At 44.7% G+C, this 136,104-nt stretch overlaps 2 protein-coding genes across 5 annotated transcripts in view; one reads left to right on the forward strand and one right to left on the reverse strand.

Annotated features, from left to right (window-relative positions):
- CCNL1 (cyclin L1) overlaps positions 1-13,272 on the forward strand; it is a 14,273-nt gene extending 1,001 nt beyond the window's left edge. Inside the window, exons 1-11 of one of the 3 annotated variants that reach the window (XM_049801800.1) lie at positions 1-47; positions 284-358; positions 603-712; positions 6,848-6,968; positions 7,379-7,443; positions 8,780-8,879; positions 9,027-9,131; positions 9,401-9,542; positions 11,107-11,218; positions 11,366-11,464; positions 12,481-13,272. The exon at positions 1-47 is cut by the window's left edge and continues 971 nt beyond it. In XM_049801800.1, the coding sequence (XP_049657757.1) occupies positions 1-47; positions 284-358; positions 603-712; positions 6,848-6,968; positions 7,379-7,443; positions 8,780-8,879; positions 9,027-9,131; positions 9,401-9,542; positions 11,107-11,218; positions 11,366-11,464; positions 12,481-12,829 (1,325 nt within the window). In that variant the 3' untranslated portion in view covers positions 12,830-13,272. The other 2 variants (XR_007506219.1, XM_049801801.1) reach the window with 2 other exon arrangements.
- A 23,572-nt stretch (positions 13,273-36,844) lies between these two features.
- On the reverse strand, positions 36,845-101,582 carry LEKR1 (leucine, glutamate and lysine rich 1). 2 transcript variants are annotated; one of them, XM_049801755.1, is made up of 13 exons: positions 101,533-101,582; positions 101,043-101,124; positions 90,525-90,739; positions 77,800-77,919; positions 76,991-77,166; positions 73,443-73,628; positions 53,111-53,192; positions 51,197-51,274; positions 50,735-50,938; positions 48,818-48,911; positions 42,679-42,831; positions 41,448-41,747; positions 36,846-38,733 (listed from the first exon to the last, which is right to left on the reverse strand). In XM_049801755.1, the coding sequence occupies exons 2-13, from the start codon at positions 101,088-101,090 to the stop codon at positions 38,320-38,322; spliced, it is 2,070 nt and encodes a 689-aa protein (XP_049657712.1). In that variant the 5' UTR covers positions 101,091-101,124; positions 101,533-101,582; the 3' UTR covers positions 36,846-38,319. The 2 variants fall into 2 exon arrangements, with proteins under 2 accessions (XP_049657713.1, XP_049657712.1); XM_049801756.1 differs by lacking the exons at positions 42,679-42,831; positions 101,533-101,582 and having other exon boundaries at positions 36,845-38,733; positions 101,043-101,499.
- Positions 101,583-136,104: the final 34,522 nt, after the last annotated feature.

The raw sequence follows: 136,104 nt of genomic DNA on the forward strand, positions 1-136,104 counted from the left end.
GCTGCGAGCTCATCCAGGCGGCCGGCATCCTCCTCCGACTGCCGCAGGTGGGTGCGGGCCCCGGCGCCTTCCCGGGGCGGAGGGGAGAAAGGAGGGAGGGAGGGAGGAAGGGAGGGCGGCCGCCGCCATTGTGGTGCGGCGGGAAGGGCGTGTGAGGCGGCCGCGCGGGGGGGGCGGGCGGCGGCGGCGCCAGCTGGTGCCTGACACAAAATGGCGGCGGCGGCTGGGCCCGGTGACTGACTCCCGCTCCTTCTTCCTCCTCCTCCTCCCTTTGCGTTCATAGGTGGCGATGGCGACGGGGCAGGTGCTGTTTCATCGGTTCTTCTATTCGAAGTCGTTCGTCAAGCACAGCTTCGAGGTGAGCGCGGCACGGCCTGGCGGGGATGTGGCGGGGGGGGGGGGGGGGGGGAGAGAGGGAGGAGAGCGTTAGGCGCTGTTCTGGGCGCCCGGTGAATTTGGCCAGACACAAGCCAAACGGGCTGCTCTCTTCTAGCCTTTAGGCCGTGGTGGTTGGTTTTTGTTTTGTTTTGTTTTTACTTATGTAATTGTAGTCTTGGTGGGATTGAAAGCCATTTTCTAATGGAAACGGGGCTTCCTTTCAGATTGTTGCTATGGCCTGCATCAATCTCGCTTCCAAAATCGAAGAGGCACCTCGTCGTATAAGGGACGTGATCAACGTGTTTCATCATTTGCGTCAGTTAAGAGCAAAAAGGTAAGATAAGCTTCGTTATGAACATAAGCACATGTTGTCTCTAATGTACAGTGCAGTTTTCAATTCACAGTACTTTTCCAGGCTAAGTTCAACGACCTAAAATTGAGAAGGGAGTGCTCTTTGGCTGCTGTGTAGGCAGTACAGTTCAATGCTAACTTCTACTGTTACTTCTGTTTGCTTGGTAGACCCGTTTTCATTACTTACATAGCTACAAGTCATGAGCATTGGTTCTAGTTGTAAGTCCATGGTTGTAGTTTTAGGACTATTGTTAATTGATTTTTGATGTCTTGTAGTTCTTGAAAGGTAGTCTTAGGTATGAGTAGCCAATTAGCATGTTGCTGTATATTTTCCAGACTTTTAACCACATTCAATAGTTTTAATGCTTTTCTCTTGTTAGTATGTAGCCATCCAGATGTGGTTATGGTGCTAATAAAGTATCAGTTAACAAAAGATGAAAGCTGAACTTTTCCCAGTGATGACAGTATTACCTTTTAGAAAAAGCAATTTTAGAAAGTATCTGAAAAAAGTATGGTTTGGCCTACAGTGTTTGCAGCTTTAATGACACCGCTTCAACAAGGAATGTGTAATTGAGTCTTGGAAGCTGAAGGCATCTTTAATTGCAAAAAGTGAGACTTGTGTTTTTTCATGGTACCGTGTGCTTGTGTCAATGAAGTTGGAGTGTAAGCTTACCTGATCTGTGTGCAGATCCGGATAACTGTCTGCTGAGTTGTAGAGCTGTTCTCAGTTGCGAGTGCCTAATGCTGCTTTTTTTGTGTGTAAAGTGATGTATGTTTTCATGTGTAAAGCAAATTAACTTGACGTATTGGAAGGAACAAGGAATGGTTGAAGGGAAGGAGTTTTCTAAGTTGCTATTAAATGCAAAATTTCTTTAAATCTGTCATGCAGCAGTATTATAGTCTGTGAGATTGGAGATGCCAGCTGTGATGAAGTAGCTTTACCTTTAGTGGCCAATTGCTTAAAGTGTAAGGTAGTCCATAGTTAGAAAGGGATTTTGCCTTCAGCGAGATTCTTAAATTCCCATATTCATTTCTCTGCTCTGTATCACCGGGTTACAGCAGGAATTTAAACTTTAGTGTTGTGTAACCTTTTCTGAGAAGTAGAGTAGAAATCTCTTAGGGAAACCAGCTGTTTTCTTGGTGTCTTTATCCTGGTTATGCTTCTGTTGAATCTAAAACTTTGGTTTTTCCTGCCCGGTGCTCATGTTGTGGTAGTTAGTTTTAGATAAGAATGGTTCGGTGTTACACATCGGAACTTAGCTTTGTTTTGTTTTGTTTTTAAGTTGTATCCCTGATGGCCTTCAGAGTTTTATGAAGTTGTGCCGAATGTGAATTCGGTGGTATTGTTTCTTACCACAGTTATGAGAAGGGAGTCTGGTTATTGGAATTATTGAAGCCGGTTCAGTGATTTGTAATGTTTTGGCCTTGATCCAGGCAGTGAAGGTTAATTAATCATATGCAATGCTTTTCTTTGCAATGAGAATACGAATTAGTTGTTTCTTTGTGCTGTGCGAAGGATCAGAGAAACTGAACTTAACCTGTGAACTTAAATCTTTCCAGCTAGCCTGTTCCAAATCAGAATGTCACTTGTGCATGTTACATGGTGTCTAAAATGCATCATGTCGAGAGAAATCGTGCACTTCTACCCATTATTTTCTGGAGAAATGGGTATTGTTGCTCTGAGATTCTGAGTGAATCTGCATGAAATTAATCTTAAAAATGCTGAAGTCTGACATTCAGACTTGCCTCTTTTTTTTTAACAAGCAGGATATAAACGTTTTTCTGTACTTTTTACAAGATTACAATTACATAATCTGTACACGTTATTAACTTCAACTCTTTTTTCCCTTGCAACCGACTATACAGCGACCAGCTACATTTACCAAAGCCTGGGTGATGTGGAGTGGTACATAAAGATGAAGCTGTCGTCATGGCAACAGTGAGTGAAGTATCGAAAATCCCCAAGGAGAAGCCAGTGCTCTGAGAATAGGTCACTGGAATCGGGGGACTAACAGGTTGGCCGCTGGTGAACCATTTGGAAGAACTCCTGTATCTTGTTATAAGCTTTTTTCTTTGCTGTCCAGGTTTTTAGAATACTAGCTTAATCTTTTTTTATCTGAAGCTAACACTTAGGCTGTAGTTAGTTTCTCACACACAACCCAGAACTGAAAGTCAGTTAGGCTGCTGTACTTTCTTTTCGTCTCTAGCCTAGTACTTCTGTTAACTGAAGCTCTTAACCTACACGTGAAGGTTGAGTAGTTTGAGTAGGCTTGCTTTCTTTCTTAAACAGTTTTGGGTTCTCGGTTCCACTTTCTGGTTCTGTATAATTGCAGTTTGAATTCATAGTAAAACATGCCTTCACAAGGATATGGAAGTCTTGAATTTGTAACACTATTTATATAAATTACTATGTAAGCAGTCCCTTATATGTACGTGTTTGCAGAACTGGGAATTGCATTGGAATTGTCTTTTTGTAAGACCTGAGTTACTGCTAGGTGGTATTTCTAATACTGAGAAGTAAGAAAAAGCTAAAAAGTGTTTTGGACAAGCATATTTTCTTTTGGATCTTTCACGAGCATATGTCATGTAGTACTGCATGTAAAAATGTTTGTGTGCATGGAGAAAAGCTCGTATTATGAAAATACTGCTTTTTTTAAAAATTGTGTGCTGAAACATCTGTGTTCTGAGAGAAGTGCAACTACTGTTTAACATGTAGAATGTAGTTTGAAGTTGATTTTATTTCTCTTAAATGTGCCTGAAAGCTGCAGAAAGTCCTTATGAGACTGGAACCAAATGTGACTTGTGTAATCTCACAAATGTTGGTTTGAGATGCTCAGTCAGCTGTTCTTTACTTATGTTGCAGCAAACAGGTTCACGCAGTCATGTTGGAAGTGGCCTGTATTAATAATGCACACTACTTAGTGTTCTTCAAACTGTTCCATAAATCTACGGTGCTTGTATTTACAATGTTGGAGACAAATATAGAACTCAGTTTCTTTTCTCTTACTGACTGGCATGAGAGAGATCTGGTCTTTGAAATGAGATGCTGATGTTATGCTGTACTTGTCAGAAGTACTTTTTGCATTATGAACAAAACTACATGGCAGGGCACTCTTCCTCCAAAGTATTAGACGCTCCAAAGATGGCAAATTTTAGTATTACATCAAATGAAGCCGTAGCTGTGTTGAGAACTTAGGTTTCATTTGTCACAGGGATTTAAAAAAAGGAATTTGAAATTTATTTATTGTTACAAACACGTTACAGTGTGCGTTAATCTTTCGGGTTGTTACACAATGACTAAATCCTGATGAAGTTTTGCAACTAAATGTTGAGTTGACTTACCAGAATGGGCACTGTGTGCTCCCTGTTCTTGAGTCTGAAGTCTTGCATGGAGCTCTAGTGCTGATCTGTAAGAACAGATTCAAAATAAGAAGTTGTAATGCTACTTGGCTATATAGGGCTTGAAGCTTATATTTTATATGTAAGCTTATAAATTATTTTTCTCTGGTTTGTTACTTGGACCTAAAATGGTTGCTGCTTGGACTGAGAACTAAGTGCAGCAAATGCAGTAGCAAAGTTCCTCTTTTTTTCTTTTCTCAGTAGGAGAACTAAGAAGTTTTGCAAAGGGAAATCTCTGAAGTTTCCAACTTCTAAGTAATTATGCATACCAGCACTTGGGAGCTTATGGCAAACTAAATTGGTAAATCTTAATAGACTGGGGAACCTGACTTTTGCCAGTAATAAGGTGCAGTAAAGTCTTCTGCAGATTTTTTCTTTGCATAAGTAGGTAAAAGCCTGCATTTGTCTTTCTATTTCTGGAAGTACTGTCTGGATAAACTGATGTTTTTCATGGCTTTTAGATCTCTAGAACTTGGGTGTCGTAAGTGACCAGAGTAACAGGGGATGACAGTAAAGCACACACTTTCAAGTGTCTTAATTTTGAGTTTCCTATCACTTTGCTGTTGAACATGTACAACCAAAGTATGAACTGTTGTGCTCGTCCCGTGGCCCTGCAGTAAGGCCCACAGTCTTTACTGTTGCACTTCGAGCTACCTTGTTGTGTTTTCATAATACTGACTTTCTTACATAGCTTTCAGAGAATGCAGAGACATGTGGAAGATAGTAATCCTCCAGCAGGTTGTTGGATGATTCCATGCAGTCATGTTGTCCCGTTGCTGATTATTTTTTTTTTAGACTGGAAGTCATAGCTGCCCTGTTTCATCCAAGATTTGTCACCTCTGATGAAGTGTTCTGCTAACAAGATAAGCTGAGCCTGGACACCTAAACTTGCTCTGAATGATGCCTTGCAGATCCTGTTAATGCCAGTGATCTCTAGATAAAATTAAGTAAAGCAATATTGGAGGAAATGTTGTTATAAACCCCAGTATAGTTAGTTGAAATCAATTGGAAGTGAATCGGTTTCACTGATTTGAAGAACTTCAGCTTGGTTCTTCCAGTCTCCTACTCCAGAGCATTGTGTTCAGATAGCCTTTGTACTTCTGGAGCGTTCAGATAAAATCATAGCCTCTTTACTGAAGTAGTTACCTTAAAGGAGCTTTAAAAGTTTTTCTTTTCCATTTAATTTACGGGAAGAAAAAAAAAAAAAAAAAAAAAAAAAAAAACAACCAAAAAACCAACCAAACAAAAACCTCAATATTTGACTAGGTTATATTTAAAATCACAGTCTTTGTAGTCTTTGCCCTGATGAGTGAGAGTAACACTTGACTAGTGAAGTTACTCTTACGTAACATGGAAAACACTGCATATTTTTTTTTTAGGAGACAGAAGTAGTCAGGCGTAAATTGTAGGTCCTGCCTGGCACCAAGAAGCTGCAATAGTTCATTTCAGACCTCCTGGGAGCTGCTTCTCAGCCCCTTGGGGAGACCAGGGAGAGCTTACGCTTCAAGTGCCTGGTGATACATGATGCTTTTATTAGTGAAGTGGATGGCTTGTTGTATCCTTTGACTAATGGTAATAAGCATCCTTCCAGGTGATTGCAGAAGTCGTAGCATAAATTCTGGAATATTGAAGTTGGGAAGCCCTTCAGCTAGCCTTGTAATTAAATTGACCCTTTCTTCCTGGGGTGGGAACCTAGGTTTTTGGAGTGTTTTTCTACTGTGAGCTATTGGGGAAGAGAAGTGTGATCCACTTGTGGAACTTGCATGGAACCAAAAAAAGACAAGTTAGTAGTGAAATATTTTGTCTGATAAAACAGAACCTGTATTTTGAATCCACTGCAAACAGGGAAAAAGCTGGTCTGTCTTGAGGAGGAAGTGGATTAAAAAACACCATGTGGAATGTTGAAAGGTCAAGTCTAAGCATGGACAAAGAAAAGAATACGAAATGGAGTATGACATTTGTGCATGAAGCATACAGCAAGTTACTTTAAAGCTTAAAAAAATGCTTTGGAGAGTTCAGGTGTTGGATTTGGAAGGAATTAGAACTCGATAGTGGTAGATTTAGGATTCTTTCTTTGTGAAATGAGCTCTTGTTTTGCAAATGCGAACAGCAGAAGTGACGTGATACCCACTGATTAGTGGGTGCAGTGTTCAGAATTGCAGGCAGATCTGTCACCATTTCAAAGGTTAAATTCTTTGCTTTACTAGGCTTTTTGTATATCAGAGTAGCAGGGCTGTCTTGTTCTCTGAAGATCTGAATCATCTTGTCTTAGAGTGCATAGGAAACTGAAATTTGTAGAGCACAAGCTTGCTACTTTAATATCAGTAAAAAGAAACTGTTCTAGCTTACTTCTGCTTTGAAGTCCTACCTAGCAAAGGTAGTTGTATCACACTCCTCCCCCACCTCTGTCATGAAGTATAAAGGTTCTTTGAGGTCTTCACTGTAAAGTGGACTTCTGTTCCAGCAGCTGGACCAGCATAGTTTGCATACACAGTAGCAAAAGACTTTTTTTTTTCTTAGTCATCTAATCTGTAGCTAGTCAAAAGCAGAAACTAAACTAGTTTATCTAAACTTGGACAGCACAAGATTAATGCTTAAACTTGCTTGCAGGAGTTGAAAACCGGTTTCTGTTGCCATTAGTTGGTTGGAAGGGAAAACAGAGATGCTGCTATTTTTGGATATGCAAAACAGTTTTGATTTTATTTCTTGCAAACTATAGGACTCCAAGCCCCCTGATACTTGATCAGAACTACATAAACACCAAAAATCAAGTAATCAAAGCAGAAAGGAGGGTACTGAAGGAGTTGGGATTTTGTGTTCATGTCAAGCATCCACATAAGGTGAGTTGTCAAAGATAATATTATTGTAAATATTATTCCACCTTGATGGCATCATTGTGAACTGTGGGACAAGAAACACGGGTGTAAAATGACTGATTTCGTCTCTTTATTTCTTATTAGTTATGAATGCTTTTGCCAGAGTGCTTGGGCAAATAGTCATACTGAGTTTGGTAGAAGTTGCTTCCTTGGGAAATGTTAAAGGTGACTGTTTTTGAAAATCATACAAAAGTAGTAAAAGAACTGTCTCAACATGATTGGATGATGTGAGCTTACAGTGTATGCTTAAAAAAAGAGGAGACACAATTGTTCTAGAATGCTGTTTGATTATACGTAGTTATTTCCTTACTGTTGCTTTATATGTTAAAACTGAGTCTGGTTTTGTTTTTTTTTTTTCCCCCCTTATTCCTCAGATCATTGTTATGTATTTACAAGTCTTAGAATGTGAACGTAATCAAACCCTGGTACAGACAGCCTGGTAAGTTGTTATTTTCCATTCTTTTCCTAGCCAGGAAAATAGTAGCAGAAATAACAAGCCTGATGATCCATATGCAAAGCAATGAGATGTAAGTTACTACACAAATATATACTTCCAAAATATTTTAGTGCTTGTTTCTGCTTACTATTTTCATGGCTTGATTCCAATATAGTAATGGAGAACTCAATTTAACTTTGTTCTTTTTTCTACTCTTTAATTAAAGGGTAGTCCATGATGGTAAGTCATAGAGCTCTGCCCTCTGCACCTCAGCCCATGACCTGGGGATGGCCTGTTTGGCTGCCCTTCTCTCCAGCCAACCCAGTGCAAGCTCTCATCCGAGATTCACTGAAGTGGTCCATATCCATCGGGCAGCATCTTCTAGTTCTGTCTGGGTGTCGAAAGGATTTGTATATTTGCTTTTAGAAGTAACTGTTAAAAATGTTTCTAAATGTATTTGTTGCCTAACTACTGTATACTGTAGTGTATTTAAAGGACACGTGGGGTCGACGTTCTGCCAACATTTATTTAGTTGACTTAGCATTTGGCTAAACTTGAGTTTAAAAACAAAAAGACAATTACAGTGCATGCAGCATGTTCACTTAGAAGCCATATTGGGCATGGTTTTCTGTAGAGTCAATACTTACTGACTGCTGTTCGTTTCTTTCCTGTAGCTCAGTAACTTAGAAATCGATGGAGGTCTCTGCTGTTTAAATGTATCTCTTGGCACGTATTGCTTGGCAGTGCCACTGTGATGGAAGAACAGTAGCTTAGTGAAGTGGGAGACCCATTACTAACTTGCAGGTCTTTTTCCAACACTCAGTGAGCAAATTGGACGCTTCTCTTTCTGGATGAAGTTAATGTGACTCGAGGCACACGTAGGATTTAAATGCAATGTTTTATGAACTTTAGAGGTTGCATCTAGCCTCTGGAAAATGGTAGGTTACAACTATACCATGCTTTCCTGCTTGCATTTGAGTTTTAAGCATACTGATATTTAAATACAAGAACACTGGTGTTTAAAGCAAACAGCTGCACAGATGAAAAGTACTTGTTAGATTGTTAACTCAATGGACACTTCATGGTATAACTTAACGTACCTACCTAGGAAGTAGCCATTACATACTATTACTTGCATTGGGGTTTCAAAACAATGGCAATGGTGCAAACTTTGTTACAGAAGTAACAGATGTAAACATCAAATGCAATAATTTGAAAGAAACCAAGTGTTTAATATAACAGAAAAAATAATAAAGTCAATTGAGTCTCCAGTATTGTTATCCTCTAAATAAAGTGATGTAAACCTGAGATCCAACCTTTCCTAAATTTTTTTTTTTAGGAATTACATGAATGACAGCCTTCGAACAAATGTGTTTGTTCGCTTTCAGCCAGAGACTATAGCATGTGCTTGCATTTATCTTGCTGCTAGAGCTCTGCAGGTGAGTATTCATCTGTCTTTAGTTAGCATTGCCTTTTATTGCTACTAATTTGGTTTCAAGAAAATTAATGGAAATATTTAAAACAAAAGCCTGGTTTGTAATCTCTGTTACTAAGCTCTCAGTGTTTTGTTCTGTTTTTCTTCGCAGATTCCACTACCTACCCGCCCTCACTGGTTCTTGCTCTTTGGCACCACAGAAGAGGAGATTCAGGAGATATGCTTAACAACTCTTAAGCTCTATACCAGGAAGAAGGTAACTTTGAGATGTTTGTTCTTCCCTTTCAGTGCAGCTTGAGCTGCCTTATGGTTGTCTAAGTGTGTTTGGGAACGTCTGCATATAAATCTACTAATTGGAAAGGCTCTGCTGTATGGCTTCTCCTCTGAGGGGCATGTGAGAACAAATGATGGAAGTTAGTTACGTTACTGGACAGATGATTAAAAGATAATTAAGTATTTTTCAAAAATGAGATGAAAATACGGATTGCAGTAGTTCAGCTTCTTACCACATTGTTACTTTAACAGCCCAATTATGAATTCCTGGATAAAGAAGTAGAAAAGAGGAAAATGGCACTACAGGAAGCTAAACTGAAGGCAAAAGGTTTAAATCCGGATGGAACTCCAGCACTCTCAACGCTGGGTGGTTTTTCTCCTGCATCCAAACCATGTAAGTTGGTTTTCTGAACAGAGACTTGCATAATGCTATTTAATAAGTCTTAAATCTGTGTCCCAAGGTGTTTAAAAAAAAAAAAAAGTAGGTTCGCTTCTTAAGCTGTTAGACAATTTAGGCTTTCTTACAGAATTAAGAAGCAAGACAAATCTTTTTTTTTTTTTTTCAAAACACAAATTTTACAAACAGTTTCAATACCTTGAAATAGCAGGTTAGAGGGAAACAGGGTGCTTTACTCCATACTTCCACAGACGGGAGAGTGATATATTAGTAATATGCACTCTTAAGATAATTATGTTACGAAAAATGTCTAGACCCAGGAGTTTGCTGTATCTTACTGTGTTGTGAAGAGAGACTCGGGATTTAATCTGTTGGGGAGGGTGCAGCAATAGCCTTCATGGTTCCTTTTGCAGTGGGTATCTCTGGAAATTGCTTTGTCTGCTTTCTTTTTTTTAATGTACTTGTCAACTGTTAAGTATCTTGAATCAGCCAGTAAATCTGTCTGAACTCTAATGATACAAAGACAAGACAGTTTTGTCTTGGTGCTTTTACCTCTTAATGCTGCTATTGATCTGTAACCTACCAACGAAATTTAAAGGCTACTATGAGCGTTGGTCTGGTGGTGGTGGGTAAGGCACAGGCCCTTGTTTGTTACATGGCCACTTCAGGAACTGAAGAACATATTCCGAGAAAGCAATATTTGTAGCAGTTATTCCTCCTTAAGAACAATTCATCTGAGTTTCCACCGGTCTTTGAGCTGGCAAGTGTGAATTTCTCACTAAACAATGAAAGCTTTTTCTTATTTCTGTGAAGTGGGAGCCTAGGTGAGAAGAGTTTGAGTGAAAGCAGGACCTCTGGTGGGGTTTTGGAAGACTTCTTACTAGCTGACAAACTGAGGGAAAGCTTCTGACAGAATTCTGCCTTTCTGTATTTTCACATTAAACCTCTGAACCATATTGAGTGAGGAAGGTGTGGTCATAATGCAGCACCTCTGCCTTACTGTCAGCAGGCCAGATAAAAATGCGTCGTTCTTGCATAGTAGCCCTCCTGTGAAAAGGTGAGTCCATCTCTGGGCTATATCAGCTGACTGTAGAGACAGGTTGATTATAAACTAAGTTTTTTGTTATGTATTGTATTTGTACCACTAATATAAAAATGAAATCTGTAATTTTGCTGTTGAGTCTTAATTCTTTCTATTAACTGTCAAGGTAACAATTTAAGTTATGGATTTGCGGACCTTAAGGGCGGCAGCTTTTGTTTTGTACCACTTGGGCTCGGGTGGACAAAAGCTCAACTGAGCCTGCCTACTTGGCTTGAAGGTCACAGTATTCTCCCCCCTGCCGGCAGTTGGCTTTAAACTATGCGTCTCCCCATGAGTATCTCACTGCAGTGTTCTCTTCTAGGAGTGTACTATAAAAGGAAAGTTGGAATGAAATAGTGGCTATTGAGTTTGTATTTACATTTTGTGCAAATACTGGTAAAGATGTATAAAGGATACAGTATGTTTATTACAAAGTCTATGAATAAAATACCTAATTTTGAATTTAAATCTAATTCTCAGCTTCCCCAAGAGAAGTAAAAACTGAAGAGAAGACACCAGTATCTCTGAATACCAAAACCATTAAAAAAGAGCCAGAAGAGAGGCAGCAAGCTTCAAAGAGCCCTTATAATGGGTAGGTGAAAATCTCTTCCTGATGAAGAGAAGACTTCGGTAAAAACTGTTTCTTCAACTGAAGTACAGTGAACTACCTTTTGAGCTACTTCATGGACGTAACGAGTACCTCAGAAGTGTAACTTTTTTTTTTCCCCTCCCTCCCAAGCATGAGAAAAGAAAGCAAGAGAAGTAGAAGCAGCAGAAGTGCTAGTCGATCTAGGTCAAGAACAAAGTCAAGGTCTCGATCTCACACTCCTAGGCGGCAGTAAGTAGTGGATTTTTGTTTGGTTGGTGGGCGGTTGCAAGGAGGGGGGCAGGGTTTTTTGCAGGGGTTGTTTTTTTTTTTTTGTCATATTTAGTTCTCTGGGATATTTCAGCAGGGCATTTCACTTCTAAGAAGTAGGGCCACTCTAAGTAGCTTGTAGATGCTTAACGCAAGCTTCTAATTGCTGGCCGGCAAAAGTGAGAGACTTGGGTCTGGCTTTAGGCTCTTGGTTCTTGGTGTGAAGCAGTTCTGTTGGTAACTGTGCCATTAATAGTTCAAGTTCTAAAAGCTTTGCCATAAAATGGAAGCTTAAAAGTATCCTAACTGTAGATGTACATGATGAGTCTATGATGGAGTGAGCGTAGTCTTACCCTGTTTGATGATCTTCACAAGGTGTCCGTTATAAATGAGAGCAGTCTCTCAGAACTCACTCCACTTAGAAGGAGTGAGAAATGTCATAGGAGCCAGTTTCATGTTTTGCAGCTTTCTTACAAATGCATGGGAGAATGTATCTTCTGTCAGTGCTGCACGATGCACTGTCTGGCTCTTCAGTGCTCTGCCTCTCTTTTGTGACTGGGGAAAAGGGGGAACTGTGCAGGGGGTGATGCAGTGATACCTGCTGACTTTTTTTTAAAGAATCTTCAGGCTGACATCTAAGTTGGAAGCTGACAACTTGGATCTCAGTGAAGTGTTGCCCTGAGTATTGCTGACTGTCAAATCGTTGAAGGGAAAAAGGCAATAACCAATTTGCAATGCGGCATTGAGGGGAAGATTTCTGACAAGGTGGAACAGTTACGAAAGGCACTGCATTCTGGGTTTGGTTTGGGCTTTTTGTTTTCAAAGCAAACTCCACTCAAAGGCATGTTCTGGGACAGTCGTTATCATTCATCAGTTACCTCTGTGGGAGAAGCAGTCTTGTTTCTTCCAGTAACTTGGAAGTTCCTAAGCATTGATTTATTTTTTTAATTCTCTTCTTTGTTGAAGACATGTTTTAATTTTAAACACTTTTCTATAAGCTACAATAATAGGCGGAGCCTGTCTGGGACGTACAGCTCGAGATCGAGAAGCAGGTCCCGCAGCCACAGTGGCAGCCCTCGCCGACACCATAACCACGGCTCGCCACACCTGAAGACCAAGCATAGTAGGGAAGAGCTGAAGAGTGCAAATAGGCACGGTCATAAAAGGAAAAAGTCTCGTTCACGTTCACAGAGCAAATCCAGGGATCACTCTGATGCTGCCAAGAAGCACAGGCACGAGCGGGGACACCACAGAGACAGGCGCGAGAGATCCCGCTCCTTCGAGAGGTCTCACAAGGGCAAACACCACGGTAGCGGCCGGTCAGGACACAGCAGGCACAGACGCTGAGGTTTGCACCTGCACCAGATTCTAGTTAAGCCTGTATATAATACAGTAAATGGGACTCTTTGAGAACAAAGGAACCGATTAGGATTTGATTAATTTAAACCCAGTATCTAATTTTCTAAAACACATAGAAGACTTTTCTTTTGGGAAAGAAACTGTTACCAACTTTTGCACATAATACCTTAGCAGTATCAAATTGGTGGAAAACAACGATCAGGTTAAATTGTATGTATTAGAGTTGTGTATTGTTTATTGATATGAGAACTGGAGAATGGATTTCTGTAAAAAAGCAAAATGTACCTTATTTTTATACAAGTCAATTGCAGACACTTATATTTAAGTATAGTTATTTGTTTAAACGATGGTGGATACTTTCTTACACTGGTTTTAGTCTGCATGTGTTAAAAGATTTTTACAAGAAATAAAATATAAAGCTTTTTTTTTTACTGCCTGTTGGATGTCAAATATATGGAAACTAAACTTAATTTTCTTAATTGTGTCACTTTGACCATTGCATATGCATGGGACATCTGGGATATCAATGTGCTTCTATTGCAGATGAAGACTCTGAAAGCTTTAGAAGTTGGTGTCCTTCCTAGGGGAGGCAGCTGGGAAGCCAGGTCCGCTGCTGACATGCGTGCAACAGTTGGATAAATGAGCAGGGACTTCTCTGAAGTGGAGTGGGACGGGCAGCTGGTGGGGGAAGCTGTGGAAGAGCTGTGCTTTGCAAGCCAGGGCTGGGCTACTGGTGTCCCAGCTTCCCTGTCAGCTGCCCCTGGGCAGGTGGAGACTTCTTCCCTGCCCATCTGTTGCAGGTGGCAGTGAGTTGCTGTCATCTGCTGTCCTCCTTTAGCCTGGTTGTGCCAGAAGTACAAAGCAGGACAGATAAGGACGTGCCTAGAGGGATGAAGTTTCAGGATTTCTATTTCTCTTTCATTACTGGTGGCAGGATGATGGCAACAGAAGGAAGGATCCTATGGCAAGTCATGATTACACAGCTGAGCTCCCTGGGGCAAAGCTGCCTGCTGTGCTGCTGCACTTGGTTGAAGGGTCACACTGACTGAGCTTGGGGAAACTGGCTTTAAAGAGGCCAGGTGTGCTGCAGCACGAAATGCAGAGCGGTTTGCTGCTGGCAGCTCACCCCTGTGCTGGGGTGATTTCTTGGCGTCCAGCTGCTGGAATCGTACCCAGTGCCACTGTACAACCCAAAGCTGTAACCTGGCTTGGGGGAGTTGTGGGTAAAGGAGAGATGAAATGGGTGAGGAGGAACTGGGTTTGATTCTCTCATGCTGCTCAGGTAGTAGCAAAATCTGAAGCCTGAAGGAGGTTGCTGTCCTTGGCAAGCTTTAGCTGCTAAGCTGGAGTCCCTAGCAGTCCCTTTGGGTATGAAGACTGCTAATGCAGTATAAAAAGACCTTTGCTCTCTCAAAATGCAGCTCACAATTTAACTGCTCTGGCTGAGGGTGACCTGTCTGGGTATGTTCACCTGCAGCATGGCAGAGGGCAAAGCCTGGGGCCAAACGAGACTGATATGGGTCTGGTATCCTGTGCTGCTGTAGGAGCAAGTGCCAGTTTGTTTGGACACACATTCTGCAGACCTCAAAGGGAAATAAACCTGTGGTTGAGCAAAAGCTTCACTGGAACTGGTATGTTCTCGTAAGCAGGTACCCAGCATCCTGCCAGGCCTGATTTGCATCTGTTCTCTAGAAATACAAAAAAAGGAATGTATTTTTTTGAAAAGTGGGAGAAGATAAATGTCTTCCTCTGTTTCTTGGTTACCTCTGTAGGGTTTTTTTTTAATCTGCAGTAATTACTGCAGTAACTGTATTTCATGTGTGTGTTGCTTTCAAGAAGAATTATCTGTTGCTATGGAAATTAAGGTAGCTTGTTTCCCTAGATAGAAGTATTTAGATAGTCTAGGGCAGTGATATAAACCCAATTTTGAAGTAGCACAATTGGCTCAAGCTCTGTTGAATGTCAGAGTTTGTGTATCGGAGTGAAACACGAAGAGGGCTCAGCCCTTATATTTGTGTTTATGTGTAAGCACTAATTACAGTTCTGTGCTTCCAGTGCCCCTTGCTCCAGAGCCGAAGAGCAGAAGTTAACTTCCATGTAAAGCTGGAACATCTGGTGATGCTGAACGTCTAGACACCATCTGCTGCAGATTGCTTATGCAGCGAGCTTGCAGTCAGCTAGCAAGAAGTTCAGCATTTGTTCTTCCATGGGAAAAAAAGATGTCTTCAGCCAGGTTTATGGATGGTGGCCTTAACCATGCAAGGTCTTTGCCAAAGACAGGCCATAAAATTAATGGTTTGGGTTACTGAAACAAAAGCAGCAGTTCCTTCTTGAAGCCCAAGGATGTCAGGTCAGCGCTGGAAAGCAGAGAAGATGTGCTGGGGCTCTGAGCAGCAAGAAGCACGCAGCGGGGAGCGAGTTGTTTGTTTCACTGGCTGGGTCCCCTCAGGCGGTGCTGCATGTTCACGGAGAGCAGGTGGAGCAGCCTGAAAGCAGCATAAGGGTCCCGAATGGCTGTAATCCTGTCAATGTCCCTTGACTTGTCAGAAAGAAAGCTTCTGGGTAAGTAACAGTTTAATACTTAAATACATGAGTGTGGTTACAGCTGCTGACCCAGCTGCGCACGCAGCTGGGGCTGCTGAGCTGCCCTGACTGCAGGGCACAGCTGGGAGCCCCCCGGGTCTGGCTGTCCTGCCTCTGGCTGGGCCACACCTGAGCAAGAGCTCTGCCTCCTTTGCCGTATCCCATGGGCATGCCGTGAGCTCCTTGCTCTCTTTGGCTTGATTAGACAGGAGGGAAGCTGCTCCCCCAAACTTAGGGTTGCAGGGGGGGACAAAAGCAGTGACAGAGTGAAAATGCCAGCTTGCTCGCAGCAGTCACGCATATGTGACGGAGGTTGCGCTGGGAGGTGATGTGACCGGCTGAGGAACAGGGCAATGTGCCGGGAGCGGGTTGGCATCGGGGCCTCGCTCTGCTGTGTCGCGTGCCAGCGCTAGGTCCAGCGCAATAACCATCAACAATGCCGTGAAGCATCAGCTAAAGCTTATTTTAAGGGAGCTGCTGCATTGTTTTTACAACTAGATCTCATATGTCTCTCCCAAGTCTTTGAAGTGTACTTACATGTTCATTAAACTCTAAATCACAAAATTTAATAGTTTAGAGTGCTGTTTGACCTTTAAGCATCCATATCGACCTTCAGGAGTCACTTGAGGCTACGCTGACAAATCTCAGTGGTTGAGAGGTATTTAACACTTGTTATTTTTGAATTCTGTGTCTTCCGTGTGCTTGAGTCACTATTGGGAACCCTTCATAAGCTGAAACCTATTTCTGAAGGATGTGGTGGCTTTGGTGACCCACCACTGACATCAGAATGTAGAAGTGCCCAAGGGAGCAGTGCCTCGCTGCAGCTCCTGCCCAGAGCCCACAGCTCTGCCTTCGGTACAGACCCAGGCAGCCACGCCGGGCAGTGGAAGGTAACAGACAGACTTATTTGAGAAGCGAGGTGGAGTTTTGAGCACCCTCCACAGACCTTTTGTTTCTGACTGAGCTTGTTGTCATCTGTATGGGCTTTCTTCTGCGCAGCAGTATGGGACACCGTGTTTAAACGTTTACCCTTCAGAATGGAAAGTTTTTATGGTAAAAACAGACTCTGTAATGCCCCACTGCAATGCTATTTCTAACTGAAACCCCATGTGCTGGTGGGACGGCAATGGCTTTCCAGGCTTGGGCTGTACTGCAGTACAGCACCCGTTTCCCTCTGCCCCATTCCTTTATGCTTGATTTATTGTGCTTGTTCTCTCACCAGTACTGATGGAAGTACCAGGAAGCCAAAGAAACCAGTGATGGAGCATGCAGATGAAGCACAACAAGAGATATTTTGGTCCTTCCTCTCTATCTTTCCAGTATTTTCAGCAATGGCTGTCTCCGGGCACAGTTTCTGCTGCTGCTGCTGCCATAACAGCAGGCAGGAAGGTTGCTCGGGCTGCACCATCGAACCCAGATGGCCACAGGCAAATGTTTGCTTAACACCGACAGAGCGGATGCCATCCTGGCGAAGTGGCAGATGGCAGACGGTGCGAAGCAGGAACAGGAGCTACGCGTCACCTTGAGCCACAGCCCAGTGGCTTGGACGCCTCTGAAAAAAAATGGCTCTGACAGGAAGTGGCTGTGAAAGCCTCGAGCTGCCCAGTCTCATCTGCAACCCCAAGTGAAAGGAGACCATGGGAGGTCTGTTAGTAAATAAATGGGGGTGTTAAGAGGACCTTGGCAGGTAGGAGCTCAGGGATGGTGGTGACACCCGCCAGTGTCTGGGACCAAGCGTGGCACCCACAGCGCCTGCCCCACCGCACTGTACTGCAATGGGGACTGTTTCCTGGGAAATACGGAGTATTCCTGCATCGCCTGCTGGTGAGGCTGCTGTTAGAAATACTGTGATGGAAATAAGGTGCTGCCGCTGAACTCAAGACCTAAGACCCCCAGACTGACCCACAGGAACTGGTGGGAAATGTTTCACCTGACCAGTTCTTCTAGGGCATGGGTGTTTGGCTGGGTTGATCTCACCCTCAGAATTGCTTTTTCTCAGAAAAAGTATTTTGTTAAAATGTTTTGACGAGTTTTTCAGCAAAATGATGCAAATATTTCAAGTGAGTAAATGCGAACTGTTGTGACTGTCCTTCCCTTTCAGCTTTGTTACAGATGTTGGAAGGATGTACGTGGACCAAAAGCTCTGGATGGTTTGGGAAGAAAAATAATAGTGAACAATCTAAGACTATTCTCAATGGAAACTGGCCCAACAAGTAAGTACTCATCAGGGCTTTAGCCGCCCCCAAAAACCACAGGTTAGTGGCAGCGGGTGCAGCAGAGCGTGCCATGTGCATGGCTGTTAATGACAGCGATAAGGGTCCCTTTTCCGGGAAATCTCTCCCCGGTCACTGCTCCTGCCAGGAAATGTTCGTGAAATCCATCATTTGACATCAGCCCCATCCACGAGCTGCCAAGTCTGTGGCTCTCCCGTCTGTGCTCCTTGTTGCTCTGCCCTCTCCAAAGCACAAGCTTTTTGTTGCTTGCAAGCTCTTTGGGGCAGGAAACAAACCTGCTACGGCCGCCCCGTGCCCTGCGCTCCCCTCTCTGTTGCGGGGCTGATGTGCACCCCCACAGCACTCGGGTGTTGTCGCAGCGGAGCACTGGCAATTACACCTCAGTTAGGAAAAAACACTTCTGTAAAGGAAACAGCTTTCCAGTCCCATCTCCTGCCTGGCCACAGCCCAGCGGGGCATTTTGGAAAAAAAAAAAAAGTAGTTAAAATTAGTAAAGCTGGCCTGAAAAAAAAAAAAGTCTTTATATTCTAGTGGAAGGAAAAAAAAATTGCAAAATTTACCATTTTTGTCGGAGGAAAAGAGAATCTATCTTCACAGGTTTTCTGGAGAGGACACGGGGCTCTCTCACACACACACAGAGCTTGCCCCAGTTCCCAAAAGCAGCCCCCCCACCCAGCTGGGCCCCCAGGGATGCTGTGCACCCATCGGCTCCCAGGGCCGCTGCTGGCTGCTCCCGCTGCCGTTCTGGATTTTATTCTGTAGGTGGAAGTATTGCAAAGCGGACGTGAGTATCCCCCTGCGTGCACACCCTCACGCATGCATGGATGCGTGCACGCACACACTTGCACACACGCACGCACAAAGCTTTGCTGGAGCTGGGCTGGTGCTGCCAAAGGGACCAGAAGAAGAGGAGGGGACGGGTGCTCTGCCCCAGGGGGATGGGGTGGCTGAGCCCTGTGGGCGATTTGGGCAGAGCAGCCCCATCGGTTGGGGTCAAAGGCTCAGACGGGCGCCCAAGTTCAAGCTGCTGGGAGCAGCTGATGGGTGGGCGGTCTTGAGGGAGGGCATCAACCACCAGATGTGTGGGAGAGAGCCCTCTATCAACCAGGTTAAAACCAGTATAAAAGCATGCGCCCGCAGCTGTGCAACAGCTTGGTTGGACCAGCTGGAATTACCCCTAAAAGGCCAATTGCAACCGCAGCCTTGGAGAGACAGTAAGTTAAAGTGGGGTTTATGCACCGCAGCCCAAGCTCGTTCCAGCTGCTGTGCATGAGAAAACCTCCATATGAAGCTAATGAATGTCGACTTAATTGCACTGGTGGGCATCTCTCAGATAAATATATATTTAAGTGGTTTGAAGCAGGGGGTGGTGGGTTTATGTTGCTTTAAGCCATGCTGGTTTAAAAGCTGTTCCAGGTTTGTAGGAGACGAGAGACAGAAAAGCCCTCTAAGGCGTCCCCGTATCTCATGGTCCTGCTCAGCTGCCGTTCCCAGCGTCGTTTGCCTGAGCATTAAAAGGTTTGTTATCTCCACAGGGGCGGTACACATATCTTGCTGCCTCGCAAGTCCCCTTAATGACTGCTCTGTTCAGCTAATTGAAAACCCAGATCCCATGGTACCTAGTGCTTCCCTGTGCCTGGCACTTGCACCCTGTTCCCCAGAGCCGTGCGGGTACATGTGTGTTACTGAGTACAGAAGGAGACTTTCAGAAACACAGATAACTAATCTGTTTCCCAAATAAAATAAATATTCACTCCCAAATGGTGTCTCAAAGCAGCCGGTCACAGCAGGGCCACAGGCTTCCCGAGGGGACCAGAGGAGCTTCGCTGGTCATGTCATGGCATTGGGATGCTAATACCGTCCGATAAACCCCCAACAGGACTGTGCCGTCCCCAGGATTTAATGGAAGAATTTCATCTGATGATGAAAATGAGAGTTTACCCCAAGCCAAATCATTTCCTCGCATGCAGAGCAAGCAGCTTGGGAAGAGGGGTACGGAGGGACAGGGGTGTTTTGAAAGCTGCTTTCCCAGGGATGCACAGGGACCTTGGCAGGGTAACAAGAGATTTAGGGCTGGGAGGACGAGCCCGCTGCCTGCACTCTGCCCTGCTCACCGCTGCCCAGAGAAAGCAGGGATTTCTCAGGAACGCTTTTAATTGCCTCCAGCGCTTCACTTAACAAACCACGTAGCGAAAAGCGCAGCCGGGTGCATGCTGCTCCCCACGGCCATCCCCGCCGTGCTGCCCGGGAGGCTCAGCAGAGACCCCCGCAAACCCGAGCTCCAACCTTGCGCTGCTCGGAGGGTGGGAACTCGATGAAATTTTGCACTGGAAACGGTGACAGCCTCAGCCAGCGGGTAAAGGGGAAGTGAGGGGCGGGCGATGCGTGCTCCCCCTCCCCGAATGCCGATAGCCAGCCGGCGCGATGCGACCTTCCTCCCGGCGAGCACGGCTCACGGTGGAGCAGGCTGGATGCTAGACGAGCACCCTCCGAGTGTTAGATGAGACCAGACTCTAATATGTGTTTGCTGTTACGCGATGGCAACCTGTATGTATTCAGAAAGTATCTGGATTTCATTTGCTGCACATCGCGGAGCCCGGTTCACCTTGGATGTGACAGGTGAAGTCTGATGGGAATTACAGGCATGTGGTGATTGGAGCAGGCACCCCCCCATGGGAAGGGATTTCAGATTAGCTTTACCAAATTGCATCTTTAGTTTTTCTGCTTCTGGCGAGAAAAGGACCAAGGCTAAGCGCCTGGCTCCTACTGCTCCAGCCACCGCACGGCCGCTCAGAGCCCCTCACCCGTGGATGGGGTTGCACAAGGGGGGGGGCCGTGTGTGGCTGTGCTCGCCACGCTCCTTCTGTTCCACAATAATCAATTTGTCATCAAGTTTCAATTTGAAATCACACAGCAAACGTCGCTGCTTCATTCAGGCATCCTCCAAAATCACATCGCAAGCGCAGGCACATACGCAGCGATCCCTGAGGCTGATGGAGTCGCTGCAGTCAGAATTAATTACTGTACAAACAGAGAGAGCGATACAATGAGAGGCTGTGTGTAAGATCTGATTAACGTATTAGTACCAAATATCCGAGGAAAACATTGACTGTTTAAGCCAAGACACGTCCCATCGCTCCACTCAGCTCACCCGTGCTGTGGGGTGGCTGCCCACGCCAGTGCCCGTGGGACAGCCGGGAGCTCCAGCCTCCCCGCAGCTCAAGGGTTTGTGCACACAAGTCCTGCTCACCCCAGCCAAAAATTTTGCCCGCCGGGAACCCGGGTGAGACCGAGGGTCTGGGGCGGGGGGGGAAGACAAAGACGTGAGTGGTGGTAATGGAGCATGGAGAGTGATGGTAGAGCACAAGGAACGAGTCCCTTCACCTTGGTGTTAAAAAAAAAATCATACGTGTGCTCTTTGCTGAGTACTTGTGAAAGCAAAACACATCTGCAAGAGCGTGGATAATTGGTGAGCAAGGCATATGGTCTGAACTTGTCAGCTAGTTGGAAGGCAAAATTCATACCCATTTTAACTGTGTGCAGCCTGTCAGGGCTCTGCCAGCTCTGTAGACCGTGCCACTTCAGCTACGCCTGGCTTTAAGGCTCCCTTTTTTTTAAATTTGGTAGAGAAAAACTCTATACAACTGCAATTTGAGCCTTTTTCCCCCGATGTCAAAATCGTTCACTTAGCCGGCTAAGTGCTCTGCCTTGGAGGGAGCCAAATAACCCAAGTGCGCTTGCACAGAGGGAGGCGAGGGTACGGGGACGGCGGCGTGGCGGGCATGCCGACCCGCGCATCCTTCCTCAAACGCAGCATGAACCGGCTCCAAAGTGCCGCAAGCGAGCATCGATCAAAGAAATTATATTTACCCACCAACTATAGCACAGCCGCTGTGTAAATATCATAAGGGATTGACCAAGGCAGAATTATTAGACTGACACCGCTGTTCCCTTCTGAGAGCAGTGATATCCAAGGGAAAAACAATCCTGTAAAGAATAATTAAGTTCTCCTGTCTCCTGTGCATTTTTGTGGTCTTACAAATCCCATCATTAAAGGGTTTCTCTGCTGCAGCAGAAGTCCACGTGAGCGGAGCCGAGGCTGCTCCCGTTTGCCAAACCAGCGAGCTGCTCCAGCTGAGGTAGTGCAGGTCCTGGGCAGCCGAGGGGCACGTGCCCTGTGCTGATAAGGGATCAAGAGAAGAAATCAACAGCAAAATGATCTTAAACCGGGTAAATCAACTTAGGGGCTTGCACGGATTCAAATACATCCATTCAGTGAAGCGGCGCGGCTTTTTAAAATACCTATGATGTGACTTAGGATCCTCAGGTTTGTACTGATTGAAGCAGGAGTGAGGTACCCAAATGCACTTTGCAGCCAGTTTTAAGTAAGTCCTACTTTAAAGTGGTATAGAGGCTGAGGAGCTGAAGTTTTGTTCAAAGCCTGTAGGCTTTTCTATGCCACAATACCTCTAAAAAAAAAACCCCAACCCCGTAAGCATCTTACACCAGTTGGCGATGTTTCAAAATTTAACCCTCCATGCTGAGAAGACACCTGGCCTGACAACACACATAAGGCTGATTGATAGAGAACTAAAGGAGAACAAACTGGAGGGGAGAGGACTAGAGCTATCACAGGTGTCCCTTTCAAGAGAATAAAATAGATGTTCTCCGGGCAAAGAGCATCCTTCTGCCTCCCTCTGCTTCCCCGCGGGTGCCTCGCCGGGAGCTCTGAGCCCTGGGCAAGCCCAGCCCCAAGCGAACACTCCCAGTATTTTGTATTTTCATCCACAATGACTTTATAAACGAGTCGGACACTAAAGGATTATAGCACAGTAGTTTGCCATCAAGGAAACCGCAAGCAACAAACAAAGATGTTATCTCTAACATATGGTTCTTATTTGAGGAAATATGTCTGGTTACATTAATTGACACAGTATGGCTCAGGGCTGTTTTTTGTTTTATAACTACTCGCGGGTTCCCTTAGCAACAGCAAAGCCAACGACACGGATACCAGAGCCGAAAACACAAAGGCAGGACCCAACACCCTTCTCCTCCGCCCCGTACCCATCCTCGACGGCCAAGTACCAGTGCTGGCCGCAGATGCCGGCAGGCATTGACCTCGCAACTGCATTTTGTGGCACCCCTTAGGCCGGCGAGCCCTGTCGGGAAATGCCATCCCTGTCCACCCTTTTCAAACGCTTTTTGGGATCTGGGCTGAAAGCGACGCATTCCTTTGCATTTAAGTCCTGTTGGCTGGTAAGGGTGGGAGTTCAGGTCCTACATGGATGTCCTCCTCCCCGGGTGACTCTACAAGCATCACGAGTACCTTTCAGCTGGGCAACGTTCCCCAACATCCCACCTTCCCGGGGACACACGCCCGCAGACCGTGGCGGAGATGCCCAGCACTGTGCAGGTGGGATTACTCACGGGATGTGTCTTGAGATCAGCTGTAGCCTTAAAAATGAGAACAATTATCTCCCAAAGCAGGGGCTGGAGAACTAACTACAGTTAGTCATATTTGGAGACGTGCCTGCAGCACTTTGAAGAGAAGGAGCTGCGACAACCTGGGCAGACCTTTGGGCTCGGCTGGCTGCAGTCAGGGCTTCCTAATCCACATTGAGATACCAAAATAAAGCGGCCTGATTTTCAGAAAAAACGAGCAGCTGTAGCATATATTTCTGAAAGCCGGTTACAGGTATCTAAACAAGAATCTGGGACCCCGGCTTTGGGAGCAAGACCCAAACAGTTTTGGTTCATGTGTTGCAAACAAAGGGAGGGTTACTCATAACTACGCTGATGTTAAGGGAATAATTTCTCACCTGAACCCCCCACCCTGGCTCTGCTGCAAGCAGAGATGGGCAGAAGGGGTTGGGATGCCCTTCTTGGTGAGGGAGCTACTTGAAAAAAATCCACTGTTTTCCTCAGATCAAATGCTTTCAGGTTACTTCTTGCCTCATCCTCACCTACATTTCTGGGGAAGTAATGTGGCCTTCCAGCCTTTATATTGAATGCTTTCATCTTGTAAGGCTAAAACCAAGTTGCAGACTCTGAGCACCTCCTGAGCTCAAAGGTGTGTGAGTTCACCAGGATAATGCAGCGGGACGGAAAAGCACCCGCACTATGCCAGCCAGCAATCCATGTGATCCACGTGACTGCAAGGGCTACCACAACAGCTTCGTGGCATCTTCTCCAGCTTCATCCCATTTTTCCCATACGTTCCTCACCACATTGCACCGGGAAGCTGGTAAATAATGCCGAGATATTCGATTGCTCTTTAGGCTCGCCTTCCACGTGTAGAGATTTATTAGACACAGAGATAAAGTCAGGAGGAAAGAGGAGAACAAACCCCCGCATTTTAACTGGGGGATGCTGTTTTCCTAGCCCTGACTCATCTTTTTAAACTCACAGTCATCCAGCCCTGGGACTGAAAACCTCATGGACAACTGATGAAAATTACAGCAAATGAGCTCCCTTTGCATGATGTCCTGGAGGCTGCCTAGCCGAAGCGATGGCAGATGAATAAATAGAAGGATGTCCTTTCAACAGCAGAGCTCCTCAGCTGGGAAACCCTCTGTCATTCCCGGGCTGAGCCCCTGGGAGTGACCGGAGATAAACGGCACAAGAGCACACGCAGAGGGACTCCGAGCGGGTGAGTCAGCCTCAGTTTTACCAGGAAAATAAAAAAAATATGTGGCATAAAAGAGTATTCGGGCCACTGAACAAGGACATGTGTGTACTCCTGAGGGCATGCTTGAACATACTTTCTGCTGCAGGAGAATTCGGGGAAAATGAGAATTAGTTAATGCCATGCCAAATCCTAGGGAGCCCGAATTGCAAAGCGACTTGCTGTCAGACTCCTTTTTTTTTGTGGGTTAGTAGGTGATCCGCATCCTACTACTTGTGACGCAAACTGGCCTAAGGTGGAGTTTGGAAGGTTTAAGGTACAACGAGGAAGGTATGACGCTGGTGTTAGCGATGTGACTGAAGTCTTCTGTATGTCCGAGCTGTCTACAGGGAGGGAGGGAGAGGGTGTGGAAAAGGAGATGGGATCACTCACTGCTAACCAGATAGGTTTACACCCTGCTTAATTATGCTTTTGCTGATTACCACAAGGCCAGAAATGAGTTTTCACCCCTGGATGCGTTCCTTCAAACGGAGTCCCCAAACCAGACACCGAGGCTGTGCACAGCTACGGACAGGGCTTTGGGTGAGCAGTGCCAGCCCACGGTCAGTGCGTCCTGCTCACGCTCCCAGGGTTACGGTCATCATCAGGTTTAAGGTCCAGGGATCATTTTCCCTGGGTAAGGCTAAGGGGGACCTCTGGAAACTTCTGCCTTTTGGGATCTGTGCTGTAGTCTGGTTTCTCCTGGGCATCTCCTTAATGCAACCTCTTCTGTTTCAGGAGCCTGCCAAGGCTTTTGCTCTCCCCCGTTATTTACAGCGCTGGCTTTTCAGTCGTTTCTGTAGATTTAATGCTTATTAGGTAAAACGTGAATTGTGCTGTGAGGATGTTCTGCAGACCTTCTGCATGACCTTACCCATCCGTGGATTCCCACGTCTCCGTTACTGCAGCTAACGCACAGCCGGGCGCCCTGGGAGTCAGGCAATATACGTACGGCTCATCCCCTTACACGAAATCCTTCGGGCAAAGGGAGTGTTTCCTTGTAAGATGGATGCACAGCGGGTTTGTAACACCCTTGCCCAAAGATAGCCAGAGGAAAGTATTTCTATGAATTGCTATGACTCCTAATTTGTAGAAAACCTTGGTCTTCAGAAGCAACTTTTTATCCTTTTGTTTTATAGCACAGGAACTGAAAATCAAAATGCTCCCTGTGTAGATGAATTACTGCCTCATTCTAGCTCCAGTAACTGCTTCCATTACCCTCAAAGGAGATGCTGTTGTTATTTTTAGAAGGAATCTACAAAAACAAAAACGAAAAAGACATTGGCAAATACAATGAAGTTGGCAACTGCTGATCTATGAAAGCACTGAGGCAGTATTGCTACTTGGTTACACGCACAGCACCCATAAATCATTCTCCACATCTGACCTCTTTCTGGACACTTTTCAGCTGTTGCTGATGATCCTTTTTTGGGTACTTTTCCCAAAACGCCCATGTGGTTCTTTGTTCGGAACTTTACGATGATTAAAATGACCACTCAGTCCTGGTAACTTAAAACAAATATTGCAGCTAGCACAATGCTTCCCATACACAGGAAACAGCTGGATAAATGGATGCTGGAATGGATTTCCATGAAAGCCATTGATTCATGAAAACTGGTGTTCAGCAAGCGGGGTCAGGTTCGGGTCCTGAGGAGCTTCCTCTGCCGGAGACGGACTCCACCGAACGCCCACCCTCAGCATCACGTGCGATTTTAGCAGAATAGCAGGAATTTACAAAATACAGCACTAGGGTATGTTTCATCTACATTTTCTGCTGCCGATTAAGTGCTTCTCAGGTGACCTGGGCATGGAAAAAAAGTGATCTCAGAAGTCAAGAGAGGGCAACCCAGGTGTTATCAATGCTTTCGGTTGTTTGATTTCTCAGGGGCCTGTACATTGACAAGGACTTTGGGGCAGGACAGAGAGCATGGCCATCCGCATCAGCAAAGGAAAACCTGCTGCAGTGGATCTCAAGGCTCCTCTCTTTGTGCCTCTGTGACCACCACATTTCTTCAAGGACTCTTTAGCCAGAGTTCAAAGCGGGTACTTGCGAGCTGGGCATTATTCATTGTAGTAAAGCGGTGGTAGGCCAGAATAAATCACTTTCCATGTCACATAAATTGGGAGACGGAAAATACCATTTAGGTCATACGGTTCATCAGCTCCTGCCAGTGCAGGGCTCCTGACAGTACATTTTCCATAGCTTTTTTCCTGTCCACTTTGAATGACTCAAGCACAGGGGCTCTGCCGCTCCCCCCAGAGATCTTCCATGGCTAACACAACTCCACGTGAGGACATTTTCCTCTGTTTTGCACTGAAACTTTCCTTTGCTAAATGTCATCCCATTACTCCCATCGTGGACCCCCCCGAATTATTCCACCCTTTCGCCGATGTTTACCACCCCCAGTTTTTATTCTGTGCCTGTCACCATAGCGTCTGAGTTCTTCTGATCTGCAGATACATCCCACCGTCGACAAAAGAAGGCACTGGGGTGCCTGGTGCTTGGAGAGGTGACCACAAAGACCTCTTGGGCAAACTATCTTCAGCCTGTGCCTCACGCAGACAAACCCAGACACCCTCTAAATTAACGAACTAAAGCGACCAGCGTTGTATGGCTGTTGTAGAAGAGTTCAAACGCTTGGTAGCCACCTAAATTTAGCAGAAAGAAAATCAGTAGCCTGAACTGCTGTAAATGATGAGGAAACCAAGGGAGTGCTCTTCATCACACTTAGAAGTCTGGTGGCACTCGTGGGACATGTTTTCTGGGTGTAGGTAAATTAAGTGAAGATGTCACCACCCATAACCTACTTCCAGCTACCCAACCTAATTAAACTGCACCCACCTGGGCTTCATTTGAAAATCTTATCTTTGTAAAACAAAGGTGTGGGTCAGGAGGCTGTGAAAAACAGTGGCCACTCACGTAGCAGCTGGATGTGTAGCCCTGAATGAACAATAGTTTCATATGAAAACCACCAGAAACTTGGCTTCAAATTATTTCTTCTGGCATGACATCGTGCTCTTTTCTGCGTTACAGAAACGGAGTACTCACTCACAAATGTGCCCACCGGCAGCCTGATCCAAAGCGCACTGCAGTTACAGGGTTGAGCGGGGTCCGAGTGAGTCTGAAAAAGTGCCGAGAGCAGAAATGATAGTCTGTGCCTTGGAGAAACGATCAGCATTTGTTCATTAGCCTCGGCACGATGGGATAAGAGACGTTACAGCTCTCTGCTACACTCACCCGTAGCACAGGGAGGCGAGAAGCCACGGCTACAAAAGCCCCATCACACCGTCCTGCCACCTCCTAAGAATTAATGGGAATAATTCTTCTGCAGCCTGCTTTAAAAATAAGTTATCAGTTATCTGTGATCTTTTGGCAAGAAACGCCACCGGTATTTTTCTGCAAAGCTGCAACTTCTTGGCCACAGTCAGGGAAAAGCTGCGGGGCTGCGTCGTGGCAGGCGGTGCAGGGCTGAGCGAGGACTGCAGAGCCTGAAGAAGCCAGAAATACCCACCGGCCTCACGTACCTTATAAATTCAATTATTTCCCATTATCCCTCGCCAAACAACCCCACGGAACGGAGTGACTCTGGCATTACAAACCCACCCTGGAGTCGGCGGCAGATGGATGCCAGCCCCAGCAGTGTGTGTGAAAAAGGGGGAAAAAAAGGCAACGCCAGCAAAAGACACAAGCTTCCCAGTTTCACTACTCAGCCACAGATAACCTGGAGTCCTTCACCTCGCAGATCCTCTTATCTTACTCTGGGTACATGAGATTTTTTTCATTACTCAGCCACATTTTTTTCTATAAAGGACTTTATTATTTCCTAGATCAACCATGAAAAAAAATGCCAGGACTTCTAAAAGTGGGAGAAGGGGCCAACATAGTTCCATGGCTCTATTTGCTCTTGTCCCCCCCCGAGAGACTCAGAGAGCAGGTGGCCTGGGTCAGCTTATGAAGAAGGACAAATTTAGCCATTTCTGTGTGCAAAAATGCAGAACCGAGACTCTGCAGTTTCAGTGCATGTTGCATGATTGTACAGGCAACAAATGTGGCAGGTAGAGGACAGACACCCAGTTTTTAAAAATCCGGCTCCAAGAAACACTATTTTGCACATGAAATCCACTGCTAAAGGTAATAATTAGATAATAATTAACTAATGCCAATTGCATCGACTTTGGAAATGACTGCTAACCCAGCAGCCTGAACTCACCAAACTGCCAGCGACAAGGTCAAACACTGCAGTGACCCACCGAAGTAAACTGAAGAACACAGGTATCTCCAGATTACTCTTCTGCTCTATTATAGCAAAAAGCACTTCTCCAGATCCTTGCACTTACACAGAGGCAGCGAAGGGCCTGGTAAGTGATGAGTTCTCCCCCCCTGCCCCCGAGACGCGCAGAGGATTAATTTCACTAGCACTCTGCTTACGACTACTCAGGGATGCTTGGCCGAAGTGAGCAGGGATGAAGCCCTGAGAGAAATGCCTTCAAGGTACCGACTGCTGACCTGGTGGAGCGTGACATAAATCCCGTATGGTTTGATTCTGACGCAGCTTCCCACCCGCGCAGGGACGAGCGCGTCCCGTCAGCCCAACACAGGGTCCCCCCCCCCCACGGCTCGAGAAAGAAACCTGGAATAAAGCAGCTTCCACAGGCATTCCTGCCGAGGAAGGTCGCCCCGAGCCCTTGGCTGGGTCTCCTCTTCAGACTCTTAAAATCGTTGGGCTGTGTTGGCAAAATACCGTCCCGTTATAAAGGAGGCATCATTTCTCGTCAGACCCCCTCGCCCCCTGCAGATGTGGCCTCGTGAGCAGTAACGCTGCAAAGCAGAGCTTCGTGCCGAGGTCTCGCTCGAGGAGACCTACCCGTGGCTGCGTCAGGACGTCGGGTTTCACCTTAAATGACAATTAAGACCAGCCCTCTCCAAGCCGGTCACTAACCTCAAAGTTCCCTTTGAAAGCCACGACTCCTCGGAGCGCACCTCACGTCACCAGGGCTTTTCACCACGTCTACGTTCAAAGTCGCCAGGGATGTTAGCGTGGCACCCTGGCTAAATTCCAGCCTAAGCAAGAAGAATTACAAAGCGCAGCACTAATACCCCATTTACTCCCATTTTTGGTTTGGTTTTGTTTTTAGAATGGGTATGAAGAAGCGCTGGACCTCACGGTGGCGGCATGTTTGTGCCTGTGCCTAGAGCAAGCTCCTTCCACCCCAGACCTGAAGGGACCTCTTACACACCTACGTACGCCCGCCGTGCCTTCTGGCCCAGCCGCTCAATTATCTTCTTTTGTACTTTGTCCAAAAGTTGTTTGCATCATTAAAGACCTTTTGCACACTGCTGACTGCAGCTGGCTTGCTTCGTGTGCACAGCAATCAGCTTCTTATTTATACCGAACTGTTCTTTAACTCTTACATCAATGAATTCAGAAGCTTTGAAGCATTTCCAGCGGTAGCCGGCGTACGCCGGAGCATCGGCGTGAAGGGCACGAGCCTGGGCTTTTAGCACCGAGTCGCACGAGGTATCGTGTTCCTGCCCTGGGAGGGTTTAAGATTTCCACGGATAAGAAAACGAAAAGTTAAACTTTCCAGGTTTGCTGAAGTGAAATCCTGTATGGTTTGTCTTTCGGTTTGAACTCCAGCTTCTTTCGTTTTTTACCATAATTCAGTCAGTCACTAATTGAATTCTGTATTATTTTCTAAACGGAATAAAACATAAATTGAAAATAAAAATTTAACATTCAGTAGTGTCAAAGCAGGATATTCTATCAACTTGAAAAACTTTAAATGTCTTTTTGGAAATAGGAGGCTCCCCAAACCAAACCATTCCCTGTAAATTTGTGGGTTTGAGGAACCGGCAAAAACAGGTTTTATAGGCTAAAACAGCTCTGCGTCACCACTTGTGTGTTCCTGACATTTAGAAACCAATTGATTTTTAGAAGATATAAAAATCTACACAGCTTTCAGAGCAGCCAGCATCACTCCACACCCTATTAAATGAACAAGCGCAGGTAACAGGAGAGTACGGGTGCACGCTGGCACCCGCAGCGTGATTCGGGACTGCTCTTTTATTCTCTGGTACATTAGGTGATGACTCACACAAAAAGATAATAGTTCAGTCTGATTTTTGAAGAGGCTCAGACCGGAGACAGTGACATTTTTCTGGTGCAATTAGACAGGCTTCATGACTGAGACGGCTTCTGCATTAGCACATCCATTTTGTTCCTAATTTTGTTTAGTGTGTGACAGCAAATAGGGAATAAATAAAAAAAAAAAATCCCTAAGTAGACTATCTGTTTATTCATGACCTGTGGCAATGGGGATGTGCTGACATTTCACAAGCAGACACACCGTCGCGTAGGGATGACAACAAACCGCTTTCGTTTCTCCCCACGTGCCGCATTTCAGAGCTGCCCTGCACGCAGCTCAGCGCCGCATTTCAAAACGCCCCTTGCCGTGGCCTGCAGTACGACGAGCAAGGCGAACACGCAGCGGTTCCGTCGTGTGACGGGCCAACAGTGCAAAAAACTACAATTTATGGACCACGCGGAGGGCGGTCACGTACAAACCCACAGGGAAAAGGCAGAGAACGGAGGCAACGTGCCCAGTGCGCTCAATCCACACCCTCGTAACACGCGAGACTGATATATGGACATAATTTTGCTATCCTGCCGGTCCTTTCTGCCCCACTTCGAGTTCTCGTCTGTTTGCGTGGAGCGACGTCCCCACAGCCGCAGGCACAGCCCCGCACGTGGCCGGGGGGGGGGTGTGGGGGGGGGGGGGGGAGGTGTTTTGGGGCTCGTCCCACCGCAGCACGATGCTCCCTCCGAGCTCTTCTCCAGCTCAGCCCTGCCTCCCTGCCTTAGCTCCCACCTGCCCCAAATTCTGCTTCAATTCTTCAAAACCCTTGCTGTGCCAAGCCCCGAGAAGTTTGTTGCTCCGGAGCAAACCCTCCCTGCCACGGAGCCCAGCAGCCGCGAGGCACTTTTTGGACACGGCAACTTAACATCGAGAAGCTCTTTGAAGCGTTCCTCGGCGAGATGTGAAACTGCCTTTGTATCAAAGGAATCGCCGAAGCCTACTTCAGGGGAGAACAAGAGCCGTGGAGCACACGAAAAGGGCTTTCCGTCTCACAAAAGGTATGGGAATAAGGTATAATACGCATTGCAGACGATTTTTATCTTAATACTTTTTAAAAACAGATTTTTTGTTAAAGTTCTAAATGTTCTCTTGTGGACATTTCCGTGGGAAGCACGCTGTGACGGACTGTCCATTTAAACTGGTGTAAAGCAAATCGTAACAGGCTGGCGTGATTGACGTTACCCAGTTAACCTCAAGGTAACACGGACTTGCTTTTGCCGGTGAAGCGCTGATGGAATTGGGCTTGGTTTTGCCGCACGGTTATAACGCGATGGGATCCACTTGGGTAGAACAGACGGCGATACTCGGGTAGGCTGCTCGGAGATGGGCCTTTGGCTTACTGGGAAGAAATATAGTCACATCCTGGCACTGACCTGAATTCACCACTCATTCAAGGCTCCAGATGGAAAACTGCAAGGAGGGAACGTTTGTTGCGCGGTTGTTTCAGAAGACAGAGGGTATCTCTGGAGAGACAAGCAAAAATAATCTGCGGGAACTGGCCACGCTTGCTTGGAAGAATTTTTTTCATTATCTGGGAACAGTTCACAGTGCAATGCCAGATGCTCATATTTTCCATCACACAAATTATATTTCCGGTGTTAAAATCGCCTCGACATTAATCTTTTGCAGTACCCTTTTTATTATCCTATCAAAATTAATTTTGTACTATGCTTTGAGGATGAAAAAAAAACCCCACATAAGTGCTAAGCATGTCTGGTTACATTGTTTCACACCATCACAGTTGTATATAGAGTTTACTCTTTCTTCAGTAGACTACACTTAATCCCCTATAACAATTAAAGACAAAATCGTTTTTCATTATGTAAATAAGTCCCTGTTTTAGATAACTGAAAATAAAGACAGGTGGGTTTTGTCTTAGAAAGGAAATTTCCCTAGTTTCATTCTTCTGCTCTTTCTTTCGTATTAAAAATGTACAGTGCTTCTGCAGCATACTGCAGGCTTTAAAGGAAACTAGTTATAAACCAGCAGGAGCCAAATCAAGAATTTAAAGCAAAGAATATCTCACAGCACAACTGTTTCTTTAAATGAAGAGAGAGAGGTTTTTGGTTTGGGTTTTTTTTTTTCTTTTTGTGATTAATACATTTTAATGATATATGGCATTGGGTCTGGCTCCAGTTTCTATTTTCATACACTTTTAATGCTGCTAAGATACTACGATGCTTTTTTCTGAAGTCTAATTTCTTCCTTCGTGGAAAAACTCCATATGCAAGCCACAGGCTGGGATCCCAGATCATACACACCAACTCAGTTAAAGATCTATTTATCATTTTTAATACATGAGGCACATCACTGCTTTATTTTGTAATATCCTATTAGGAATAAAAGTTTGATACATATGGCAAGCACTTATGGCTATGATACATATGGCAAGCAAGAATTTACTCTCCTGTCTAAAGAGCGGCAAGGAGCTCCATGTCACCAGACCCGGATTTGATTCTTTCAGTACTATTATCTGCGGCGAAGGCAGAAATTTTCGGCAACTTCCAGTGGAAAAGCAATGACCCATAATAAGGCATAGAGCGACCGCTGTAAATTTGATTGCCGCTCCAGCGAGTGAACTGGGAGAGGGAGCGTGTCTGGGGAAAGCCCAGGCTCTCCTGCCCGAGCTTCCCGCGGGCTGGATCCGAGCCATTTCTTGTCCAACAGCCATCGATTCGCATTCGTGACGTGCTTGAAATGACATGCCTGGCTCTTGCTGTACCCACCGCGGGCTCTGACGCTCATCAGCACTGGAGTTTTAGTTAGGTTTGGCTTTCCCGAGGCAGCCCATGGAGTCTACGTGCTGGGTCCTTCCAGTGCTGCCCAACATCTCCCCGAGCTGCCGCGGGTCCCAAGCTCCTGAGAGTCCAGGCTACGTGTGGGTACTTTTTGAGTCTTTCCTGCCAGTTTCTGCTCCTCTTTCAGAGCGAACCAGCAAGTTCCTTCTGAGATGCAGCCAAGGCACGGCTCTGGGCACAGCTCGCGCCGAGGACGGTCCCCAGCAGCGCTCCTGTCCTGCGGGATGTTCCCTGATCAAACTTTCCCCTTCTGGACTGCATTGGCCGTGTCCATTGGGTTTTATCTCCTGGGATGCAAGCCTTTCGCAGCAAACCCGTACTGCGGTTCTCTAAAAATTGCTCGCTCCTGCTATGGCAGCCAAAGCATCACTGCAGATGCACGCTGCTTGGGTAAGGCCCGTGAGAAGCAGCTCCAGCTTCTGCTTCTCTCGTTTCCATCCATCTTCTTCATTTGCACCTTCTGCAGGGACATGGGCAGAGCAAAGGCCTGGCCTGAGGCTGGGAAGCTCTCCCTGGTGAACACAGGCTGGCTATCTGGGACAGCAGCCTCGAAGGAGCGTCCAGAAAGCACATCCAGGAGTTTGAGGCATCCCAGAAGGACTCTGCTGCTGCTTTGTGTGCCAGAAACGCTGCCACGGCTCCGTTTGCCCTGTCCCACCTTGGCTTTGGATAGAGCCCTGCACCTCCCCTTCCATCACACACGGATATACACACTTTCCCCATCAACAACGATGGGTTTGCACTCAAAAAGAGCTGGCCAAAACACAAACGACGTTTGATGCTCACACGAAGCCCTCTCTAAAGCACCAGACCCATGTTACTGACTCTTATTTTCACGCCCAGAGGAATCGGGCTTGGTAGGCTGGAGGGGGCAAGCACCGGCAGCGCCCGCAACATCCAGCTCAGCATCGCCAGGACCTGGCAGGGGACTTTTCCTGCCCTTTTCCCATCCACAACCCCACGAGCGTGACGGCATTTCCCTCGCAGCTCGAAGCCAGGCACTTCTGCCTCCTCCCAATAACGCCGCGCTCAACCGTTGCACGTAGACTCTCTCCAACTAATAGTGAGACACTAAGTATGAGAAGCTTCTCTGGAAGTGAAGGCTACTGGATAAAAATACGTGGACAAATTTGGTAGTAACACAGCAAGTTGGTGCATCGGATATCCCGGTTTGCAAACTGGCAGCGGGGTTAATACTCTACGGAAAGATTTAGGACTGTACTGGCTACTATTCTTGACCAGGCAACAATATCAGCTCTGTCGCGGAAGAAACAGAAGGCTTTGCATTAGGACAGAACAAGACAACCCGTTGCCACGGGATGTTTTCTTGTAACCTTGAGGAGTGAAAGGATGGCTTACTGCCTACAGCCAGCGGGTCAGGATCCCACAGAGGCAGATTTGTTTCAAGCTTGGAGATTTTTTTTAGTATTCCCTTGTGCCATGAGTCCTAGAGTGCAAGGTCCAGCACACGAAAAACCCATTTGTAAATGACACTGCTTCTACAAGACGTATTGCCTCCAGGAAGTTTTATTTCCTGAAAATGTGGTGATATAATTAGGTGTCTACATTCTCCACGGTACTTTCTGCTGGTGCGTTTCATCCCATTACGAGAAATACTCTGTAAACTTTCCTTGACTATGTAAAATTACTTTTAATTGTTTTTAAAAGCTGGTAAAAAAGGTTTCCTGACATTTATATATTTTGCTTATTGCTTAGCAGCAGGAGTTCTGGGTTTCTGTGAGGGAGGGGAAATAAGGGAAATATTTGTTCTTGACCTGGTTTGGATCCATGATTTATACACTCCCTCATGCTAGAAATGTTATTTCTATGACTGCTCTCGTTATTTTACGTGTTATTCCTCTCTTTACGATTTATGAACACGCAGTCACTCTTTACTACTGCTGCTGCTACAGGACAAAAACACCAAAGCAGCAGACAAGAGCCCAGATTTTAAATCTGACCTGTTTGCACGGCCCCAGCAGCACAAGGGGAGGAATGGCTGCTACAACACGGAATTAGGGATACTCTCTTACCGAAGGCAAGAATTAGAGGGGGACAGGCTGCTTTCGGCATCCGTGCTCCGGCTTTGCTTTGTGCACAGAGCCCTCACTGCGCAGTGGTGATCTCCAGCCAGCAGAACGGTCCACAGGTAAACGTCCCACCTTTGCTTCGATATAAACATTCCAATATTAAAATTCCAGATTACAACGCCACCTACCACAGGGTTCACCGTGACGCCTGTTCCATAGCTATACAAGGGCGTAAAATTATGTAATAGCATTTACTGCATTTACATTATTTAAAAATTCTTGTAAGACTGTAAAATACAACTGAAGTTCATCTAAAAATTGTATGAAAAATCTACGTAACAGCTCTGGAGCTCACCATTTTAAGAACTGCCTCAATGAAAATCTATTACTTCAGCACAGGAAGACTGTGGGCGGACAGTGGAATAACAATTTTCAAGCTTGAAGTCGTCAGGACTTTTCCTAAACAACAACAAAAAATAATTTAAAAATATCAGCATCACCACTGACTAGAGAAGGGGACCATCCGGCCATACTCCAAATTACCTTTTGGAAGTGCTCCCCATCCCTTCTTTCTGCACATGCAGAATTGTTGGAAGAACAAATTTCCTGAGGCTTGCATTTCAGTAGAATTGCTTTTCCAATTTTCGACATCTTTAAGGAAAATACGAGTAACTGAACAAAGTCAGCACATCCCAGAGACGGTTCCCACTTTCCCAGGTATCTTGGTTGGGCTTAAGACTCACTGCTGCCACTGGCCAATTAATTAGTCAATCGGTATTGAGCATAATCCCATTTTAGTAAACTGGGCGAGCCTCCACTGAGCACAGGGAGGATAGAGCCTATCGGGACACGCTTGGGTTGGGAGCTACAGCCGGCCTCATTCCCAGCAGGCAGCGAGCCTCCTCTTGAGCCAAAGCTGAGGAAAGCCGAAAGGTGAATTTTCGGGCTCAGACCTCCACCAAGCTGAGTCCACACCCTCCTGGGGACATTATTTGTCTGCGGTTCTAACGCACCCCAACCAGCTGATTTTTTTAACAGTTTCTCTGAGGTCAGTGCATAGAGGACCGTCAAGTTCAGGTCCGTGCAATCTGCCAGCTGACTGCAGAGTGCGTACGCTATCGCTATACAGCAGCAGCTACCAGAGTAATTGCTGTAATTCTGGTTTCTTGTTGCTTTTGGAATTTGCGAATAGAGGATTTTTGAGCTTTTGCATAAACTCTGCTACCACTGAAGTCAGGTAAGGCTTACCGCTGGTTTCAGTGGGAACAGAAGCTGATTAAGACAAAGTGAGTTTTCAAATCTAGCTAAATCTACAATGGTCATTTCTTCCACTGATGTTCTTGAATAAAATGCATTCCCTGCCATGTCATCGGCCTCAGCAAAGCTTTTCTAATTTTCTCCAGCATTGAAGACATTGCTCTCATTTTGTCACATACAGGACTACCTCATCACTCAGAAATAATGAGAAGGTCGAGGTTCATGGTGTGATTATAAATGTATTTGGGTTTACAAGTCAAGTGGCCTGTGAAGAAGCAACTCCACGACTCTGAGTGAAGAGCAAGCCCAGTCCCAAAACTGAAACAGGAGCAAGCAATTTCAGTCGTCCAGTTCTTCATATGCACACTCCAAGTCTGCAAAATGCTCCCCTCCAACTTACCTCCCATGAAGTTTCCGTCCAAGGCAGAGCTGACGGTCTCAGAAGATGCATGGTGGTCTTCCAAGCGAGTGACTCCTGGGGCACTGGTGTGGTGCTGGTGCGCAGGTCTGACCCCCACCCCGTGCCGGGGGCTCCCATGGGGCCAGGAGCTCAGCTTCAAGCTCCTGCCCTGGCCCCAGCCCTCGCCCGAGCTGGGTCTACGTGGTAGATCTACCTTCTGCATGGTGTGGTAGGTCTCCCTTCTACGTGGTATGGTAGGTCTACCTCTGCCCAAGGGACTCGCCAGGCTGACCTGGGCCTGCTTCATCGCCCCTCCTGGTCTGATGACCACCAGGCTGTCGCCAGAACCAGTGACTATCACCAGACTGGCCCTGTTTGGGCTTATCTGACCAAAACACTCGAGTACCTGGTGATGCAGTATCTGATAAAATCTCAGACTGCGTCTGCGTTGCCCATCGCTGTTTCACTTAGCCCAGCCAGTGCTCTGCGCTGACAAACTGCCCCAAGAGCAGAGCTGCCTTGTTCGAAGAGCAGCTGCTTCTGCAGCGTCTGCACGCTAACAACGACAACCGAGACTCGTCTGGGCTTTTCATGCCCCAAAACAAACCACAGCTCCATGCATCAAGCAGCAAATAAAAATATTGATCCTCCTCTGTAACAATTTTACAGAGAACACCAGCCTGTCTACTTTGAAGCTAAAAACTACGCTTGACAAAAAGACACTTTTCCGATGAAATTCAAGAGGCAACCATCTTTTGGACAAAATATATTAAGTCTTCAACTCCTTGTTAATTAGCACAGCTTGAAGACTTGCACACAGAGGAAGCTATGTCCCTGCCAATGGCTAGTCTACTGAGCGCACAGATTTGCCACATTTTCACGCTGAGTGATATATACTCCCCAACTAGCGAGTCTCACTGACCTAAGCATAAATATTTGCAAATATAACACTACTCAATTAAATCATCGCAAAAATCTGATTCTAACCGAACAAATCACTTTTTTACACCAGAAACAAGCAATTAAGTTACACGGGAGAACACACAAAATAGGTAAATTCCAATAAAGTGGTTAGGGAAAACAGTATTTGGAACTAGCAGCTATTTTAATTACAGATATTGAACATGTGCTCCTCTTGGAGAGACAATATTTTTTCTTTTTTACTCTTCTAATGTTGATAGCATTTAATTACATTGATATGCAATGGTCAAAGAAATACTAATGCATCAAAAATATATAAAACTTAAAATTAAGTTACAGTTGTAGAAATGCATGAATGGCATTGGCTAAGATTTGACCCTAGGGGTCCACAAGTAAATGGTCCTTTGATGCACTGGAATGGTTTCTCATGTGCCATGCATGCGTACGTAGCTGTCAGAGCTGACTCAGTTGTCGTCTTATAACTGCAGCAATCCTGCTCCTGGGCTCATTCAGCGAAGCCGCCCTTCCTCTTGGAGGATGCGGTGGGGCTAGAGCCGGCAAGCCCACGCTACCGCTGCTGTTACGCTTACTGGAGGTGGGTGCCTTAGCAGCTCTTGAAATACCAAACTGTCTGGAGAGATTGATTTCCTTCCCAGCGCCAGGGCTCGTGCGGCTTTTCTGTCCGTAATCAGCGAGCAGGGCAGCAGAGGAGGTTAGGCTGCCCTGAGTCAGGGAACACGGCGATAACGGGAAGTTTCCACTGAGCTTTTTTAGTTCCAGTACTTGTTCCCTGGCCTGAGTCAAAGCTGCAGTCAGCTCATAGCGTTCCTCACACTCTCTGCGCACCGTTTCCTGGAGAAGAGTGTTCTGCAAACAGAAACAAACACTGGCTTTACAAAATGCCGTTGGTCAAAAAGTGCGCCTATTAAACTCCTCAGGCTTAAGGCAGGGTGGCTGGAGGGTACTGATGCCTACAAACCCTTCAATACTTCCCTGTGCTTTGGTTTCTCTGAAAGTCACTCAGAAGACATACATCACCATTCACACACCCTTCACTCCCTCAGGAGACAGCGGAAAACATGAGGTAAGTCATCAGGAGTTACTTCTGATCTCCTGCCCATCCTCTAACTAGGGGGAAACTGGGAATGCTGCTCTTGGAAAGGAAAAAGCAACAGACAGGTTGAGTATTACTGCGCCACCTCGTTATAAGTGTTCAACCTCCTCTGCGGCATAAATAATTGTGCATTGATTTTTTTTGTGTGTGATGGAATTTCTTATTGATTACTATTTCCCAAATAATTGGGATAAATGATTTCCAGCCTAGTGGTTTTCACAACCTTCGCACTGTGACTGTGATTCCTGATACCTAAATGGTAAGTGACTGGTACTGGGCCTTGAGCAGACAACTGAAACTGTTTCTGTATTACAGAAGTCCCCAAGTCGGTATATTATGTAGAACTTATCTGTGATGCTAATTTTCCTGGCTCCCAGCTGAAACGAAAAGTAAAAAAACCACAACCGACAACACCACTAAACTGATTCATAGAAGTCAGAACTACTGAAAGTACTGAAACAAGCAGAAAATATCCATGTTTTTGTTCTTCTAAGCAAGCAATTGCTGCTGACACCAGAAGATCCATGAGAATGGAAGGGAAGCAACCACCGAGGCAGTCTCCAACACAGAGTGATGATTCAGTCAGAGAACAACACCCTCAGTCGTGCACAACCGCATTGCCCAGACACAAACTTTTCTGTGTAAACCTCTCCAGCGCTAAGAGTACGAGCTGTACGCCAGGTCAAGTCACGAATCACCCCGGAGCGAGGACAAACATTTGTATTTGAAATTCCACATGTGATTATGACAGTGGGTGCGTAACAGGGAAGAAAATGTGTAAGAAAGATAATCTCAATAGCACTTTTTCGACGTTTTGAAGAGCGAATACCAGTGTCAGTAAATTCAGAGCACAGAAGCGTGTTCCCACTAAAGCAGAAGGTGGTAAGCTCTGTTTAGCCAAGAAGAGCTTACTAAAACTATTACATTTTTGCATGTGTGTTCCTGTCAAAACTTCAAAAATGATGGAGAAATGAAAAGTCCTTTGTTGATCAATTTTTTTAGATTTTAAAATTTTACTTTGATCAAAGCACCTGTAGCAGATGTAGAGTGGAAACACCTAAGTTCTGCTCAGGCTATCTAACCTCAGTGCCAACTGCAAGTGAAGGAGCTGCTGGAGAAGGAACATAACTACACGCAGAAGTAGAAGTGGGAGAGACATAAATATTCAAAATAACTTACTCTCTGAATACCTAATTCTGCAGACAACTTAATGAAAGAAAGTTAGACGTTACTTTCCCTGCCACTCAGACGGTCACTGTTAGTCCGTGAAGTTATTTGGAAAGTGTTACCAGCAAATCTGAGGAAGTATCCTGATACGAAGTTTATATTAAAACCAGTTTCAATTTTCAACCACTCTTATCCCTCCTTTTCCTAATATAATCGTATTAGAGGAGGAACTCTGCTTCAGAGTGGGGAAAACTAGGCACATAAGCAGAGCTGGCAGAATCTCACGATTGAGGGTAACTGTGTGTTCCTTACCCTGCTGAAGTTCCTGACAAATACTTGAAGAGTACGTGTCTTTCCAAGAGCCTTTTCCATAGGTACAGGACAGAATGACTGCCAACATTATTCTAATTTCACTAACACAGTGTTTCTGAACCTTTTTCAAGGGAGAAATAAATATCAACCCAAGCCCTAATTCATTTTGAAGAGTTTCATTTCCACTGTTTACCAATTTTTTCTGCCACTTAATTACTTTGGACATTCCAGTCTAATCTTATCTACAGTCCCTGACTTCACTGCTTTCACATTTCTCATAGAGCAGTACAGCGCTCTCTCTTCCCTTCCCATTATATTCCAAACATTCAGCAAATGCCTGTGCTAAGAATATCCATCAGTCAAATTTCTCTTCACATTTGCTTAATTTGTATGTGTTTCTGTGTTACAGAAAGTGGCTTTACTGGTGGGAAGTGGGCTACATCCCCATTAGCACGGCAGGATACACACACATACCCCCACGTTAAAAGATGCAATCTCTGCCCCAGAAGCCATTCGGAACAGGACTGTATCCACTCTCATTTCTATTGAGAGCATGAAGTTTTTTTCTTACAAATGATTTCCAAAATAAGTAAGATTACTGGGAGGATCGCTGCTTTAAGGTTCAAAGAATGAGAAATGTCCATGTCTTCTACTTTAAAAACATGAGGAATGCTTTATTGTTTACTCATGTTTATGTAGCATGATGTGAGGCTAGAGACTAGGAAACAAAGGTCTTGCAGGACCTGAAAAATTTATATTTTTTAAAAATAAAACACTAGTTTAAGTGCTTGCTGAATTAAAAATTTCACATATTTTGTGATACACTGTATTTATGAAATTATGATGGACTTGCTTTATAAATATTTTCATTTCAATGGCTTTTAAGCCAGTACATAACAGGGTCTGAAATATAGATGCTTTGAATTATTTTAGAAATCACATGTCTCTAAGTAAAAATAGCAAGGCATTTCCTCGGTCATGTTCCTACCTCCTCTTGAACTTGACTCAAATTGTGAATCAGCTGTGTCCTCTCCTGGGTTAATTTTTCCAGTTCATCTGACTTGTGTTTAATTTCTTTCCTCATATTATCCAGAAATGATTCATTATTGTTCTTTTCCATTGTCAGCTGAAATTCAAGTTCAGTAATTAGTCTTTTAAGGCTCTGAATTTCTTTTTCCTTATCTTCATCTTTCTCTGCAAGTTTGATCTGGGCATCTTGTAGCTTCTTTTCAAGAATTTCTGTCTCCTTCCTTAAGCTATTGGTGGCACTGGATATTAATCCTGGTATCTGCATTAGAGGAGACAAAAACTGCATTAGTCTACGTTCAATGGATATTGTTAGGTAGGTAGAACTCAGTATCAGACAAAAGTTGACTTCAGGAAAAAAAACCAAACAAACATCCTCAGAGACAAAAAAAAAAAAAAAAAGCTCTGACTTTATGTAATACTCTCAAAGGATATCAGAGAGCTGTAAATTAATCAGAAGTCACTCAGAACAAAGAGATTAATTAGTATATCCAAGCTCAAAGAAATAGAGGTAAAAATGGAAAAACTTAACTTCTTTACAGCAAGCTAGTATTTCTTCAGGGTTTTAAAATCATAGCCAAATATGTGTAAAGTGAACTAAGCCAAACTGTTATTTTCAGCTCTTAAAAACACTATGTAATGTAACAAATTTTAAACAACAATGTAATTTCATCAGATGTCTATTTCTATATAAAACTTCAAAAACCGTATATCTGGGTAGCTGGGAAGAGCCAACTGCATGTGATACAATCACCAATATAGACAAGAAAGCAGTTAACTGGCCACTGGACCTTAGCCCATCCGTGCTGAACTAATTTGGGAAGGGAGAAAACTGCAGATGGTTTTGTGACAACCTGTCATAGCCTGAAACAGACCAAAGCTTTTAAAAAATGATGATGTCAGTTTAAAAATAATTAACAGCTACAGTCAATGGACATAGATGAACTCTGGGCAGAGAAAATGTGAGTAAAGGAAGAACTTCCACACCATTTAACTAAGTTGAATAATTACTTATTAACCCATTCCATTAAAAAAAATAGTAATAATTGAAACATATGCTAAGACTGGGAAAAAAAAAAATTGTATCATCTAGATACATGACTACACATAAAGAAGGTTTTACTCCTTCACATACTGTTTCTCAGAAGTTTACATTATCTACTGCCACAAAACTTTTCTCAAGTGTTACACACCTTCTTCTGGAGCTCTTCATGATCTCTCTGATATTTTGTGATTAATTCCTGCTGTTTTTGTCTTTCAATGTCTAGTTCCACCCTCGCTTCTTCCTTGACTTTAAGAATCGCTTCTTTGTGTCGTGCTTCACCTTTAGCCAGATCAATTTCCATCTAGGGAACAAGTGTTTTTTCACAATATGTAGCAACTCACCTTAAAATATTTTTCACATTCCACACTGCCATAAATGAAGCGATGTGAAATTTGGCAGACTGAAATTTTGGGCGCTGAACAAACACATCTGCATGATTGCAACCGCTGGAGCCTGGCGAGGGAAAGCTCCCGCTTCCCGCTGGCTCACGGCGGCACGGATGGCTCCTGCTCCGCAGAGCATCAGGGCTGGCTCACAGCCGGCAGCCCCAGGGAGACGTCTTACAAGCCCCGTGGTGTCTCAAGTGGTGCTAGATGCCTAAATTTAGGCAGCCGAACTTCACGCTAAATCCCTATGAAAACACTAAATTACGAAATCCTTAGCTAGTTCTTTAAAAAGCTGATTACTTTGCTGGAAGCATTTGCCCTGGAGGTAAAACTCAGCCCGTTATTATTTTCGAATGCAGCAAATTGATACATTTCACAGTAAACAGCATCTACTGCGCTAAAAATGGGCCGTAAGCTCAATATTCAAAGATGTTAACTCTTATAAAACCATTTTTTATTCACGCTCTGCCACTCGGCCTTGTCGGGGAATAGCAATTACCATATAAAATGTTTGTCTGTCTGCTCCCAGGGACCACACTCAGATGACACGTACTCCACGCGTGCCATCTTCCACTTCAGAAGCGCAGCGCGCGTTAGGACCGCATACCGATTTTATCACGTGTCCCCCTTCCACTAAATCCGTTGTAAACAGCAGAAATCTAGGGGAAGGAGCATACAGAGGAATCTCTGCAGAACCTCTCGGCGAGGCATCAGCGGGATGCCTGCCTCTCCAAGCATCGCCCGGTGCCGACGGCACGCGGCTCCATCGCCAAGCCGAGGTTCGAGGGAGCGGCAAGGAGCAGCTCCAGCTCCTTTTAGGGTCCAGACAAGACGGCACCGATGGTATGTATGTGGGACGAGCGCTGGACAAAAAAGCGGAGAGATGAAAAGTGAAAGCGTTGCAAATTCTGGGTAAAATATCCCAGTCCTGAAGGCATCTCATATATTTAATATTGCAAATTTGAATTCGAAAATTCAGCCACAATTACCTGAAAATAAAAGCCTGGATTCTGGAGGAAATACTGAAGGCTATATTTTGAAAAATATTCTTCCTAAACCAGTATGCTAATATTGTATTTCTGCAGGCTGAATTCTAATGGACTTAACTGTAGCACGCTGAAGGACTATGAAAGGCACATTAAACATGCACAACACTAGCCTAATTACTTTAAATTATTAAAAGAAGAAAAGCCCAGAATGAGCTTAATTACAATTATCTAATTTCACACACTAATTACGAGTGAAAGTATAACAAATCCCCTAACACTTTTTGGGGAAAAGATAAAACTGAAAATATTTTCATTATTTTTTAAATCAAAATATACCAAATTCTGGCCATTGAATAGGCACAAATCCCCCACTAATGTTTAACTTAAAGCTGGTATATTTGTAAGATCCTCAAAGTAGACTATTATTATTGTTGTTATTATTATTACAGATATATCTTCTACATTATTAGATATGGGAGTTAGGATTCTAATTGTAGAAAAACAAATTTATTAACTCTAAATATTATTAGAGAAACAGATCGTATGTTGGACGCTACTTGATTAGAAAGACTAAAAAATAAAGGCAGTATAAAAAACTGAGCTCATTTTGAAGATTATACAAGCATTTTTCACATTTAACACTTGAAGCTAATAAAGCTGATAAGCAGAACAGGAAATAAAATGGCAGCTGATCTTCAAAGAAAGCGCAATGGCTACTAATTGCTTTAAAACCACTTACGTGCCCCTCATTAATTAATATTTTAAAAATCCATTTAAACAAGTGTTTACATCAATCTTAAAATCTTTTGTAAAAGAGATTTTTTTGTTGTTCCATTAAAACAGTTTTAAGGTTTATCTGTATTTTAAATAGAAAACTGGAACACTTTATACTTATGTAATGGCACACTGACCCAAGAAAAAGATAACTTTGTCACTTTGTCATATTTCCGATTCTTTTTTCTGATGAGAACATTTTTAGAGCACTTGCTGTTCACTGCATTTTAATGGTTGCGATACCAAAACTGTAATTGCTCTCTCTTATTAGTAGCAGTCTTTATCTCATTTTAATGTCAGGTTGAACAATACATTGTGATTATGCAGACAGTGTGACCTCATTCTAAAATTATATCCTGTGACAGAGACGTTAAGAAGTTTTAAAAGAAATGTAACTGATCTTAATTGCTAGTAGCCCAAAAATTTTCCTGAGACTAAATAAAGCTTTCAGACACTTATCACGTACTGAGCCAGAGAAGACAGACAGTCATTTTAGTCAGCAATTACGTAAGGCTTAAATCAGAAAAGTCAGAGTTATTGTTCAACACTATTTTCAATTTTTCCTTCACAGATTTTTGTTGTTGTAATTTCTTATATTCAGTTTGAGGGTTTTTTTGGTGCTCATGTGAAAAAGCTGCAGATTAAAACAAAGTTTACACGCTCACAGCTGTTTGCGGTAAACAGCTTTCCGAATCCCACTGGAAGACACTGGCAGCTGGACTCCAATCCCAGTCGGAGTCTCCAGCTCAGAACTTTACAGCGGCTGGAAAACTGCCCGGTGGAAAAGGACCCGGGGGTGCCGGTCGACAGCCGGCTGAACACGAGCCAGCAGTGTGCCCAGGTGGCCACGAAGGCCATTAGCATCCCGGCTTGTGTCAGAAATCGTGTGGCCGGCAGGAGCAGGGAGGTGGTTGTTCCCCTGTACTCGGCACTGGCGAGGCCGCACCTCGAGTCCCGTGTTCAGTTTTGGGCCCCTCACGACAAGAAAGACATTGGGGTGCTGGAGCGTGTCCAGGGAAGGGCAACCGAGCTGGTGAAGGGTCTAGAGAACAAGAAGTGTTATGAGGAGCGGCTGAGGGAACCGGGGTTGTTTAGTCTGGAGAAGAGGAGGCTGAGGGGAGACCTGATCGCTCTCTACAGCTACCTGAAAGGAGGGTGTAGTGAGGTGGGTGCTGGTCTCTTCCATCAAGTAACTAGTGGTAGGATGAAAGGAAACAGCCTCAAGTTGCACCAGGGGAGGTTTAGATTGGAAAAATTTCTTCACCAAAAGGGCTGTCGAGCACTGGAACAGGCTGCCCAGGGAAGCGGTGGAGTCACTATCCCTGGAGGGATTTAAAAGACATGTAGATGTGACGTTTAGGGACATGGTTTAATGGTGTGCTTGGCAGTGTCAGGTTAACGGTTGGACTCAATGATCCTAAAGGTCTTTTCCAACCTAAACAATTTTATGATTCTATGACCCAAAACTCCAAGAAAAAGCGATCTGTCGTGCAGAGCAGAACCAAAGGTCCTGATTCCCGAGATCGCTGTTACGCAGTGAGGCTGCTCAAAGCCCATAAACAAGGGGCTGTAGCATTGCCCCATTCCAACCAGCTGCACAGTTAGCTAAGAAACCCATCCAATTAGCACATACAGCGGGCATACACATATATTTTTTAAATCAGCTGAAAATATTTTTCCACAGAAGACCCCAAACCCCGGTACATACTAACAGACAACTAACAAATTATAACCTAACATTGTAGAATGTAATAATACCAGTTCAAGATATGACCAGCAGCGGGAAACCCTTCTAACAAGAAAACACATGCTGACAGGAGTTTATGCTTGTGGAACAGACCTGTGCAACGCGTACAGCACCGGCTCGGCCACGGCGAGGTGCTCCGAGGGCGGGTGCGCAGCTGGGTGTGCTGCCCTGCATCTGAGCTATTTTCCTAAGGGTGCATCCTACATCCATGGACCAGAACTAGACCTAATCTCTTTCCCACTCTCTGTTCCCCAACCAAGCCAGTTACCCCCTGAATTCAGGGTGTCCTCCTGCTGTACTTCAACCAACCTTCTCATCTGTAGCCTTTACTTAATTTCTTTTTTCCTTCACTCCATTAAATAAAGGAAAAATGGGCATTTATAAAGGAGCACGCATGTATGGAAGGTGTATCATCCTCCCTCCCACCTTCTCCTTCCTCCTCCATGCGAGAGGAACCATCGTCCAATTACCAAAAGACCCCAGGTGGCACATGAAAGTGGCTTTAGAGACTTTTATAAGAGTCAATGAATAAAATAACAAAGGAGAAGCCAAGTTGCAGGAGTGTCAAGTCTTTTCAAATGAAATACAGAGGTATTTTCACAGTAAATTTCACTGACGTCTTTATCTCCATACTGCTCTGATCTGAAGGGAGGGCAAGTAAAAGAACCAGCAGAGTCATTAGCAGGAGCCTATTTGGCAGAGATGTGACTGCCTGAAAGGACCTGGTGATGCGAGAGGTCAGCAGAAAGAGCAGAAGCCTTTTGCACCCAAGAGGTCCGTCCTAGCTCCGGGACTTTCGCTGCACAACTCCTTTAGCCCTTTTTTATTGTGAGGACCCCCAGCTCAAGTAAACGGACGAGCCACGTGCCTTCTTTCTGCTACCATGTCTCCCTTCCCAATTCCCCAGTCCAACCACACTCCTCCACCTACCCACGGTGCTCCTTAGCCCCCTCTCCTAGCCCCCAGCTGCAGCTGACAGCCAGCACTACCCAGCACTTCTGCTGAGGTTCCCATGCTGTAATTAGCCACACGCTCACCAAGCCAATACGCATCTCCCACTGAGCCGTTCGCTCAGTCGGTGGGCACGCACAGCCTGCCACGTCAGGCACAACCAGGTGACTCTCGAGCACTCGGCGGGGAGGCTGCTTGGAGGGGCACACGCACCCCAAGCCCCTGGCTGCAGAAGCTTCCCTGTGCCCCCAGGCTGAAAGCGACGCTCGCTCCAGGTACTTCAGGTCTTGAGCGAGGTGACACTGCTAATTTGGGAGTATTGTTTTACTCTCCATACGTGTGGGGACTTGTCCTGACATCAGCGGGAACTACGGGCTCATATCAAAACAACAACAAATTTCATGTTCACAGAGGACTTGGAAAGGATAAAACTATCATGTTACTTCTTACTTGCCTATTGCCATGAGTGACAGAATCATCCCAGGGATGGCATGAACATGTATCCTGTGTTCACAGCTGCCGTAAGTACCGGGCAGGGTATCCACATGCCTCTCGCCTTCCTTGTCAGCTGTATGGCTAACAGCTCCGCTGCCTTTTGCTATTGAACAACTCCAGAAAGCTCCAGAATCACTATGCTAAGCCAGCTTTTTTGTTTAGCTCTGCTTTGGTTTGCAAATACCTGTCTTCTAAGAAAAGGACATTTTTGCTCATCTGTTTATTATTTATTTTATAGATTTGTTTTACAAATAGCAATCTTCAGTTTCAGTTCACCTAACCTACAAGCAGGAAGGCTCTGCGTTCTCCGTCTCTCGCGGCAACAATGCCCAACCTTGTTTTTACTGGGAAACTACTTCAATATTAAATATATGCTTTCCTATGCTTCTCTGCGAGACACGTAGGGAAACAAATCCAGGCACTGATGCACTTCCCCATGCAGAATTGTGGTTCAGGGTTCATAACCTGGACAGTTGCACACAGAACAAGGTAGGCTCTGTACGTTCACCTCCTTGGAGCTCACATAGGACAACGGCTGGTGAGACTGGGCTTTTCCTGCTGCAGAGCACACAGGGAAAGCATGGAGCTTGGAAGAACAGAGGTTCTGAGGAACAGGCTCAGTCTTGCTCCTCATACCCAGGCTTCCAAGGGACTGCACTCCTAACACAGGCGCTTTGCAAATACCCTGAAACCTGGGAAGTCTGGATCAGACCTGAACGTCTGCCAAGTCTGTAAACACTCATGCTAAACACCTTTTGCATTCAGTTCCAACCTATGTAGAGAGATCACCCATTAAAACCTCTTGTACAAAGAACACTATTGACATGTTTGCACTTGAGGAGACAGGTATCTGGCTTACTGTGCTCACTCCTGACAGCTGACTACAACTGAAAAAAAAAAATAAAGAAGAAATCGAAAGGGTGCCAACTGCACATCCAGTATTACCTTCTCCCTCCAGTTATCTTCATTCCGCATCTTCTGTCTTAATGTTTCCTGCAGCTGCTCTGTTCTGTTCTGATGAGAAATCAGCATTAACTCCCTAGAAACCACAAAAACTCGTATGTAAATATGTGCTCTGCCCAGATTGGTGGTATGCCATTTTCTTGCAATTAAGTCCTTTGTGGCAAAGGCTCGTCTTTTCCTCTTTGTTTAGTATTCTGTGCAATAAGCCCAGGAATCCTGCCTGGAGCCCAGAGGCACAGCAGTAATCACTACTTAGCATTTGCATAATGCCATCACATGCTTTATGAATTTTATGTTTTAAAGAAAATACTGTAGTTGATCTTTCTTCCACACATACATATTTAAACCTCAAATATTTTTAATATTTCCTAAGTGAAGTTTTTAAGAACACTGAAAAACTGTTATAATATTCAAAACAGAAATTGTTGTATTTAATGAGCTCAGAATATTACTGTCATTAATTAAAAAAATTGTAATAGGTTTTGAAAACAACCAAGTGCTTTCTATTGTTAGAGTTACTGTTTGTTATATGAAGCTTGTACAGCAAAAGAACCGGAGAGTTTAAATTCTTGTAACTTAGATTATTAGCAAGGTACCGACTGGAACAACTCATGTATCCGGGGTTTAAGTAGAAGGGAAATATTATTAAATTAACACGTAGTATCTTTTCATGCAGGTACTAAAGTACAGGGAATATTCAAATCCTTTAATATGAAAATAGCTTAATGCCTCTTGGTGTACATCACTCTCAGAAAATGCTTATCTTCTCCAAAAGCCACTTCTATGAATACATTTTCCACTGTACACAAATCAAAAAAATAACGTACTGCCATGTCTTAGGTAGGGGACAGCACTTTCTATTTTGCTAGTAAATGACAAGCTAATTTATCAGGAACTGAAAATTTATTAGCAGGACACTTAAATAATAAAACAAACCTGTGATTGTTAGGAATAATACAGGGTATGTAGATTACACTCCAAGCAATTTTAAGAAGTATGGATTTAGGGTGATAAGTACACAAGTCTGAAACAAAGGCACTCAAACTAGATACCATTCCAGGAAAGACAATCCTCAGAAGCTCAGTGTTTTATTTTCCACATCTGAAAAGTAATTACAGGGAAAACGGCAGCTTCACTGATATCTGAGAACCCTCAAAATAAGACTAGACTGGCAGGAAGTTGACCATACACTTCACCAAATACTAGACTGTATCCAATAACCTGGCATATTGTAATATTTACAGCATTATTACGGTTTGAAAGTTGCTAATAACATAAGTTACAAGAATTTAAACTCTCCAGGGCTTTTGCTCTACAAACCTCACAATACAAATAGCAGCTATAACAACTGCAGTAAATGAGTGTTTAGATTAAGCTTGAGCTGAAGCCCTGGACTGCAAAACAGGGCTTTCCCCCCTGCTTTCTTTTTTTTTTTTTTTTTAATAGGATTTTCTTTGCTTTGTCATTCAAGTTTTGTCTATATTGTAATAATTTAAAAAAATCTAATTAATTCCAATATTTCAGGATATGAGCTCAGGGCTGCCAAGGCTTTTAGAGTTTTGCCCTAAAAGCAGGAGATGAGAGAGGGCAGCGGCAGGGCAGGACTGTCCTGAGCACACAGGCAAGGCAGCAACTCCAGAACACGGAGTTGGGACCAGCAGGTCTCTCCCAGTCTGCCCAGTGCCCATAGCCACACTCCTCATTCTGCAGCCTCACCTCCCAACTGGCAGAAGCCACCTCTGGTGCTTTACAGAATCTATCTGTCCTTTAGGTAACAGCGAGAGGGGTTGAGGATCTGGCAGAGGAGGAATGTTTTATTTTTAATAGATTTCCAAAAAGACAATCTGGGCTGAACGTACAGTCACAGGAGGTTACCCGTGGTGACTCAGCTCCGATTACCTTTCTTGTTTCAACATCACCACCTCTTCCTCTGTTTGTCTAAGAAGAGCTTTAAGTGCTTCCAGCTCACTTTCTGATCGACTGGTTCTTCTTTTTAGATCTTCTTCTTTCCTTTCTTTCTCAGCCACTTCTTCCTGTAAATGTTTGCATACTTGTTGGCAAATTAGAAGAGATTCCTCCTTTTCCTTGAGCTCTTTCATAAGTCTACAGATGAAATAAAAAAGTATCAGCATTGTAGTTACTATATTCTTATTTACAGGCAGAAACTAAATAGACGGAAATCATTTGTACCTGGAAGATAAAATATTAGACAAAAACCTGTGTATCCTTTATGAAGTTAAATCTAGTGACTTGAACACAAAAATAGAAAAAAAAAATTGTATAAAAACTGCATTAAAATCACAAAATTTTTGCTCTCACTGCTCAGAAATTTGTGTTAGGAAACATAACTTCAGCATTTACCTTGATTCAGAAATTCCGTTTTCGTATTTCATTTTTTTCAGTTCATTCTGACAGACATCAAGTTCCGCTGATTTCACCCTAAGAAAACATTAAAAAAAAGTGTATTGTCCAAAGAAATGATAGCCTTTACTCATGCAGTAACCCAAACGTCATTTATTGATGTATTACCTAACTTTCTTTTTCTATTTCAGTTAAAAGGCGGACAACAAACAAAACCGTTGTCTTTCCGTTCCAGCTAACATATTTAAATAATTGGAAGTTACACTTCCAATGTAATCTCAGACTAACCCAGGATCACAACAAGTTTAATGCTGCAAACAAAAAAGTGAGATCTTGCAACACTGATGAAACTTTCAAGTAAGATATGAATAAAAATGAACAAAACAATTTAGTAGGTAAGACGGTTGGAAACTTTGTAGGTTTCTTGTCATTATGTCATCATTTCATCAATTAATAACCATGGTTAAGCTTCATATTTACATTTAAACAGATATAGAATATGTTATTTTATTAAATTTTACCCATATTACATTGAAATTTTAATATTACATTTGGAAACCATTTAACGTTTATTTAACTATGTTCATAAAATCTTTTTTTCATACTCAATACTTGTATTGTCATTAAAACACTTTGTTGCTAAGCATTCCAAATATTTACAACCTTGTTATGATCAGACCCTCTGAATATAGGAACCGAAACCAGAAAGTACACATCATAGAAGAATGAATCCTTGGTTAAATTTCAGGAAACACAGAAAAAGACCAATGATAGCTGGTCTCGAGATTTTCAGTACTAGTTCATTGCTTTTGAGCTTAATATTTGAAACAGTAATTTTTATTTTCAGTAGTGAATTATAAAGTGTTATAAAGTGAATTATGAAGTGCTGCTGTTCCGGAATGATTTTCTATGCTATATGCAAGCAATGAGGATTTTAAATACAGGAAAGCATCCAGCTCCCAGATTTTAGAGGTCACAACACAAGTCCCAGTGAGCACCGCTGCGTCTGGATGGGACCCTGGATTTTGGGTGCCCGACACAGCTCCCACAAAAGTCAATGGAGGGCAGCCTTGGGGCGCGGGGAACGTGGCAGCTCCGCTGCAGGGCCCTTGCTTGGCCATTTAAATAGTAACCCAGGGCAACAGTGTGCAGCAGCACAACAACCTTTAAGAAGAGGTGCATCTTTTTTCTTATCTCCTCCAGTTTTGATAGAGGACCCCTTAGTCTGCAGGGGCAGGCGCTGCTCCCTGCGGGTGGGCTGGAGACGGAGCAAGCCGAATTTTTTACTCCATGCGAGTGCTCTCTTTTCAGTCATAGTGCTTCAGTTAGCTCTGACAAGTATATGATGACATTCTATTTTTTTTCTCTATTAATTTAGGTTTTGCATACTCTTACTTGAAACCATAGGCACAACACAGAAAAATTACAAACCGCAAAAGCATACTGGTGCGTGGGAAAAGTCACAGCAAATTTACATTGCAGGGGGTGAATAAAAAAAGAAATCATAATCACTGAATAAATACTAAAGTTTCTGATTAGTTTTATTGCACCTTTCCCTCCACTCCAAACCTACAATGTGAAATACTACTTTCCACAAACATTTTTAGTCCAGCAGTTATGTGGATTTCACAAAATGTATCCTACGCTTGTGTGTTAAATGAAGCATCACTGAGCTGACTTAGCCCCCCTCTTTGCTCTAGCATTAAACACAGCTGGGGGAAGAAAGCCCTGCTTCCACACAGAGACATGCTCAGTCAGCCGGTTAGAAATACAGACTGTTTAATATGACGATAAAATATTTTCTCTGTTGGTCATAACCTTCTCAAATCACGACAAGCAGCGTGCTCTGAAAAAAAGTGGTCTGTTACAGCTCTATGCGGAGTGGCAAAACAATCAAGCAAATGGAAATCTTACATTAACAGCTTTTTGTAGTGGTCCGTCTCAGCTGTTACTTTCTGCAGCTTCAGTCCAATTGTCTCTACTTGATTTGTTAAATCTGAAAACAAAAACATGGGTTTCATGCCTGTACTTATATTAAAATAATTCACTTTTATACATATAGAGTTTTATTTGAATCTCAGATATGTAGCTCCTTGCTCCCACCTCAAACAGGCAAAGCAGTAGATCACAGCACTGCCTCTGAACAACGCAAAATGGCCATCTGTGAAAAGGACGGTTTATGATTTGTAATATTTGAATTGATTTCTCACTGCTTGCTAAGCATATAAGCCAGTTGTTTATATTTTCTTAAGAATAGCAAATTACTTTAAAAAGTTGGAACGCTGTTACATCGCTGTAGACTTCAGTTCAGAACAGCCTTCCAATTTCTAGTCATACACTAGCAGAGACTGGCTTTATAGCAAGAAGCTGGGTTTTGTTTATTTGGGTTTTTTTTATCCTACCAGGAAACATCAAGTTCAACTAAATGTAAATATGCAATGCTTTAAACCATATGGTTTGTACATAATGCTAAGAGCAAAAGCATGCAGGAAGGTGGACCTGAAAATAACCTGCTAATGCTACTTCATATAAAACATTGACACTGACTTAATGGTACTATATATTTTGTCTTAGAGTCTCTTAGCTAAATGTTATCATTCAGAACACATCACGTATCAGTTTCAACTGCCATTGCCTTTTTTCTGACATATATCCCAGTTCTTTTCATCTGTACCACCAGTTTAATTATCTTTTTTTTTTTCCACACTTGGAAAAAAAGCTTCCAAAGAAAATACTGAGCAAAGATAAAAGAACTGTTAAATATCACTCCTTCTGCACAGTCTCATGTAAACAAAAAAAGTGACAAATTTACTCCCAGTAGACAATGTAACACTTCTGATTTATTAGCTTTCACTCCTCAGAGTAAGCCAGGTCTCTCCACACCCGGCTGTGCAGGACAGACGGCCGTCAGTTTGCACTTGCAGCACAGCACCCAAGAATTTTGGTGCACAGAGATCACAAGCATGTGCTGCGCAAAAAATACAGGCTGGTGAGAACAGAGCAAACCTTCTTGACATCTGTAACTATATCTGTCTGTTTGTTTACAGGTGCAAACTAATTTTAAAAGCTTTCTTAAAATCCCTTCGTGACACATATTAGACCATTTTGTCTCAAAGAACACAATAACCAATAATTCGAACTCTGCAACCTTCTTAAACAGTTACGTATGAAAGAAATCTCATCTAGTTTTGTGTGGCATAATATTTTTATTTTTTTTTTAAATCACAAGCATAGTCTAACTTCAAGATTTGAAGCCCTATAAACTGACGTAATGGCACGTACCTTAATCTGATTCTCATCTTAATGAACATATCTAAATATGCTCACAAACAAGGAGAGCTGGCTTTCAAGAAAACATAAGAATGACCTGAAATCAAAGTTGCCTCTACAAAAAAGGTAGCGTCATAAACTACATGGAAAAAAAATGTACAATAGAACATTGCACCAAACCTAGAAGTGGAAGAAAAACCAAGATCTTCCCTCAAAATGCAAGAGCAAACTAAATGAGCTGACTTTCTCTCTGAAGGTGAACAGCCACAGAGTCCAATCTCTCCATCTTCAAAGCTCCAAGAAACCAAATCTAACTGTGATTCCTGTTCTTAAATTTATCACTTCCAACATCAGAATTCACTGAATTTTTATAACTCTTCCTGTATGCCTGTTTCAGTCATTTCCAGAAACTATCATGACGACGGATAACCCCAGAGTGGGATTGTCTGCCAGCGATCCCCCATGTCACACCGTATCTTGCTAAATCTTACCACATGAAAGATGCCCCTGTTTTCAATAAAGAGAAGAGGAAAGCTGTTCATTATCTCAAACTATAACCAAAAAAATGAGGGAGAGAATTATGTAGGGTAAAGTACACACTACCTGTCAGCTACATTCTCAAACTATCAGCATTGATAAAGAGCTTTTTTAAGAGAAAGTTAAAATTTGTTTGGGCTTGACTAAGCCCTTGCAAAAGTCAGTGGAAGTATATTATAGAAGCACCTTCTATACCACGTGCCACTGACAACAAAACAAATAAAAATATATTTTTGTATAATGTACCATTGCCACTGTGTTTATACATTTCAGAAAAAGAAATACTAATTAGTCCTGCGTTCATTTTTGCAATTGTTAATAGATATTGCCACGTCGCTAATCTTTGAACATTGAAATAGCTTCTACTCTGATTCACATCAGTCAGAGTCTACCTAATTAAATGAGCAAATAGAAGAGTGTAGGTAGATATTCAAGAAAAAAGCCTTTTAATAAATGAGAATGGATGCACACAGAGCACTGCTCATTACAAGCCCTGATCGACAGAAGCGAACGGGCCTGGACATTCTAGATCCTCCTGGAGTTAATCTGTTCATTTTTTTAGCACGCAGGGGAAGCTGATAGCACTCTTTGCTGTGCACATAGTGAGCTGCCTCAGACGGATGCCATTCAAGTTTATTTGTCTCCTTGAAACAGTTCAACCTACTCCATGGAACATGAGACATCACAGAAAACGCAATTTTTGAACAGGTTGAAAAGACCAGTATTGCTGGGAAAAAGTAAAAAGTGTGTTTAATCACCATGTATAGTTTATAGCAGTATCACACTGAAAAACAGTGTGTGTATATATATAGATATACTAAGAAATCAACAGTGTCGCATGAGAACTGACAAATAGAGAGAAGGTCTAAGATTATTTACTTCCAGTCATTATTTTTCTTATTTTTCCAATGCTGTTACAAGGTATTAACTCATAAAATGTTAACGTTGCCAAATTATACTGAAAAATGGCAAATGGCAATTCACATGGAATTTTTCCTGTCACAGATTTGGAAATCCAAGAGTCCATAATGATATGCTGTTCTTAACAAAAAACCAACAAAGCCAAAACCCAAACCAGTATTCTTGAGATTATGCAAGTAATTAATCTCATCTAGAAATAGAGGTGAAAGCTCTGAGAGAAAAACTCAGACTGAAATGCTTTCCAATGGGAAAAGCAGCCCCTTTCAGCATGGCCAGGGCTGCAGTGGGAAGCATAGCAAACCCTCTCCAGCCTGGAGAGCAGATTTTTTTCTTTTTTTCCCCTCAAAGGCTCTGCTTCATTGTTTGCATTCTGTACTCTATTTGCCATTCTAGGGATGATTATATGTGAAGTGGTCTATTTTCTCACGTTGCTTTCCAGGTCTCCAACAATACCAACTGTTTATCAACCAAATTAGCTGTCTCTTTTACCCCAAAGTACAGCAGGTGATGCTTTATAAATAAGTCACCAACTATGGCGAAGGAACACAGCAGTGAATGGAGCAGCCAAACGTACACGAATATTCACTTCACTCTGAAACTGTGATCTAAGTTTGCTCCAATTGCTTTTCCCCTAAACAGTATGGGAATATTAGTCCCTATTTAAGAGCTTTGCCTATCACCGGGTGACTGATTGCCCTCAAAAAATAATTAAAAATCAGGAAAGCCCACTATTTAAATAAAAGTACGTGCTTAATCACTGGCCAGACAAAAACACAAGCTTACCTTTATTTTTGCCAATTTTATGGATGCGCCGGTACTTTTGCATTAACCAGCAGAAGAGCACAAACCCCCAGACTCTTCTTACTGATGCTACTAAGAGACGAATACACAAATTACACTAAGATCATCTCTCTCAGAAGACTCTTAAAAAAAAGACACTTCGAAAACAGAACTTCCTGTAGTAGCAGCACAGTGGTATCATCTCTAAAATGATTTTACGATTCTGTAACTGCACTTTTTCATAAAGTGCTGCTCATGTGGGTGGAGGAAAAAGGGAGCCATGGTACTGACTGGGCACTCTCGGGCTGTCTGCGTGGGAGCTCGGACCAGGGAAGCTGGAGGTTGCCCAGGAACCCTTTTGTATCTAGCTCACCCGTGGCTCTTCTCCCGAGTGCTTGTGCCTCTTTCTGAGGATGCAGCATGGGAAGAAAGAAGAGAGTAGTCCTCATACGTCTGTGCTGAAACTATGTAAAAAAATACAAAGAGTATCTTACGTTTTTCTTTGTATAAAATACATTTTCATGAAAAATACTTCAGTTCAAAGCCATAGAAAGAATTATGTGAAACTGGGGAATCCGCAAACAACACTCATTTTTTCATAGAGTGTGATCACAAGAGATCCACAAGCATTTCTACACTTGACGTTATTTGCATTGTATCAAAAAATGTGAATATGTATGTATGTTGTCCATTCCCCAGAGTTTTTCAGCAATAAATGGTCTAGAAAGAAAAGAAAATGATGAAATATAAACAGTTTTAAACTTACTGATAAATTTGTTTAAAGGAATTGATACAACAGTATTGCAACTAAAAAAAACCCCCTTATAATAACAAAAAACCTAGAAATCACAGCTTAAGGTTACTTCTATATACATATTCTGTTGCAATGTCTATTTCACCAATGTGAAATAAGTTCCTGAAGTTTGAATGGAGTATTTGCTGTCTTTTAATATGCACATTATTCATCACAGATGAACATTCACACAACACCTTGCACAGTATCCTACAGGAGGTAGAAACTTATCTAGAAATTAGGGCTTCTTAGAAACATCTAAACTATTTATGTTATTGGCTTTCCAATAATTTCTGGCATCTGTTGTTCAACTGAGTTATTTGAGAAGGTTTGGAGGGGTAAACGATGATGACTATTTCCAGGTGAATCACTGCCTGCCCATCTCCTTGGCATTCCTCATAGAGCTGTCAAAAGGATCTTCTGGCATCCAACAGACGCATCCTACACTCAGCAAGGCATGCCCAAGTACACAACATTTCTACGACTTATTAGCAACTTTCAGACTTCTGTCAAACTACATACAACTCAGAATTTCTTTCTCCCATTTCATAAAATATATAAACGAGGTTATTTGCACTAGAACTTCACCAGGTAACTTTTTTCTCTTTGAAAACAGGAATGAATTAATGCAAAAACTACATAAATGTAGCTAGATCCATATAAACTAATGCTCCAGTATATTCCACAAGTTGTCTTTCACAGAATACCATCATGCTGTATTTTAATTTTGAGAGAAAAGTAGTCCACACAGCTTCAGAACAAGATGAACTACAAATACACGCACACACAACTGACATTCTGGGTATTCTGGAAATTGCATATATTAAAAGGAGAAGGACATCATCAGTACAGATAATTATTCACTCATAGTTACTGTTACCTACTACTAGTAATTAACTATCTATATTCAGTTAATGGAGAATACTTATATCAGACTTTCAGAAACATAAAAAGAATCAAAAGCAGCAATTAGATACAGCCCTACCCGAGAGCATCGTACGTTGGCGTTTAGACAAAAGAAGGCTCAGAAATCCACAGGGACTGACCCTCTTCGTCATACAGGAAGAAGATACTTCTAGGTTTGTGGTGAGGGCCGTTTTTCCCATGACAATATTAGAAAGAATTGGAAAGTAAAAAGGTTTGGCAACAGTGAAATTAAGCGTCGCACATAAATCAAGCTACGGTCTGGCAAAAGTTAAGTTAAACTTCCTTCGCACTCTGTTCCAAGTGGCATTTATTATGTCCACAGACCAGTCCCTGCCCCGTTTCCCTAGAGGCAAAGAGTAGGTTCTGTGCAGAGACAGTCAGGAGAACAGCAAGGAGCTGTGCGGTTCCACTTGTACGGGCACGTATTCGGCTGGGGGAGAGCCAAGACCTCTCAGTGAGACCGTACTGACGCTGTCAAAAACACTGGTCTTAGCAGCAGCAGACACAGAATACGTTCCCACCATAAAACACACTGCAGCAACAGCCGAGCTAGGAGAGGCTTGAGGTGAAAAAGAAAGGGTCAGCTCTAAAGAGGCATTCCTCCAAACATCACCTCCCTGACCACTGTGCTCAGTGGCAGTAATCCTATTTAATAGCACACACGACTTCGCTGCAAACTATTCAGCTAAAACTTGGTTCAACATTTTCTCATCTGCTCTCCCCCTCCCTCCTTACCCCATTAGGACTGTACATTTTCTCGTGCGATGAGTTAAGCAATCAGCAGCTACGCAGGCATTAGAAAGGAGTTTTCCTGAAAAAAATCAAATTGTTTCAGATTCTACAGTTTTTCAATATTCCTCATGGTGCCACTTGTAAGCTGGGTATGACCAAGGACTAGCCTTCAGCAGTACAAAAGGATTAAAGACTGCTGACCTTGACTCCTAGAGGGAAAAAAAGAGACAGAGACTGATACCTTCTCTTTTCCTACTCGAATGAGGGAACATTCCCAGCTCTTCACAGCTGCACTCTTGTTCTGATGTACTGGATGCTATCGAGACCTGGAATGATATTTACTAAATAACTGGTAGCCTGCATTGACCCCTATTTGTCCCTGCCATTCCCATAATACCAAGTCCTTAGGAGCTTTGGTTTGACTGCGCTCCTCAAATTGACGGAAGGTGGTCTGAACCTCTTCCACAGAGCTATTGTCAACAGAGCCCGAAGGTTGCTGGTAGTGCATAACCACAATAAATGGTAAGGGTAGCTTAACTGCTTGTCAAAACCACTGGGAACCAGTGGTTTATAATCTTTCAGTACCCTCTCACTGTTTCAGTTTTGTGCCTGGAAAGCCAACCACGTTTTCCCTCAGTTCCCTGGGAAAGAGCCACCGAGCATTCACGCTTGCTGTTGAACAGAGCCCATAGAGATAAATCACTGACAACCTACGATTATTTAAAAACCGTGTTTGTGTGACAGTATTCTTGCCAAAACTTCCTCTCAGCTGTTTTAAAGGCTTCTCTGACAAACTCCCATTGTAATCAAAGCCATGCAGTCGCTAGGTTATCTAAGTCCTGTTATCTGCATCAAAAACCTGCACAATAGACACTGGACCAAGCTGCGGTGTTTGCTGCTCGATGCTGGCATCTTCGCCTTCTCTACAAACGGGAAGTCGTGGCCAAGTACACGGAGGACAGATTAGAACACCTGCAGATACTTTCGTTTAGTTTCTTCAGCTGGGCATTCTTCAGTAATGTATTGTTCTGTACACTTTTCCAAAGCTAAGTAATTCAACTTTAATTTCCTGTCATTCATCCTGACATTGGCTTATGAAGTAAATGGCTCTGAATGCCTACAGAAAAAGGAGCAGCTTTGGCTTCACACACCAGGCAGATGTTAGACAGAACATGTGGGAACAATCTAACACTGACAACAACAAGTTCTACTGCAATGCGACTGCTTTGTTAAAAAAGATTAAGAGCAAATTACCGTAGATCAACACCACAGAGAGGAGAGCCCTTTGCCTCTCTTTGCATGGTGATGGCTGCTAGAGAAGTTTTTCACAAACATCTCTTTCTGACAATTTTTTTATTTTATTCTTATTACAGAAGATCTCTGGTAATTATTAACAACTGTGGTCTTTCTTCCTCTTCCTAGATGTGGGAGTATGGACACAAGTTCTGGAATAAAGGAAAAGGAGAGGGATAATGCTTATTTTGGTTCTAGTACTTTGGGTGGTCTCTTTCAGCTGTTTCTTCTTTTACTCAATTTGTTTTGAGAAGTTTTCATAATGACTGAGCATTTGACAGGAGTTTTTCATGAGAGAGTAGATGGATTCAATTATACGGCTGGTTTCTGCAAGTCTTCTCTAGAGAGAGTTCCCACCAAAGTCAACTGGAGCTGGTTAGCAGAAAGTCTGAGGGATCAGACCCTTGCCCACAGAGATGAAATAATACAGATTTCAATCACGTTTGAAAAACATAGGAAAACTGAGGAAACTAAAAAGGAGAATGGTAACACAAATGGAAACTTAGGCTGAAAGCTTGCCGAATAAAGAAAAATATATTCAAATGCTTATGTAAAAATGTTCTCCAGTAATGAAAATAAAGCTTATTGAAAAATATGCAAAACCAACAAAAAGCATTCACACTTTGTAATGCTGATAGTCATTTTAAAGCTTTAAGTAGTACCACATTTTAAAGAACCATCAGTCCAAATCCATCTCAATATCATTCATGTTTAATTTTACTGATCTTTGTGATTCCCAATGGATCTTACCATAGTCATAAACAGTCAACGGTAACCCTTCAGGCAGCACATGCGATCAGCTCTGCCTTCAAACAGGGACAAAAGGTGGATAAGGCAGAGACTGCCTCCCCTACACCTCTGTGTTTTAGCAGTGTCATGTTCTCCATAAAGTGTCATAAGGACAGAGACCAAAGGGGCAAAGCGCAGAACATGCGCAAAGAAAAGACGTGGAGAACCAAAGAAAAAGAACCAAAGCTGGTGACCGTTTCCTCTTATTTGGGTGAATTCCCATAAAGGCAGCCCATAGTGTCTGCAAAACACTGAGCACGGAATCTGCCCAGGAATGGGTTTCAGGAATTTAGCCACCCAGTTTGCATCCTCTTCAGCTGCTCAGCCAACAGCACGGTGCTGAATGAAGGCTCCAGTTCCTGCTTTGTAAATAGCAACAACTGGTAAAGTTTTCAGTGAAGAAAAAAAAAGCACTGTGAACTATATTCACATTGGGTAAGCAGCCACTCTGGAAACCATCAACTTTGCAGCTAATTCATAACAGATTCACAATGATAGCAGTTCAGACACACGTGTGCTAGAACTGTGTGATTTTCTACTTTTCCTGCAAAACCTGCAAAAAAAAAAATCCAAGATACTTTCTGAAAATTTTGGTCTTGTCTAAATAAAAGCTCGGTGTTTTATACACATGTAAGAAAAGGAAGACTATTTGCCAGGTGTCAAGACTTTCTAGAGAGGTTAATATGCACAGCTCAAATAGATACTACCGCTGAAGACATGCAGACCCCAGTCATTACTTGAGACCCTTTTGCCTTAGCAGCACTAGCTCAGCTGCTGGCGGACAGAAACTCAACAGCACAGCTCTATTTAGGTCAATGCCAGTCATGGTATGAATCTGTTCTGTATCACTAAGTCTCTGGTCTAAAATGACTGTGCCTACCTAAGAATAAATGCATGTCTACAAAGTTCATCTGCTTCTAATTTCAGAAATACAGTCTATTTCTCACTACCTGGCTGGGGATTGGAAGCAAGTGGATTTGCTACTGCTAACCACATCGCTACGCTACAGCATGTAGAAAACAGCACAGGGAAAAAGTAGTTTCATTTTCCCTTTATTTAAGCACGGCTTGGGAAACAACTGGCAGATAGTTTGGTCTAAACAAGACAAGCTCTGACTCATCATACCGGTCACAGATGAGAAAGAACTGCTGGGGCAGTCCCGTTCACACTCTCACCGAGAAGCAGAAAGGCTGTGTGGGCTGCACGTGCTGCCCTCCAGTCCTGCTGACCAGAAATACCCAGTCTCACGCAGGGCATGTGGGCCAGCAGTAGACAATTACTTGCAGAAGAGTTACAGATTAAAATATTTTTTATTTTATCAAGCTTTATGACATTCCCATTGCGATTCAGCCGGGTACAGATTCACAGAAAGGATGGCTGGAAGGGACCTCTGGGGGTTGCACAGTTCAACGTTCTGCCCAGAGCAGTACTGCTGACAAAACCAGACTAGGTTACTAGGTTATCTGGGGGTTTATTCAGCTGAGCCTTGCCAACCCCCAAGGCTGGAGTCTCCCCCAGCCCTTCGGGCAGCCTCTTCCCATGCTGCACCACCCTCTGCCGAAAAACCTTTTCCCAAGGTCCATCCCGAAGCTCCCAAGCTGTGGCCGGCATCCCCTGCCTTATTACCACCTGCCACTTCCCTGGCCAGTTTGGATGTCCCACCTTCCCACCTCCCCTCCAGGCATTTTCCAGGCTGCTGCTGGGTCCCCTCTGGGCTAGCTGGGACCAGCCCAGCTCTCGCCACGATACGGTTTCCTTTGTACAATTAATCTCATTTTAGGAACAATGTTTTTTAGAGACTTCATATATACACAAACCCCGTGGGATGCTCCTTGTATTACCTCAGATCAAGATAGTATTTGTCATGCTGGCGGACTGAAGGAAACCTCCCCGCGGCTGGTGGGTGAGAGAAGCGTCCTTCCTTTGGGAAACGGCAGGCAGCAGTTCGGCTCTTTCGGGCACAGAAGGGACTGGCTGGAACAGAAACTCAAAGGCAGGAGCCACGATATTGCCTTAAAGGAACAGGGAGAGGGGCAGCAGGGCAAATGCAGGCCGGTAACATTACAGGGATGGGCAGAAAGAAACAGAGAATCCAAGGGGTCAGGAAAATACTGGTTGCTCAAACCTAGAAGACAGTCAGGAGATTGAAATGGAGATCCCGGCCAAGACAGACTGGAACCCACCTCCTGTTGCTAAATTTCTCTGGTATTCTGAGAAATAGGAGGTTGTGGGTATTCTTTAAAACCTACTGAATAACTACTCCTTGTAGGGAGCAACCTATGAGGCCCTGAATATTGGCTGATGAGCTGTGTCAAAAGGGGTAAAAATATTTAATTTTTCTTAGAACATTAATGCTAGACCAAATTCGGATGTACACTTAACACAGATACTTTTGTTTATTTAAAAAGAATAGTAGAGAAGCTGTGAGAAATACGAAATACATACATGAAAAATTACTGTGCCAGAGTAGGAATAATTTGCCTCACTCTGTGTTTCTAAGGAGACCAAAGTAGTGAACTAAATACTCAAAGCCCTTGCACGCACAGAACAGAACTATTTATTTTTATTTATCATATTTCATGTACTATGTTCTCTAAGATAAATTATTTTTTGTATACACAAGAAAGTACTTCTTTTTATTTGTGACTCACAAGTACAAGCCTGTCTGGAAGGAGCCCAGGGATGGACTCCAGCCATATAGATTTACATCCTTTCTGGAGACCTGACCGGTGCCACCAGGAAGTCTCTAAATCACTAAAAGCTGCCAGGAACTGGGAAGATGTGCCAGAAAAAGGAGTGCCTGTTTCTTATCTCCCCCAGCATATGTTCCTGACCACTGCCAGAACTGGGCTTTCTGGACCTCCGGTCTGAACTAGTACGGTAGTTCTTCCATGTTCGTATATGAAACAAACACAGAAAAACCAAGAGATAGGAACCAGATTCTAAATAGTTTTGAGTGGTACAAATCTAGAATACCCGTAGTGCCCTCAAAAGAATAAGCCAGCAACTGCATACAGCATGCAAACATGACGGCAAACTTTTCCAAGACCTTATGAAGTGCTTAATTAGAGAAACAATGCTATCTCAGCAAACCTCACTCCCCTCTCTCTCCCCCTGCTCCCCGGGTGCGTGAGTGACCCGTTACGAGCACTTCTGCAGTCAGAGGGATTGCTTACATGGTATTTGCTCAGCCGTGGCCAGGGTTCACACTCCGGCATCAAAGGGTTTGGTCCTTAAGCCTGAATTTTCTGCATACGTTCCTGCCTTTTTGAACCCCAGCTAATTGGGATATGTCAGGATTGTTCCTACAGACCTGCTTCTCCTATGTATTAAAATTGATTTGGAACACTGGCACTTACCTATTGGCTGGGAAAACTGAAGGTGAGAAAATGGAGCTTCTGATCTTAATTTTCCTTGGAGACAGGTGGGGGTTTTTTTCCCTCTCCATGTTTAGGCCAAGCAGATGAAACAAAATATAATAAATATATTTCCTTTGACATGGATTCCTGCTTTTCCTCAAGAAGCAAAGTGGGGCCCTTCTGTAACTAAATCATACTCAAACACAGCATTATCCCAACACCTAGTTGAAGAGAACTAGGACGCTGTTCTTTCCATCATATTCATCTGTTTCCTCTTCCACTTTAAGAGACTGCTGAAAAGCGCTAATGAGCCATTGCTTCGTCTAACCCATTTGTCACATTCTGTTCAAACACCAACACTACATTCCCCAGCTCTCACCCCGCAAATTCTTAGTAGCGCAGCTGGAATTAATAAAAAAAAATATTTCAACAGTACTTGTAGTATGAATAGGGGATATTTGAACTGCAGCCTACCTAAAACTACAGGAAACTATTCTCTCTTTGGATTTTCAAAGCTCTTCAAAGCGGTCTTTAAAGTGTCATTAAAGACACTTCATGTAGATGAAAATACTGCTCCTTCTTTCCATGAAGAGTGCTAACATTCCCCACTCAAACTACCCAGCTACTCCTACAGCTGCCTGCATTTTTCAATCATCTCTCATTAGTCTTATTATGTCAGCAGACCACTGCTAAGTTTATATTTAGTAACTTAAGTAGCCTATCAAGCAGTAGCATCAAAAGATTTAAAAGACAGATTTCATGTGCATAGCCAGCAATTTAAACCCATACAGAGGCAAACCTGTAACTATAAATGGGCTAAAGAAAAACTGCAATGACTTTGTGAAGAAAAAATATTCTATATCTGTGATTAAGCAGAGGAAAGGATTTGGCTGGTAATAAAAATGAAAGCACAGATATCAGCTCCTCTCTTTTAGGAACACATGCTATTGCAGCTCTTCTGCTGCTTCTGACCCTAAGAATACAGACAAAGACACTATCACAAGGCATTATTGATTTTTTTTGTGCGTGTGAGTCTATTTGATTAGACAGTTATTCACCAGACCTTACCCTGCGTTAAGCATTTTTCAAGACCTGTCATCTCTAGCTAACTGGATGATGCATTGCGAGTCTGAAAAGCGGTATGGAACCAGCAATCAAATTCACCTCTTTGGCAAAACATAACTCACAAAGATAATTTTCAGAAAGTCGTGAGAATCACAAGAAGGAAGAAACAATAGTAGAAACTAATGCTTAGTTTCTACTATTGCAAATGACTATCAGCTCTTGCAAAATGACTGCTATCATATGAAATACTCAGTAATTTACAATCCTATGATAATTACACAAAACAAGAATCTTCAAAATATTGGTTGCAAAAAGGGAAATCCTTTCAAAACATGTAAATCACAAATCCTGGTAGTTGGTTTTTTTTCCTGGATCATCAAACAATTTCAGTACCAAAGAGGGATATTAGCTTCCAAGTAGTTTGTGGGGAAAAAAAGCAAACTACAACAAAAAAATAACACCCCCCCTCCATAGGCATTCTAGATCTGGCTGATTTCCTACACACTGACTTTATATGATGTAAATCCACTAATTGGAATTGATTTTCACTAAGATCAAGTGAGGCAATCTAAAAAATAAATTTTAAAAGTGTTGCTTGTTCCCACTATTTTTTTTTTTTTTAATACAATGGCAAACTCATATAATATTTGATGCTTGTTTCACAAAGAAAATCATGTTCTGTATTTCAAAGAGAACATTTTTATCATCAGTGCATTAGCCAGCTTTATTACTCCAATCCAGCAACAAGTTCCATACAGACAGACCTCTTCAAATGTATATGGATTTGTTTTACTGATCTATTCAGGAAGGGTAGAATAAAGAGGCCTGAGCTAGCAGTCTTTCTGCCTTGAAATCTCCTTTTGGATATCCACCATCAAAGATTTTATTGCTTCTTAATAACTGATTTATTATTAAGTAACGGCTACATTTTTTAATTCATAAAAATAAATTTTAAAATGCCTCACATAAAACGACCTTAGCTGATCTTTTACCTGTTCACGAAGATTTTGCAGAGTGCTAATATTCTGTATGAATCCCATAGATGATGTTTTATTTACGTTTTCTCCACAAAACGTCTGCTATTTCAAGTTTTTATTATACGCAGTTTAAAAAAGAAGCCTGACATGTGCAAAATAAGTAAATAGTGAGTCAAACAGCAGAGCATGATGAGCAGCGGTCACAGTGACCCTTCTGCTCAAGTATTACACTGCCGAGACGCCCCAGAATCCACACAGTCACACTAACCACTGAGATAACTTTCAGTGAACCCGTTACATATGCTTTTTTTTTTCCCCCTTAATCCCTCTTCTCTGGAAATATATTTACAAAGGGCGAGTGAGCAGGAGAGATAATGTGGCATTGCACTTCACTGACTTCTCAAGGGAAGGAGTAGCTCTGCAGAGCACTAAGTTTTCAAATTGCTTTACAAACATAAACAAGCAGCTTCCAAAATATTCCTTTGAAGTGAATAGAAATAAGACAAAAACATAGATGGCAGCTCTTGGCTAGGCCTCCTATCAATGCTACCAGTGGGAAAAAAATTAATAAATACGTAAGCATGGATAAAACTTTTTCAGAATATTCTAACATTTTAGGCTTCTTTCAAGAGTCATGTCCTCACTTTCAGTTATGTCACATCAAAGTGAAAAAATGATAATTTAGTTCAAAAAATCCCAATTTTTTTCTCCCATCAAAACCAGAACTCCATCGTTTCTCATATTAACAGACAATTCCAACAGCAGCATAGCTGGTGAGAGCTGAATCGCAAACGGCCTCCCCAAATTAACTCGGAGAAGGACTCTGGATAAAAGGAGTAAATTTGTAAAGTTAATGTTAAGTTTACATTCCACCCTTGAGATGTGATACTCACCACCTGGGTTGCTGATTAACATGTCTTTACTTTGCAATTTACTACAGACGCCAACAAGCTTACTAGATGATATGCAAGTCTTGTTAATACCATTTGGAAGAAAAGTCAGTGAGCGCTCTTCACTCCTGGAGGGGCCCAGGGGCAGGATGGAAGAAATGAAGGCAAGAGGCGGCATACCCACAAACCCCAGTACGACCCAGCCATCAGAGGGGGGATTCGAGCCCATCACTACAGAAACAGCAACGTACAGCTTTTTAAACCATAAATATGGAACTGAAAACACAAAAATGTGTACCAGCAGCACTGATACAGATATAAATCCACAGGATTTATGGGGACAGAGTAAAACTTTCATCAGAAGCAGGTAAAGGGGAGACTTTTCATCAACTTTTCTTTTGGTAAAAACATTACGAGCTCCTGGTGATGGCACGGAGGTGAAAGTGAGCTGTGGTGTGTGCAAGACGGATGCCAAGACAGCAGGGGGAGAGGACAGTTTGCAGTCCCATTGCTATTGACACCTTTGATCTACTCCAGTGAAATGCTAGACACCATCGAAAGCACACTCTGTACGCTCCCCTCCCTTGATTCACTGGCAACAGAAGAACAGAAACCAGAACTGTAGTGCCCGAGAAGAACTCGGGAGCTGTTGCTGAGCTGAGGACACACAACACAACAAACCATTGTTAGTCTTGAGAGTTGTCTGGAACCAGGCCAGAGGGGAAAGAGGAAAAAGCTCTTTTGGTTTTCCTTCTGTACCTGCTGTGCTTAACCATACAGCATTTTGTAGACATCTTCTCCTTGCACAGCAGAAAGCCTGGAGGAAGCTGCAGTTCGCTGGCTGCAGGAGAGAAGGACACTGACTCCAGCCCCCTGCCCGTTAGCTCTTTCTCGACACGTGCTGCTGAGAGCACCCTCTTCCCAGCCACCACACGGCACAGCTATCTTACCCGATCGAGTTCGTTCTTTTAGCACATCGCTCCAGCTTCCTTCTGTGAACACTGTTCCAGAGCACCCTGCGATGACCATGGACTTTGGGGATGAATCAAAACGAGAATGGGACAGTAGACTTTGGGTCTCAAACCAAAAAGGAAATGGCTCTAATCATGCTTCTCTCTGAACAACAACAATGTGCAGGCTAGGATGCAGGATAAGATACATTCAAGTGCAACACTCAGAAACTGCACTAGTGATTATGGTAAGTGCTGCAGTCAAACATAGAAAAATACCAGCTGCTTCTTCATGCTTTATTAACTATGCATTACAAAATATTCGTTCAGGATATAATCACACACTGTTTTCCCCCCCCCCACACGATTCCTGCGTCTGTTGCCACACAGGACAAAAGCACTCCAGCTATTTGGGACTGGCATTTCATTGCTCAGTGTGCGCTCCCCAGCTCATTTACAGAGTTGCCAGCAAACCAAATTCCCCAATAGCCCTGTCACGACGTCCTAACCTACGCACTCCCGCACTGGCCTCTGCCCCATCCAGGCTGTTCCCTTCTCCAGCGGCCAGGGTGCTCGGCACGCACAGCGCCGGGCGTGCAGCAGAGACGGTCTCCTTGCTTTCCGTCCTGTTGCCCAGCTCCCTGGAACACGCAAATCTTGGGAAAGTGCTGCCCAGCCCTTGTATTCTGGAGACTTGTAAACCTGAACGACAGAGAGCTTAGCCACCACACCAACAAACAGCTCTATTCAACGCTTTCAAAGGCTTATTAGTCAGTTTAGCTTGGTTCTCTATCTCAATAACACTGTCGAACCTCCCGTCTCAGAGTCCTTTTTCAGAGAACAGAAGGTTCATGGGGTTTTCAAGAAAATTTCTGCAGCATAAGATTTAAACGTAAAATCCAATGACTTTTCCAGCCACCCCACCCTTGTGAAAGCTATGACTATTTTTACTGGAATTAATATTAAAAAAATCATTGATTGGTTAAGTTTGGTAATATTCTAAGCCACTGAAAACAGTGATCATCTTATAGGAAATGTTGAGCAATCTTGGTTTTCTTATACAGCGATACTTCAAAAAAGCCATGATGATCCACCGACTGGAATAGGGCCTTTAGACCAGGCGCCACTTTGTAAGCTCAGATTTTTTCAGCACGAAAAGTAGAGATGCTCAACGCGAGCTAGCCGGAACCTGCTCATGATGTGGTACTCATATATATACTACAGTTATTTCCCTAAATTATGCATATCAATTAAAGGCAAGAAATTAGAACCTAAATATAACTAACTGCTTGATGTGATGATCTGATGCAACATGCCAACTTAAGGAAGTAAATTTAGATTTTGAGAAGAGCCAGAAAGCCATGCAAGCACCACAAAAATATATAACGCACCAAGTAATCTTTAAAAAAAATAAATATGAATAACAGACTGCAAGCATCTTTCTCTGGTCTTCTAAGAACAAGGCAATTCTCCATGGAGTTAGAGCTGGGCAAGACTGAAAAATAAAGTGTATTTTACAATGCACATGAACAAACTATGAACTCACTGTTTACAGGAACCTCTGAAGTAAACAGCTTTACAAAACTGAAAAGGGAACTCTAAGGGTAGTTTCCATATCAGCATAAATGTAACAATACAAATATCTTATGTAATGATACTAAACCACGTATTTCAAAAGATTAAAAGATTGTGTTATTAAATTCAAGGCCCTCTTAGATCAAGATGAGACACGTAAGGAAGATAAATTATCCTACAATTGCTGTTCTAGAGTTCCTGCTCCTTCCTTTGAATCATGCTGTGTTTTTCAGCAGTGAGGACAGGATACCAAATTAAATGGACTTTAGACTTTCTACAACAGCAGCGAGTGCCAACATTCCAGCTCCCAAGAATGCCTGTGAACTACTGCTGAATTCACAGACAGCTTCACATGCCCACATACAGCCACCTCACCAGAAAAATTTAACTCAGTAATGCGCAAAATTATCTGAGTTACACTGAACGTGGCACCTTATAAAAAGTAAAAACTACAGTGCTGGAAATTGTACAAAGGACTGTTCCCGAGAACTACAACACAGTCTGCACACCAGCACTGACAATTTAACTTGTGTCACCTACAAGTTTTTTATTTTATACAAAAAAAAAAATTAAAACACTTTTCAACAGAAATGAAATGTCACAGTATACTTGAGAAGGAACTATTTTTGCACTGAGATTATTTTGACTAATTTTTCCACCTAAAAAAAATGCGTGTCAAATTTAATTATATTTTCCTCAGGGCAGGCAGGTGGTAGACCCATTTTGAAATTGCAGAAGCTCAGATTTCTAGAGAAAGGTAAATAATAAGTGATCTAACTGCTTATGACTTATCACTGCTTCTGTCTATTTATACAAAGATAGAAGATAAGATATTCCTAAAAAGAGAGTGGAAATAGGTTTTCTGGTCATATTGAGCACAGAAGAAAGCCAAGGATTAGGGCAAAACAAGCATTTTACGTCCACTGCTGCTTCAAAAATACAGCAGTGTGACCAAAACATCACACTACATAAGCACATAAGAAGCATGGACCAAAACGGTGCATGGATTCTGAACAGAATATCTGTGACAACCAAAGTAACATGTAAATCATTGCAATTATCAGCACTTGTAGTAGAATATCCAGGTGGATGTACAAATGAACTTTCAGACAGTTTTCTTCGCATGGCGCAAGACCACACTAAAGACCAAACTTTCTTCCTGTAAGTGCTACTCTACTAGCAGAGAAAGGAAAGCTTAATCAACTGCAATAAATCATTGGTGCAGGTTTTATCGCAGGATCTGCGGCGCTCATGCTCTTTTTGAGCCAGTCACCTTGGATATCTTCTTTTGAGCAATACTATCTGCTTGAGCAATTTCTAGTACAGTAAGAGCCTCTCAGCTCAATCTCTAAGGTTACTTCAGCATAAATGAAGACAGAAAGTGAATGTTAAGAAACAAAACACACAGAATATTCTAAAGAATATAATTTCCAAATTTTGGACTGTGGCATTGTAATAGTCAAATCTGGCAGTTATACATGTACACAGATTATTTGGATAAAACATGAATCTCTTAATGGAGGAGAAACACGCTTGTCTTTTCAAAAGAAATGAATGCATTTTTAGCATCTTTTCCAAACAAGTTTCAAGTAAAACATGAGGAGTCACAGGCAACCTGATGCTCTTGGGACAAGCAATGTGATTTAGTTAACCAGTGCAACTAGTTAATGCCTTAAGTTTTGTCTTTTCTAGCGACGTTATCTTGAACTTATTTGGGATTTTGGCTTTTTTTTTTTTAACCCGGGCACTTGTCTCGGATATATAATACGTATTATATGTATATAATGCACATATAATTCTGAGATTGTTTACTTTTCTTGCAGAAAATCAACACAGCAGATACCATTTATGTCCTACCAGCATTTTATTTCACATCTCCTAAAATATCTCTCCCAGTGATTTTACATACAAGCCAAAAAAAAAAGGTAAAATTTCACTGTCCAACAGTGTGTTCAAGATTGTCTTGAAAAAGGAAATCTAAATAGAATTGATTCACTTCTTTCCATTTACTCAGGTCTTCAGAATGAGATACTGTGGCTAATGACTGACAGCTAAAACACTTCGAAGGCAACCATCTTCCCAAATCTTGCCTGTCAGAGTTTACTCTGAACAGAGGACTAAGTAACAGGAGGTAACTACAATCATAAGCCTACCGAAAAATGTCATGGGCAAGTTTTTGAGATACTGGAACACTTAGCAGCTCCCCAAGGAGGGAGAGAAAACAAACAAACAAAAAAAAAAGACAAAAGTGGATGCTGTGAATACTCCATAGAAAAATCTTGTCAGAGCAAAATCTAACTGATTTTGCATTCATTTAGTTTTTTGAATACATACCACAGAAAGACAGACATACTAAGTCTATTTCTTATATGGACACTGTCTGGAAAACGATGTAGAGTTAGCTGTTGATTTCTACCATTCAAACACATCACTACTGGAGCTTTCCTAACAGTATTGTTATACAGTGACAAAAATAAAGACTGATCTCAGAAACACGGGTTGGTAACTCATTGGATGGTATCTGCAGTCTCCTGCTTTGCAGTCTCACATTTGATATTACCACTGGTATTGAAGGATCAGTGAAATTCCTTCATCGTGACTAGCACTGAGACCTTCTGCTTTAAATCTGACATTACATACTGTGCATAAGGCAGCATGGTAATTGCTGTGCCAATTTGATGACTCAAAACTGTGCCCAGAACAGCACAACCTCTGTATGTTTTCAAGGTCTTAAAATGTCTCTGAGCCAGCACTATGAATGCAATACTGCTTTAAGAAGAAAAGAGATTTATGTGATACTAATAATCTTTTTGTAATGAGATATTGTCTCAGCAGAGCTCACCAGATATTATGATTTCAAGTGCTATCACTACTCTTACAGTTTTCAAGAGGACTCTCTAGATTCTTGAGACACGCTATCAAGGGCAAATCACTAGACAGTCTCAAGTTTAATGAATCTATGAGAGAAGAGACTGGCTTAGCCTGACCTACTTTTCAGTTCTGTTTGCTGAAAGCCAAAAAACCTTCCTGGCCTTCCACTCAAATTGAGAGCATTTCTTTTAAAATTAATCTCAGAGCCTTCTCCCTGATGTTTTACATAAGATTGACAAGTAATAGCATAATTGTATTACCAGCATCTTCGTTGTTTTCCTCCCTTCCTTCATTTCCCCCCACACACACTCAGCTGACTCATGTTCCCAGCAGGGTAACAGACTCCTCAGAATGACATACTGTCTTTCTGACTGCACAACATTCACATTTCATTAGGGCCTGAGTTGGGCTGTTGAGTGCTTTCACAGTAACAGCCACAACTTTGGTGCTGTTAAAAAAAATTTTTTTGCATTTCATTTTAGTTGGAATTTTGCTTCAAATGTCAAAATTCTCTTACCTAATGTTTCCTTTTGTAGTTCACGGCACCTACTTTGTAGCTCATTCCCTTGCTGAAGTGAAGTTTGAAGCTGTTGAGTTTTCAGCTCAACTGTGTCAGCCACCAACGTCAGATGTTTTACCTTTTCTTGGAGGCATTCATTCTCTCTCTGGGATTTTGCTAATCTTTGATTCAGTTTGGGTATTTCTGAGGAGGAAAAAAAAAAATCATATAGACTGCTGTCAAATCTATCTTCTTCACTAAAATTATTACACCTGATTTACAACCTCAGGACTTCAGCATTCTGTAAGCCCAGTTTAGGTATGGGTCAGTGTAAGCCACATACATTAGCAAGACTTCTGTTGAGAATGTAGAGAGCCAAAAGAAGCACTTTGTGCAATATCTTTTTACACAGATAACTTGTACTTAGCCAAACACATATTATTGACAAAAAATACAAATTTTTTTCTAAGCAATAATATGTATTTCCTCTGTGATCCAAAAATTAAATACATGTATATATTCCAAATGAAATAACAATAGGTGACAGAAATATCTGAATCCAAGCCTCTTATCTTAAGAAGATACACAAACCATTGTTGACACACAAAAACAATTGCAGACTCATTTGGAAATTAATCTGAGAAGATATCAAGGGGGTTAGCCTCTGCTAAAGCTCAGTTTGAAACTTTTGGTTCAGAAGATATTTGGGCATGTGTATTACATTTTATTTTCTCGCTCCTTAGATGACTACTGCTGTTAAAGTAATCACATCTTCATTATATAAGAGACAGGCTTTTTCACACTCTCTCTCATCAGCTCTTCAATGCGGAAGAGCAGCAGTCCCAAGGAAGTTTCCCAGGTAGTTTTTACTGCAAGGTAAATAAGTAAATCATGGGTGAGGTATAGTGGGTCTCCTACATTTTCATAATTTTTTCTGAGTTCTGTTATCCTTGATGAGTGCATTTGAACATTTCCAAAAGTAGTTGCAATTCTTTTCTACACCTTCTCCAACTACAGCCCTATATGTTCAGTTGTCCAAAGAAGTTATGTCACTTTTATTTACATTAATAATGACAACGTTCAAGTTAGATGAGCCTAATTCTATTGTCAAGTCAGCTATTACATATGTTTCATATGCTGCCCACATGCAAATTTTATATTCTTTGTGGTCCACATATTTTCATTATCTACAGTCTTTCCCAGCTACTCCACACTTAAATCAATTTACTGTTAGACTTAATAATGTAAATACCAAAAGATTTTAAGTTCTTATACTTCTTTCTGCTTGCCATTAATTAACCCAGCCTAAATAATGTATATATACTATGGCTTTTAAGCTGTTTTCAAACTAACCAAGCAAACTTGTCTAGGCATAAAGAGTAGCACCTTGTGTAACATTTTTCTTCTCAAAATCTGAATGGAAAACAAGTCCTGAAAATCTTGTTGCAAAAACAGTAAGTTCAAATAAACAGAAAACCCCCTATATATTAACATGTTACCCATATGTTAATAATGAACAACTCATAAAACAAAACATAAAAGGTTTTGAATAGCACTCTCATGCCAAAAAAAAAAAAAAAAAAAATTACGTGTGACTAAATGGTTTTGATTTAGAAAGCTAGATTTAAGGATGTATGTAATATTCACAGTGTGGCACTATTCTCAGTGGGATCTGTTGAACGCAGTCAGGGATATACTGCATGTATAATTGTATGTATAATTATTAAAAGAACGTGAAAGGCTGCACTTCTGCTTCCATACAGATATTCTATATATTTGCAGTATTACCACAAATAAAACAAGGGATACTCCAGAAAAGAAGCCTTAAAATATTACGAATCTCTGTACCTCAAGATGTCTGCAGAAATTCATGCTCATATTCCCTTTATTAGCTAGAAGTAGGCAGAGAATGAGCACAGGAAGAGAGGAATCTTTAGGGACATACAATACTCAGTCTAATTAGGAGATGAAGTCATGATTCAAAATGCTTGATATTGACACTGACATTTAAATTAATTGTTCTTACAAAAACTGAATACTAAAGAGTGATTTTTTCCGGTCACGCTCATCTTCAACAGGCAAGAGCCCTCCCTTCTGGGCTCTCTGCTGCTCGGGCTCAGAGCTCTCTGTTCAGACCCAGGCGCTGTCTCAGGGGGACGCGTGCCTACTCGCTCCTGTGGCACAGCTGTCCCACTTATTTCTTCCCAGTCTGAACAAAGCAATCATTGAAAATGTTAAAAATTACTTCTAATTTCACAGGAAGCATAGGCTACTGGGGAGCTGTTATTTAAAATGAAGCTACATATTTTCTGAGATAATCTGCACATGCAGGTCTCGCTTAAGCTGTCAATTTGCACTGGAGTTCACACGGTTTCACGAGCAGAGTGATTTGGGAGATGCACATCACCCACCGTGCCCTTAGATTCCTCTTCACGAGGACAAAAAGCATGATATCAGCTCACCTACTTCTTTGCTACCCAATAACCCTGATAAAACTAACCTCCAGAGCAAACTGCAGGTCATCAACTCATACACACAGAGCACGCTGGAAAACTATAAGGAAAGGAATACATATATGAAAATTACATCCAAAGGCCATTAAAGCTGCAACAGCTGCCTGTTTGGATGTTCTGGATGTTACAGTGTGTAATTACACTACCGCACACTTTTTTCAGCAAAACTAATCTCTTAACTGAGGCAGAGCAAAAATGGTATTCAAGGACAAATCTGAGTTTTCGAGTCTGACCGCCAGCCTGAGGGCTGGGCATGACCTTCACGAACAAGCCATCGGTTGTGACTTGATCCCAGCTTCTCTTTTCCTGAAGGCTGCCCTTGTTTGAGCCGGAAGCAGGCTGTGGGCCAAGTGAATTATTCTCAACCCATGGGCTGCTCCACGCCCCTTTCAATGTCAAAGACCCCTCAGATAAAGACAGCTGTATTTGGGTATTACTTGTTCTTATTCAGAAACGGAAGGATGGAGTAATTGCTCCATGTTGGGTGCAGGTTTGCTCGCATGCAGCGGCTCATGTATTCAAGGCAACCCCACGGGTATACCAGCAGGTTGGCCAAGGAAAGAAGTGCAGCCTGCCCACGCGATGGGGAGGCGGCACCGCAGGACCCTCAAGCAGCTCCACAAAAGGATATTATACCAGTGCCATGTAGTATCGCGCGTGTCTGCGAGCATGTGCAAAAAAACTGGCAATAGGAGACACAAGGCAAATTAAAATATCTCCAGGTCTTTATGTTGCAATCATATCTGTATACTCACAGTAAGTATATTATTTATGTTTCAAATCATGGTAAGTATTTATATTACTTCCATTTCAGTCTGACTTGGCTAACTAAACAATTGGTCCAGCACACTAATCCAATAGGAACTGGACCAAGTTCAACTCGGTTCACATGATGCCACAGCAGTAGGTAGGGTCTTCTAATACTTTGGATCTGGACAAGTTAATGTCAGAATTAGAAATTATCTAATTCATTTTACCTTCTAATTCACTGTGCTACACTCAACTACCAAAAAAGTACTTTACCTTGCCCAAAATCATTGCAAGATGATTTACCTGTCAAAGCTTCTTTGCTAACAGTTTTTATTTGTAGAAAAATTTCTTCTTTCATGGCGGCCCAGTTCTCCAGGTTACTAGCAATCACTTCTTTAATACTGTCTAGTTCACTTCTAATAAAAGGGAACAGTGAGACAGCCTTGTTCAGAGTTGAGCAATGATGTTCCAATGTATTTCTGCAAGACAGAAAAGTAATACCAGAAGTACATTTTTTAAATTATAACATACTTTTAGTAAACTTGGGAACTAAAGTAAACTTGACAACTACTTTTCTGTTATATGACAATTTATACTATATTGGGTTACAATAATTTAGTGTATGAAATAGGCTGCATATTGAATATCGTTATAGTGAGTTTCTCCCTTCTAAATGTTGATTTAGACCTTATGCATATAAATGAAAACTGCACAGACAATTGTACAACCACTTTTTATTGAGAAATCAGAGTAATCATGTTTAAATTACTATGTCCAAGCTTATTTTGACTCTTTATAAACAATATACGTAAGAAACACTGTATTTCCAATGCATTACAAGCAAGTGGTACACACAAATGCTTTTACATTTGTGAAGAACTTATCCTGTTGCTAATAACACCAGCAACCAGCAGTGATATTTTCTGCTTATATTTGCTAACACTACAGCATCTCGTATATTCTGGAAAATTGAGACACACTGGGATGGTTATAAACACTCTTCTCACTCACAGTATTCTCCCTGCCTGTGCCTGCATCTCCACTGAATCCTTTTGACTCATTGTACACGTTTGCAGGAGGCACAACGTCGGCATTTCTTTTTGGGTTCTTACCTGAGCACTTGTGATTGCTTATAGGCAGCCTCCTTTTCCTCTTGGAAATACCGCAAATCTTCTTTCACTTTTTTAAATTCATCTTGCTTGGTTTTAAGTTCCACCGTTAGGGTTTTTATTCTATAGATGTAAATAAAATAATCAGAAAGTATTATTTGCATTACTACCTAACCTCTAACTGTTGTTTCAGCTTTAAATCAAAAACATGCTGAAAGTCTTTTCAAAGATGACAACCACACATTTCAGACTGAGGTGTCAGATCTCCAAATGGAGAGAGTTTATCTTCTGGCCACTGCATGAGCCACTTGAGCAACTCTTTCAAAATAATAATCATAATACATTTGTAAAACAATGTGGAAATGTATATGTCCAATATCAGCTCATAGGCAATGCTATATAAATATCTTAAGAATCCAGTGTTCATTCACAGATGCAACACAGAACTCATTCATCCTCCAAAAAACCATGTACCATTATGAAAATCTCAGTTTAAAGTTCAACTTGGGTACACAGCTTAGGGGCTGCAATACCCAAAAGGTAGGTACCTTGTCCCAGCAAGGTAATGCAACGTACCACAATGAGTGGCGTAGGTTCTACGCACAACTGCAAGGATGTGCAGGGAAGGGTAATAGAAAGCTCGTCTACGCTGAAGGGGAAATTCTCTTAAGTCAACCAACAGCAAATACTAGATCTTTGGTTACTGTTACCATAAATTTTTTTCTATTCAGATTGTTTACCTATTTCTTAATTTCAGATGTTTGCAAAAGATGAACCCCAATTAGTCACTCTTGTTTCCCTTTGCCCTCGGTTTCACACTCATGATCATGGAACTGTACTTCTGCATTGCTGAATTAATTAATGGTGCTCAGCAAATGATAATAAAAAAAATACACAAGTAAAATATATTCCTGTCTGTTATTTTTACACCAGCTGGAATTTAGGTCTCTGTTGCTTGACAATGGCATTTTAAAGAGCTAAAGAGAAACTTTTCACAAAAAATGTTTTCACCAGATGTTACTTCTATGTACTCAGGCAATGACATTAGCATCAAAACAATCAAAAATGTCAAGTTAGTAAGATTATTTTCCTACGTTTTTCTTAAGGAAGACTTAAGGAGAGGGCAGGAAGTTCTGGACTAGAGCTAGGTTTCCATGTTCCCAGCCTGACCCACAACATGCCAGAGAAAACACCCATTTATTTTCTGTACTTCCCCTGCTTCCTTTCAGAAAAAAAACCCACCCAACATATTTTGGGCACAGAACCCTGTTGACCACAAGACGGGGTGGGAAGGATGTGATTTGGTGGCTCTACCTGACAAAGCCTCGCTGGGTGCTGGGCTCCTGCCAGAGTCTCAGCTCTTCTCTGGTTCCCCTCCCTCTCCTAACACCCCTCGGGACGCCTGCAAGCAATCACCTTACAGAAGGGGATTGAAGGAGACACTGTCACAACACCCTCTGTAAGTATTTGCCTTGAATAGATTGAAAAGTTTTTTCGGGCTTCCTCCTCCTTGGTCTTCCAGGGTGCTTCATCACAACAGCACACACTAGATTTTTAAATTACAGTGCGGGTGACAGCATTCAGCATTTTACTTCAGATCTGACACCAAAAAAGATCCTAAATCTGGGATAGGAAAAGAAAAGCTTACTGTTATCAGGACTCACAAATACACTATGTACCCTCCCTCCTATTAAAAATGCAAATTAACGTTTCTCACATCTGTGCTTCAATTATGCTTATTTAAATGAGATTATGACACTGCAAAAGTAGAATAACTGTGCTGGGGGAAAAGTGATCAGAAACAGATGATACGTTCTCATGGTTATGTAAAAGAATATTCAACTCAAGATGTAGAATAAGGATAAAGTGGGAAAAACCCCCATTCTTTCACCACTGCGGACTAACAGCTTGTTTTACAGCCAGCAGACAGTGCTGCTTAAGCAGCCCCTGCCTCGACCACAGAGCAGCATCCCACAGCCGGGGAGAAGGGGCACCGCCGCTCGCAGGGGCTTCACTCTGTCTCCACACCACTTCCCACCCAGAAAAAGGGGGAACAAAACCAGACGCCTCATCAGATGAGGCTGATCCACCTGGGGCTTCCCTCATTTATGGGATTTCCCACTCTCGCAGTCGGCAGGCAGGATGCCTGCTCCGCAGCCGGCTCGGCCCATTCCCTCCCCAGGTGTAGCGGAGGCCGAGGTCAGGCAGGATTCCCGCAGGCACCTGGAAGCACACGGAGATGCCGCCTGCTCAGGGTGGCCACTCAGTGAGTGCATTTGCCAACATCTGAACAATCCCCTCATTTTAATTGCTTCAAGTTTTGTACATGTATTTTGGAAAAAAACCCAAAACAAACCAGCCCCCTGATAAGACACAGGAGAACTGACCAGTATTTCTTCTTACCGCCATCGCCTGCTCACAGGAGAGGAGGAGGAGGAGGGTGGCCCCAGGAAGAACAGGGAGCTCCCCATCACGGTACAGCTGTGCCCAGTTGCACACACTGGTCTCCCGCCCGCTTAGGATACGACCCACCTTCGTGCTGGACTCTAACCCACAGCAAGCACAGCCGCCCAGTTCAAAGGAACAGACAGCTGACCTGCAAGTTCTGCTTTGCCTCTAAAATTCACCTTTTGAACTCTTTCATTATAGCAGCGGTTCTGAACCTGTTTATTTTTCAAGCACAGCTATCATAGTATAAATAAATACATTTTAAACACTGTTCTTTTAACAACTCGGGACTTATTCCCACAATTGTAATGAAAAGAATGGAACCATACGGGAATAACAGACAGTTGAATCCAATTCCCTTCCTGTGTTACATGTGCAGAAAGAATACCACACGGCAGCACATCATTACCAGTTTACAGTACAACTTTTTTCTTTTCTGTTAGCTGTAGGTAACCATTCTAATATAGTCTTCTATCCCCAAAAGTACAACTACAATGATATGCAACTGTTAAAAACCAGTCCCTTTGTAAGCTTTCAACACTTACTACTGCAAGCAGAGTATACGATCTATTTGCCTACTGGCGACTCATTGTCACAAGTAAATAATATTTGAAATCAACAAATATTTTACAAAACCAAAAGAATGGCAGAAACATTATATCAGCTTTTGCTTCAACTTTAAAAAGCAAAAGAAAATGAGAATGATTTACAGTAAAAAATATTATAAAAAATAAGTCATAATATTCACGTACATTAATTCTGTTATCAGATAGATCATCTATAACACATTTGCACCAAAAAGCAAATTTAAAAAAATATGAGTCCTGATAAAGAAACCTGGGCCTGTAGAGCTCTGCCAAAACTAAAACTGAACATCCAGTAGTTAAAAAGCCAATTGATAGGGCTCAACTGTGATCACTAAAAAAAAACCAAAACCCGCCCCCCCCCCCCCCAAAAAAAAAACACTTTAAAAAAATTGAAGAAATTTCTGGTATTACCTTGCTAGGAAAATTTACCCATACCTACCTGTAAATTTCTTGGAGGCAGAGGGCAGGAGAGGAGAAAATAAAATCTGTTTGATTGCATTTGGGAGCAGAATCAGATTGGTGTCACTGACTAATGAGGAAATGTCCATCCCCATAACAGTTACATTCAGATCTATTTTTGCAGATGATATATTCTGTTAACTATACCTTGAGGAAAAACAACAGTGATTTATCATGGAACAACACCAAATCAAAACTTTGGGATCCATGGAAAACTGGATGCTCATTTTCTATTCTTACTCATTCCAGAATGGGCAGTATTTGAAGATCTTTTGGTTTAAAAAAGAAACTTGCAAATAACTTGCAAATTTTCTTCCTCTTTCCATTCCAGAGATCCGATATAATGAGTTTAGCACAGAACTGCAGCCTCAGAGTGCAAAGGGACATTATCAGTATGTTCTGGTCATTCACACACAAAGAAGAGGTGGAGAAGGCAAGACAGCTGCACTCTGACTACCACCACCACCATAAGAAGGAAGAAAAATAAACATGTTATTTTAGTGCTATTTAGCACAAAAGAAAAAGTTCAATGAATCACTAAATGCTGGCATTACAAGAGAATCGTGAGAACATACTGATCTCGCCCTCTGTCCTACAGTTCACACGAACTGTGAAAATTATCATCCTATCTTTGCAGCCAGCATACTTTCTTAGTGAATACAGGAGAAAGCCTGCCCAGAGTGGGAGCTCAATTATAACATGTTAACTACTAGTGCTGACAACGAAAAGAATAGCATGAGAAAATAAAGAAGTAGTTGCAAGGGATTCTTGCCAACAAATATACTCATTGTCTTAAAAGTAACGACAAGAGCAATTGCCATGTTTGTTTGAATTTAAGACATTGCATTTTGCAGAAGTTAAGATCAGAAGAAATAACCTTTGCAGATTACACAATACATAGCCCCCTTACAAGCCCCAGTAAGCCCCATTTAAGCCTGAATGAGCAACTGCATCCCTACTTGCCCGGAGTCAGCAAAGACAGTATGCACAGAGGAGGCTGGAACACACTGTCAATGAAAAAAGTTTCACTACAGTGTTTTCAGCTCCATGAAACTCTAGGATCTACTCAGAGCCAGAAGTTGCTCATTTTCATTTCAGCATGTTACATTATTCATTCATAAATTTGGCATCATCCACAAACTTCTTCATAATTTTTTTTTTTTTTATTATTCTGTTCAGCACAGACTATTCAAGTTAAGACTATTTAATAGTTTTCATGTGCCACTGCAGAATCATTCACCTCTTGATTGCAGGTTAGCATACGGTCCAATTTGACAGCAAATTAAAATTATCTCTGACAACCAATGAAGAGGCTCTTTGTGAAGGTCTCTATCAAGTCTCATGTAGGCTGACAGTCTTTTCAAATCTTGCATTAATTTTCATCTATCTTTACTATCTCAGCAGAAATATAAGATGTATTATGAAGACAGTCTGGATAATTTTTGCTTCAGCAAAGGTAAATCTCTGGAACAGGTCTGAAAAACAATGATAGAAAGATGACTGCCTTGTCACAAGCACTTCAAAATTTATCTTTGAAGAAACTCAAGATTTAACTTCCCAGAGCTACCAATCCAGCTCCCAACTTCATCTACAGTAATTAAAGTTCACATAATTTCAGTCATAGCAGTCATACTCAGTACTGTCAGAGCAGTGTAACTCAGGAATAACTTCTTAGAACTCAGTGGAGTTACACTGATTCAGTTAAAATGAGATTACAGTCATGAGTAATTTGACGAATGCATAAAAAAGAAATGGTGCCAAGGCAAATTTATAGGTGACTTTTTACTTATACTACAAATTTGCACCAGCAAATTCAAATAGAAGTTTCCCAAAGTGTATGTTTGAGTATAATTCCCAAGCAGAATTTTTCCTAGTATCTAGACTTTGCAGGTACAGTAGAGACCATGTAATTATACGCAATAAGACAATACATTGTGTTTCCCTAACATAATACAAATATATTTTATGTGTTTATATTTTTTTCAACTGGACAAGTGTCTTGCTGATGAAGCCAACTCTGTTACATACATTATTACATCCTTGAATGCAAACAGAAACTAAATTTTTCCTCTGAATTCTACAAGTCACAATCCACGTGAACCCATCTTTTCATTACTTCTTTCTTACAAAACATGAAATCTCTTTTTCTGTATCTTCCCTCTGATGAGGGGCTCCCTGACCTCCAAATCCACAGAGCCCAGTGATCTAGAGCAGCAAGCAACCTTCATCCATCCCACACTCACCTCTTCCCTTTACTAGAGAATCCTTCAGAACGCAGCCATGGTCAAAAGAGCTTACCCCAGATTTTTCTCTGGGTAGCCACCTTCCCGTTTTGCAGTCTTAAAAGCAGAGTCAAGTGCAAGGGGCAGTCAAAAACGGAAGCAAAAATAGGTGTCTCAGTATTCAAGGATTAGCCTGTGTTCACCTTCTGGTCCCATCCAAGTTTCATTGCTATGGGGCCATAGAGAGCTCCAGAACATAACACCTTGTCCTGTATTCACATGCACACAATATATTAACCTTCTTCAGTAGATAATCACAAAGCTTTCAAATTTCACTTTGAAAGATAATAAAGCAGAACCCCTATGGATTTCAGCAAGACATTCTGCCTGAGTATGGACTGAATCAAACTAAGGCTTTCCAGTTATGCTCAGAATCATTTTACAACTACAGAGCAAGCTTACAAATCTCACATTAAGTTATAAAGTGGAGATAAATGGAGGCACAGAAAATTATTTTATTAAAAACTTCTTGATGGGTCATTCTTGAATTCTTGCTTTTTTGCTTTCAACCAGTGGTCACAAAATGGATAGCAGTCACTATACCCAAGCAATTGAAAGTTTTAACTTGAGCTTATAGTGTGAACAAATAAATGATCACCCATTAGAAGAAAGGGGAAAACAACTAAACAAATGTGCATCACACCATTTTCTTATATCTACCATGCAATATGGGATATTAAACACAAATTCAATTATCTGACAATTTATGAATACCATAACCATACAATAAAATAATATCTAAGCATTACTTTAATCTCTCACATGCAATTATGCTGCCCACAATGAGTTAAGTTATACAATGACCTGTTGATCTCCTTCCCTAGTAAGCAGGTAAATATGGCATTTACCATTGTACGTGACGCTGTGCAAGGACTCACTGCTGGAACCATGCAAGGGTGTAACAGAGGAACTAGTCCCTGTAATTGCAGACGGTTGTGAGCACTGAAACTGGAAAACCTCAAGAACTGTAGCCTATAAACTGTTCAAACAATAAGCAGAGAAGGAACTGAAAATACATGCCTAATGCAAAAAACCTTCACTGAGGGAGACGAACTGCTTTACTTTCCTGAGGAAAGTTAGCCGTTCATGGAGGCACGCATAGACTTACGCGGAATCTTTGCTGGAGCTTTCTTGTCAGTAAACGCCTCTCGAGGCCATTTTTGCAGTATGTGGTACCATTCTTAGATGCCAAAAAACGGTGATAATTTTTTTAATGTGACTTCAACTTTTAATTTTACCTATTAAATATGAAAATATTTTTAATGAAACATACAAGAAAAGTATGCATGGAAGCAAAAATGCAGATTTCATGTAGCCTTTTGCATTTTCCACTAACTGCTGTTTTAGCCTCTTCTGGATAAGGAATTTTGTTTTGCCAGAAGAAAGTTCATTTTGTCAGGAATTTGGGCAAAGATTAAGCATTACTTCAGGGTTTTGCACCTCATGAATTTCTCTTCTGAACTATCTCTGTGAACAAATTTGTCTTGCTTATTAATAATCAATCTTGGCACTTAATCATGTTAATAGAAAAAAACCTTGTCAAAACTAGAGCAATTCCAATTTTAACACATCAAGAGTGAGACTAAGCTATTGCTTGTCAGTAGAAAAAAGCACATATCCTATTGGGAACACTGGCTTCAACATACTTTACATAAGAATCTAACAGCAAGAGATTATTTCCCCAAGGCACTGTGCTGATTGGCTTTCTGAGACTGTGACAAGATTTGTCAGTGATTTTTTTTAAGTGTAAAAGTGAAGTTCACTGCTGTACAGAGGGTGAACACAGGACCTGGGTCCCCCAAACCCTGTTAGGCCTTTTGCTGGCACTCTGCACAAGCCTGAGCCATACCCAAGCCACCATGATGCCACTATCAGGGCAAAATACATAGAGCAGTTTGCAACTATTAAAAAGAACACATGAAACCACTTTGGCATAATACAAAATTCTGCTTTTTCCTGGTTAATAAGTACCCCCTAAAATTATCAAGTAGCTAATTAGAGAAGTACATACTATTATGTTATTTACAAAACAGATTGAATAAAAAAGTTGAAGGCGCCATTTCTTAGTAAACTTCATATCCTCTCTTCAGAACACACACACACGGCACTTCCAAGTACAAACCAGCTCTTGCGCACTTCTAAACACTGCAACTTGAACTATCTAAAAGTAGAATTAAATACATATGGAGCCAGAAAAATTCCAGCGCTTATGTGCTCTATATTCTGCCTACAAGAAAAAACCACTACATTATTTCCCTTTGCTGGGAAATTATGAGTGCAAAACCCAGGGACTCACTGAATCCTGTGCCCAGCTGATACCTCTTGGCAGCTTGTTTTATTTACTTTTCTCTTCCAAGCAGCCGCTGAAGGAGCACACAACTGAGACTTGCACAGAATAGCTGTAGCATGAAGAACACTAACTACTTTATGAACTGATTTCTTCTTATGTATTAGATGATACACCAATATCATTCTGAAAATACATTACAGTGCTGCAGTGGTTATAATGTTTTGTTTGTTAGTCATGCTTTCTGAAACAGTCAAAAGATGTGCAATCTCCCAGGTTACCCACATATGATGGTATATAATAAGAATAACCGACTGTATGCCCTAAACCACATTCAGAAAAGGAGAGATTAGCTCTTTACCTCTTTTTTTCATCCAGATTTGGCTCTCAGTGATTTTTTATACCAACTCCACTCCATTTTATCGCTAAATATTCAACAGAAACAGACATTAAAAAAACACCAACGATTAAAGTGACCTTTTTGCCTTGTGTTCTTTCCCTTCAAAACCTATTTTTAAAATGGTGACACAGTTCTTAAAGCATGTACCACTCCCCATTCCCAGTATTTTCAGTCTCCCAGGATAAGAAACCAGACGTCATTTCCACCAAACTGTTGTGTAGGTTGCTAGCTAAGGGTAGAGCAGCATGCTGTTATCCCTGCCGAGTCACTTTAGTGTTTTATTGCAAGTTTAGACTTTACCAAGCCAGGTAGCTGCTGTTGCATTCCTAAGCAATCATGTCACAAAAAGGAAGATTTATTTTAGGCAAATTCAACAACAAAGCATTTTTCATGGTATTAAGGTTTTGCCATTGTGGTAGGAACTAACAAACTCAAGAAAACACACACAAAACCCCACAAATATGGAAAAAATAGTTTCCACAAGTTTAAATGTTAGGTTTACATTTTCTTTAATATTTTATTATTTATAAATTTTCAACATCTATATGCATGGCTCAGGAGCATAAGTCTCATGGTAGCAATCAACAAGTAACTCCTCCTGCTAGATTTGTAAAAAAGTTTTCAGGAATCTATTTACAAGAGAACTTTGACATAGGACTTGCTAAGTGATAGCTATACACTTCTTCACATCTCTAAACATCATAACAATTTTTTTGCTCTTTGTCAGGCTCATGATATCCAGCGCTACTATACCTTTAAAAAGCATCTTTAGTATTTAAATCTATTTTACATTTCTTATATTGGGTGTTGTGAGAATTATCAAAAGTCACACCACAAATACAGTGTGCCCCTCATGCAGTGTCACAAATGTCAAAGGACACTGCCAGAGAAAATCCATTAATAAAGTCAGCTCTAGGGACTCCAGGAATCTAAGGGAGGGTCCTACACAGAGACATGGCTAAATCCAGCCATACCTATATCTCCAATGAATTAGAGAAGGCCCCAATGAAAGTGCCTGTTACCAATATGTTTAAATAGGTAACAGACCAAAAATAGTTAGTCAAAAGACACATCAGCGTTTCAGCTTAACTAAGCGTGAATCATTGCTCTTGCAGATGGTAGCCAGCAGCACAGAGCAAAATGCAGCACCAGCTGCACAGCCCACCTCAAGGCAGTATGAGTATTGACTGGCATTGCTATTTCAAGCTAGCCCCAGCCCTTCAGGAATAGCTCTCATGCAAGTAGTCTGGAATTAAAGCGATTTTAACACTGACTAAGAGTAAGACTTGAATAGCTAAATCGAATCAGCGTAGTTAACTGCATGCCAGTTAGTTCCCCTTCTTCTGACAAAATCCCAAAGGGCAGGTAACTAATTTCTGCAAAAGCGCCGGTACCCAGGTGGCTTTCAAGGTTAACCACTGGTACAAACAACAGCAATACTTCAACCGAAAAGGAATATAAAAACGAAACAATCTGCAACTAACAAGAAAGATTAAATCTCCTGGTCTACCAGAGGGGGGGAAAAAAAAAAAAAAAGTCCTATTTGGCTCCTGATAAACATTTGCAGTTTGGGAGGAATGATTTGTCAGCCTTGCAAGAACCAGAAGATAGTATGTTGAATAGTTAGTTTATGCCAACAGCACAAGGTAACGAGAGGCCCAGGATAGTAAAGAGGAGATAAGGAATATTTAGACAAGTTACTTAACAAGGCACAATAGCTGATTTATGGTCTGAATGAAAGCCTACTGAAAGTACTTCACTTGATTTCAGCAGGTTTTAAATCAAGTCGAGCCTTAGGGGGAAAAAAATGCAGAGATAAAATTTTTATTAACTCTTCCAGCTTTACGACAAAAAGTCAGCTAAATGAAAATTTTAAAGTTTACCTCTGGCAAATGATCCTCAACAAGAAGAATGTGCTGTCACTGCATTTGCTAACAAACTGAATACTACCACCATAACTGCCACCCAGAGCCATTAAAGGAACAAGGAGCAAATCCACTCTTCAAAAATACAACGTTAAGCCAAAGAAAACATTGAATATTAGGGGGGTGGAGGATGTTCAGTTCAAATGAAAAAAATGTTGCAAGAAACAATATAGAGTGATCTACAAGATAAATGCATTTTATTCAACTTTGTGTGAACTTGTGTTTTAAAATGAATCTTTTAAATAATATTACCAAACACAAGCCTAACTAAATCCATTAATAGTAATGTTAAATTCTTAGTAGTATTTAAGTGATTCACAAAAAAAAAAAAAAAAAGAAAAGAAAAGTTAATGGATTTGAGCGGTTCGCCTATAGACAAGCTGAAGTTGTTTCTTCTGTAGTGTGTCCAAAGCATTCCAGACCAATCTCCTGAAAGCACCTTAACACTCAAAATGCCCCACATTATCAGTTCTAGATCACTTCCTACTAGGTGTGAGTCAGTCATGCAAGAAACACCCTTACTGGGAGGTCTTCAGAATCAAAATGACTGAGCTGAAAATTAAAATTATAATCTCATTCGTACAAAAGGCTTCTGACAAACAGTTTGATTCAGATGAGCAAGAAATTACCAATAAGTTTATGATGCCCTTGTTTGTACCACATTATTCTATCAGTAGTCAACTTTAGCAACTGCATTTTTATAAAGTATCCTTTATTAGCCAACTATAAATATCAATGTTTATAGTTAACAAATCAGTGGAATATAACAATAGATTCCAAAACATGAGGATAGAAAATTAGGATACAGAAAACCAGCACATAGCATCCATGTTAAACCAGACTATGAAGATTAGAAGACAAGAGGAAAAAAAAGGAAGGGCAGTTCTTCAGAGCTTCAAGTCTGGAAGAGACCAAAACACTCGTCTTTCTTTCACAGAACAGTGCAGAAAAGATGCAATTTGATATTATGAAATTGGTCATATTGTCATGGTGTCATAAAACAGCAGAAAGCAACAGAAGGTTAATTAGAAACCAGAAATGTCAGTCCAGAAATCCTACAGCAAAAATAAGACTAAAAAACCCCACCCATAATGCTTTTATCATAAATGCTCATATTGACTACAACAATCTCCCTCTCTGTCCAAGTTCTTGATACATCATAAATAACCGCTGAGGATGGACAAATCAAAGCTAACAAGCTAGCTTGAGGTTCATGGTTGAGAACCTGATGGCACTCTAATTACAGGGCACAAAAACTAACACAGGTAGACACCAGGTTCTGCAGCCACTGCTGCTGCCTGGACTGCCTCAGGAACGCCACTTCTAGTACATGAATCAGCCACATATTTTAAGGCTAGTTTGGGTATAACTGCCTTTGCACCCTTTACTGCAAACCTAGAGAAGAGGAAAAATATTAGAAAATATGAAGGAAGGAAGGGCAGAGGGCAAAAAAAGTCTTTGAAACCTTCCTTTTAAGCTTTGTTTTCTCATGTCTACCCCAAAATGAACATTTATATTTGTTGTACCAATCTGAAGGTTTAGGAAGCAAAGCTGTGCTGTAGGCCCATCAAAAGGACAAATATTTTCGAAGTATGACTTCCTTTTCTAAGTTTAAAGTTATCATGATGTGACAAAGAAGTAGAACACAACAAAAGCCTGGAAGTATGAGCTGAAAGCGAACACACTTAAAGGTTGTAATCATTATGCCCTAAAAACATAAAGGTGGCTCTGGGGCATACTGTTAATTACTGGAGTTCTTAAGAGTACAAAACTCCCCCTTTAATTGGGACCTTCACATACCTGCCAGTAAGCGTTTGCAAACTCCTGTTTCTGAGGAACAATGCCACAAGCGGTACCCAAGATTTTCACAATTGCTTTACTATTCTGTATCATCCCTTCAGAGAGTGAACTGTAAGCTTCTCAGGGTACGAACGCTGGTAATTCTTTACCATGTTACTATGAGACGGTAAGTAAAAATTTCAGAACTATGATACTCCCAATACTGTGGAATTTCATTTAAAATATTATAATTTTATTACAAAATGATAAGATGAAATACAGGATCATTTCTCTTTGGGCGTGTGTGCAGGGGAAATACCTCTGAAATGCCTTCTGGCCTTTCTTTCACTTTAAATATATTGACTGTTTCTAAACTATTAAGGAATTTAAAACTTACTGCCAAAGAATACTATGAAAGATGATTTAAATTAAGTATTACAGTATATATGTTACATCTGATAAAAGACAGACAAATCTTATTTGTATTTTAAACTTGTGTGGAAAGAAACTACCTAATACACATACATGAGAATAACATCAGACTAGATAATATGGTCTGACCTTTCTGTTTTTGATTCACTGTCAGCTCGGTAGTGTTCAAGGTCTTGGTAAAGAGACTGCAATTCTGCTTGAAGTCCTTTTTCCCGTTCTATACTTCCTTCATAAAATTTAATCTCCTTTTCCATTGCTTTTACTTTTTCTTCCATCAACTTAAATTCATGAAGTATCAAATAGCTGACTCCACAGTATTTACACACTGTCTCATCCCGGGACATCTAGAAAAAGATAAAATTGCAAGATTGTTTGTAAGAAACAAGTTGAACAAAAAAACCCTGAATAACACTAAATAATAATAATAATAATAATAAATCTGAATAGTTTAAACCATTTACTGCTCTGGAGCATTTATGATCAGATTATGTTATTGCTTTAACAAATAATAAAGACAAAATTTTACATTAGCAAAATGAAATCAAACCATAGCAGTACTTTCACTTACTGGAAACTTCACAAGATACATCAATTATGCAATTTACTATGTGGGAACTCCCACTGGAATTCTAAAATGAAGCACCTCTGAATTATGTTTGATGTATTTATTTAAAATAAAATGCTGTGTTTTACAAAGTTATCTCCTTAATGAATCTGTGATCACCAAAGCCAGAAATATGTTATTTACTGTGGTTTTTTGACAACTGAAGTATATCCAACTGAAGCGTACAAGATCAAAAGTAATTCAAATGAGTACAGGCCTAATTATTATGATGTAGTGTCCATGACACTTGAGTGTTGTGGAAATTGTAACCCATTTACTAGGTATGAAGTATTCATCACTGATTTAAAAAATACAGAGTACATAATACATATCTAATTGAAAGACCATTTCTTAAATTGAGAAACATACTTTTGCAAGTAATCAAATTAAGCTTTGCAGTAAGCAAGGCTTCATAAATATGAACAGATAGATGTGCATCGACTTTGATACATACTTATTACTCAGTATATCAGTTGTTCCTGCATACCTTAATTTTCACTTCCAGGAAAAAAAAAATGCTCAGTTTACAAGTGATGTGGAAGTGAACCTGCACAAGAAATAGATATCAAGTAAATAAATCAGCCAGACCAATCCAAGGTCTGACACTTCAGTAGGGGACATGTAAGCATCTGCATACCAGCACAGATCCCTGAACATGACAGATTTTACACTGTTCTCCGGTCACAGCATAAATATATTTGAGAGGAGATGGTTAGAATTAAGATTAGATCAGAGGACACTCATAATACAGCTAAAGACACAACCTCAAAGCAACAAATATAAACAGGTATGGGTAAGCTTGGAGACATGAAAGATGGAAAATGGGTAGCAGCTGGAAGAGCAGTTATGTGTTTGTGTACCGAGAGCTTAAAACACGCTTTAACCTTTCTTGCAATTATCAACTGTTACAACGATTTTAACACAATGACTTAGAAAAGTCAGAAAGCTGGGAAATTGCAAGCGGTTTAAGTCAAAGAACGTAAGAGTCCTTCGTGTTACAGAAAAAGGAACAAAAAAAAGATATTTTGAGACATTGGGATAAATTCAAAGAAATCATACTTAGATGAAAGAGAAGAGCTTTCAAAAATTATAAACTAAAGACTCATTATCCCATGATTCAATAACCTTTAGCAGTTTAAATACAGCTTGATAAAAATGGTATTTCAGGATGCCCTGGAATTACCAGGCCAAGCTTTATTTTCCAGTTTCTTAGTCTTGCCCCAGTTTAAAATACCCCTAGTTACAGTTGCTCTGAATGAGCTGAAAATGCAAGTTTGTTTTTCCTGGCAGCTGCAAACTGTGCTTGGAAATATGAAACTGTTATTCAGGATAACTACCATAAAGTTCCAAAGCACTAAAATTACTATATTGAAAGAGGACAAAATGAGCTGTTATAAGGAGCACAGGAGGGGGGCTCTTATCCCGAAAAGAACATTGTGCTCTCTTGCAGCACCACCACTGCTGTCTTTCAAATAAACAGTTACAGAGATTTCACTGGGTACTAGGATTAAAAACAAAATAAAACAATTAGGGTCCTGAACTGAAAATGTTTTATGCAAGTACTATAACTTTTTAGTTTTGAAATTCAATTTTGTTATTGAACTTAAAAATAAATTAAGTCATAGAACAGTAAATATTATCCATCTGGACTTAGTGGGAAATGGGTCCCGTTCCTCTTCACATCCATTCCTCAGGTGAAGTAAAAACTTGAAAGGACTGCAGATCAGGTTGGATTTTTGAAGTATTTGCTACATAGTCAAAAAATCACAGGAAAGCTCACGGGCTTTATACTACTGCAGTAAGGAAAGAAAGTTCAGGCTTTTAATCAGAACTTTGCTTCTGTACATGCACAATTATCCTGCAACCACTGCAATATGCTGTATATAGACATGAACTAGTTTTAAAGTACCTATCTGCAGTGTAAACAGCAGTTTCTCAATACCAGTAATGAATCTGGCACGGATTGAGCGATGCTCAACAGGCAAGCTAGCCCAAACTAAATTCCATGCTGCAGTAGATTAACACCAATAAGCAAGCTAATTAATGTAAACTCAGCTCATGTATGCCCAATATGCCTAGAAAATTAACAGGACCCAGCTGAAAGTGAATTGCTCCAAAGAGCAAGGTCTGAACTGGGCAGAGCAAGGGCTGTACTAATCTGAATTCTCATCCTAAATCCAAGATTTCTCTGTCATGCCCACAGTGGTAAAATCACAGGCAGAACTTTCCAGAACTTTCTCCCTCCCCGACCCCACCCTCTCATTGCAAACATCACAACCCAAGATCTCCTTGCTGATACTTAAAACACCTCCTAGAATTCCTGAGCTGTTTGGACACTTTTCAGAAGCTACTGACGCTTCACACAGACAGGTATAGAGAAATACTGTCAAGCTGTAGATGCTGATTTCATTCAGCCAAAATAATGACAAAGCCATCTAAAGGCTACACCAATTTAAAGGTCAGAGCCAGAAAGCATTTTATAGCTTTGAAGACTACTTGCAAATGAAATGTTTTGGGGTTTTGCAGTTTCCAAGAGAAATAACATTACTTCGTCTAAATGTGTATTTCTCTATTGTCACCCTTCAATAATTTGCAAACCAGAATGTTTGGTCATTTATAACCAATTCTGACACTGAGGGCAGAGATACTTAAGTGTCTAAAAGTTTTAGACAACTAGGTAGGCAATAAAGACTTTTTAAGTTCCCTGCTGAAGAACACTCTGGAGTGTGAGTGCAGTCCTTATCAGATATCAGATAGTCCATACAGAAGAGAGCCTTATAAATGGTCTGTCCAGGACAAAAGATTCCATTAGACCTTGTATCTTAAACACCAAAGATGATCAACCATTACACAAAGGTCTATAGGAAACAAATTTTCATTTGTTCTTATGCTTACAAAGCTACCTTTTCTGGAATAATATTAGCCCTGAGTAACCACAAAGAATGTGTATTACATACAAAATTATTTATGTTTTCAGATTCCATATTTCACTATCTATTTACATTTGATCAAAAGACTGTTGTCATCTTCTCAAACACAAAGCAAAAAAAGAAAAAAAATCAGGGGAAAAAGCAGAGTTTGGAAGGAATAGGAAAAAAAGGAAGCTATCAGAGCTCTATCTAGAAAGGGGACTGTATATGTCCCTACCAGTGAGAATAAGCAGTCAATAGAAAAAAATCAATCAGTAATAAAAAAAACCCAAAACAACACCAAACAGAAGGTCATTTGAGTAATTTTAGTGTTGTGGTTTTGGTCAGCTTGGACAGGGAAACTCAAGGCAAACAGGACTTGAAAAGGTAACAGAGGGATACTAAAAAACCCCTGCTATTGAAGTTAGCACGACAGTACTGCATGCATGATAACAACATAAAATGAAAAACAAACTCACTGAGGACAAAGTGCTTGAGCTAGGAAGATATTTGATCCACAAGATTTTGAGCTACAGTTCTGATACACATTACACCAGACGCTACAAAGAAAGGAAGAGAGCAATGTCCAGAACAAACCGTATCACAAGGTAACATTTCTAGCTGTGATATTCCAGCAACTGTTCCACTACAGCATCTGTGGGAATAGTTTCAACTCAGAGATGCATTTGGTTTTGGAAGAACTAATATCATTCCATGGTTACATAGACTTCTTTAGCTACCAAGGGCAAGTGGAGAACTGAGCCAAGACTGATAGTCACTTAAATTACATCTGTCTGACTCAGTACCATAAGCATCTGTAGAGCATAAGTTATAAGGAAAAAAAGAAAGAAAAAGATTACTTTGGTGGTCTGGACCATTATTAGCCTTTTGAATGACGAGACAGGAATTTATACCATTTCAACTTGACCAAATAACTACAGGGAGTGTCAGCTTGTGCACTGCTATTCTTCTCTGATATTTCTGATTCCACCCGCAAAAGTTACCACGATAAAGAACTAAATTCTTGTTAAAAGAAAAATGATCTACTTTCTCACTTAGCAGTGCCTTGGTATTACAACATCCAGCATATGGATCCCTTATGCTAGAAATAGCCCATTACAAGCAGCTAATAAATAGCCATGACTCTTAAAAGCCAGAACTTAAGTCCTCAATTAATGAGATTCTTTTAAAAAGCTTTGAATATGTTTCTGTGCATCACTGAAATAAAAACATAGAGCCATGAGCACAGATGGGCTCCTTCTACATTAATTTTACAGTGCAGGAGAGGGAGAGCCTAAGGGAACTGCAGCACTAGCCATCCTCCTTGCATCACCCAGTGCTCCTCAGGCACATAACACGGTAGTTAACAGCTCTTGCTCCCTCCCCAGTTGATCCGTCAGGACTGAGACTGCTTTAGCAAGGACTGGCCAAATAACAAAAACCCCTGTATCTGTCCAAATACCGCTTGTAGCAGAATGATTGTTTTATTCTACCTCTACTTGATTCTACCTTATTATCTGAATCTACTTTCTTTTTGTTTTACTCCTCCTCTCCCATACTCCTTTCATTTCTCTCACGCTGTTTGTCCCTCTCCTGACAAACTAGCCAATCCCTATTACACAAAAAGAAATCATTACTCAAACCACACAACTGATTTTCTAGGAAGAAAGTGGAATCTTCTGCTGTATATGCAAAACTGACAAGTTATTTGACTGAAATTGATCAATTTTTTTATTCAAAGAAAGATTTTTAAGAGTCTCAGTAGAAACTTCACTTAAAAAGAGTTTATTGCGAGTCAAGCTTTCAGTCAGCATCTAGTCAGAAAGTAATACACATTGTAACGCTAAGCCATGCTGCATACATAATTATTTACTCCACTTCCATAAAATAGCAATTGCAAAATAAAAATCACAGTACTTGCTTTGAATACATATGAGTAGTGTAGAAATAGGCTTGCAGTAAAAACAGAATGTCCTGCTCTCAAAAGTTTCATTCAAAACATGCCCTGAAATAATCAGCTTGTCACGACAGGAAATAATACTCGGATTTCAGGTAGCTTTAATTTTTTCCTGCCTGTGAGTAAAGCAGACTAATGAATCATAAAAGACTGTGTTGCACTGCTAGTAACTGCACTCACTCACACAAGCCCTGCAAATATCTAACACATGTCCAACAGGCCATGCAGACCTTACGGGCACTCATAAGCTCTTTCAGGATGTGTTAAGGCACACTCCAGCTCTCCAGTGCAACGCAGAGCAGAGAGTTCTTATAAACTGAACCTCAGGACTTTGCGACAAAATGCAATGCCCGGGCAGACAAAAGATCATTTAGCCCATTGCTAACCATATCTTTGCCTGACAAATACTGACTTTTTGCACCTGCAGTTGCAACTGTTAGGAAGTCCCTCCTAGCTACAACCCAACTGCTTGTGATGCAAGAGAGACTGCAATCTCTCCAATTCCTAGTAACGCACTTGGATGCTGGTTGCAGAAAGGGTAGAAAAGCTTGAATATAGTGAATACAGCCCTAGTTTTATGAGAAAAGCTTCAATATAATGAATACAGCCCTAGCCTTAGGAGTACAGCAAGAGAGAAAAACGCTTTGCTGCCCTAGGTGACCACCAGTGACTCCAGAATTCTCACATTAAGAACAGAAGATCGTTATCCAAGTCCAGAAGATATGCTTTCACAAATCCTTTGATACCGCAATACACAGTGGTAAGAGAGCAGGTTGCCTTTACTACCTGGGAACTGGTTTTCCCAAGTCAGCTATGGGTCCATGCATAACCAGTTCACTGTTGAGAGCTTTCCACCCCTTCAGGCTGTAACATATGGGCTCATACCAAAAATAAGCATATACTTTCCAACATTTCCAAAGTACATTATAGCCACTCAGAATATTCTCATAGCCAGAGCTTGTCATCCCAATGAAATCTAAATGTTAAAAATCTGACGGCCAAGTATTGAAGATCTCAGCAGGCATAGGGGCAACTCACAAATATCACCTTAAGAAGCATCCATAAGGTATGTGACAACAGGACCCTGGAAACACTTCCTGCCATTCTGCATGTAAATGTTACTGTGTTCATCTGAAGGGCACAAATGGAAATGCTGCTGCTTCTGAATCCACATTGATATCAATATTTTAAGTACTAAATACATAGCTATGTTGTTCACTTTACAAAGCTAGGCTTGGTGTATGGGACAGATTCTTTAGCTAATTGACACAACTGGAACTATGTAAGAACCTATGAAAAAAAAATAACCCCAGGTCCAAAGACAGCAAGAAAAATTAAAGACAACATAATGTGTTCATAAAGATACCGTAATGTGCTCAATCTAAAGCACACGTGGCAAATCTATTGAGTAACCATTTGCTATTAGTAATGTACATGATGTTTTGCGGATAGTTGGATACCACGGGAACGTTCTGTACTGCTGTATAACGTAGCTTCAAAGTTCCTGCTCTGCTTACTTTCTTAAGCTCCTAGGGTGAGAGAACTACTTGTCTGTAAGGGTATCTTGTGCTCAATTATTTTATGATTTATGTTAAGCAAAGGTTATATATTTGCCAAATAAAATATAAAATTAAATATAACTTTATATTTTTACTGTCTTACATAGGTAGCTGCTATTCGTTTCCCATTTCATTAAGACCTTCAGGGAAAAACTGCATCTTCCCATCTACTTACATTAAATGGATAACAATGCTGAAACAAACACAGTAAGTTCACAAGCATATAAAATATTTGTCTACCACTAGCAACAGACAGCTAACAAGGTACAGTATGATAATCTTCTTTCTCTTGAGGAAACAACCAACCAACCCAACTGCCCACCCAACACAAAAAAAACAAACAAACAAAAAAAGAGAACTCTCAAAAAATACACATCCATAACACTGGAGTAAAGGAAACACCAACTTTTGTACTATCCTATGCTCTATGATACCTCTCTGACTGAGTTTGATGGCATAAACTTTAAGACATGCAAGTACACGAAAAAGTAGGCATTACAAGCCAGCAGTCTCTGCAAAGTTCTTTCTACAGCTCTGTGGCAATACACTTAATAAGAAAATGTAGTGTTCTACAGAGGCAGACCAACCAACTTACTCAATTACCTAAAACACCTGCTATCTGACACACCAAGTGTGCAAGCATCACCTCCTAGAAGTGTACAAGCATCCCTAAAATAAGGTTCCCTAAATACCCTAAAATACCCTCCCTAAAAACTGTCACAGAAGAGAACCTAAGCTATGGCTTGGACTTTGCCATTGACCGACTTGGTTATTTCCCTCCTGGGAAGTTACCAATTTTCCTATGTATGCTGCCAAAACAGCAGCAGCTGTTCTCCACACTCGCCATCACCACCACTCCATGTGGCATAGCTTCCTTCAAAACTTGCAGGGAAAACTGACTCCTGCTGACTTCTAACACTGGTTACCTAACTGAGCAACATTTGTCAAACTGCTCACAGGCAAAGTCACAACTCTGGGTTTTTAAAATTTTTTTTAGAAACAAACCATGATTTAGATCTTTCCTAATAATTCATTTCTAAGAAGTATGCAACTGTAAATACAAAAAACCCTATAAGCTTTAATAACAGACATGTGGATGTTTATTTGCCTGTTACTTTTTTTTTTTTTTCATTTAGCGCCAATCTTGCAATGCATGTTGTGTGAAAGAGGTATGAGAGCAGTAGAAGGAATATGAGAGAGAGAGAGAGAGGCAGGGCCATGTAAGAGAGAAGCAGACACACGTGTTCCTTTGGCCCAAAAACTGTGTGTTGGGAGCATGTGCTCAGTTTGGCAGAGGAATCTACAGCTGGCACAAGTTCTGCATATGTTGGGAGCCATCTAAAAGAAAGACTCCAAAGGAGATGCTATAAAATCCAAGAAGCAGGGAATGTGAAGGGAATAACAGCTTGTGTACATCAAAGGTAGAAAATACAAGGACAGGAAATTGTGAGAATGACTTGTAATCAAGCTCTGTATCTTGTAACTATACTGCAACTACAATGCAAGTCAGCTGAGTGAAGAGACGAGCAGCAGCAAAGGATATGTAAAACCCCAACTCTTAACTGATCCCAAAATCTTGGGCTGTCGTTGCCTTAGGGCTCACATATCTCACACTGAGGTGACAGGGTAGGATGGGACAGGAACATAAACCTATTCCTGTATATATCTAGGAGTACTGATGTGCCCTCTGCATATAGATCTTTTTGTTAAAGGTGTACCACAAAAAGTGAGAGAGATCTCAAGAGACGGCCTGCCCAGTCATTTACCCCAAAGCAAAAGTTTGCCTTACTTGTCCCCCACAGTGCCACTGGAGGAATTCCACAACTCCCCTGCGTGAGCTGCTCCAGAGCTCAACCACCCCTACATCGAGAGTTTCATAACATTCAACTACAGCAAGTCCAAAAAGGTGAGGATCAGATTAATTTTCAGCTGGAGATGAAGGACAACCGCCATCTTCCTACACGTCAATTCTGTTACTGTGCCCTCAAGTATTTTCCAGAATAAGTAAACCCAGTTCTATTATCCTCTCCTAGAACAAGATTTTTAAGCTCTTTACTATTTTTGCACTTTTCTAGATCGCCATCAGTCACGTTATTTTTCTTAAAGCCTGCAGCTCAGAATTGATACCTCAACAGCCCTGAGCAGAGGAATAATGAAGGCCCAAGTTTCACATGCAATTCCTATATCAATACATTTAATACTTGCTTTCTTTGTAACATCACTTTGTCAATATTACTATTATTCTGCTTATGACCTGATTATAGACCTCAGTGTTAGGTCTGACAAGAGACAAGGAAGCTTAGTCAGTTACTCTGTATTTTGCGTTGATGCATCGGACATACTCTTTCTAAATATGCCTTATTCTTACTAAGAACATGAAGTTTAATGCTGTTCCCAGAATGCTCACAACCCCTCCCAGACTGGCATCAGTGTAATCCTTATTGTAATCTAAGATCCTAGCTCAACAAAAAACAGCAGATGCCAACACTCCTACGGAAAAGAAATAATGTCACCCCCTTTCTGTTCCCAGTTTGTGCCTGCGCTTACACCTGCTTCCTCCTCGTGCTAGCATATGCATAGCACAGAGTTCAGGAACTAGATCAGGAACTGATCCAAATGAAAGGCAGGCAGCTGAAGTGCCACCAGACTACAGCCTTAATTCTTTAATGGAAGTATTGAGCAGTACTAGATCCAGAACAATTCCTTGATGTGCTTCATCCAACAATTTGGCACAACTGTTTTTCTGAGAAACTTGTACTGATTTTTGCTAACCACCTTATCCTGTTGACCCTTACGAACTGATTTCTAAACAAACGTATCTGGTATCTTTGCTGCTGCCAGAAAAGCTGCTAATGACTCTGTAAATTTCCCAGGTTCCTCCCCTCCCCTTTTTACAGGCAAGTATTCCTTTTCCTTTCCTTTGGCTATCTTACCAGTCCTTGAATTCTCAGAAATCATCATTGACGGCTCAGAAATTGTTTCGACAGTTTCCTGGACTATCAATTTCTCCAGACTGTGCTAGCCTGACTACATAAAACTTTTAAATTACTTGATTATTAGATGCATACCAAAAAAATGAGGACAGCAGGGTGTTTTACTGCCAAAGTAAAAACTTCATAGTGTTGTAAAAAGTGACTCGTGTTCCAGTTGTGTGCATCACCCCATATAAAGAGCCTCCTTGTAAGTTAACCCATATAAACAGCAGCATTGTTACATTAGTAGTAATCTGTCTCCCAAACAAAAGAACAGCCTCACACACAGAGAGAAGACAGAAGAAGAGATGAAGGGGAATGTTCCATTCCTGTTTGTATTGGCACTCCTTTGGAACAATTACATGTTATGCTCTGCAGTCATTCCAAACTTACGGCAACAAAACACGCCGTATGGGGCAAAATTCGAAACTCGCCTAGCAGTGACAACACCATTACAGAATGACTATGTTCCTCTACTGTTCCTATAGAATTAGTGTGTAATTACATTTCGTATAGAGCTAGAACACACCCAGTATAAAACCAGGACCAAAACGTACCAGCGTTCAGAGGCCAGCAAAACATTCCTAAGTTACTGTAGTACCTGGCCTCCAAATGGTTTGGTTTTTGTACTTCCACTGTTTCATACCTTTCGAATCTCCTCGGGCAGGGCGTGAATGGGGACGTGCCGCTCCATGGCCTCCCGAAACTCTGCGGCGGGCTCAGGGAACCTGCCAGAGGCCACAGGGAGGGTCAGAACCTGCCGTCAGCAGCAGGGCCGCACGTCTCCTCTGGCCCACGCGTGGAAACGCAAGCCCACACCCCCTACAGGCGGCCCAGGCCTGCCCCGAGAGGCCTCCCCACGCCCCAACCGCCTGCCCGGAGACAAGCCGCGGCTGCACGGCAGCGGCGGAGCCCCGGCAGCGGTCGCGGAGCGCAGGCCGCGGCAGGGACGAAGGAAGGAAGGGGGAAGAAGGGGAAGGGGACGGGACACCACCCGTCCCGGGGTACGGCGGTTCGGAGCTCCCCCCCGAGCCGGGTCCGGCCCCCCTCCCCACCGCGGGAGACACCGGAGCCCGAAGCCAGCCGGAGGGGAAGCGGGGTGAGGGGAAAGCCAGCCGGGGCGGCCATTTTCTTACCGCGGCTTCCTCCGTAACCACGGCAACGGCGCGCCGCCCCGCGCGTGCGCCTCACGTGGCCGGGGCGCGCGCGCCCGCGCAAAACCGGCCGAGTTTGGTGTCTGGGTTTGGGGTTTTTTTTTTTGGGGGGGGGGGGGGAACAGAGGGTCTGCGTTGCCCCTGATCCCACCCCGCATAGCGAACGGTCCCGACTGGAAATTAATAACTAGGATGGGGAGGAGCTGCGGTGGCAGGGCTGGATCTGGTTCTGGAGGGGGAGGACGCGGTTTTGGTGGCAAAGCCTTTGTTTCGTTGGAGCCCCTGTCGCCCCAAAACCGGCCCTCAGGTCTGGGTCAGGTGCGTGTTCGACATGGAGGCATGTGCTCAACCTCCCCGTGAACCGGCTTTGCGCCGCCAGCCGCCGGTGAAATCCGCTCGGGTTCACAGCGAAGCCATAAAAATAAATAAATCAGGACAAGATGTGAGAACCGGGAGTTTTCCGTACAACCCCATTTCGATGGAATTAATTTCACGTTCTGCCTCCCCTCTCCTTTTCATCGCCGGTTATTTTATGGCTGGCCCCTTCGGCACGGGCCTGAAAACCCGAGCTGCCGTGAGACTCCCCTTTTTATCGCATCCCATCAGCCGTGCCGCAACGGCCATCTGCTCTGTCCCCACGGTCTCCAGCAAGGCAGCCGGCGCAGCCGGGGTCTCCCTCCACCTGAACCAGCCGCAGACGGGTGATGTTGCCGACGAAGGCTGCTCACCTCCCAAAGCCGACTTCCAGCCTGTCCGAAGCAATTCCTGCTTGCCCAAAGGATTTCCGATATCCCCAAAGTATTTTCTGTATGCCCAAAGCAATTCCTATATGCCCAAAGCAATCTCTGTATGCCCAAAGCAATCCCTATATACCCAAAGCATTCCCTGCAAGCCTTATACAAAAAGATACGCCCCCCCCCCAAAAAAAAAATTAATAATTTAGGAATGTCCACTAAAAACTGAAAAAAGGCCATCATGAAAAAGGAGGTGACCTTCCACCGACCTTTGTTAACCTAATTTAATTTATGCGTGATTCGCTCTTAACTGCAAAGGTTCCGTCTCTGGGGCACCTCCGTGGAGGGCAAAGCATCGGTCACATTTTTCAGAGCAGTGCTGAGCGGCTGAGGAGGGAATATGGGTTTTTTTTTGGTGGAGTAAGCTGCGTGGGGGCAAGGGGGGGTGGTATTGGAGAAGATAGTGATTTTTATGGGGGGAAAAAAAAGGAAAATTGCATGAGTAGGAGCTGTTGCAATGATGGGGGGGGGGGGAGAGGGAGGGCACCGGGCGCCCGTTCGGGCGCCCGGTGCCCTCCCTCTCCCCCCCCCCCCCCCTCCCCGGCTTTAAAGCACGGTCCCACGGGTGGCTGCCCCCCCCCAACCCTGGCGTCTGCTGCCGGCGTGACCCCTTCCACGTTGCGTGCCGACCTCCCGTGTTCCGCTGCATCGTTAATCCCCAGTTTGGCAGCAAGCGGAGCCGCATGCCCCAGCTTCCCCCCTCCCGTCCTCCTCGCCTCACCACCTCCTTTAACCTCTTCGTGATCCAACGCGGGATATAAGGGGGGGTGGGTGGTGATGGGGTGTCTCGCGTGGAAAAGGGAAGGGGGGGGGTGGCGTGGGAATGTCACCCCGTACCACCGCCCTGCAGCTCAAGAGCAAATTTAACCCGGCCCATCGCAAGACGCTCAAAGGTCAGAGCGAAGAGCTGGCGATTTAAAAATAAATAAAATATAAAGTCCCAGCGCGCTGCACCCACCCCCACGCGGTGCCTGCGGGCTGGCAGCGGGGCTCACCCCGGCGGGGGGGGGGGGGGGGGGGGTAGGATTGCGTGTGAAGGGCGGCTCGCCCCCCGCGGAGGTATTTAATTAAGAGCGGCATTAACAGCGAGACGGGGAAGGCAGCGCCTTTGATCGGGGTGGCGGAGGGAAGGGGGGGGGGGGGGGTGCCTGGCCGCGCCTTGCCGGCATATGTTCCCCCTGCGTGATGGCGGCGGTGGCGGGGGGCGGCGGGCCGGGCGCCCAGCGCCTCTCACGCGATGGCCGCCTACCGTGCCGGGGAAGGGTGTCGTGCGGCGGGGCGATGAGATCAGCGCGGATCACCGCCGCGGCTGTGGAGGGAGGGGAAGGGGAAGGAAGGGGAAGGCGGCCGTCACGCAGCGGCCGGGAGATGCAGGGAGCGGTGGGGGGTGGGGGGTACGGGGGGACGGGGACTGCTCCCTTCCCGCCCTCGGCTGAGGGGAGGCGTGTGTGAGGAGATGTCCTGAGGGGAGCCTGTGCTGAGGGGGTTGAGGGGACCCTGTCCTGGGGGGGGGGGGGGGGGACGACGACACACTTTGTTGTTGTTGTTCTTTCGGTTTTATGCAAGCGTGTAAAAAACGTGGGGGTTGGAACTAAGATCATCTTTAAGGTCCCTTCTAACCCAAACCATTCTGTGACTGAGGAGATCCTGTCCTTGGGCGAGGGGGGGCTGAGGGGAGCCTACCCTTGGGGGGCTGAGGAGATCCTGCCCATGGGGTCTGAGGGGAGCCTGCGCCTTTGGGGGGTCTGAGGGGAGCCTGCCTTTGGGGGTGCTGAGGGGAGCCTCCGCCTTTGGGGGGGCTGAGGAGATCCTGCCCATGGGGTTGGAGGGGAGCCTGCCTTTGGGGGGGCTGAGGAGATCCTGCCCTTGGGGTCTGAGGGGAGCCTGCCTTTGGGGGTGCTGAGGGGAGCCTCCGCCTTTGGGGGGGCTGAGGAGATCCAGCCCATGGGGTCTGAGGGGAGCCTGCCTTTGGGGGGGCTGAGGAGATCCAGTCCTGGGGGGGTGAGAAGAGCCTGTCCTGGAGGTGAGGAGAACCGGGCAGGAGACATGTTGCTGCCAGCCTGGATGCTCACGGTTGGGGGTTCCTGTGGGAAGCACGGCAGCAGCTGTTCCCCCCCCCCCCCCCCCCCAGCCCTGAGGGAAGCCCCCCACAAAATCCCCGCTCTGTCATGGCCCCCACACCCCAGTCTGCCTGGCACGGGTGGCTCGGGACTGCGGTGGGCTGAAAGGGGTCTCTCTGCCTCTGCCCCTGCCCGTGGGTTTTCAGCTCCCCTGGGGCAGGCAGGCCGGGCCGGAGTCCGGCCATGTCTCGCCCGCATGGCGTGGCGGCAGGCCGGCGTGCGTGCCAGCCTGAACGAGCGGGACGGCTGGAGATCAGGTTCCAGGCAGCGCGAGCAGCTCCAAGGACAAACGAACAGGCAAGAAATGAGTGCGTGACACGCAACAGTCATAAGCCAGCTATTTCCATTGTTTTCCGGCAGGCTTTGTACCTTCTCAAACACACGTGGAAAGCCTCCCGCTGCTTAGAAATCCCAACCCGGAGGAGCAAAGTCCGTGCCAGTGGGCAGCTAGGGAAAATGGCTAATACACACGACCTTCGCACAAAGCAGGACCGGCCGGTGTGTGTGTGAGGGTGAATAGGTATGCCTGCGCCTGCAACGTTTCCTGGGCAAAAGAGAAATCGCACGTTTATACTAGTTCTCTTGTTTTAGGTTGTACTTTCATTTGTTCAATACAAAGCCCAGCGCGGGGAAGCGGTTTTGCAGCATTGTCTGTCAACAGCTCCTCTGGGAACCTGCTGGCGGTTCCAGTTGTTTTGCTAGGGAGGAGCAGAGCGTGAGCGCTTATTGCTCAGACCTGCGGTGCTGTAGGTACGCGGGGGCTTTGCAGAGGAGCAGGAGGGGTCCCTGCGCTGGGGCCCGCAGCAGAGGCTGACACGAGGAGGAGAGATGGCAGGAGACGTGCAGAGGGAGGGGTCAAGGGAAGGACAGGGCTTGCACGGCGTACGGCAGCGAGGTTATTTCTGGTGCTGCATGCACATCGTGTTAGTTCCCATTTTTGAGCTATATTGCTTGCTAGGTTGGTTTGGTTTGCTCTGCTCCCTTCTCTTTGCAAATGTCACAAGGACGAGACCGTGGTGGGAGAGCAGCCCCTGTGGAAAGACATTTGGAGGAGGGATCCGAATGCGAGGGCTACCTGGGAGTCAAGGTCAGGCAGGTCGTTCTCTGCAAAGGGACAGCAGTAGGACAGAAACTCTCCAAAGCGGCGTGAAAATGATAAAATCGGGAAAAGTGTAAAGGACCAGGGCACTGGGAGGTATGCGCAGAAGGGCAGAGATAAGGTGGTGGTACTGGATTCTGAAGGCACCGTGATGCTGGCTTAAATAGCAGAGTGAAACAGGAGCATGCTAATGACAGTGGGGCATGCGAGGCAGGAATCAGATCATGAAGGAGGAGATCCCAGTACTCCTGTTGTGACATTGCCAAATCAAAGTCAAGGTTTTGGCCGCAAGAGCACATGAGGTGAATCAGAGGAGGAATCTGTATGATTAAGCAGCAGCTGAGTGCCAGAAGCGAAGAGATGTCAAGGATAGTATCGGGAGTGTGTGTGTAGAGGACAGCGGGTTTATTTGCCACGGTAGAAAAGGATTTGAAAGGGAATACAAGAAGCTTGTACTGAGCCTGAGTTGGCAGCAAGAGAATTTGGGAAGGGTGCCAGGAAAAGCGTCACAGATACAAGGCTGAAGTGAGAAAGGAATACAGAGCACAGAGGCAGCTTCAGCAGTCAAGCGGTTAGGAACGGGCACGAAGGGCAAGAGGGCACAGACAGCCAGCTAGCAGGACGTGATTCAGGGAGGAAATGACCAAGCAAAAGCCCAGACCCCTGGGAGATAGGTGCAGAAGGGTTCAAGGTTTTGTTCTTTATCTAAGGCATTCAATGGCCTGGGCTCAGCATATCTAAAAGATCACCTAATGCTCTGGGAGGATGACGATGGTGGCACTTATGACAGCTCCTCTGGCAAAACAGAACTTTTACCATCAGGGTGAGGTTCATCTGTGCAGGACTCAGCAGTTTCCCAGGGGCCTGCTAGGAGGAAACTCCCATGGGAACACAGAAACCCCATAAATCTTTCCCCTTCCCCCCATCCACGAGCAGAGTGATCTGCTTTTTCCTAATTTAAACACACAATCTGTAGGGAGGAAAACATTTATACTGTTGGCTTTAAAAAAAAACCCAACAAACCCTGAAAATCCTGCCAAAATAGAAACGGCACACAAAGCCCTCCCCACTGAAAGAGGGTGAGAATGGATGAAACAAGACAGATGTTACTTACAGGCTTAGTGAGCTACTGGAAGAAGTATCAGGCAATGATGAAGGAACTCTGGAGTCATTGTGAAACAGGCAAAGAAAAGAGAAAAAAAACAAATTAAGGAAGCCTGGATGTTTAGAGGACAGAGCATACCAAGGAGGATGGTGAGGCTGACTTGAATCGAGGAGGCAAGGTCGGTACATATACATCACTTTCGGATCCAGCATGCAAAAACGATGCATCGCTCTCCCAGCCTACAATGAAGGGAGTGGGACTATCCATATGAATAAGGAATATTGAGGTTTGCAAGCCCTGAAACCGTATTACAATATCTACTGTTGAAACAGTTCTGGAGCTTTTCTTGGGCTCCACACCATCTCCTGATGCTACGGGCAGCCTTTTAAAATACTAAGTAACAGCATATAGTACTTTGGAGTAGATTAGGCTACTCCTTCCTCCGCTTCATGTTGCTACCTCATGATTTGCGACTGCAGTGTAATGTCCTGGCACATCCTGATAGGAAAATGCAAATGTTGCATTTCCATGGCATGGCCTGACAATTTAAATTTATCTCCCACAAAGAGATAGCACCATGTGTATGTTGATTGCATGCTGTTGGTACGACCTTGTTGTTAAAATACAGCCATACCCTTATACCTTGCTGTATGGAACTCAGATGAAAAGAAGATAAAATAAAGATTTTCTTGCTGTGCTTTAGAACCTGTTTCCTCTTAACACTCATCAGTTAAACCTATTGACTTCAAATGGGGCAAGGTCAAGATCCCGTCCAAAATGGGGGCCTGTATTTTTGTTCCCCAAAATATAGGTAACATCCACTGAAGTGCAAAAATGGTTATTTCTGGGATCTAAAGATTGATGCTGAGGTAGATGATGGTGAAGTGAATTTGAGTTGATTCCAACCAACTCCACTGCCATCAGCAGATGCACTAAGCAAAAGAGCTCGGGAGCCATGGCCTGTGGCCACCTAAGGTAACCCGCAGCTAAGCTGGCAGCTCGTGAGAGCTTGTGCCACAAATGAGTTGTGGCAGGCATCACCATCATCGTGCAAGCTGGTTTATGAGAGGCCTGGAATACAAATCAGCAGGAGTTAGAAGGTGGTTGCTTCAGGCCTCCTGTAGCACGTAAGAAGAGCATGATGACCTGCTCAGCACCGCAATTCATTGCATTAACTTAGCTCTCATTCCTGTGAGTTATCTGTCAGCTCGTCATGATTCACATAATCTGTTTGCTACTTGTAATTATCCTAAATGGTTTAAGAAAGGCAATTTTAGGCAAAATACTTGCTTTAAAAGCTCTAGGCTTCTTTGCCATTTCTCCCGAAAAAAGCTATTGAAGAATTTGGCACGGCTGTCAGCAGAAGGCCCAGACTGTTGAGGTGTTTGGGAGCACGGGTGGAGACTACAACATGTTATCAGAGGTACACACAAGTCGGTGTTCATAGTTCCTGCTAAAAGCATACCTAGTGCCAGCCGGGCTCGGGCCACAGCCTTTCACCAGCAGTGGGTCCTTTGCTAGGCTCCAAGAGAGGTTCAGCGCATGGAGCGACCTCAGTTCTGCTGTCTGATTTCTACACTGCTTCACCTCTAGGTAGGGTCCGTGACAGGTTAACATCCAGCCGTTTACCAGCACTTGGTGCCTATGGTTTAAGTTTTAGCTGCCTAGCAGCTTGACTCCAGGGAGAAGCGGGAGGTCAGCAGTCCAGAGGCAGAGACGTCTCATGATGTGCAGAGCAAAGTGCTGCTGAGGGCTGAATCCAGCTTGTCGTACTCACCTGACAGCAGCAGGTCTAGTCAGGAGAGCTGACGAACTTGAGCCACGAGAGGAAAGAGACGATTGTGAAATTGGATGGCATTTCCCTGTCACTATGGAGTCACTAGGGGAACAGGCATATTTTCTTCCTGTTTACGTTTAGCATTTCACCAGTAGCTCTGCACCCATCTCTGGTGAACTGCAGCCACAGTTTTCAAGCCACATTGACACGCCATGGCGATAAAACTTGCCAGAGCTTTTTTACGGTCTGAAATAAAGAGGGCCCCTGGTGGGCACGGGGCTGGCTGCGCCGAGCCTGGGCTCGCCGCAGGATGCTGTGGTGCAGGAGCTGCATCGCAGCGGGCTGAGAGGAGAGGTAGGCATGGCATCCGTTTTGCTGAAACACCCACTGAGGCTGCAGCCGCTGAGGTACGAGTGAGGGCAGACTGGAAGGTTGCCCAGATATGTCACGGGGGTGAAACTGCTCCCCAGAGAATCCGGAACAGCAAGGTACAAACTACATTTCGTCGGTACGCGTGAGAGACTGAACCTTGCTGGGAAGTCAGGCTTGAACTGGGGTTCCACCAGAGTGACTAAGAGGGTGCTGCCACACTTTCTGGGTCCATCTTAAAGTGCAGTACCTCGCAGCTGACACCCAAAGGTATTCACATTTCATTCAGGACTATACACGCCCACATCATACCACATAGGGGACATTTGCAATGCATAATTCACCATTTATTCACAATACTGTGAATAAAAAAGTGACTTTCTTCCCAGTGGTTGTGGCAAGTGCTTTAGTAATCCTCCACTTCATTGCAGAAACAATTTCCTTGCAAAAGAGTTTTCATTTCATGTTGTGATGGTGAAAAGCGACAGAGTCCCCAGCTGCACCAGTAAGAGCAGCAGGCTCCAAGCACGGGGCTGTCACAGGGGATTAGTCATGTCCTTAGCCACAGGACGGCCGCGGAGAAGAACAAATCTTGCATCCTACTGTTTACAGGCTCCTTTCACAGTCGATGTTTTTCTTCCCTACAGAATACAAAATTACACAAAAATGTAAGCTTCCTGACCTTTACCTGATGGCCTTTCTTTCCGAGTGTGAGAGAAAAGGCTGTGGTTTTGTTCCACAAGGTGTGCGGAAAGCCTTCTCTAGCCAGACCAGCCAGCTGCTTGTTGGCGAATGGGCGAAGGCCACTTCCCACTTCCCTCGGCAGGGATTGAGGTGCCTGGCAGCTCGGCGGGCTGGGACCAGCTCACCAGGACAGAATGTGTCCCACTGTCCTTGGCGCTCTTCCTTCTTACCGTTCCTCTGCACTAAAGAGTAGAACACCCCTCTCTAGGATCCAAGCCAGATATGACTCAAAGACTCTGCGATTCTGGGGGTTCTGCAGAGTTTTACTTGCTGAGCTGGGATTAGCGCCTGCAGAATAAAAGCACTCCCATGCTGCTGTTTGCTCTTTGTGCAATATCCCTTTGAGTACACTTTACAGTATCTTGGTTGATCCTGTAGTAGATACCCAGCATGGTATCTTGAAGTACAATGACACAGTCACACAAACGGAGGCTCAGCGCTTCCTATTGGGGATACAAGTCACATTCCCCACCCCAAGATGAAAGGCACATTAAATATTTATATAGCTGTCACGCCTAGAGGCCCCATCAGGATTAAGGTCCACAGTACTTGGTGCTCTCAAAAGTTACGATAAGAGCCAGTCTCTGCCCCAAAAGAATGCGGCCCCAGCTCAGGCTTACCCACCGCCCTGGGGTGGTTGTTTGCCTGCGCTGCCCTGCCGTGCCTGTTTCATAAACCTTCTGCTTGCGGAAAGACCAGTTGTGTTATCAGTGGCACTAAAGGGTGGAGGCTTTGTTTTAACGCTGAGTTCTGGCTCCCGTTTGTTTAACAGATGAGGACCCTCCGCTAAAAATGCCTGACTTCTGTAAGGTGCGCCGTTCCTGAAGCGGGCGGGATGGGAGCTGGGGAAAAAACCAAACCATACGGCACAGGAGATGCTTTCTGCATTGAGAAGTACCTCTTCTCATGGAAGAACCTTTTCCCCATTACAAGAAGAGGATTTCTGGTAGGTAGAAGCACAGTCCTCGACCGTGGGAGGCCTACACTCAATTTCTGTTCCTCAGGTGTCCCGGGCGAGTAACTCTGCTTCTTCCTTGTGCAACTCCTTAGCTATCGCATATTGCTGCTTCACCCAGGCGTGTTGCAGGCATTAATCAAGGAAGCAAGACCGCCTCAGGCGGGTGGCCTGTGCGTGGTAGCGGGATGGGCGCGCTTGCTCACCGCTGGCCGTGATGTTAACCACCGGTTTCACAATTAGAAGAGGCTTTGGCAGCAGAACCGGTGGCTGGAAGTGACTAAGCCCAGGACTGGGGTTGGGGTGAGAGTAGCAGTTTCTGGTAAGGGCAGCCTGGCGTTGCCTGCGGAGGAAATCCTGGGAGGAGGTGACCTTGGAGGGATGCGCAGGGGTGGGATTGGGACCTCTCGCGGGCTGGGATGGCAGTGGCATCAACGGCACTTGTCTCTGAATGCGAGCCTGCCCGCAGAAATACAGCCCTGCGAGTAAATAAGATCTAGCACTCGGCAATCCAAGCATGTGTGTAACATACCCTTAACCATCATCTTTATCCACATCTGGGAGATTATTGAATGTCTTCCTCTAGCAACTCGAAGCACTTGCTCCCCGTGGTGCCTGCGGTGTCTGAAGTGGTCAGCTTTAGCACAACGAAGCCAGCGAGGCCGAGCTCACCTTCACCTCCAGCATGCCTTGTGGCTCGCAGCGTGCCTGGAGAAGATCCTTACGTGAGGCACGGGGCATAGCTCGAAGGTACAGAGCCAGACGCAGCGCATCGCTGCGGGCCAAACTTGTACAATACCTGCTGCTACTGCTGCATTTGTGCCTTTCTTTCTCTTGCTGCCGCCCGTGACCTGCTTATTCACGTGCACGTTCCTGTACATCATCACGCTGCAGCACAGTGCAGCGAGGAGCGCTCAGGCATTTTTGCCAGCATATTCGCTGGGACTTCATTAGCCTCCAGGGATCTGCTTGTGAGATGAATTTAGGTCTCTAATAATCTGTTCATAGGCTGCTGCCTCACACTCCACGTGCATTGCCAGTGGTACGCAAATGGCCCGGCTTGGTTTGCCAGTGCGTTTTTAACGGGTTACCCCAGAGATCCCAGCACCCCCAGAGCAGCACTTGCTGGGGGACTGGTGAGCTCTTCCCCCCGAGCACCGAGCAGCTCTGCCGAACTTTGTCCCCCTGAGAAGGGAGTTCATCCCGGTGAGATAAACTGCAGCCCTTTTGATCCCTGTTCCAGGAACTGGCTGTCACAGTCCTCGCTGGACCACATCTGCACGAGCTGCGTTTTTTGCGAGGGAACCGTGCCAGGGAGCTGGTCCGACTCACCGGGAACCTTTCCCTGGCTGAAGGCGAGCTGTACAGAGCCATGCCCCACCACGCACGCCGCTGCTCTGCGTTCCCCGCGCTGTGTCTGTGTTCCCTGCTAACCCTGAATGTCAAAGTGCCTGGAGCTGCCATTTTGTTTATTTTAAGGATGGCAATGACTAACATCTAGGTATCGCCTTTCAGAACTCTTAAAAATAGAAGTTAAAAAACTGCTTCACGTAATCCTCACCGTGTAATACCTTCCTGGCTGGGAGGAAGAGACCAGCCACAGTAGCAACAGGACGTGAGTGTTTTGGAAATTAACTCTGATCCAGAGAGAAGCATAATTACCAGTTATTTATACAGAGCCTTTTTCCTTCACAGACTGCGCAAAAAGTGGATCAACAGAATGATTCCCATTTCACAGCAAAACAGAGGCGGGTTGCTCAGATAGTGGCAGAGCTGGAAGAGGATCTGGATACTTCAGCTGATTTCAGCCTACTTGACTACAGCTTCCTTGCCTTATTGTAAAGATACGATCAGTAAAAGATAATTCTGTGGTGGTGTTAAAGGCAATTAGACATACAGGATTCATCATTTATGTTTTCAAACATTTAAAGCTCCCTCTAGAATGACTGCCTTCTGCCAGTTCTTCTTTACAGGGATGAGAAAATAGTCCCTTCCCTGATTTCTTGCAAACCGGCGTTTCCCAGCTGTGTGTATCATCAGTGAATCAAATAAACACAAATCTGGCCTCTCATTTCCAGTTAAGCCTGTCATGTTATATGGCACCACATAATATGTCAAGAAACCAACGCAGCTGATCTGGTGTGTCATTGCCGCAATAGGAAATGAAAACAAATACAGATTTATGAAAGAAGGCCCATTTTTGGCACCAGGCAAGGATTTCCTGGCTGACTGCTAATACCAAAGTGCAGATCATCTATTTTATGTTAGCAAAGGGAAATCCCAGCAATTCATGCCACAGCATTAAAATACAGGATTCTAAAAATAGCATTAAAGAGCTGGACTGGAAACAACAATAAAAACGAAAAAGCAAACCTTGTCTTTTTGTTTGCTTGCTTGCTTGCTTGTTTGAAAGTAAGGATGCTAAATTCAACCCCAAGAGCTAATTTCAAAATGACAGGGCCTGAAAGGCCAGATGAGAATATCAAAATATCCAGGTGGCTTGCGTGGGATGGCTGCAGGAGACTCTTCGCCCTCCTTGGCATGGTTTCTGCTGCAGTCCCGTCCTTCATAAACAGCCAGGGAGACGAGCACTCTCCACTGACTTGGGAAGTGAGGACAAGCCGGGAGAGGACTGACGGGCCGTGGACAGTCTGTGGATAAAGAAGAGACCCCCAGGTCTCTCGTGGATCTCCCTGTCCTCCCACTCAGTTTCTCCCAGAGGTCTAACTCTCTCCTTCCTCTATACCCAAATGTACTTGGAGGCTTCACTGTCTTCCACCGTTTTAGGCATCCCTGTCCTCAGCCCTTACACTTCAGAGCTTTTACCAAGTGAAATCAGCATGCTACAGATGCAAATGCCAAGTAAGCCCCAACCAGGGCATGGCACAATTTAAGGTAACGTAAGTTTCAAAAGCAAGTTAGTGAAATCAGTTCAGTTCCCCCAGAGTCAGTGTTTAGTCAGTGCGTTGTTTGGAGGAAGCACACTGAATTAGGACCTGTCTGGTGCGGAGCAGAGATACAGGTGGAGATAAGTGGACACTCAGGGTGAGCAGTCAGGAGAAAATCGTGGCAATTCTGAGATACGTAATCCAGGCTGCATGGTTTCAGAATTCAGCTTTTTATTTATCTGTCTCGTTGCAGGACATGTAAATCCTCACACAGAAACATCGTAAAAGACAAATCATCAATTTAAGAATGAAAAAATATTCCACGGAGGAGCAGAAAAGAACAGAAATACTTTTGAAGATGACCGCAGGGAAGGAAAGAGAGTATCTGGATAGTCCTGAGACTTTCCAGGCCTCTGAGAATCACCCACAAATGCAGCTTTCTTTCATTTTAAAAAAGTAGTGAGTTGAATTTAGTGGGGTTGTGTACTGCCTCGGGTACCCCAGCAATCGCCTTCTGTAAATGGGTTTTCTGCGAGGGGACAGAAGGAAGGCATCACGTAGCAGAAGATAACACGTTGTGTGCTGGCGAGCAGCAACGGGAGGCAGTTTGTGGTGGGATTCCAGCTGGATGAAACGACTGCTACTGCACACAGGGACAGTTTTCTATTTAAATCTTACGTTTGTTTAGGATTTTCAGAAATTGCCCCTTTAAAAAGGAGGGTGATTTCCCAACCTCCACATGCTTTATCACAGTTTCATCGTTCCCTTTCAACTGTGTTCATTTTTGCCATGATCCTGATAATTAATCCACGTTGATACATGTTGAATTCAGATGCTTCACTGTTGGACCTGCAAGTCGGTAGTGTTTGGTCCCATACAACCCAGGCCCCTCACTCCAGGGTGCAGGGGGTGTGTGGTGAGGCAGGGATGAGAAAAACAGCTTCACTGCTGAACCTGCCGCCTCTTGCAGTTACATTCCCTCAAACCCGCAGGGAGAAGGAGAAACAGGGTAGAATCTTTTCCTTGCTGAGGGCCCTTCAAATACCATTGGGAGACCACACATGAAAACACATCTAATGTTATCCCACCATAACGTGGGAAAAATCAAGCATCCCTCAGCCAGAGAAATTATGTCAGCAGCTGCAGGTTTCTCATAGCTGTCTTAAATACACACTGTCCTTAAAAATACCAGCTCAGTTTGCTCAAGGATGGAGGATGGTTGGGACTCACAGCGTTGTCCCAGGAGATGAGCAATCCTTGTAGCATTATTGTCCCAAGGAGATCCTCTGGGCGTTCTCCGATGCGTGACTCCCTTTGCAAACGCCTCTTCTTTGGCAGGTTGAGAAAGCAAAGTTTATGAGAATTTCTAGTGTTTTTCCCTTGGAAACAGAGTTTCTCAGGGAATTACACTGTCGGAGTGGAAGAGGTCAGGACCATGCAGTGGGGTATTTATACAGCTGGCTGATCAGATTGCCTTTGTATAGTTTTTCCAGAGGTCTAGTTATACATAGACCTACCAATTCATTCTCAAACCTGACTCGTTAAAATTAAGTAAGCAAGCACTTTGGTATGGCAATATCCAGGATTCCTTTTCCATATTTTTTAGCATTCTTGCTAATCCATAAAATTTAGCAACTCGGAATGAAAGCCACAGTCAGAGAGAGCTAATGAGGTCCTCCTGTAAGGGTCTGGCCTCCACTGGGTGTGTATGTACAATTCCCATTAATGTTAATTGGCCTTACGCAGGCACAGCACAGCAAAGGGAAAATGTACCCTAGAAGACAGAAAAATCTACTTATTTGTCCAGACAGGTAATGATCCCCTGTTCCACAGCTGGGGCTGGTGACAGCCTTATTTGGTACAATAGCTACAGCTATTTTTGCTTTACCTCCCCCTCAAAAGCCACAAGACGCACTGCAGGCGAAAAAGTTGCCAAATAAATTCAGTCACATTATTTATGCTATAACAGCGCATGATTTAATACAAAAAGAAAACTAAAACCCAAGCCCACTACTAGCACCCTGTATCAGGGGAGTGCCTAGCACCTGCTTAACTTCCAGCATGTATCTGAACTGTAAATAAGATTTAAATACATTTCTGGTTTGCACCTACAGTGAAATCAGCAAAAAAAAATCTCAGCTGATGATGCAAGATGTTGGGAGTCTTGCACTCTTTGTACCCGTTGCTTTGCCGGCAGACCAAGACGGCCAGCTACAGCCGGGCTGCTCCAGGGCAAGAGAGGAGAGTGACCGATGTCAAGAGTTATCAGAAAAGCTCATCGCGGACGTGGCATTCCCCCCTGCTGTCCCCGTAGCCTTGTGCCGCTGGCGTAGCTAATCTGTTGCCGTTACCCAGCTAATCCTCCCCACCGAGCTCGCACGTCCATCGAGCGCTCTTCCCCCCGCACCGGCTGCCCTCAGCGGGACTCTGAGCCTCTTAGGGCAAAGATCATCTTACTGGTTCGCACATTGCCTTTCGCTGCGGGCTCGCTGTCCTCCGGCCGTTATCAACATACAACTCCTTTCAGTTGTTATTCCTTCCCAAGACAACCTTCGTAGTCGTTCCTGTCCTTCCTCCTCGAGAAGAACTGCTGCCACGCTGTTATCGCAGCCCCTCCACCGCCAACACGACGGCGAGGACTTTGCGTGCGTGGCTGTAGGGCTGAACAGCAGCTGAGACCTTACTGCTGGGTCAGCGTGGAGCCTTCACAGGACCTCGCAGCCTCCCTTTCCCTCCACTCAACGCCTGAAAGTTGTTGATTTTCACCTTTTACTTCAGCGCTGGAGGAGATCTGACCAGTGCCTCCAGACCCAGCCAGCGCAGCTTCAGCGCTGATTGGAGCTGAACCAAGCCGTAGGCTGAAAGTTGTTCCCATAACTATCCAAATAAAAGTATTTCCCCAACCAGGACCAATGACAGCAAACAGCCTGTGAAGTGACAAAGGAAGTCTTTCTTGAATAAGTTTCGTGAGAAGGAAAGCGAGAACGTGGACTGAGGAGTTTTGTTTCAGGTCAGATTAAGAAGCCAACTTTTCGTTAGCTGATGTTTGCCCGCGTGGGAAGGAGCCGGGAGAGACAATATCCTTCTGCTCCACACCGTCACAGGGGCATGAGAAGTGCCTGGGAAGGGGCCAATACTTCTGTGATCTGCGAGGGCCAAGGCGACGCAGCGTTTCATTAGAAACCTCGTGTGCAAGCAGCGCTATTTGCTAGACCAGGATTCAAACGCTACCTCTTGACACAGTAAATGGAGCGGCTATAATCCAGCCCCCTGTACGTGAAGGTGGACTCAGGACGTGCTGTGAGCTCTCCTGGTTAGCCGAGGACGCAGACGGGTCTTCTCAAGCCGTGCAGGAGGCACCAGGTCTGTGCTCGCTGCCCAGCGAGGTCCCCCCACGCTGCAGCTGCCCGCTAAAGCAGTTCGTGCTCAAGCAAACCTGTACTGGTGACACATGCAAAACTTTCGAGCCGTTAAAAGCCATTTCCATGAAATCCACAACAAAACTTCCTTCTTAGGTAAGGCGCGTTTAAAACCAGTCAGGTTTTTCTGGGGCGTGGGATGTTATTATTGAAACTACACAGCAACGAGAGGCAATTCCCTACGACTAACGACTTCTATTCCTCTGTCCCCTAATCCCACCGACTCCCACCGAAGGACGTCAGCAGCGGACACGGCGCTGGATTACCCCGCGTCAGACTTGTAAAGGAAATCGTTAAAATTCACTATCATTAAAAGGGTCAAGTAGTTTGGAGGTGTCCTGAGAAGCTGAGTGAGGCTTTCTAAGCGCTGGCAGAGGAGCTGCTGGCCGCGCGGCTAGCCTGAGAGCTGTCGTGCAGCCAGCCTCCCTCGCACACATCTTGCTGACCCAGTCGATTGCATCACTCGGTCTCCTGAGGCAGAATCTGCATTTTTCCACATGGGCCCATATGGTACATTGAATTGAATAATGAATTCCTATTTCCAGAGGAGAGGAGCTCTCCGGCAAAGTGATGATTCTGGGAATTTTGGAGGAGGATGGCGGCTGGGGCTAGGGAGGAAGGTCTGTGACAAGCAGAGGGAAAGACCAAAGGCTTTCCCTCTCACCCCTGCCAGGAGGGTGCCAGGCCCACATACATACATCTGTGTTCCTGGGCATCTTCCAGCTGATTTTTGGAGAATGCTAGACAGGAAATTGATGCCACAGGGCAAATATTCATTCTTCCCGACTTCCCTCCCAAAGCAAGCCCAGATTTGCACTGGCTAGACTCGCTTCCTGCAGAGCACCGTGGCTTCCCCCAGCACGTTCAGAGCATGGCAGAATTGACTAAAATGCGTGCAAGCGCGGAAAGACAAACAAACGAAAGCTTGCCAGATGTTTGCAACGCAAACCTAAGGAACACAGAGCTCACGGGAGAAGCTGATGCTCGTGTTGCACTTCCAAGCCAGGCTGGAGATGCTGCCAAGCCTGTAGCTGAAGCAGGAGCGTGGTATTTTGATGCCGCATCCCTTAGAGTCAGGTAGACGTGCTACTGCGTTTTCCATATTTGCATCCTGGAGTTGCCCATTGCAGGGAGAGGTTAGAGGTGATGAGGATGTCGTCGTTAGAGGCGTCAAGGTGTCTGGCAGCCGCAGCCACGCTCCCCGCTCCCTGCCCCTCGGCCGAGATGCCCAGGGCAAGCTCCCGATGAACTTTGCGCTCCTGGGCTGTGGGATTGACTGGCTCCACAGGGGAGCTCAGCTTTGCTGGCCCTTGCTTGTACCTTATTACTGTTCTCCCCAGGGTTTGCATTCAGCGTCGATTGTAATCCTGCCCGAGTCTGTCGCCCAGCTTATGATCTGGACAGCAGGCAACATTCCCTGTGAAGAGGAGTTAATGGGTAAGAACAACCTAGTGTGGCATTTCTACATTTAGGCATGCTTGCTTCAGCTGTTACTGCACTTTTGAAGTGCTATCAGTGAAAAATCGTTTACGGAGAGCTCTTGCAGCTTTTGACACAGCCCCTCGTGAGAAGCTCTTAGCAAAGCATGCAGGCTGGAGGGGAGAGGGAAAGCCTGGCTGCCAAGTAAGTGCTGCGTGCGTGAGAGAGAAGGGGAAAGAAAAAAGAGAAAGAGCCGTGTACCACCCTGGAAAGAGCATAATGACAGCATTTCCTCGCACTTCTGTTAATGCTCAACCTAGAAGATGAAGTGAAGAGCAAGGCAGCAAATCCTCTCCGTACCGCAAGCAATTCGGCAAGAGCGTGGCAGGACCGTCGCAGAGCAGCTCGCTGAGCAATACGCCAGCGCGTGAAGCGCAGGGAAGACACCGGCGAGACCCCGTGTATCAGAAGGAACAATCTGAACAACACACACGCCGAGTTCTGGTGTTGTAACGACCTCCGCGAGCAGAAACAGAGACATCTGGGGAGGGCAGATGAACTCTGCGTGGTGTCGAGTGAGCCTGAAGCGAGAGCCGTGGCTCGGGCTCTCGCAGCCCCTCCCTGCCGCCAGCAATTAAGTTTATTTGCATTCCGGCCCCAACGGTAAGGAGGCTTGGGGGCACGTTCTTCCTCGAGGTAGCTCCATTCAATGCACACACAAGCTGGGCCCTTTGGATATTAAAGCAGAAAGAGCAGCAGGTCCCTAACAGCACTGGGTTTATAGCAAACCCTTGCCTGGATACAGCCAGCAACAGTTTTAGTCTTCCTTCAGGACAGATCTTTAGCACCAGCTGGAGAGAAAAGTTCCAGCATCTGTTCCCCACAGCCAGGGGAGGCTAATAGGAGGACGGGAGCATTAAGGAGCCTTTTTGGCGCTTCTCTTTTTGGCTAAAACTGTTGCTAGTTCTTCATTCTCCCTCGGCGTGAGCGTCTGCCCAGACAAAAGCGTCTCCCCACGGCTGCTCTCGGCGAGACGTGCGGGTTCCCCGAGACCCTGGGCTGGGGCAGCCACCACCGCCGCGTCCCGCACCTCGTCCCCAGCACCCCGGGCGGAGGGGCACCGGACCGCGCGCCTTCTAACTGGGATGCGCAGTTAGATTCGGCCTCTTCTCGGAGGGCAAGCAAAACCAAAAGATGTTCAAAGAAGGGCAGCGGGGGCAGTTAGAGGTTTGGGAGGCTGCGTATGCAAAGGGAAGAGCAGGCAATCCTCTCCCTGACACACACGTTGAGGCGTGCAGGGCTCAGGTAGCCTAACACAGCCCCAGCAGCTGGAATACAGCGGCGCTAAGCCCGTCCAGCTGTTATTCACATAAAGCCACTGCGACGGCTGAGGAGAGTTTCCAACACCCGCGTTTCATCCCCTTTTAAAAACAAAAAGACACATAAATCGCTGGTGAACCCCATCTCGCAACCCTTCCTCAGGCCTGGCCGAGCGCCGGCGGGACAGCAGCCCCCTCCAAACCCCTGTGCTGAGGGGCGGGAGATAACAGGGGAACGACTGGTTCCCAGAAGCACAACCGGTTACCCACGGCTTAGGAAAGAGCAATGTCGACCGCCTGTCTTTGGACGTCTTTTCCTTTCAGTCAGCTACGTGGGTGCCGATGGAGGACCTGACAGCGCTGCTAATTAACACCTGCCCCGTGCGACACTCGCTGTCCCAGCACGTACCTCCTGCACGCTCGAGAAATTTTATCAAGCTGCATAAATACCACTTGGCGACAGAACGAGAAACGTCCAATACTTCTAAAGAACACTTCACAACTCAAGCAGTAAATTAAACCTGACCGGCAAGAGCTCATTCACAAGAAAGTCCTGTACGACAGCGGGGCGATGGGAAGAATTCGCCTTCTCCCTCTGGAGACCCTCCAGCGCAGGGGTCAGACGTGGCGGGGAGCGACCGAGAAAGGTTAAGTGCAGTTCGCTCTGTGGCCCGCTGCGTATTCGGCTATCTCAGCATTTTAGGGCTTACACTGAAGATCTGAGGTGACGAAAACCAAGCAGCAACGGTTGGTAGGTACAGCTGGTCACCATTATGGAGGCGCGTTGCCAATAGTGCTCTTCTCCTGACTGTTGCGAGCGTTGAACGCCTTGTCACGGCCAACTGGTGCTAGGAACCGGCCAGCAAGCCGGGCTGGGACACATGGTGTGCTTCTAATGCAAAACAATATTCATCATTTAACTGGTATGCTGCTTGCAATAATTATTCGGTTTTGTGTATTATAATGGCCTCCAGAATGTGGTAAAAAAACCGTAGACTCCTATAAACACTTCTGCAGTTTTATCGAGCGTTTCTAAAATCTGCTTCGCACGCTTAATGCTCTGGAAAATGTGCAAGAACGAGAGAGAAAGCACCTGAAACGTCTCCGTCAGCAGGAGTCTTCTGACTTCAGCAGATCGCAGCTAGAGATTATCTGGGAAAGGCGTCAGTTGGTGTGTCAGCCTCATCGTTACATCCCAGTGAAAATTAAAGCCGTTTGGTCTGACTATGCAAATATCGAGTTCATGGGAAATAAACAGGAATTTGATTCCATAGTGGTATTTACTGCAAAATTTCCTTACCCGGTCCTTCATGCAACCTGGCACGACAGGCGTTCTCTAATGGTATTTTCAATAAAAACCTGTCCTGGTAGGCAACGGTATGAACTCTTGCATAAAACCTAGTTGTTTAGGATTTTTCTGAAGGAGATCCTGGTTCTTACACATCTGTACATGGTTTGTCTTGGCAAGCAAAACAAAAGAAATCCTGTAAGCCTACAGTATTCAAATATCATTGCATTTAAATATCAGGCTTTACTTTTTCCATGAAGGGAAGAACATAAAATGCCTTACAAACCTAAGCCTGATCCACAACGTTATCACAGCTGTTTAAATTCTTACCCTGCATCCCAGCTCCTAAAACAAAACGACAGAATGTAGTCCAGCCTGTCTCCTTTCTGTGCTCCCCGAGAGATCCGCTTTCGTAGCGCTGATAAAATTGCTGCTACTGCTTCTTTATGGCCGTGATAGAATCAGTCATAACCGAAGCTGCAGGTAACAAGCACCAAAGAATGAGATTGTGCAACAGCCCGGCCGAGAGCTCTTCCCCTGTGTTTATTACAAAGCCTCGTTTCCAGCGGCCTGCTATTCATATGGATGAGCACACAAGGTCTGCGAAGGTATACAAGTATTCATGCTAATTCTACAGTGACTTTAGCTTTATGAAGGTATTTTTGGTGGGTGTGAATCCATCTTGCTATCAGTAGTGTCAGTACAGCAGATGACCTATTTTCTGGCATGAGACTGATACGATGCTCTCCTATTTAGGTACCACAAGCCCAAATATTCTTCCTCCAGGCTGCTTTCGTGCTACACGTACAAGTTCATGCAAGTGGACAGCAGCTCCAGACTGGCTGTTGATGGAGGGATTGGCACTGCTCCCTCTCTCTGAAGCACCAGGGTTTGGGGTTTTTTTTATCATTTGGATGAAGGCAAATAAATATTGTCCGACAGGGAGTAAATTTCTCGTGCTCCTTAGACATCTGTGCAGCCAGACAGTAAGCCTGCTCTTTGTAAAAGCAAAGAGGCAAGAGTTGCACTGATGGGCAACGAGCAGAGATGCTGCTGAAAACTGGGGCGGCCCTGTACACCAAGGTCTGGCCACACGGACAAGTTCTCCAAGTTCAGTGAAAGCTTGCCTAGACTTTGATATTGGCAGAACAAGAGCTCCAGGCGCTGACAGCCAGCCATTAGTTCCTATCCTGGAGCCTTTTTTGGAGTCACATACTAACATCTTCCAAAGAGGAATTGCCTACAGAGGGGACAGGGACGGAGAGTCCCTTTGCACGGGTCCATAAAGAAGTTGCCCCAATAACCAAAAGGAAAATAAGGGGTAGATCACAAACTCTAGCCTAGAATGCTGTGACTACAGCCACCTCTAACGAGGGACTATATCCACATATTTCTCCTCCAGATCTAAATCCTCGGGGTTGAATTCTTCTAAGTACTGAGCATCCACAGCCCCAGAGAGGGCAGGAGAGTCCACTGATGAGGGTACTGGTTTAGAAATGGAGTTTGATCTCTTGTACTTGCCAAAAAAAAAAATACATATGATCATGTAAGAAGCTATTTATGCTCTCCGGTCCTCTGTTTTTCATCTTCCTTACCAGATCTGCTGCACCTTGGATACAGCAAGGTTTGAGGGGTTCGCGATAGCCCGGTGGCTGGAGACATGCCGTATTTACCCCAGGCAGAAATAACTTAGCAGATGTACAAAACAAACACGTGATGTCCAAAACGAATGCGTGGTGTACAAAATGAATGCGTGGTGTACACAAGTCAGGCCAGCAGAGCCCAGAGGCTGGAAGCAGAGACCTGGCAAGCAGCTCTGGTAAGAATAATCTTGCAAATGAGAGCGCAGCTACCTCGTGTCGTGCTGTGCCTGCTGGGAGGGCCATTAGAGGATTTGCTACCAAAGGTTAGTGGCATCAACAGGGCTGCATTGCTTTTAAATAAAGAGAGTCATAGGTGTCTGTAAGCCTTGTTCCAGGCACATCTGAGCTGCCCCGTCAGAGCCGAAGCAAGCGTAACTGGGAGACTCCCCGCTCCGTAATGCCCACGTGGGCAAAGCTACACTCGGTGCTGGGAGGGATGCTGCGCCTTTGCAAAAGCTGGGCATTGGATTGGGAAAGGCCTTTCAACATGAAGAATCGTCTTTGGAGCAAAAAGAGAAGAGCTAATGATAAAGATATTTGCAGAGCACATCCCGGCTGCCTGGGACAGCCCCGGGGAGCCCCTGTCCTACCCTGCGTGCTGAGCTTGTGTCAAGCCAGCTTTGCTCTCAGCTCCTTTTCCAGCTCTGTCTCTTCCCTCTCTCCAGCCATTTCGGGCTGGAACAAGGAGGACCAGCAAAGCCACACCAAGAGGAGCCTCTTGTGCCGGGCAGCGCAGTCCCAGGAACTCGGGCTTCTCCAGACATCGGAGGAGAAAAACCGCGCATCGGCAGCAACGCACCCGTCACGCCGGGAAGAGCCAGCGCCCTGCAGAGCAACGCTCGTCAGATAAAAGCTCCCAGCCCAGCTTCCACAAGGATATTTCGGCAGAGAGCTCAGGCTCTGCCGAAGCAGCCGGACCCTTCGCACCGGTGGCAAATGAGCTGCTTTTCTTTGCTGGAGACAGAGCCATCGCTCTTGTTCTCCTCGCCCTCGCCGCCGCGGTGCACGCCGGCTCTGCCGCTCTCCGGGAAAGGGCAGAGCACGGCACCGGGAGACGAGCTCCCGGCTCTCTGGCCGGAGTTCACGTTTCTTCCTTCTCCAGCCATGAGAATCGGTGCTTAAGATTGTTTCTGCACTTTGTAGTGGCTGCCAAGCCTAATCACGGCCCTGTTAACGATTCAGGGGTAGCCTCAAGGGATCCTGTAAACCTACCAGCGTGTTTTTCAAGATTTTGCGTGGCTGCTCAGCTGCAGCGTTGGGGAGGCTGTAAACTCCTACCTTTCCCAGCTCAGCCTCAAAACACAGAGGGGCTTTGGAGCAGTCCGCACAGCATTGCTGGACTGTGATGTTTTTATCAAAGCCAGTTTAGGCCCTGTTAGCTTTAAATATTGCATACCACCTCCCCCCCAACCCCCCCAATCCAAAAATCATCTATCAACTATGCGTATCACAGCACTCTGATTTCATTGCAGCTACTCACATGAACACAGCAAGCAAAACCTGGGCCCATCACCGTGACCCTCCTGGTTCAAAATCTCCCCTTTTTTTCTGCGAGTGTTCCTTGGAACGAGAGCTGTGTTTAGGAGAGCACTGCCGATCCCCTGGGCCACTCGCTTCAACTCTCTTGATTAAGCTGATCCACAGGCAGGTTACTGTAAAAAGTTTTTGCATGGCTGAATTGGTGGCTGGTAGGAGGGGGAGGCACTGTCACAGGTTCTGGCTATTCAGCCATCTGAAAAATCCAGAATCAATTTTTTCAATCAAATAAGACAGTCAGCCTTTTGTTTCCCATACCAGAGATACTGCAAAAGTTGGGAAACCGTGAAGACAGAGGAGAGAGGTGGAAATGTGCACAGTCATACAGCCCAGTGTATCTGACATGAAGCAGAGAGGGGAAAAAAATCCCTGCAGAGAGGATTTGACAAAGTTCTGCGGGAAATCGAGGGAGCCTGCCTGCTAGCGTGCTGCTTCCCGTGGCTTTCCGTGAGGAAACTCAGGAAAAAAAAAATATTGCATCATTCAAAATAAGAACAGCATGGGAGAAGCGAGGTGCCCAGTATCAAAGCCTACTGTACTTTGGCCACTTGTGCCATGGATAGAAGATGCTCGAAGGCCGGCGAGACCCTGCGCTGCCCTGCTTTCTGTTGTCACCGAGGTCCTCGTGGCTACTCTGCAGGCCATGGGCGGGTGAGCCATAAACGACCGCAGGAGACACAGAGATCCTTCGACTGGGCGCGATCTGTCTCGAGACGGTTTTCTACTCATCTGTGGTGTTCTACCCTCCTCTGACCATCTGCTTGGGGAGATGGGGGGGGCAGAAAACAGCATCAGCTGGACCCCTGCCATGCTCCAGCACGCCCGTTGGTACGAGGCGTCGGGTGCCAAGGCCAGGGACTGCTTTCACGGAGTACTTTGGACGTGCAAGCCAAGATGAGAACAAGACGGCTGTACGCAGCGCTAAGGCAGGATTTGCGGCTCTAATGCCCGTGTGTAAAGAAATGCATTAGAATATTTACCAAAAATTGCAGGTGCGTAAGCTGTAATTTAAGGGGACTGGCAGCAGAACTACTCCATATGTATATATTTCAATTTGAGAACTGTTTTGACAGCTCTTCGGTAATACCCCGTTTGGGTTTTGCTCCGTGAGCAGCGTTCCACAGGAACTTCTATTTATAGGAGAGTAAACAAGGCGCCGGGTGCGACCTGCAGGAGAGCAATTATGGCACCGAGCGCCTCACTGGAGCTGGCTGGGGCTCTCGTCCTGCTGCAGCGGATTAAGTCAGCACCGGTCTGTCGCAGAGCCCATTCGCAGATGGGCTTTGACCACAGACCTGGATCGCCGGCGGAGGGCTGCCCGGCCGCTGCCGACGGGTGTTTGCGTCCCAGGTGGGAGGTGCGGGCTGTGGGTCCCCTCCTCGCATCCCAAACCGGCTGCCGGAGCAGGGAACGCTCAGACGAGCGGCTGAGTAAGGAGTAAGAGCCCAAAAAGCAGGGCTCACGCTACCAGCTTCTGCGGAGCCATCCCTGGTGGGAGGCGAGCCTCAGAGTCCAGTTTGGGGCCATTGGCGTGCTTTGTGCCAGACCCTGGACGGGGTCGAGACGGAGGGAGGGTGATGGAGCAGATGCCGTCCTTCCACCGCGGCGCTCTGCCCACCCTGGGCCACAGCGCAGGGGTGAGCAACAACGAGGCGAAGCCACGAGGTCGTTAGCAGAGCCCGTACAGGCCAGACAAGTGTTTTTTCACATGCTCTCCAAGCTTAAAAAAGAAAATAAAAATTGCAAAACACCAACCAAAACCCCACAGCCCAAGCAGCCCCAGTTTACTTGAATGGGGCTGTCACTCCTCCTCAGCTGCTAACCTCCAATAAAGCTGTTTTTAATAACCTGTTGATATTTAATTAATAAGGACGCTTATTAAGTTTAAATTCGGTACGCATTTGAAGCACAGCTCCGGCTGAGCACGCGCCCTCCCGCAGCGCGGTGGCCCGTGTGCCTGAGCTGGGCCGCGGCCCCGAGCGCCGGCAGAGATCTGGCACGACGGGTGCTGGGGAGAGCCGGCTGCTCGCTGGAAAAGCAGCTCCTCTGCAATCGGGTCAATAATGGCAGCTCTTGAAATAAAAACAAACAAACCAACCAACCGAAAAAAACCCCAAAACACAAAAAAACCCCAAAACAACAACAACAAAAAAAACCCCAAAAAACAAAACCAAAGCAAAACACACACTCAAAAAAGCAAATATCAACTTTGTTTTGTATAAGCGCTGCTGAAGGATGTGTGCAATAACCCTGCCGTTGCTCCCAGCCCTGTGGGACCCGGGGCACCGGCTGTGACCAAAGGCACAGCCCGGTTTGGGCAAGCCAGAAGGCAACAGGAGGAGCGATGGGAGGTTTGGGGAGCAGAGCCTCGGGGACCCCCCAGAGCACCCGGTTTGTTTGGGCTGCGGCAGATAAGCCGGAGGCACGGCATGACAGCACTCTCCAAGTATGCAAGAAGCTGCTGCAAAGGGAAGGGTACAAACTGCCTGTGAGTGCTGCGGGAAGGACGTGTAATAACAGGTTTACCGTTCAGCAAAGAAAAGTTGGGCTCGGGCATTCAGGAGGATTCTGTATTTCCCAGCTCTGCAGGATTCCAGAAATACGCTGGCCTGACTTTAATCGGGGTGAATTCAGAAGTGGATCCTGCCTTGGGACAGGCAGGGAGGTCTTTTTACGATACACGAAGCATACCCTTACTTCTTCGAAGCAGGGAAGAGTTGCGACCCAGACGGCGCGCTGCCAAGTGACCTAAGCGAAGGCTTGGTACGAGCCTGAAGCCATCTTCCAGGTAACGAAGGAGAATGATCATCATTTAACGATGAGCTCCGCAGGCTCCGGGTACCAGCCGGGCGGCACTGCCCGGCCGTCAAACCAGCATCGCGACCGGCTCTCGGCACTACTGCGAGCGGCTGCCCCTGCAAATGTCCGCGTTAAACGGCGCCCAGCCCGGCCCTTTCCTGCACTCGCTTCACCGGCAGCGTTCTGCTAAGCAAGAGACACCTGTAGCAACACCAGCAAAATTCTCTGGGTTTGTGCAATGCCAGTAACTGGAACCCGGTCAGCTTTCTATTGCTACGCAAGGGGAAATAAACATCAGCTCGTCCTCAGCAATGCGCTTATTTTTGTTCCCTAGCAAGGATGCTGTTGATCACTATGAGGTATTTTCACAGAACAAAAATACTCCGACAAATCACCCTAAATTTTTTCTAAAAAGTCATTTCCAGTTTCACTCTATGGAAAAATATTAGCAGGACCACTCCAGGCAGCGGCTTCACAGTTTCCATTTCCTCTTGCCAAAGGCCTGGCCTTCCAAAAAAAAAAAAAAAAAAAAAAAAAAAAGGCAGGAACAGAGATATCTGCTATTCTATGGGATCCACAAGGGGTGAGAGAGAAATGAAGATAATAAACCAAAAAAGCACCCAAACGCTGCTTGGCCTGCCTCCCCTTCGCTCGAGGGACGACGGGAAGCCCGTTGGGAGCGCAGCAGCCCGGCACCGGCGGAGGGAATCCCACGGCATCCCGCACGGAGCCTGGCTGCTGGCAGAGAAGGGAGCGGGAGCCGGCCCTCCAAAACCGACCCCAAGGCAAGCGCGTCCCGTGAGAGCCTTCGTTTGGGATGACCGTCGATGGAAGGGGAGCCCCGAGCGCCCCGAACAGCAGCGGCGCGGAGAAAGTCTCACCCCAGCCTGGGCGCCTTTCTGTTAAAAGCTCGCTAATATTTTATCCGTTAGGAATCAATCGCAGCCTCAGGGAAGGGCTTCATTCGAGGCTCAGCCGGCCAGGCTTTGCGCTCAGATCACATACTCCTCGCTAGCGAGTTTTTGGGGCTTATTTTCCAAGTAACAGGAAATACAGAACTTTTTTTGAAACAATCGCTTATATTTTTGTTTCAGGAGTAGCCCCAAGAGGGAACAACGGGAGCAATCAGCTCTGACAACACAAAGCAACGCGCCGTGACGCGGGTGCTGGACAAGACAACACGAGCAGAAGCAGCACTACGGGAAATCGTGAGAAATCAGGTCCGAGCCTTGTCCTGCTTGCACCCTGCTGCCGGACAACCCCAACAAAATCTCAGGGGGATGTTTCCCACCCATCTGCCCCCGGTGCAGCCCCGGCAGAGCTGCCTGTCGCCTGCCCACGAGCCCCCGGCCGCCGCTGCCAGAGTTGGGCAGATCTCCGTAACCTCGTGCTGGCGGCTGCTCCCTCATCACCACTTCGACATCGCTCAGCGCCTGAGGATGTAGTGGGTGAACCTGACATGGGAAAAAAAAAAATAAAAAAAAATAAAAAAAAAATTTAAAAAAAATCACCTAAAAGCCCCGGTAACCGCTCAGTGTTTGGAGTGAAGAGCGGAAGGTGGGTGTGTGCAAAGTTTCCACCCAGAGCGCATGGCAGCAATAAACCCATAAAGCGTTAATCTGTCACCCAGCGCTCTCCTATGGGCTTAGTCACCGTTTCAGGAAGCCGCTGGCATGAGAGAGCCCAGAAATTGGCTGGGGGCACGAAACGCAGCCCCAGCCCAGCCCTGCCCTGCCCGCAACCCCCGTCGGCTCCACCGAAAGCCGCAGCGTGCGGAGGGGCAGCGCGGTCCCTGGCACCGGCTTCTGCAAAGGGTTTGGTAACGAGAGCGTGGCTCTGTCCAGGTAGAGCGGCTAGAATTGAACTTAAGTCATTAGCTTTTAAATCCAGGCTAAAATGCAAGATCTTTCAGGAGGCTGTCGTGTGTCCCCCCCAAAAAAAAATACTGAGCAAAACCCACAAATGCTTTACGGCACACCCACCAAGTCCTGCCCAGTCTTTCCCAACACGCAGCACTCCCTTCATCGGAAGACCGTGAAAGCCAGCGGTCACAGCAGAAACTGCGTGCATGAACGGTTCCAGCAGCTGCATCCGCGTTCAGGGGCTGAGGGCGTATTTGCATCCTCCAACACAACGCCAAAAGTTAAGTGGAAACATTAGAAAAAAAAAAAAAAAAAAAAGAAAAAGAAATGAAATTACCTGCCCTGCCTCGCTCAGGGGTGGGTGTTTAAGCCCCGCGGTCCTGCCCATGGCTCTCCGGTCAGCAGAAGAGCTGTGGGGCAGCAGATCCCACCAGCGGCCAGACCCCCCCCCCCCCCAGGAGGGGACACCGAACAGGTTCTGCCCACGAAACACCCAACAGAGCCATTAAACGCTTGCTAGAGGATGCGAGAAGAGCAAGACGACCGTCTGCCCGCCTGCAGAGCTGACGTCCTCGCAAGAGCATTAAGGACAGCCTGGCCCTCGCGAGACCCCCCCGTGCCATAATACCATCGCCAGCCGCCCCCCCGGCATCAGCCCGGGGTAGGCGGAGGGGAGAGAGCCCAAAGCACGGGAGCACACGTAAAGCAGCACCCAGTTTCGCAGAGGCACCCACTCGTGATAAAGCACCCGTAACCGCACCTGGGGGCTGGATTTCGGGGGGTTTTGCATACCCTTATTTTTCTGACTGTCAATGATTTCTTGCCATTGGCACCTTTGTTTCCATTTCCTTATGTTTCCTCTCTCACTTTCTGGTTGTGTTTTTTCCTGCTGGACATTTCCCTGAATACTTCTTGTGATCCCTTCCCCTGTTTCTGTTTCTCCTCCTTTCACCCTCTCTTCTTCCTCCTCACCAGAAACCAATTCTCACTTTTCTTAAATCACTTCCTCCTTTCCTTCTGTCCTGGTTTCAGCTGGAATAAAATTAATTTTCTTCTTAGTAGCTGCTATAGTGTTGTGTTTTGGCTTTAGGATGAGAAGAACGTTGATAACACACTGATGGTTTCAGTTGTAGCCAAGTAGCCAAGTTGTAGCCAAGTAGCCAAGTTGTAGCCAAGTTTGCACCAAGTCAAGGATTTTTCAGCTTCTCACACCCAGCCAGCAAGAAGGCTGGAGGGGCACGAGAAGTTGGGAGGGGGGACAGCCGGGACAGCTGACCCAAACTGGGCAAAGGGGTATTCCATACCATGCGACGTCATGCCCAGTATATAAACTGGGGGGAATGGGCTGAGGGGACCGCTGCTCGGGAGCTAACTGGGCATCGGTCTGCGGGTGGTGAGCAATTGCATTGTGCATCACTTGGTTTTTATATTCTCTTAGTAGTAGTAGTACTATTTTCCCTTCCTTTTCTGTCCCATTAAACAGTCTCTATCCCAACTCATGAGTCTTACTTCCCCCCCACCCCGATTTTCTCCCCCATCCCACTGGGTAGGGGGGCAGTGGGCGAGCTGCTGCGTGGTGCTTAGTTGCCGTCCGGGGTTAAACCACGACGCCTCCCCTTCATCTCCTCCTTCGCTTCGCTCCCTGCTAGCGCTGTGTTGAGCTCTGTTGGCTGCAGCTTTTTACTTTCATCTACCAAGAAATATTCAGCCAGTTGATGCCAAGAGGGTATTTCTGTGCAAGTAATCAGAGACAGCATCTTCCCCTCCGGTATCCAGGTCCTGGGCACGTTTCCAGTTCAGACCTGTCCTCTCTCCCTCATAACCCCTTCCCCTCGTCTGGGATCAGGATGCAGTTACAGAAGAGGTCCCGTATTTAATGGCATGCCGGCAGGAGCCCGAAGGGCACCTCTGCGCCGCAGCCGCGGGCTGAGCCTGCTTTGGTACCGCACGTCTGCTCGGGCAGAGGAAAATCGCTTTCCCATCCACGAGCCCAGGGAGCGGCAGGGAAACCCAGCAGAGCATCCCTCGAGAAGCCACCACGGCACGGAGATACGGCCAGGCACGGCCTTGGGACGCTGCACCATGGATAACAGAAGTGAAAATGGTTAGGAGCTTCCCCATCGACTGGGATGGACAAAAAGAGCTCAAAGCTGATCCGTGACCTGCTCTCAGAGCAGGCCAACAGTGGACAGCAGCAGGTCATCTCCACTAACCTGAACCCGTGTTCCTACCATGAGCCCATCCCGGAGCAGCTGCAGGTCCAGGTACCTGGGATATTTGGTTGTACGATTGATTCCTCTTCAAAATACTGCTGGGAGAGAGATTGCACATTTGTTCTTGGTGAGGTTTGGTAAACAATTTTGTGCTGGTCAGCTGCAGAGGTATGAGGATTGCACAAAGTCTGACAGACAAAACAAAACCTGAGTGTGTATCAATGCATAAGAATGTGTTCCTTGTGGAAGGGGAAAAAAAAAAAAAAGCAGAAAATGATTTATAATAGTCTAATTATGCTTGAAACAACTTGTACCCAGCTAGTTGGGGAAAAGGGAGCCCAAGGAAAATTGAGGAAAGAACAATCCTTAGGTCAACCTGACATTTGTTTTCCAGTCTATGGGAAAATATTCTCATAAAAGCAAACTTTGTAGCCATAAGAGAAAAAAATATATTCACGGAGAAGATGCTTTCGGTTGCCGTGATGTTAGCGTGGCAATGACACCGTGGACTGCCAGTGATGGAGAAACCCCAGCGGCAGCCAGATGCTCCCTTCTTCTGCAACCCAGTTCCCAGTTCTCACTACTGTGCGAGAACCTCAGATTTCCACATGAAAAAGAAAAAAAAAAAAAATCTTCAAACCCCCGGTTGTGTGCGCTCCTAGGGGCTTTGATACCAGGAAGCAAAAAGACTCATCCTGCGTTATGCTTTGTCAAAGCCTCATGACTCAAAGCCCGAGTAGCCCATCGCGTGAGGTCTCGGCCCTCAGAGCTGGCGGCGTTGAATTCCCCTCCAGCAGAAGGAAACCCTGGGCCGGATCGTGACCGCCCTGCCGCGACACCGATGGCAAAATATTCTCCTGGCCTTGTCTCGGTCTGCCTTTCCCGGCAAAGTTGAGAGGCAAGAGCTTTGTTCCAGGGCTGAGGAAAGAAAGGCTTTAGCAAGCTATCGGAGAGCTGCAGAAGTCCTACAGAAGTCCCTGGGAGCGCCACCCTGCCCGAGTTCTCACAGCCTGCTGCTAGGAAGCTTCTCACTGCATCGATTTATGGTCTCGCTCATCACCTCCACCACTTCTAAACACCCCTGCCCCAAGTTTGGAAATTGTATAAACTGGTTGCGACATACGGACGCCAGAAGGCAGGGCGTGTAATCACGGGGCAGCGCGATCCTGGATATAAGAGGATTTTTTTTTTATGCCCCAACGAGGGCATCGCAGGTGGTGGAGCGGGTTGCCCAGGAAGCTCCGCAGCCTCCACCCTTGCGGGTTTTCAAGAACAGGCTCGATGAAGCCCTGAACTACCTGGTCTGACCTCGGAGCTGACCCTCCTTTGAGCAGGAGGTTGGTCTGGGCACCTCCTGAGGTTCCTTCCCACTTGAAGGACACGTCCAGGAACCTTCCTGGTGCCGATCACCCGCTGCTACCACGTTTCTTCAAGCCACTTCCCCAAACCCCTCTCGCAGAGCCGTCCCGCCGTGCCCAGAGGCGTGAAGCCTGCGGAGCGGTCCTCAAGCACCTGTAAGGAGGGGACGGAGACCACCTCCCGCTCTGCGATTACTGTTCTTTGAAGAAATCTAGACACTTGACAGCCCTGAACATCGCTTGTACAAGACACAGCCGGGGTCCCCTGCAGGGTGCTTTACAGCCTGGCTGGGCTCAAGCCTCCGTTAGGAGAGCGGTCACTCTCGGCGAGCAGCGTTGCCTGCACGCGTAGGAAGAGCGGACGGGAATCACAACGGTCCGGCTGTTCCCACGGGACCTCTCGGGCGGCTGGCACTTAAACGTCTCCTTGCGGAGCAGCCTCCCGACCTTCTGCCCAGCTCCCAGGACAGCACATGCTTAAGCTGTTCCTTCCTCCCAGCCACCGAGACGCCTTTATTCTGCTGTCCAGAACGGTTTGTTTCATAACAAAGCCCTCCGTCATCGCTCGCCCAGCCCAGGCACCCACCACCAGCCACCGAAGAAGACGCGACCCCATCTTTCACCGTCGCCCAAGCCAGCGCTCGAACTGCTGCCTCCAGCAGCTGGGAGTCTTGACCTGGCAGGGTCCCCAAAGGCACAGGTAAGTTAGCGGAGCCCCCCGGGATACACACCGCACCTTACAGCCCACGCTGGATTCCCACAGCTCTGGAAAAACGGAGCGCAGCCCAGAAGGTCCCTCCCGGCACACGGGATCATCACTGCCACCCCCAGCCCTGCCACCAGTTGCGCCAGTTGGCTTTTCCTAATGACTCGGCTTTGCCGAAGGCGTGTGTCATCACCTACAATTTCAATAATGACACGGAGAGATCTTTATCACAAAGACTCGTTTTTCACCTTGTTCCAGCCTCGAATTCTTGAGAAGTGACACCACCAAAAACAGGACGAGAAAACACCATTATTTACTCATACCATGGCAAACCCCCAGACCCCGTTGGGCGGCCGCGGCACAGCCCTGCGCAGGGTGCTGTGGATCCTCGGACGGGGCCAGATCCTGCCCCAGAAACCTTGTGCACGGCTACAGGCAAAAGCCGAGTTCAGTAACAAAACAAGTGAGGGGGAAGTGGGAGGGGTAGGAAATCTGGTGACGGGCATTTAAATAGACCAGCTGCGATGGCTGTGCGAGGGTTTCACTTCAGTTATATTTATGTACGGTTTTTATATAGATAAAACACACACAGAGGGAGAACTGCCCGTTCCCAAGGTTGGGATCAGGCCCATTCTCTCCCGATGTTCCTCTTCGGGGCAGCTCCGGAACAGCATTTAGTAATAGCTGGCTCCTCAGCGTAGTCTGCTCAAACACCCCTTGAACAACCGGTGCTATGGAAGGAGCTGGGAAGACGCACGTAGGAGGCAATTAACAGGCTGCCCGGTGATTAGGGGCACGCTCTGTTCCCGCCGGGCTCTGCCCTGATGCCCACACAGCTCCCGCCCAGGTCCTGCCCCAAGACAGGTTGGAAGCCAGGAGGGATCCTCCACTAAGCCCCGGGAGATCTGCGGATGGATGCCGGAGCATTATTGATCTTCGCCTTGTCGTGCATCGGCAGCACGCGGTGATACGGCGCACTTCTGCCCGTCCTCCGCTGCTGCAGAGTACCCGTGCCGAATTTCGGCCAGCACGTCCCCGTGACCGGCCAGGCTCCCAATGGCTGCAGCAACGTGAGCTACGGGGCCAGACTTACCTGGGCACAAAAGGGGAAAATCGGGTCCTGTGCCCTCCACGCAGGACCACGTCACTACACACCACGTGCTAAGGGGCTGCTAATTCGATAAGCCTTTGCAGGATGGTTTATACACTTGGAACAGGTTGGCATGGAAACAACATAAATATTTTCAATACATTGTCAGCAGTGTGTCACCAATCTTGTTATCAGCAATTCCCCGCAGCTGCTTCAATGTGCTCACAAAGAAAGTCTAAAAAGGTGACGATTCAGGAAAGCCACCCCCCGAGCATCAGTGGGCAGCAAGCACGGGGCTGCGGGAGCATCCCACCGGCTGGGGAAAACAGTCAGCAGCAAACCAGCAGCATGGGAGAGAAGGTCCCAGAAGACCAAAACCCCATTACGACACCTGAGGAGAAAATACAACCGATTCCCCCGATGACGGCTTGGGAATGGAGCGAAGCCTCCAATCCCCGGCGTGAGGCTTTGCAGCCCCCAACGCACCCTCCCCGACAAATGCTTTTTCCCACCCTCGGAAGCATTCCCACCTCCCACACTGGTCCTGCTCATCCGAGTCTCAAACCGGCCAGAAGCCTTTGACTGGGGAACTAGTGAACATAAAAGCCGCAAGAACATCAGCCCTTGTTCCAAATCTTTGTCCCTTAAGTAAATCTTAAATCTCAGTCCTGACGTAACTGCAGCATCCCGCGTAAAGACATTTCTAAAATATGCCCACGCAGATACAGCTGTAAACGTAACATAACCAACTCGGACAATCAGCTTGTGCTGCTGGAGCAGCTCCCGGCCCCAGTTGCCCCCCAAAATGCTGCCCCATGCCCCCAGAGAGCCAGGCTCCACGGGCAGCACTCTCCAGCGAGGCATCTGTAGAGCGTACCAGCAATTAGAGAATTTCACCTTTCCACCCCAATTCCACCATGGCTGGACCAAAAAGCACGTGAGCACACCACCGCCTCGCAGCCCCGGGACTGCCGAGCTGTTGCTTCAGCTACTGCAGGAAAGCACGAGTATTGTCGGAAAGAAGGGAAGGCAAGCCAGAAGATTTAGCAGCTTTTAAAAGGAGACGACCTCGGCTTTACTCATCATCAGCCACAAACCACCTTACCTTTCCAAAGTCATCTCTTGGGGAGGCAACCTACAGCCAGGACCAGCTCCTCTGTGTGGTGCATCCCAGCTGATAGCTCCCATCCCACCATGCCAACGTCTCCTCCTCTAAGCCGAACCTCCTCAAATTTGGGCTCTCCCTGTGCTACCAAGGGCCTCAGAAGAGACTGGGAGTTAAGTGGAACCAGCTGCTTGGATCTTCCCCCTCTTCCCACCTACGAGCTGCTTTGATCTACTACAGGTGATGAGGAACAATCCAGTGGGACAGAAACAAATAGAGCACTGGTGGGAGTAAATAATTCCCTCCCGTGGCAAAACACTCCAGAGAGAAAGCGGACAGCGAGCAGGTTATCACAAAAGCACGGCTCCAGGCTCGGCTGGAGGAGGTTTGCTGCAGAGCACCGAGTCTGAAGGTCCCATCCCACCCCAGGGACCTGCTCCTGGGGCCGGCAGAGGTACAGCAGCCGCCCGGGCTCCTTGAGCATCAGGTGAGGGCTCCCGGGCCACACCTGCACTAATAAAGCAGGTGTAGCTTTTATAACGAGACACGTAACACTTTGTCAAGGTCCTAATGAGGACAGGGCATCGCGGGTGTATCTAACTCAGGCTGCGTGAGGTGAACAACCGTAAAGCATCAAAGTTAACCTTGCTGGGCTGTAAGCTATGCCACTTGCCATAGAACTAAAATTTTCGTCACGCTGGCCAGCCTGTTCCAGCTGTTGTAAGGTAGCAATGACCCGAGCGTGCCCATGACAAGGTCCTGATGACTTTGGTGGAACGAGCCCAGGCGATAGTCAGTGGGCAAGCTGGCTCCCGGGTTGTCCCGGTGGCCGGTGAGCGTGTGGCACGGGCTCCGCTGCACCACGGTGCTTCGGGGATGACTTGGAGAAAACGGACTGAGCCAAGAACGCCAACTATGCCAAGGTCCGGAATGGAGGCAACCATTA

The sequence above is a fragment of the Accipiter gentilis genome, chromosome 6, assembly GCF_929443795.1.
Source record: "Accipiter gentilis chromosome 6, bAccGen1.1, whole genome shotgun sequence".
Lineage (NCBI taxonomy): Eukaryota > Metazoa > Chordata > Aves > Accipitriformes > Accipitridae > Astur > Astur gentilis.

Bases quoted from the DNA above. Each gene is read 5' to 3' on its own strand.
- LEKR1 (XM_049801755.1), bottom strand. From the start codon at position 101,090: ATGGAGCGGCACGTCCCCATTCACGCCCTGCCCGAGGAGATTCGAAAG. The intron at 77,167-77,799 runs GTAAGAACCCAA...TCTGTCTTGCAG, and splicing joins AAGCAATCACAAGTGCTCAG to AAATACATTGGAACATCATT. The intron at 48,912-50,734 runs GTAATCGGAGCT...TGTGGTTTCTAG, and splicing joins GTGATGTTGAAACAAGAAAG to GGAGTTAATGCTGATTTCTC.